This window comes from Tachyglossus aculeatus, chromosome 5 (genome assembly GCF_015852505.1).
Source record: "Tachyglossus aculeatus isolate mTacAcu1 chromosome 5, mTacAcu1.pri, whole genome shotgun sequence".
Classification (NCBI taxonomy): Eukaryota; Metazoa; Chordata; class Mammalia; order Monotremata; family Tachyglossidae; genus Tachyglossus; species Tachyglossus aculeatus.
The window spans coordinates 1,526,038-1,670,216 of record NC_052070.1 but is presented as its reverse complement, the minus strand read 5'-3'; the positions used below and the strand labels follow the sequence as shown (position 1 = coordinate 1,670,216).

At 48.8% G+C, this 144,179-nt stretch overlaps 1 protein-coding gene across 2 annotated transcripts; it reads right to left on the bottom strand.

The window, feature by feature from the left end:
* Positions 1 to 29,567: 29,567 nt before the first annotated feature.
* PPP2R2A (protein phosphatase 2 regulatory subunit Balpha) lies at positions 29,568 to 123,326 on the bottom strand. Of its 2 annotated transcripts, none has more exons than XM_038746909.1 (10): positions 121,404 to 121,500; positions 120,871 to 120,945; positions 61,289 to 61,386; positions 41,262 to 41,427; positions 39,506 to 39,618; positions 38,526 to 38,703; positions 36,855 to 37,019; positions 34,336 to 34,505; positions 33,903 to 33,994; positions 29,568 to 30,359 (listed from the first exon to the last, which is right to left on the bottom strand). In XM_038746909.1, the coding sequence occupies exons 1-10, from the start codon at positions 121,498 to 121,500 to the stop codon at positions 30,080 to 30,082; spliced, it is 1,434 nt and encodes a 477-aa protein (XP_038602837.1). In that variant the 3' UTR covers positions 29,568 to 30,079. The 2 variants fall into 2 exon arrangements, with proteins under 2 accessions (XP_038602837.1, XP_038602838.1); XM_038746910.1 differs by lacking the exon at positions 121,404 to 121,500 and adding an exon at positions 123,224 to 123,326 and having other exon boundaries at positions 30,080 to 30,359.
* Between the last annotated feature and the right edge of the window lie 20,853 nt (positions 123,327 to 144,179).

Below are 144,179 nucleotides of genomic sequence, written 5' to 3'. Positions count from 1 at the left end.
CTTAACTTTTCTGTACCTCAGTTACCTCATCAGTAAAATGAGGACTAAATCCTCCCCTCATCCACTTAGAGTGTGAGCCCCATGTCGCGCAGGGACTGTGTCCAACCTGATAAACTTGCTTCTACCTCAGTGCTTGACACGTATTATTATTATTATTATTATTATTATTATTATTATTATTATTATTATTAAGTGCCGTCAAGTCATTTCTGAGTCACAGCGACTCCATGGATCTACTTTCTCCAGAACGTCCTGTCCTCTGCCTTAGTCCGCAACCTTTCTAATGGTTCTTCCATTATCGTTGTTAAGGTCTCTATCCATCTAGCTGCAGGTCTGCCTCTTCCACGTTTTCCCTGGACTTTTCCTGCCAATAGTATCTTCTCCAGAAAATCAGTCCTCCTGATTATGGGTCCAAAATATGATCATCTAAGTTGAGTCATTTGGCCTTCCAAAGACACATAGTAGGTGTGTAACAAGTAAGGTAAAAAAAAATGAGTAGACATGATCCTTGTCCTCAAGCTTATAATCTAGTGGAGAGACTAGACCAGAGACTGCATCAGCCTTCTCTCTGATCTCCCATCCTCGTGTCTCTCCCCACTTCAATCCATACTTCATGCTGCTGCCCGGATTGTCTTTGTCCAGAAACGCTCTGGGCATGTTACTCCCCTCCTCAAAAATCTCCAGTGGCTACCAATCAATCTGCGCATCAGGCAGAAACTCCTCACCCTGGGCTTCGAGGCTGTCCATCCCCTCGCCCCCTCCTACCTCCCCTCCCTTCTCTCCTTCCCCAGCCCAGCCGGTACCCTCCGCTCCTCCGCTGCTAATCTCCTCACCGTACCTCGTTCTCGCCTGTCCCGCCATCAAGCCCCGGCCCACGTCATCCCCCGGGCCTGGAATGCCCTCCCTCTGCCCATCCGCCAAGCTAGCTCTCTTCCTCCCTTCAAGGCCCTACTGAGAGCTCACCTCCTCCAGGAGGCCTTCCCAGACTGAGCCCCCTCCTTCCTCTCCCCCTCGTCCCCCTCTCCACCCCCCCATCTTACCTCCTTCCCTTCCCCACAGCAACTGTATATATGTATATATGTTTGTACATATTTATTACTCTATTTATTTATTTATTTTACTTTTACATATCTATTCTACTTATTTTATTTTGTTAGTATGTTTGGTTTTGTTCTCTGTCTCCCCCTTTTAGACTGTGAGCCCATTGTTGGGTAGGGACTGTCTCTATATGTTGCCAACTTGTACTTCCCAAGCGCTTAGTACAGTGCTCTGCGCACAGTAAGTGCTCAATAAATACGATTGATTGATTGATTGATTGAGTGCTTACTGCTTCCAAAGCACTGTACTAAATGTGGGGGAGAATACAATCTAACAGTATAACAATACAGAACCCACTGATTGAATGGTTGGTTACCACTACTATTGCCTACTATCAATCAATCAATCAATCGTATTTATTGAGCGCTTACTATGTGCAGAGCACTGTACTAAGCGCTTGGGAAGTACAAATTGGCAATATATAGAGACAGTCCCTACCCAACAGTGGGCTCACAGTCTAAAAGGGGGAGACAGAGAACAAAACCAAACATACTAACAAATACTACTACTACTACTACTACTACTACTACTGCTACTACAAAACTACTGATGCACCATGGCTCAGTGGAAAGAGCCCGGGCTTTGGAGTCGGAGGTCATGGGTTCAAATCCTGCCTCCACCAATTGTCAGCTGTGTGACTTCAGGCAAGTCACTTCTCTGTGCCTCAATTACCTCATCTGTAAAATGGGGATGAAGACTGTGGGACAACCTGATCACTTGGAACCTCCCCAGCACTTAGAACAGTGCTTTGCACATAGTAAGCGCTTAATAAATGCCATCATTATTATTTATTATTATTATAAAATCCAGACCATAGTGCATGGGATCTTTAACCTCCAAATAAAGTGCACATCTAAACACTGGCAGGATTTCCCAATCCTTTCCAATTAGTATGTCATTTTATTTACAGTGATTAATAAATAGCTACACCAATAAAAATATAAGATGAGAGAAAAACAGCAGAGTCTGGCTTTGTCATTCTATCCAATTAGAAGCAGCATGGCCTAGTGGATAGCGCAATGGCCTAGGAGTCACAAGGACTTGGATTCTAATCCTGACTCTGCCACTTGTCTTCTGGGTGAACTTGGATAAGCCACTTAACTTCTCTGTGCCTCAGTTATCTCATCTGTAAAATGGGGATTAAGACTGTGAGCCCCCTGAGGAACAGGGACTGTATCAAACCTGATTACTTTGTAATTTACCTCAGTGCTTAGAGCAGTGCCTGGCACATAGTAAGCACTTAGTAAATACAGTTAAAAAATAATGATGGTGCTTATGCACCTTGAATCATCATCGGTGGTGTTTTATTGAGTGCTTACTGCGTGCAGAGCACTATACTAAGTGCTTAGGAGAGTACAATACAATTAGAGTTATACTGGAGTTAGTGGACTCATTCCCTGCCCACAGTGAATTTACAGTTTAGAGGCGTGGCAGGGGGGGATAGACATTTTATTAATTCATAATATGTAATTCATATATTAGCTTACATTTAGTAATAATAATAATTATGGTATTTGTTAAGCACTTACTATGGACTGCCACAGAACCAAACAAATGGGTTTTGGAGCAAATTAAGCCAATGTGGTCTTTGGAAGACCAAATGATTCGACTTAGCACATTTTGGACACATCATCAGAAGGACCAATTCTCTGGAGAAGACACTAATGCTAGGAAAAGCCCAGGAAAAATGTGGAAGAGGCAGACCAGCAGCTAGATGGATAGAAACCATAACAACGATAATGGAAAAATCGTTATCAAGGTTACGGATTATGGCAGAAGATAGGTCGTTCTGGAGAAAATCTATCCAGAGTCGCTATAAATCGGACACAACCCTAGGGCGTTTAATGATGATGATAATAATAATAATAAGAATAATACTATGTGCCAGGGCACTGTTCTAAGCCTGGGATAGATACAAGATAATTGGATTGGTTACAGTCTCTGTCCCATAGAGGGCTCACGATATTAATCCCCATTCTACAGATGAGGAAATTGAGGCACAGGGAAGTTAAGTGATTTGCCCAAGGTCGCACAGCAGACAAGTGGCGGAGCTGGGAATAGAACCCAGGTCCTTCTGACTCTCAGTCCCATGTCCACTAGGTCACACTGCTTCTCAAGGTGCATAGGTGAACACATTGAGGGCAATTAAAGTAATCAGGGTGTTGGAGGTAGACTGGCAAGATTATCATCATCATCAATTGTATTTATTGAGCGCTTACTATGTGCAGAGCACTGTACTAAGCGCTTGGGAAGTACAAATTGGCAACATATAGAGACAGTCCCTACCCAACAGTAGACTCACAGTCGGCTTATCTCCCTGTACAGACCTAGGTTGAAGTGAAAAAATCCTCACAGGTGAGGACAGGAAGGGCACAGAATCGTTGTGCTTGACCAACTCCCACCCCACTGGGTCTGGGACTTCACCTAACTAAGGATCCTCAAATACCCCTGTTGACAGGCAAAGAAAGGAGGTTCAGAGAGTACAACAATAAACTGACACATTCCCCGCCCACAAGGAGCTTACAGTCTAGAGGGAGGGAGACAGACATCAATACAAATAAATAAAAGACTGATATGTACTTAAGTGGCACAGGGATGTGACGGGGGAAGAACAAAGGGAGCAAGTCAGGGTGACAAAAGGGAGTGGAGATGAGGAAATGGGGGGGCTTAATCAGGGAAGGCCTGTTAAAGGAGATGTTCCTTCAATAAGGCTGGGAAATGGCACATCCGCCAAACTAGCTCTTTTCCTCCCTTCAAAGCCCTCCTGAGAGCTCACCTCCTCCAGCACTTGCATATATTTCTACATATTGATTACTCTATTTTATTTGTACATACTATATTTTGTTAATGGTGTGTATATAGCTATAATTCTATTTATTCTGATAGTATTGACACCCGTCTGCTTGTTTGTTTTGGTGGCTGTCTCCCCCTTCTAGACTGTGAGCCCGTTGATGGGTAGGGACCATCTCTATATGTTGCCGATTTGTACTTCCCAAGCGCTTAGTACAGTGCTCTGCACACAGTAAGTGCTCAATAAATACGATTGAATGAATGAATGAAATGGGGGATATTAATCGTCTGTCAGATTTGAGGAGGGAGGGCGTTCCAGGCCAGAGGCAGGAAGTGGGCTACGGTGATGAGGTAGGCGAGATGGAAGCACATTGAAAAGGTTGGCATTGGAGGAGCAAAGTGTGTCATCTGGGTTGTACTAGAAGAGTAGCGAGGTGACGTAGGAGGGGGCAACGTGATTCAGCTCTTTAAACGTGATTTCATGCCTTGAGAATGTGGCAGATTGAGAAGAGTTTTTCTGGGGACTCACTTCAATTTGCTAAATTTTCTTCCAGAACCAGCCCAGGCACAAAGACTGAAGCTTCCAAGCAGTGACAGAGACCCTGCATCATTCATTCATTCAATCATATTTATTGAGCGCTTACTGTGTGCAGAGCAATGTACTAAGCGCTTGGGAAGTAGAAGTTGGCATCCTACCCTCTGCCCCTCCACTCTTCCTAGAGGCATCTCTGACCCCCACATCCGCTCTGAACGTGGCCCCCTCCTCCACAGCCCCGACCAGGTGCTTAGTGCAATGCTGTGCATACAGTGAGTCCCCAATAAATACGATCGAATGAATGCATGCATGAATGAATGAACCAGAATGGTTTAGAAACCAGTCATGTCATGTGGGTGGTGCCAGCCAGTAGGGGTTGGAATGTCTCCCGGGGGGCCTAGCTGGACATCCCAGTCTTCTCAGCACTTAGAACAGTGCTTTGCACATTCATTCAATCGTCGCTTAATAAATGCCATTATTATTATTATTATTTATTCTCAATTACCTGCTGGGCCTCCCAATCTTCCGAATGCCTGGGTCCTGATCCCGCCCCCAGCCCCGTGTGGTGGAGGGGAAGGGAAGCTGACCTAGTTTGAAGGGCTGTCTCCCCCTCACTGCTTTTGGGCCTCAGCCTGCTACTTCCTAGCCTCACATGCCTGGCCTCTGATGTCTCTGCAGGCTCTGTGGTCTCTGCAGTCTGATCTCTGATCTCTGATCTCCCATCCTCCTGTCTCTCCACACTTCAGTCTATACTTCATTCTGCTGCCCGGATCATCTTTGTGCAGAAACGCTCTGGGCATGTTACTCCCCTCCTCAAAAATCTCCGGTGGCTGCCTGACAACCTATGCATCAAGCAAAAACTCCTCACTCTCTGCTTCAAGGCTCTCCATCAGGTCGCCCCCTCCTACCTCACCTCCCTTCTGTCCTTCTACAGCCCACCCCGCACCCTCCGCTCCTCTGCCACTGCTAACCTCCTCACTGTACCTCGTTCTTGCCTGTCCCGCCATAGACCCCCGGCCCACATCCTCCCCCTGTCCCGGAATGCCCTCCCTCCACATATCCACCAAGCCAGCGCTCTTCCTCCCTTCAAAGCCCTACTGAGAGCTCACCTCCTCCATGAGGCCTTCCCAGACTGAGCCCCCTTTTTCCTCTCCTCCTCCCCATCCCCCCACCCTACATCCTTCCCCTCCCCACAGCACCTGTATATGTTTGTCCAGATTTATTACTCTATTTATTTAACTTGTACATATTTACTATTCTACTATTATTTACTATTCTATTTATTTCGTTAATGATGTGCATTTAGCTTTAATTATGTTTGTTCTGATGACTCGACACCTGTCCTCATGTTTTGTTTTGTTGTCTGTCTTCCCCTTCTAGACTGTGAGCCCGTTGTTGGGTAGGGACCGTCTCTATATGTTGCCAACTTGTACTTCCCAAGCGTTTAGTACAGTGCTCTGCACACAGTAAGCGCTCAATGAATATGATTGAATGAATGAATGCAGTCTCTGCAGTCCCTGCAGGCTCTGAAGGCTCTGCAAGCTCTGTGTCTCTGCCATCCTTACGGCCTCTATGGTCTCTGCCATCTCTGCGAGTTCTGTGGTCTCTCTGGCCTCTGAGGTCTCAGGAAGCTCTGCGGTCATTGGAGTCTCTGTGAGCTCTGTGGTCTCTGCGGGCTCTACTGTCTCTGCCATCTCTGCAAGCTCTGCAGTCTCTGCGATCCACCCTCTGATCCCACCACTCAGTTAATAACAATAATAACTGTGGTGGTTGTTAAGCACTTACTAGGTGCCAGGCACTGTACTAAGCACCCGAGTGAATACAAGTGAAACAGGTTGGACACAGTCCTTGTCCCACATGGGGCTCACAGTCTAAATCCCCATTTTACAGATGAGAGAACTGAGGCCTAGAGAAATGAAGTGATTTGTCCAAGGCCACACAGCAGGCAAGTGGTGGAGCCCGGATTAGACTGTGAGCCCACTGCTGGGTAGGGACTGTCTCTATATGTTACCAACTTGTACTTCCCAAGCGCTTAGTACAGTGCTCTGCACACAGTAAGCGCTCAATAAATATGATTGATGATGATGATGATTAGAACCCAGGTCCTTCTGACTCCCAAGCCCCTGCTCTATCCTCTACACGATGCTAGTTCCCCAGTTCCCAGGCAGTTCTCCCTCCTCCCTTCCCCTCTGGCTGGGCCCCACACTGACCTCTGCAAGTGCCCCTTCCCTCCCCTCTCCTTCCCTCTTCTCCTGGCCCAGGGTCCCCAGGAGCTCTCACTAGCCACATTCTAGCCAAAACCCTTAATGCAGACGCCAAGTAGGAAGAACTGTGTGGACACAGGTAAAAATGCCCCTGGGGCCTTGACTATGATGCAGGCCCCAGAGAAAACAAAAGACTTCACGCACCTTTTACTCCTCATGTCCTCCTCACGTCCTAACCAAGTGCTCAGCCTGAGCACACCAGTGCTGTCCTTTCCACGGGGCTTCTGGGTGCAAGGAAAGGCAGGGTTGGCCGAACCCCACCAATCAATCAATCAATCAATCAATCGTATTTATTGAGCGCTTACTGTGTGCAGAGCACTGTACTAAGCACTTGGGAAATACAAGTTGGCAACATATAGAGACAGTCCCTACCCAACTGTGGGCTCACAGTCTAAAAGGGGGAGACAGAAAACAAAACCAAACATACTAACAAAATAAAATAAATAGATATGTACAAGTAAAATAAATAAATAAATAAATAGAGTAATAAATATGTACAAACATATATACATATATACAGGTGATGTGGGGAAGGGCCACCAGTCCTCCTGGCTGGGCCGCCGGAGGCCTCCAGATCAAAGCACCTTGGCCCCGCATACCAGCTAGTGTACCCACATTTGTGCATTCAGCTTCCCAATCAATAATATTTACCGAGTGCTTACTGTGTGCAGAGCACTGGACTAATTGCTTGGGAGAGTAAAATCAAGCATATTTATTGATGACTGTTGCCATTGATAGGGTCAGAGTTTGGCTTAGTGGCAAGAGCACAAGCTTGGGAGTCAGAAGATGTGGGTTCTAATCCCAGCTCCATCACTTGTCTGCTGTGTGACCTTGGGCAAGCCACTTAACTTCTCTGTGCCTCAGTTACCTCATCTGTAAAATGGGGATGAAGACTGTGAGCCCCTTGAGGGACAACCTGATTACCTTGTATCTACCCCAAAAACAGTGCTTGGCACGTAGTAAGCACTCAACAAAACCATAATAATAATTATCATTACTATTAATTATTTAATTAATTACTAATATTGTAACAGTACAATACAACTCAGCTGGCAGACACGTTTCATGTCCACAAAGAGCTTGCAGTCTAGAGGGGGAGATAGACATTAAAATAAATTACTGATGTGGACAGAAGTGCTGTGGGGTTGTGGGACGGGCGAATACTAAGGGCTTTTGGATGCAAACTAAGTGCATACATGATGCAGATGCGAGAAGGAGTAGGGGAATCAATCTATCAGTCGTATTTGTTGGGTGCTTAATGTGTTCAGAGCACTGTAATAAGCACTTGGGAGAGTACAGTATACCAGAGTTGGTAGACATTTTCCCTGCCCACAAGGAGTTGGACAATATGGACATTAATATGAATAAGTAAAAATAATAACTATAATTGTGGTATTTGTTAAATGCTTACTATGTGCCAAGCACTGTACTGAGCATTGGGATAGAAATAAGATAATCACATCCCACCTGGGGCTTACAATCTAAATAGGAGGGAGAACAGGTATTGAATTCCCATTTTGTGGATGAGGGAACTGAGGCACAGAGAAGTTAAGTGACTTCTCCAACGTCATACAGTAAGTAGGTGGCAGAACCAGGATTAAAACCCAGGTCCTCTGATTCCCAGGCCTGTGCTCTTTCGACTAGGCTATGCTGTTTTAACACTGTGTGGCTGAGGGTGGGGTGAGTAAATGATATAAATCCAAGTGCATGTGCATAGAAGGGAGTGGGAGAAGAGGAAGAGAGAGTTTAATCAGCGAAGGTCTCGTAAATGTGATTTTAGTAATTTTGTTGGATATAAAGAGGGGATGGGGTGCCAGGCCTGAGGGAGGACATGGGCTAGAGGTTGGTCAGCTGTGAGATAGATGAGATCGAGGTACAGTGAATAGGTTGGCACTAGAGGGGAGAAGTGAGGAAATGAGGATTTATCTTCCCTCTGTCACGAACAGACACAAGGTAAACAACAGATACTTTTATGAGGAGAATTCCAGGAGGGAAAACTAAAGTGATGAATCAATCAATAAATGGTATTTATTGAGGGTGTATTGTGTCTACAGCACAGTACTAAAGGCTTGGGAAAGAACAATACAACACAGTTGGTAGAAGATAGCCCTACCCGCAAAGAGTATACAGTCTAGAGGGGGAGACAGACATTAAGATAAATTACGAATTGGGGAAATAGTAGAAGATGTATAAAGATATTTTTCTTAATAAGAAGTTTAGTCCACATCTCTCCCTTCTAGACTGTGAGCCCACTGTTGGGTAGGGACCGTCTTTATGTATTGCCAACTTTTATTTCCCAAGCGCTTAGTACAGTGCTCTGTACACAGTAAGCGCTCAATAAATATGATTGAATGAATTAAGATAAATTACAAATTGGGGAAATAGTAGAAGATATATAAAGATATTTTTCTTAATAAGAAGTTTAGTCCACATCTCCCCCTTCTAGACTGTGAGCCCGCTGTTGGGTAGGGACTGTCTCTATGTATTGCCAACTTGTATTTCCCAAGCACTTAGTACAGTGCTCTGCACACAGTAAGTGCTCAATAAATATGATTGAATGAAGATAAATTACAAATTGGGGAAATAGTAGAAGATATATAAAGATATTTTTCTTAATAAGAAGTTTAGTCCACATCTCCCCCTTCTAGACTGTGAGCCCGTTGTTGGGTAGGGACCGTCTCTATGTATTGCCAACTTGTATTTCCCAAGCACTTAGTACAGTGCTCTGCACACAGTAAGTGCTCAATAAATACAATTGAATGAATGAATGAATGAACTTCCACTGGTTGCCCATCCACCTCCACATTAAACAGAAACTCCTTTCCATTGGATTTAAAGCACTCAATCAGCTTGCCCCCTCCTACCTAACCTCACTAATCTCCTACTCCAGCCCAGCTCACACACTCCACCATTTATGCACTTGTACCTGTAAACCTTGGACATTTGATATTCACCCCTCCCTCAGCCCCATAGTACTTATCTATCAATTTGTATGATAAATCATTTATTTAATAATAATAATGATGATGGCATTTGTTAAGTGCTTACTATGTGCAAAGCACTGTTCTAAGCACTGGGGAGGATACAAGGTGATCAGGTTGTCCCACGTGGGGCTCACAGTTTTCACCTCCATTTTACAGTTGAGGTAACTGAGGCCCAGAGAAGTTAAGTGACTCACCCAAAGTCACACAGCTGACAATTGGCAGAGCCGGGGTTTGAACCCATGACCTCTGACTACAAAGCCCGTGCTCTTTCCACTGAGCCACGCTGCATATTAATGTCTGTCTCTCCCTCTAGACTGTAAACTCATTGCAGGCAGGGAACATATCTACCAACTCTGTTGTATTATACTCTCCTAAGTGCTTAGTACAGTGCTCTGCACCCAGTAAGTGCTCAATAAATACGATTGATTGACTGATTGATATATTTATATAAGTAGTGTGGGGCTGGGGTGTCAAAGTGCTAAAGGGGCACAGAGTCAACACAGGGGGGCATAAAGTGAGTGCTCAATAAATACAACTCACTAACTGATTGATTGAAGGTGAATAATGGAAAGATCACAGACCTGGGAGTCAGAGGACCTGACTTCTAATCCTGGCTCTGAAATTTTGTTTGGCTGTGTGACCTTGGACAAGTCATTTAACTTCTCTGTGTCTCAGTTTCCTCAATTGTAAAATGGAGATTAAATCCTACTCCTTGCTATTCACTTAGGACCACAAGTCATATGAGGAACAGGGACAGTGTTCAACCCTAGCATATTGCAATTACCCCGGTGCTTAATGCAGTGCTGGGTGCATAGTAAGCACTTAACGAATACCATAATTTTCTTTTTAAGGGGCAATGTGGACTTAGGAAAGGGCTGTTTTGGAGATGTGACTTTTGGAGGGCTTAGAAATGGGGAGAGGTGGTCTGTCCAATATGACAGGCCCAAGGGAGGGTATGGTCATGAGCTTGACAGCAGAATAGATGAGATTGAGTTATGGAGAGTAGCTGGGGTTAGAGGAACGGAGTTTGCAGGCTGTATTGTACTAGGAGATCAGTGAGGTAAGGGTAGAGGGGACAAACCGATTGAGTGTTTTAAAGCCGACGGTAAGGAGCTTCTGTTTGATGTGGCGGTAGATAGATGGGCAACCACTGGAGGTTCTAGAGGATTGGGGAAACATGGACTGAACCGTTTTGTAGAAAAATGATCTGGGCAGCAAAGTGAAGCATGGACTGCAGTAGGGAGATATGGGAGGCAGGGAGGTCAGCAAGGAGGCTGATGGAGTAACCAAGGCAGGGTAGGAATAGTAATTGGATGAACATAGTAGCAGTTTCGATGGATAAGAAAGGCTGGATTTTAGCAATGTTGTGAAGGTTGAACTGACAGGATTTAGTGATAGATTTGACTACGTGTGTTGAATGAGAGAGAGGAGTCAAGGATAATGCCAAGATTACGGGTTTGTGAGACAGGAAAGATGGTGGTGCTGTTTACAGTGATAGGAAAGACAAGGTAAGGACAGGGTTTGGGGGAAGATGAGCAGTTCAGTCTTGGACATGTCAAACTAGTGTAATAATGTTAATTCTGGTATTTGTTAAATACTTTCTAAGGGCCAGGTACTGTACTAAGCGCTGAGGTGGATAAAAGGAAATCAGGTTGGACACAGTCCCTGTCCCGCAAGGGGTTCACAGTCTCAATCCCCATTTTACAGACCAGATAACTGAGGCACAGAAAAGAGAAATGACTTCCCCAAGGTCACACGGCAGACAAGTGGTGGACCCCGGATCAGAACCCCTGCCCTCCTGACTCGTGGGCCCATGCTCTATCCACTATGCCATGCTGCTTTTCAGTTTCACCAGGACATCCAAATAGAGATGTCCTAAGGCAGGAGGAGGTGTGAGACTGCAGAGGAGGAACGAGGTCCGGGCTGGGCAGAGAGATTTGGGAATCATTCTCATAGGGATGGTAGATGAAGCCACGGGAACAAATGAGTTCTCTGAGAGAATGGGTGTAGATGGAGAATAGAAGGGGACCCAGTAACTGAGCCTTGAGGGACCCCCTCAGCTAGGGAGTGGGAGGCAGAGGAGAAGCCCACAAAAGAGAGTGAGATGGAGCAACCAAAGAGATAGGAGGAGAACCAGGAGAGGACAGTGTCAGTGAAGCTAAGGTTTCATAATATTTCCAGGAGAAAGGGGTGGTCCACAAAGGCGAAGGTAGCTGAGTGGTTGAGGAATGGAGTAGATTTAGCAGGAGCAGATCATTGGTGACCTTAGAGAGGGCAGTTTCTCTGTAGTGAAGGGAGTGGAAGCCAGATTGGAGGGGGTCAATCCAGGTATTCCAGTCCAGTTGATCAATTAATCAATGGTCTGGCTTGCTTGCTCTATGCAGAGCCAGTGCTCTGCACACAGTAAGCGCTCAATAAATACGATTGATTGATTGAGTGTACAATGCCAGTTGAAAACACGATTCCTGCCCTTAAAGAGCATACAGTTTAAAGGGGGAGACAGATAACAAAAACAATAATAATAATAATAATGGTATTTGTTAAGCACTTACTACGTGCCAAGCATATCAGATAGATCAATCAATAGCGTTTATTAAAATTTAAAAAAATTGAAAAATGAAAATTTGGATGCCAAAATAAATAACTGATCTGGGAAGTGGTAGAGAATAAGGAATGAACATCAGAACTTTGGGTGGGGTGAATTTGGCCAACTGTAGCCAAGTGAGAAGAATAATGGCCTAATGGAAAGAGCACAGACCTAGGTGTCAGAGGACCTGGGTTCTAATTCTGGCTCTGCCACTTTCATTCATTCATCAATTCAATCATATTTATTGATTCATTCATTCATTCAATCATATTTATTTTAGTGATGGTATTTGTTAAGCGCTTACTATGTGCAAAGCACTGTTCTAAGCGCTGGATTTATTGAGCACTTACTGTGTGCAGAGCGCTGTACTAAGTGCTTGGAAAGTACAATTTGGTAACAAATTGCCTGGTGTATAACCATAAGTCACTTAACATCTCTGTGCCTCAATTTCCTCATCTGTAAAATGGGGATTAAATCCTTCTCCCTCCCTCTTAGACTATGAGCTCCATGTGGGACTGGGACTTTTTTTATGCTATTTGTTAAGTGCTTATTATGTGCCAGACACTGTACTAAGTCCTGGGGTAGATACAAGCCAATCAAGTTGGTATGCAAAGCACTGTATTAAGCGCTTGGGAGAGTACAGTATAACAGAGTTGGTAGACGTGTTTCCTGCTCACAAGGAGCTGACAGTCTAGAGGTGTTCTGTCACCAAATTTTCTCAGTTCTACCTTCACAGCATCGCTAAAATCCACCCTTTTCACTCCATCCAAACTGTATCTACCCAGATCCAATCAATTATATCCCAACTTGACTAATGTATCTGCCTTCTGTCTCTCCCCACTCCAGTCCACACTTCATTCTCCTGCCCAGATCATTTTTCTACAGAACCTTTCAGGCCAGGTCTCCCCACTCCTCAAGAATCTCCAACGGTTTCCCATTTCAATTGCATTTATTGAGCGATTACTGTGTGCAGAGCAGTGTACTAAGCACTTGACTTCCATATCAATCAAAACCCTTGACTGTTGGCTTTAAACCGCTCGATCACCTTGCCCTCTCCTACCTTATCTCCCTGATTTCCTCCTACAATCTGATCTGCACATTTCACTCCGTTAATGCCAACTAACTTACTGTACCTCAGCCTGTTCTTTCTCCCCGCCAACTCCTTACCCTGGCCTGGAAGGCCCTGCCCCTTCACATACGACAAAACATCACTCTTCCCACCCTCAAAGTCACATTCAAATCACATCTCCAAGAGGCCATCTTTGTCAAGCCCTCTTTTCTCCAACTCCTCCTTTCTGCAGTGCTTACGTACTTGGATCCACAGCCATCGGGCATTTATTTGATAGTCACCCCACCCTCAGTCTCACAGTTATGTACAAATTCATAAATTATTCACTCATATTAATGTCTGTCTCAGTAAGCTCTCAGTAAATACCACTGGTTAACTGATATCGTTGAATGAGGTCTTCTCTGACGAGGCCCTCATTTCCCTTACTCTGTCTCTCCTGTGGGTCATCTATGCACTTGGATGTGTATCCTTTAACCACTTGATATCCACCCCACAACAACGCTTATGTACATATCCATGGGAGCTAGAGGACCTGGATTATAATCCTGGCTCTGCCACGTCTGCTGGGAAACCTTGGGTGAGTCATTTAATTTTTCCGTGCCTTAGTTACCTCATTTGTAAAGTGGGGATTAAAACCTACACCTTCCTACATAGACTGTGAACCCCTTGTGGAACAGGGACTGTGTCCAATCAATCAATCAATCAATGGTATTTATTGAGTGCTTGCTTTGTGCAGAGCACTGTACTAAAAGCTTGGGTGAGCACAATGCAACAGAATTTAGCAGACACATTCTGCACTTAGTACATCGCTTTGCACACAGTAAGTGCCCAATAAATATGATTAGTAATAATAATAATTCCCTGCCTCTGATTAATTTGTTTCTACCCAGGGCTTAGAACATAGCAAGTACTTAATAAGTACCAAGTACCACCCGTAATTTATTTGAGACTGTTAATGGTGATATGGAAAAAGATTTCCCTCACCATCGGCTTTAAAGCACTCCATCATCTTGCCCCCTCTTACTTCACCTCGCTACTCTCCTTCTACAACCCAGCCTGCACACTTGATTCCTCTAATGTTAACCTTCTCACTGTGCCTCAATAGCACCTATCTCATCACGGATTCCTTACCCTCAACCTGCCTCTGGCCTGAAACACCCTCCCTCCTCAAATCCAACAGTTACCTTCTCCCTCTTCAAAGCCTTCCAAGAAGCCTTTCCTGACTAAGCCCTCCCTTTCCTCTTCTCCCATTCTCTTCTGTCATCCTGACTTGCTCCCTCTCTTTTTCCAAGCCCCACAGCACTTATGTACCTTTCTGTAATTTGTTTGTTTTATATTAGTGTCTGTCTCCCCCCATCTAGACTGTAAGCTCGTTGTGGGCAGGGAATGTGTCTGTTTATTGTTTTATTGTACTCTCCCAAGCACTTAGTAAAGTATTCAGCAGACAGTAAGTGCTCAATGGATATGAATGAATGAATGAACTACCCATTACCCATTTTTTTGGGCAGAGAGCCGTCAAAACAAGAACTTGAGAAATGACAAAGCCTCATCAGTACAATGGCCCATCCAGCCTAGGGTTCTATCTACAACAGAAGCAGTGGGAGGCCTGGAAGTGTTTTGATTGTTGTCAGTGAATCAATCAAACAATTGAATTTATTGAGCACTCACTGTATGCAAAGCATACATTTGGGAGAGTACAATGCAACAGAGTTAATAACAATAATAATAATGGCATTTATTAAGCACTTACTATGTGCAAGGCACCGTTCTAAGTGCTGTAGAGGTTACAAGGTGATCAGGTTGTCCCACGGGGGGCTCATAGTCTTAATCTCCATTTTATAGATGTGGGAACTGAGTCCCAGAGAAGTGAAGTGACTTGTCCAAAGTCATACAGCTGACACTTGGCAGAGCTGGGATTTGAACCTATCACTCTGACTCCAAAGCCCGGGCTCTTTCCACTGAGCCACGCTGCTTCTCTAGGCTACCTGCCCAAACATAGCTTACAGTCTAGGCGGGGGAGACAGACATTAAAATAAATTATGTACACAAACATAAATGCTTTGGGGCTCAGGTGGGGTGAATATCAAGAATGACACATAAGAGAGGGGTAGGAGAGGAAATGAGGGCTTGGGTGTTACCAACCTGTACTTCCCAAGCGCTTAGTACTGTGCTCTGCACACAGTAAGTGCTCAATAAATACAATTGAATGAATGAATGAATGAATGAAAGGCGTCTTGAAGAAGATGTGATTTTAAAAAGCTTTGAAGGTGGGGAAAGAGCTGGTCTGTTGGCTATGAAAGGGGTGAGTGTTCCAGGACAGAGGCAGAACATGGGCAAGGGGTCTGCAGGGAGATAGATGAGATTGGGGTATACCAAGTAGGTTGGCCTTAGAGGAGCAACATAGGTGGGCTGGGTTGTAGTAATAATAATAATAATGATAGCATTTATTAAGTGCTTACTATGTGCAAAGTACTGTTCTAAGCGCTGGGGAGGTTACAAGGTGATCAGGTTGTCCCACGGGGTGCTCAAGTCTTAATCCTCATTTTACAGATGAGGTAACTGAGGCCCAGAGAAGTTAAGTGACTTGCCCAAAGTCACACAGCTGGCTATTGGCAGAGCTGGGATTTGAACCCACGACCACTGACTCCAAAGCCCAGGCTCTTTCCACTGAGCCACGCTGCTTCTCTACAGGGAGGTAAAGGAGGCCAGGAGGGGCCAATGTGAATGTGTGCTTAAAAGCCAATGGTAACCATGGGGAAACATGGATTGAATTGTTTTTAGAAAAATGATTTGGGCAGCAGAGTGAAGGATGAACTGGAGTCGGGGAGAGACGGGAGGCATTCCCTGCCCACAGCGAGCTCACAGTCTAGAGTTGGGGGGACAGGCATCAATACAAATAAATTAAACTTATGAGAAGGAGCTTGGCATAGTGGATACAGCACAGGCCTGGAAGTCAGAAGGTCATGGGTTCTAATCCTGGCTCAGCCACTTGTCTGCTGTGTGACCTTGGGCAAGTCGTTTCACTTCTCTGGGCCTCAGCTCATCTGTAAAATGAGAATTGAGACTGTGAGCCCCACATGGGACAGGGACTGTGTCCAACCCGATTTGCTTGTATCAACCCCAGTGCTTAGTACAGTACCTGGCACATAGTTAAGTGCTTAGCAGCGCTTTCCTCCCCCTCTCCATCTCCCCCGCCTTACCTCCTTCCCTTCCCCACAGCACCTGTATATATGTTTGTACATATTTATTACTCTATTTATTTATTTATTTTTCTTGTACATATCTATTCTATTTATTTTATTTTGTTAATATGTTTTGTTTTGTTCTCTGTCTCCCCCTTCTAGACTGTGAGCCCGCTGTTGGGTAGGGATCGTTTCTATGTGTTGCCAACTTGTACTTCCCAAGCGCTTAGTACAGTGCTCTGCATACAGTAAGCGATCAATACATATGATTGATTGATTGATTGATTAACAAATACCATCATCATTGTTATTGTTATTATTACTAAAATTACAAACACATACATAAATGCTGTGGGGCTTTGAAGGGGGAGTGGAGAGCAAAGGGAGCAAGTTAGGGCGAAGCAGAAGGGAGTGGGAGATGAGGAAAAGTGGGGCTTAGTCTGGGAAGACCTTTTGGAAGAGATATGCCTTCAATAAGGCTTTGAAGGGAGGGAGAGTACCTGTCCATTGAATTTGAGAAGGTAGGGCATTCCAGGACAGAGGCAGGACGTGGGCTAGGGGTCGGTGGCGAGACAGGTGAGATTGAGGCCCAGTGAGAAGGTTAGCACTAGAGAAGCGAAGTGTGCAGGCTGCATTGTAGGAGAGAAGCGAGGTGAGGTAGGAGGGGCCGAGGTGATGGAGTACGATGGAATGAATGACTCCCCACAGCACATATGTATCTATCTGTATATATCTGTAATTTATTGCTTTATCTACTTGTATTAATGTCTGTCTCCCCCTCTTGACCGTGAGCTCTTTGTTGGGTAGGGACCGTCTCTATAAGTTTCCAACTTGTACTTCCCAAGCGCTTAGTACAGTGCTCCGCACCCAGTAAGCGCTCAATAAATACGATTGAATGAATGACTCCCCACAGCACATATGTATCTATCTGTATATATCTGTAATTTATTGTTTCATCTACTTGTATTAATGTCTGTCTCCCCCTCTTGACCGTGAGCTCTTTGTTGGGTAGGGACCGTCTCTATAAGTTTCCAACTTGTACTTCCCAAGCGCTTAGTACAGTGCTCCGCACACAGTAAGCGCTCAATAAATACGATTGAATGAATGAATGAGTGCTCCAAAGCCAATGGTGAGGAGTTTTTGTTTGATATGGAGGTGGATGGACAACCACTGGAGTTTTTTGAGGAGGGGGTGTTTTTGTAGAAAAATGGTCTGGGCAGCAGAGTGAATTAGGACTGGAGTGGGGAGAGACAGGAGGCTGGGAGGTCAGCAAGGGGGCTGGTACAGTAATCCAGGTGGGATAGGATGAGTGATTGTATTAACGTGGTAGCAGTTTGGATGGAGAGGAAAGGGCAGATTTTAGCGATGTTGTAAAGGTGGGACCAACAGGATTTGACGAAGGATTGAATATGTGGCATGACGTAGCAGATAGAACATGGGCCTGCGAGTCAGAAGGTCATGGGTTCTAATCCCTGCTCCGCCACTTGAAAGCCGTGTGACCCTGGGCAAGTCACTTCACTTCTCTGTGCCTCAGTTCCCTCATCTGTAAAATGGTGTTTGAGACTGTAAGTCCCACCTGGGACAGGGACTGTGTCCAACCCGATTTGCTTGTATCGGTACAGTGCTTAGAACAGTGCCTAGCATATAGTAAGCACTTAAAAATACCACAATTATTATTATTATTAATGACAGAGAGGTGTAAGGATAATGCCCAGGTTATGGACTTGTGAGACAGGAAGAATGGTGGTGCCGTCTACAGTGATGGGAAAGTCCGGGAAGACAGGGTTTGGGTGGTAAGATAAGGAGCTCTGTTTTGGACATGTTAAGTTTGAGGTGATGGGAGGACATCAAAAGAGAGATGTCTTGAAGGCAGGAGGAGATGCAAGACTGGAGAGAGGAGAGAGATCAGGGCTGGAGATGTAGATTTGGGTATCACCTGTGTGGAGGTGGTAGTTGAAGCCATGGGAGCGAATGAGGCGGGAAGGATGGTGGTGCTATCTACAGTGATGGGAAAGTCAAGGGGAGGGCAGGGTTTGGCTGGGAAGATAGGAAGGTTGGAAGTGTTTGGAGGGACATCCAAGTAGAGAAGAAGGCAGGAGGAAATGCGAGACTGCATAAAAGGAGAAAGGTCAGGGCTTGGGAGGGAGATTTGGGAATCTGCGTATAGATGGGAGGTGAAGCGGTAGGAGAGAGTGAGCTCTCTGAGGGGCTTGCCCTCCTTAACATCTCCAAGGTCCATGAACTTCCCTCTAATAACCTTTGATGGATCCCATCCATGAATTTATCCTAGCTCCTCTGGACCTTATTCATGCTTTCCAGCAGCCATCTTCCTCTGGTTCAAGTTCCAGGTTTCCCAGTGTTGGATAGAGAAGTGGTTCCTTTGCTCTGAATCCCTACCCTCAGGCTTCCACGAAAAGCACGCCCAGGGACTGGCCAAGCTCCTAGGCCTGATTTGCACTCTCTACATCCTTCATAATAATGGTGGTATTTGTTAAGCACTTACTATATGCCAAGCACTGTTCTAAGCACTGGGGTAGGTACAAGGTAATCGGGTTGTCCCACGTGGGGCTCACAGTCTTAATCCCCATTTTACAGATGAGGTAACTGGGGCTCAGAGAAGTGAAGAGACTTGCCCAAAGTCACACAGCTGACAAGTGGCAGAGCTGGGATTAGAACCCACAACCTCTGACTCCCAAGCCTGGGCTCTTTCTACTAAGCCATGCTGCTTTCCCTGAATCTGTAAGCTTCAAATTCAGTCCCTCAGAGTTTGGGTCATTCCAAACTGAAACCCTAGTACTCTACTATTATTATTACTGTCTGTGCCAGACTGAAACTGGTGATGGAACCGGACTATTCATTTGCCTCGAATCGACTCCTGCTCCTGCCCCATCTCTAGACTGTAAGCTTGTTGTGGGCAGGGAAAGTGTCTGTCTTATTAATAATAATGGCATTTATTAAGCGCTTACTATGTGCAAAGCACTGTTCTAAGCACTGGGGAGGTTACAAGGTGATCAGGTTGTCCCACAGGGGGCTCACAGTCTTCATCCCCATTGTACAGATGAGGTAACTGAGGCCCAGAGAAGTCAAGTGACTTGACCAAAGTCACACAGGTAAGTGGCAGAGCAGGGATTTGAACCCATGACCTCTTACTCCAAAGCCCAGGCTCTTTTCCACTGAGTTACATCATACTCTCCCAAGTGTTTAGTATAGTACTCTGCACACAGTAAGCACTCAATGAATACAGGTGACTATCCTTCATTTTTGTGGTTTTATTTGTAGTTGTCAAAAGGGCTCCACAGACTAGGCAGAAATCTGACGGACCTTTTGCAAAGTCTCCTCATTCAACTAAGTAAAAAGATATGCCATCACAGCCTTTTCAGACATTCCCGAAGAACTGTGAGTGTCTACTCTATAAAAGGCCAGTCTCATGCACGCTATTTTCAGAGGCCAACCTCAAGTTAGAGATGCTTTCTGCTGGGCACACTCCTTCCTAGGATTAGAAACTGGGCCTGAGTCTGTTTCTGGATAGTAAAAAATATTTACTAGAAGCAGGGTGGCCTAAAAGGGCACAGGCCTGGGAGCTCAAAGATGTAGGTTCTAATCTGGATCTGTCACTTGCTTGCTGTGTGGCCTTAGGCAAGTCACATCCCATCCTCCTGCCTCTCCCCACTTCAGTCTATACTTCACTCTGCTGCCTGGATTATCTTTGTACAGAAACGCTCTGGGCATGTCACTTCCCTCCTCAAAAATCTCCAGTGGTTGCCCGTCAACCTTCGAATCAAGCAAAAACTCCTCATTCTCGGCTTCAAGGCTCTCCATCACCTCATCCGCTCCTACCTCACTTCCCTTCTCTCCTTCTCCATCCCAGCCCACACCCTCCGCTCCTCTGCCACCACTAACTTCCTCACTGGGCCTCGTTCTCACCTGTCCCGCCATTGCCCCCCGGCCCACATCCTACCTCTGGCCTGGAATGTCCTCCCTCCTCACACCAGCCAAACTAGCTCTCTTCCTCCCTTCAAAGCCCTAGTGAGAACTCACCTCCTCCAGGAGGACTTCCCAGACTGAACTCCCCCCTTTTTCCTCTCCTCCTCCCCACCCCATCCCCCCAGCCCTTCCCCTTTCCCCTTCCCACAGCACTTGTGTATATTTGTACATATTTATTACTCTATTTATTTCATTAATGATGTGTATATAGCTATAATTCTATTTATTCTGATGGTATTGACACCTGTCTACTTGTTTTGTTGTTTTTTTGTCTGCCTCCCCCTTCTAGACTGTGAGCCCGTTGTTGGATAGGGGCCGTCCCTGTATGTTGCCTATTTGTACTTTCCAAGCTTCTAGTACAGTGCCCTGCACACAGTAAGCACTCAATAAAAACGATTGAATGAATGAATGAATCTATTCATTCAGAGAAGCAGCATGGCTCAGTGGAAAGAGCACGGGCTTTGGCATCAGAAGTCTTCAAATTCCGGCTCTGCCAACTGTCAGCTGTGTGACTTTGGGCAAGTCACTTAACTTCTCTGTGCCTCAGTTACCTCATCTATAAAATGCAGATTAAAACTGTGAGCCCCCCGGTAGGACAACCTGATCACCTTATAACCTCCCCAACGCTTAGACCAGTGCTTTGCACATAGTAAGCGCTTAACAAATACCATCATCATCATTATTATTATTATCCCTTCTCTGTTCCTCAGTTTCTTCATCTGTAAAATAGGGATGAAATTCCTGTACTCTCTCCTAACTTAAGACTGTGAGACCATGTGAACCAGGGACTGGGTCTGACCTTTTTTTTTAGATGGCATTTGTTAAGCATCTGGTATGTTCCAAGCACTGTAACTGCATGGTGTAGAGAGAAGCAGCATGGTGTAGTAGATGGAGCATGGGCCTCGGAGTCAGAAGGTCAAGGGTTGAAATTCCAGTTCTGCCACTTGTCTGCTACGTGACCTTGGGCAAGTCACTTCACTTCTCTGTGCCTCACTTACCTCATCTGTAAAATGTGGATTGAAACTGTGAGCCCCATGTGGGATAGGGACTGTGCCCAACCTGATAAACTTGTATCTACCCCTGTGCTTAGTAGAGTGCCTGGCACATAGTAAGCACGTAACAAATACCACTATCATTATTATCACTGGGGTAGATACAAGATAATAATAATAAGGTCAGACATAGTCCAAGTTCCACCTGGGGCTCACAGTCAAAATCCCCATTTTACAGATGAGAAACCTGAGGCCCAGAGAAGTTAAGTGATTTGCTCAAGGCCACACAGGAGACAGGTGGCAGAGCCGGAGCTGGACTAATTATTTTGTCTGTACCTCAGCCTTTGGGACAGTGCCGGGCATGTAGTAAGTGTTTAACAGATACCAGCATTAGGATTCTGTTGTACTATACTCTCCCAAGCACTTAGTACAGCGTTCTGCACCTAGTAAGCGCTCAATAAATATGATGGATTAATTACTAAGCTCAACTCAAGGACTGAAGGACAACTTTTCCCATTTATGGATTCCGCAGGCCCCCGGCTGCTGCTCCTCTCTCCAGCTGCTCTTTTGGCCATTTCGCTGCTCACTAATCAACCAATCAGTGGTATTGACTGAACACTAACTGTGTACAGAGCACTCTAAAAAACTGTTGGGAAAAGTACAACAGAATTGCTAGATGTGTTTCCTACCCATAATCAGCCTACAGTCTAGAAGGGATGACAGACCTCAAAATGAATTAAGGATATGAGCTCACTGTGGGCAAGGAACGTATCTATCAAGAAGCAACATGACATAGTGGATAGAGTATGGGCCTGCGAGTCAGAAGGTCATGGGTTCTAATCCTGCCTCCACCACTCATCTACTGTGTGCCCTTGGGTAAGTCACTTCACTTCTCTGTGCCTCAGTTACCTCATCTGTAAAAGGGATAAGACTGTGAGCCCCACTTGGGACGAGGACTGTGTCCAACCTGATATGCTTGTATCCACCCCAGCGCTTAGTACGGTGGCCGGCACAAATACCTTAATTATTATTATTCTCCCCAAGCACTTAGTAGAGTGCCCTGCATTCAGTAACCCTCAATAAATATACTCGATTGAAAATACGATTGATAAATTCTGTGTGGCTGAGGGTGGGGTGAATATCAATATACTCGATTGAAGATACGATTCATAAGTGCTGTGCGGCTGAGGGTGGACTGAATATCAAATCCCGGCTCCGCCAATTGTCAGCTGTGTGACTTTGGGCAAGTCATTTCACTTCTCCGTGCCTCAGTTACCTCATCTGTAAAATGGGGATTGACTGTGAGCCCCCTGTGGGACAACCTGATCACCTTGTATCCCCCAGCTCTTAGAACAGTGCTTTGTACATAGTAAGCGCTTAACAAATGCTATTATTATTATTATTATTATTATTATCAGGTTCTTAAAGGGGACAGATCCAAATGACAGGAGAGAGAGAAAATGAGGGCTTAGTTCATTCATTCATTCATTCAGTTGTATTTATTGAGCGCTTCCTGTTTGTAGAGCACTGTACTAAGCACTTGGAAAGTACAATTCAGCAACAGATAGAGACAATCTCTACCCAACAACGGGCTCACCGTCTAGAAGTCTTAGTTGGAGAAGGCCTCCTGAAGATGTGATTTTAATAAAGTTTTGAAGGTGGGGAGAGTGGTGGTCTGTCAAATATGAAGGAGAGGAGTTCGAGGCCAGAGGGAACAAAGAAGTGGGAAAGAGAAGCAGCGAGGCTCAGAGGAAAGAGCCCGGGCTTTGGAGTCAGAGGACATGGGTTCAATACTGGCTCCGCCAACTGTCAGCTGTGTGACTTTGGGCAAATCACTTAACTTCTCTGTGCCTCAGTTACCTCATCTGTAAAATGGGGATTAAAGCTGTGAGCCCCTCCCGGGAAAATCTGATCACTCTAATAATGATGGCATTTATTAAGCGCTTACTATGTGCAGAGCACTGTTCTAAGCGCTGGGGAGATTACAAGGTGATCAGGTTGTCCCACAGGGGGCTCACAGCCTTAATCTTCATTTTACAGATGAGGTAACTGAGGCACAGAGAAGTGAAGTGACTTGCCCAAAGTCACGCAGCTGACAAGTGGCGGAGCAGGGATTTGAACCCCTGCCCTCTGACTCCAAAGCCCGGGCTCTTTCCACTGAGCCACGCTGCTTCTCACCTTGTAACCTCCCCAGCGCGTAGAACGGTGCTTTGCACATAGTAAGCGCTTAACAAATACCATTATTGTTATTATTATTATTATTATTGTCGGGAGGGACAGAAGAGCCGGTGGTACAGTGAAAGTAGCTTTGTGGCTTAGAGGAGCCAAGTGACATTAGCTCTTCTACCATAAGGTGGCGCCAGGGAAAGTGAAAACAAATCAAAGTTTTTGGCCATTTTAGCAGCTCTGAAAAATAGCTTGTAAAGGACGAAGGCTGAAGGTGACAGCTAAAATGATCTTTTTGGATGGGGAAGGAAATCTGTACACTTCCATTAGCCACGCTATCTCTGACCCCTTTTAGCATAGCCAATAGTTAAGTGGAGGAAAAGCCTTATTTTTACAGGGTGATCAATCAACCAATCAATCGTATTTATTGAGCGCTTACTGTGTGCAGAGCACTGTACTAAGCGCTTGGGAAGTACAAGTTGGCAACATAGAGAGAAAATCCCTACCCAACAGTGGGCTCACACGTGCTGCCTCGAATTCCTCAACACCAATTCTCTCCTCGACCCCCTCCAGTCTGGCTTCCTTCCCCTACATTCCACGGAAACTGCCCTCTCAAAGGTCACCAATGACCTCCTGCTTGCCAAATCCAACGGCTCATACTCTGTCCTAATCCTCCTCGACCTCTCAGCTGCCTTCAACACTGTGGACCACCCCCTTCTCCTCAACACGCTATCCAACCTTGGCTTCACAGACTCTGTCCTCTCCTGGTTCTTCTCATCTCTCCGGTCGTTCATTCTCAGTCTCTTTTTCAGGCTCCTCCTCCCCCTCCCATCCCCTTACTGTGGGGGTTCCCCAAGGTTCAGTGCTTGGTCCCCTTCTGTTCTCAATCTACACGCACTCCCTTTGTGACGTCATTCGCTCCCACGGCTTCAACTATCATCTCTACGCTGATGACACCCAGATCTCCATCTCTGCCCCTGCTCTCTCCCCCTCCCTCCAGGCTCGCATCTCCTCCTGTCTTCAGGACATCTCCATCTGGATGTCTGCCCGCCACCTAAAACTCAACATGTCCAAGACTGAACTCCTTGTCTTCCCTCCCAAACCCTGCCCTCTCCCTGACTTTCCCATCACTGTTGACGGCACTACCATCCTTCCTGTCTCACAAGCCCGCAACTTTGGTGTCATCCTCGACTCCGCTCTCTCATTCACCCCTCACATCCAAGCCGTCACCAAAACCTGCCTGTCTCAGCTCCGCAACATTGCCAAGATCCGCCCTTTCCTCTCTATCCATACCGCTACCCTGCTCGTTCAAGCTCTCATCCTATCCCATCTGGACTACTGCATCAGCCTTCTCTCTGATCTCCCATCCTCATGTCTCTCCCCACTTCAATCCATACTTCATGCTGCTGCCCGGATTGTCTTTGTCCAGAAACGCTCTGGGCATGTTACTCCCCTCCTCAAAAATCTCCGGTGGCTACCAATCAATCTGCGCATCAGGCAGAAACTCCTCACCCTGGGCTTCAAGGCTGTCCATCCATCCCCTCGCCCCCTCCTACCTCACCTCCCTTCTCTCCTTCTCCAGCCTACTCCGCACCCTCCGCTCCTCTGCCGCTAATCTCCTTACCGTGCCTCATTCTCGCCTGTCCCGCCGTCGACCCCCGGCCCACGTCATTCCCCGCGCCTGGAATGGCCTCCCTCTGCCCATCCGCCAAGCTAGCTCTCTTCCTCCCTTCAAGGCCCTACTGAAAGCTCACCTCCTCCAGGAGGCCTTCCCAGACTGAGCCTCCTCCTTCCTCTCCCCTTCTCCATCCCCCATCTTACCTCCTTCCCTTCCCCACAGCACCTGTATATATGTGTATATGTTTGTACTTATTTATTACTCTATTTATTTATTTTACCTGTACATATCTATTCTATTTATTTTATTTTGTTAGTATGTTTGGTTTTGTTCTCTGTCTCCCCCTTTTAGACTGTGAGCCCACTGTTGGGTAGGGACTGTCTCTATATGTTGCCAAGTTGTACTTCCCAAGCGCTTAGTACAGTGCTCTGCACACAGTAAGCGCTCAATAAATACGACTGATTGATAGAAGATCCAATCTGGTGGCTGGGCAGGGAACGTATCTGATAATTCTATAGTATTGGATTCTCCTGAAGGACTTGGTACAGTGCTCTGCACACGGTAACTGCTCAAAAAATGCCACCGACCAAGAGGATATAATTTGGCAACTGTATCAATCAATCAAAGGTACCTACTGAGTACTTAATGTGCGCAGATAATCTTGTTGTGGGCAGGGAAATGTGTCAGTTTATTGTTATATTGTACTCTCCCAAGGGCTTAGTACAGTGCTTTGCACAAAGTAAGCGCTCAGTAAATACAATTGAATGAATGCAGATTCATTCATTCATTCAATTGTATTTATTGAGCATTGTGTGCAGAGCACTGTACTAAGCGCTTGGGAAGTACAAGTTGCCAGCATATAGAGACCATCCCTACCCAACAACGGGCTCACAGTCTAGAAGGGATCAATCAATAGTATTTATTGAGTGCTTACTGTGTGCAGAACACTGTACTAATCTCTTGGGAAAGCACAATAATAATAATAATAATAATAAAGGTTTTTGTTTAGCACTTTCTATGTGCCAAGCACCAAGTGCTGGGATAGATACAAGGTAATCAGGTTGTCACACGTGGGGCTCACATACTTACAGATGAGGTAACTGAGGCCCAGAGAAGTTAAGTGGCTTGCCCAAAGTCACATAGCTGATAAGTGGCGGAGCCAGGTTAGAACACAGGACCTCTGACTGCCAAGCCCGTGCTCTTTCCTCTAAGCCACGCTGCTTCTATGCAATACGATGCAATAGAGTTGCAAAACACCATCCTTGCAGTCCATAAGCACTCTCATTACCTCTGTTCCTGCCCCAATAAGTGCTGAATAAATACGATTGAATTTGCCCAAGCCTTCCTGTCCCCTCAGTACAGATTTTACCAGTGCAATTCAGACCAATGGACGCTGCACAAGGATGCTTGATGTGAAGGCGTCTCTCTCACCCAAGGACACTTGGCCCTCAGAAGCAAAGGGCAAAGGGAAGCGTGGTACAATCGTAGCTCTGTCCAATGGAAGCCACAGCAGCCTCTTTTTTTCCATTTTCTTTTTCCACATCTCCACAGCATCACAAAAACCCTCCTCCACAAGCCCAGTTCATAGGAGCCGGTCCCTTCGGCTCCTTTCCGGAACACTTTTTCGAGGGGCTGGAGAGTGGAATGAGTGAGGGAAGGGGACGATGGTACAGCAGCCATGGGACACAGCTTGCTTATTCCACGTCTTTTTATTAAGGAAACTATTAGGCGGGGCCAACCACAGAAACCGAGTGGCTGGATTTTGCGTCTGAGACAACAAAAAAATAAAAATAAATCCCATTTGAGAAACATGTTACATTGACCAGTCAACAGCAGTCCTTCAAGGCAGCATATTGATTTTCTTCTTGGTGTTTCAGGAAACGAGGAATTTCAACACAAAGGATCAGTGATGGCAGTGTCATCACTGACACTGAGCAATCAAAACCCACTATCCCAGAGCCATTTTGTTTGCCCACACTGTCGAGCCAAGGAAGGAGGCAGTGGCCAGGGAGAGAAGAATCCTTCTGGAAACAGTCCTTACCTCCAATACTGTAATACTAATCGTGGTGTTTGTTAAGCGCTATGTTCCAGGCACTGTAGTAAGCACTGGATGGGTACACGTAAATCAGGTGGGACACAGTCCCTGTCCCACGTAGGGCTCCCAGTCTCAATTCCCATTTTACAGATGAGTTAACAAGTACAGAAGTCAAGTGACTTCCCCAAGGTCACACAACAAATGACAGAGCTGGGATTAGAACCTAGGTCCTCCCCACTCTCAGGCCTGTAGCTCTAGCCATTGGACGGTACTCTCCCAAGTGTTTAGTACAGTGCTCTGCACACAGTAAGAACTCAATAAATATGATTTGATTGATTGTAGACTTCAGCTTGGAGTTCCAGGCCCTTCTGTGCCAAAGATTTTCCCCAGCTCCATGTTACTGGTAACAAGCCCTCAGATTTAACCAAACCGTTCCAAGAAAACCGCGCTTAATCCAGCGCTCGGCACACAGTAAGCGCTCAATAAATACAGCTGAATGAATTAATAATTATAATTATATTGCCAACTTGTACTTCCCAAGCACCTAGTCCAGCGCTCTGCACACAGTAAGTGCTCAATATGATTGATTGAATGAATGAATGATTATAATTATGTTGCCAACTTGAGCTCTACTAATCCTCCCTGCAACAAGTGGCACCAGAAAGCCTCCTCTCTCCCCCCAACCTCCCCCACCCTGGTTTCCCAGTCCCCCTTTGTCCCACCTTGTCCCCCCTCCTCCCACCCCCTTGTCCCCCCACATCCCCAGTCTTCCCTCACCCCAGCCCCCCCATCCCCTATATCAACCATGTGTCCTCCCAGGCATCATAGGAGAGAGCTAGTGGGTGAACGAATAAGGAGAGGTGTCAGGGAGTGAAATGAAGGCAATTCTGCAGCCAGGCGACCTTGGGCATTTTGCTATTTTTTACAGTCCTAAGGCCAAGTTTGTTAACGGGTAATGGAGTATAGGACTATATTGGCCACCGTCCAGCTTCCCGCAAGCACTCAAAAATCATGATTGCTCCTCCTAACCTAAACACTTTGTTTGCATCCACTTAAATGCCTAAAATACCTCTTAAAAAAAAGGTCAAAATCCTTCCATTAAAGCCTCTGGCCAGCTCCCACTGAAAAACAGTATTACATGGAGACACTCCAGGTATAAAATGTTTACATTTCCCTATTCATCTATTTGCTTAAGAAAAGGAATTCCTATCCCCCAAATTACTAACATTCCATGCAATTCCTAGACTCCACAAAGCACTCACCCAATGCCCACTGGGGTTTGCCTTAAAGTGTAAAAGTCTCGGGAAGCCGAAGAAAAAGAGATACGGCAATGGCAGAGACCCTGTTATGGAAAATACAGGCTTCCTAAAAGCATTTTTCTAGTGTAAGGAAAGTCACTTGATATTTGTTGTCTACTACACCGAGACTGAACCATTATGGGGGGGGGGGGGGGGGGGGGAGACTCCCTGACAACTCTATTATACTGTACTCTCCTTAGTGTTTAGTAAATATGACCGATCGATTTGAAAAAGTTGGCCTTGGTGCTGAGCTTCTAATTGGCAGGACACTGAATGCCAATAAAATGAGATTAAAACGAGTGACAAGCAGCCCGATCCAGGCTAGGTCACTCTCAGGGCCCTAGTTACCCAAAGGCTGCGGCCACCGACGTCCCTTCCTCCTCCTTCTCCTCCTCCCCCAAGCTAAACCAGCGAAGCCCCTCCAAGTCTCAGAAAGGGGTCAACAAACAATCCCTCGCTCCCTCCCTCCTCTCCCCACACTCCCCGCAACCAGGAGGCATTTAGTTAAAATCACATCCCAATCCCAATCCCTCACTCCTGCAGCCCATGAGGAAATGGACGGACGGCTAGGGTTCTGACACCTTTATTGTCCAAAACAAAACGTTGGCATGAAGAGGCAGATTAAAAGGGGGGGAAAAAAAACCCAGATTCTCCATTCTTTGTCACTTTTATTCAGTAGTTTTTTTTTTTTGGATTTTTTTTTCGGTTTTGGTGCCAGACATGGCAAGGAGTGATCACAGTCAACTGTTATTAAAACATTTGTTCGCAACACATTCCCCCCTTCACCGCCGACCCCAGCTGACCCATTTCATGTGCTTTCTTTCGGTTTAAAGACCACCACCAGGCCTGAGGTGGAGGGGGCAGGCGGGGGGGGGGGGGGGGGGGGGGGGCAGGAGCGGGAGGAGGAGGAGCCCAGGAGGAGGAGGAGGAGGAGGAGCAGGAGGAGGAGGCGGAACGCTACAAGCCACAGTAAGAATGAGCTGTATTTAATAAAAAAGGGCCACAAATGATACAGTAATGAAGTTACACAATTAAATCCCATAGCATGACTGAAGGCTTTCACTGTGTTTGACGTCATCACAATGGAAGGCATAAAAAGTGGAGTAAACCAATGTTGATACAGTCCAATCTAGTCCATTAGGCAAGATGGTGCAAGTAGTCATTTAAATTAAAAAGTGCCCTGCCCTACCTTCACCTAACTGGCTGGCAGACATGGAGAACAGCGCGGCGATTAATCAAACCTCGGGGCTTTCTCCATGGAGCTCGAAAAGTGTGTTGTCACATGGCACATTTTTACACACTTGGAAAGGGGCGCCTCAGTGAGCCTGCCTCTCTCTCTCTCTCTCTCTGCCTCTCTCTGTCTCTCAGTCTCTCACTCTCTCTCTCTCTCTCTCTCTCACTCACGCACAGATACAAATGCTAGATTCAACTATCTCAACTATGCCGGACGTGGACTCTTCTGCGTGGGACGCCAACCCTAATTCACTTTGTCTTGAAATATATACAGGTTGTTTGTGGTAGCTACGGCGATGATGTTCTCCTTGGGGTGCCAGGCAGTGTGCAGAATCTTCTTGTTGAAGTCTAGGCTGTCGACGCTGATCTCGTCCTTCTTCCGCTTGCCGCTGGCGCAGACTTTGCGGGGCTTCAGGACGGTGCGCGGCTTGTTGTTTTCTCTCGAGGCTTCTAGGGTGATGTCGCGCTTCGTGTTTCTATCGAACATTCTGAAGAAATTATTGTACGAGCCCGTCATCACGACGCTGAAAGGGAAAGGAGAAGAAGAAGTCGGTCATCGCGGTTAACTTTCCCAGAGATTGCCCTGGAGAGGCTCCTCCCCTCCCCTCTCCCGTCCCGCGCCCTTAATTTCCTTCCAGAGTGCGAGGCCGGAGGCCCGGGGACTCGGGGGCTGAGAGGCAGAGCTCACTTCTTGGCCTCGGCCGCTCCCATCGTTCCGGGGCAAGGTGGCTCCCTGCCCCATCTCTATTGCTAACCTTCTCACTGTACCTCCATCTTTTCTATCTTGCCACCAACCCCTCACCCACCTCCTGTTCTGGGGCAAGGCCGCCCCTGCCCCTCCTCTATTACCAATCAATCAATCAAATCGTATTTATTGAGTGCTTACTGTGTGCACAACCTTCTCACTGTATCTCCACCTTTTCTATCTCACCACCAACCCTCGCCCACATCCTACCTATGACCCGGAACGCCCTCCCTCCTCAAATCAATCAATCAATCAATCAATCGTATTTATTGAGCGCTTACTATGTGCAGAGCACTGTCTCAAATCTGACAATTACTCTCCCCTACTTCAAAGCCTTAGCCAAAGCACATCTCTTCCAAGAGGCCTTCTCTAAGTCCTCCTTTTCTCTTCTCCTGTACCGTTCTGTGTTGCCCTAACTCACTCCATTAATTCATCTCCCTCCCAGCCCCACAACAGTTATGTCCGTATCTGTAACTTATTTATATTAATATCTGTCTCCCCCTATAGACTGCAAGCTCGCTCTGGGCAGGGAATGTGTCTGTTTTTATACTGTACTTTCCCAAGCGCTTAGTACAGTGCTCTGCAGCAGCGTGGCTCAGTGGAAAGAGCATGGGCTTTGGAGTCAGAGGTCATGGGTTTGAATCCCGACTCCACCACATGTCTGCTGTGTGACGTTGGGCAAGTCACTTAACTTCTCTGAGCCTCAGTTATCTCATCTGTAAAATGGGGATGATGACTGTGAGCCCCACGTGGGACAACCTGATCACCTTGTATCCCCCCCAGCGCTTAGAACGGTGCTTTGCACATAGTAAGCGCTTAACAAATGCCATTATTATTATTATTATTATGACTGAATCAATGAATGAAGTGTGGAACAGGAACTGGGTCTAATTCCCTCTACACTGTAAGCTCATTGTGGGCAAGGAATATTTTTCTCGCCCAAGGGCTAGTACAATGCTCTGCACACAGGTAGCAGTCAATAAATACAATTGACTGATTCCCACCTGAAACACTTTCCTGGCCCTCAGGACAGTACTCTGCATACATTAAACATTTAATAGATGCTACTAAATACGACTGAATGAATGCATGAATACTACCATCCCAGGTGTGCCCAACCCACCTCTTCCCCGAGCTACTCTCAAAGGGAGACTGGTGCGAATGTGACCCTTGTAGAATTGGAAACAGGAGCCTGGGGTGAGGACGCTAGCGAAAAGCAACTCCCATACTGCACGGAGGACGAAAGAGGGGGATTCGGGAGACTCAGAACTAGGATGCTTTCCCTAAGACTCAGGGAAGCGGTGTGGCCTAGTGGAAATAGCCTAGGCCCGGAAGCCAGAAGAGCTGGGTTCTAATCCCGGCTACGTTAACTTGTCTGCTATAATAACAATAATAATAATTATTTTGGTATTTGTTAAGCACTTACTAAATGCCAAGCACTGGTCTACATGCTGGGGTAGATACAAGGTAATGAGGTAGTCCCACGTGGGGCTCACAGACTTAATCCCCATTTTACATATGAGGTAACAGGCACAGAGAAGCTAAGTGACTTGCCCACGGCTGACAAGTGGCGGATCTGGGATTAGAACCCATGACCTCTGACTCCTAAGCCCATGCTCTTTCCACTAAGCCACGCTGCTGTGTGACCTTGAGCAAACCAAGGTCACTTCTCTGGGCCTCAGTTACCTCATCTGTAAAATGGGACTAAGACTGTGAGCCTTAATCCCACGTGGGACAGACAGCCTGATGACCTTGAATCTACTCCAGCACTTAACACTGACTGGCAAAGAGTAAGCGTTTAACAAGTATCACCGCCCCCTTCCACCCCCCACCAGCTTTCAAAAAAAATCCTCTGTGTTTGGAGGTGTCCCCTTGATTCATTTCTCGTCTCTGTAGGTTGCCCCCACGCCCCCAAACCCGGCACCCAGTCAAGCACCTCCTCACCACCTGAGCTCTGAGTGCTCACAACCTCCCTTTGGACTTGGGTCCATGTCCTACACACCTTCCTCCATACAGAACCCCTTTTCCTCCGTTGTCCTAGCTGTGGTTTGAGTGCCTGTCTCCCCCATTAGATGGTAGGCTCCTCGAGGGCAGGGATAATAATACTCATTCATTCAACCATATTTACTGAGCACTTACTGTGTGCACAGCACTGTACTAAGCACTTGGGAAGTACAAGTTGGCAACCTCCACTGTACTCTCCCCAAGCACTTAATATGATGCTCTGCACACGAGGCACTCAGTCAACACCCCTGACTGATGGAGGTGCTACACCCTCTTACAGGTGCAAATGTTTCTGAAAACTATTCCAGGGTGCCAGGCAAATTAGCGCCAAGATAAAAATCCTCTTTAAAATCTCGGTTAAAGATGCCCGTATTCCACCTGATTCTCGTTCCCCGGTAAGGTCCCTTAAACGCTGTCTCCAGAAACCCAAAGCGTCTACGTAAATTCTCATTCTCACTTGATCTGGGCTGTTGTGTGTGTGACTGTGCCTTTCAAATCCCCATGTTCATCCCTTAAATGAAAGAAACCGTACCGGTCGCAGAACGTGTGTCCTCCTTCCCCGGCTACAGCCTAAAAGGGAGGGAGGAGCCCCCGCGGAGGCTGGGTGTCTGCCCCAGGGCACTGCACAAGCATGGCAGAACCACGTACAAAACCCACCGCCTCGCCAGCCCCATGCTGCGGTAACTGGCCCGTGGCCCTACCCCGCTGAAGAATATAAGCCAACCACAGGCATACCACAGTGATCCCAACGTAAACCCGCGTTTCTTAAGGCCCTCAATTCTGACAGTCACATGGTGACTGTGCAGGAGAAGAGCCACCCCAGTCATGATTATATGGCTTTACCATTAAGCAGCCTCAAAGTATTCTGGTTCAGGAACTCGAGTTAGGCAAATAAAGTTGACCTCTATTTGTTCCGTTTTCATTTTCTCGTAGAGCAAGGAAGGGGAAAGAAATGACGAGCTACTGCAATCTTTAATTGAAGTCCTTATAATCTGGGGTCAAAAATACGACAGCATCGGTGCTGTGATTCACCAACCATCACATTATTGACTGGTGACCAAAAAATGCAGTTCTCTAGTTCCATAAAAAGAGATGCTTTCTACCCGTAAGACCTGAACTTCATATGTGAGAGGGATTTTTTTGGGGGTGGTGGGAGGAAGTGTCCTGAGAGTCTCGGTGCTGGGGCCCAAGCTCAGGAAAGCTGGTCCGTCGGATTCCAGCCACTCCCTCCTCCACCTGACAATCGTCATCCTCTCAAATGCCACTTCCTTCCTCAGAGTTCACCCTGTGAAAAAAGGTCAAAAACAAAATCACGTACCTGTCAGACCCATTCCAACAACACTCAAATTTGTCAAAAATGCAGTCATTTTCATAAAGTGAGCAAAGTTTGCTTCTGAGGTATTCATGCACCTGGAAATGAGAAAAAAAAATCACTTCTGTTGCAGGGACTGTCACTGGGCTTTATCTGAGAGCAGCTAGCTAATCCAAATGCAGTGAATAAACGTTCCTGATTCCAGAGACCCTAGGCATGGGACTGGGGAGAAGTAAATGCCAAGGTCAGTGGGATACGACGATAATGTCTCAAAGGGGGAAAATGCTTGAGAACTTGGGCCTGGGCCCGTCCCTGGACAGCCAGGCCTCAGAGGATCAGGGGCCAGGCAACCGCCCTTTAGGGACCTGCTTGCCCCGGGGGGAAACCACCACTTCTCCCAAATGTAGACAGGTTTGGCGAATGAACCCATGCGAGGTACCTGATAGGTTTCCACAGGTCTGTTTTCCATATTCAAGTCCCAGATTTTCACCGACAGATAATCTCTCGTCATCATATAGCGACCACTGTGGCTGAATTTGACGTCGGAAATGGAGGAGATGATTTCAGAGAAAAATGATCTGTTACTGGGATCTTCCGGTTCCTCAAACACTGAAAAACAAAAACCAAACCCCAATCCTCACCCTGCACTGACAGAGGCAGGCAGAGAGTGACCCCCGGGGCCTGGCCCTCCTCTCCCACCGGCTCCCCGAGCAGGAAGGCAAGACCTCATCTTCGCTCGCCAATCACCCAACTGGATGGCTACAAACGGATTCACCCAATGTCAAGCGCTGCGGCTCGTTGCTCTGGGCATTTCTAACCCGAAGTTCTCAAACAATGAAACCCCACCGGGGCAGCAGCTGGGCCCCTGTAGTCATCCCACAGGAAAAGTGAGCTCCGTTCCAAGGAAACTAGAGGAATCAATCAATCAATCAATCGTATTTATTGAGCGCTTACTATGTGCAGAGCACTGTACTAAGCACTTGGGAAGTACAAATTGGCATCACATAGAGACAGTCCCTGCCCAACAGTGGGCTCACAGTCTAAAAGGGGGAGACAGAGAACAGAACCAAACATACCAACAAAATAAAATAAGTAGGATAGAAATGTACAAGTAAAATAAATAAATAAATAAATAAATAGAGTAATAAATATGTACAACCATATATACATATATACAGGTGCTGTGGGGAAGGGAAGGAGGTAAGACGGGGGGATGGAGAGGGGGACGAGGGGGAGAGGAAAGAAGGGGCTCAGTCTGGGAAGGCCTCCTGGAGGAGGTGAGCTCTCAGCAGGGCCTTGAAGGGAGGAAGAGAGCTAGCTTGGCGGATGGGCAGAGGGAGGGCATTCCAGGCCCGGGGGATGACGTGGGCCGGGGGTCGATGGCGGGACAGGCGAGAACGAGGCATGGTGAGGAGATTAGCGGCAGAGGAGCGGAGGGTGTGGGGTAGGCTGTAGAAGGAGAGAAGGGAGGTGAGGTAGACGGGGGCGAGGGGATGGACAGCCTTGAAGCCCAGGGTGAGGAGTTTCTGCCTGATGCGCAGATTGATTGATCGGTAGCCATTGGAGGTTTTTGAGGAGGGGAGTAATATGCCCAGAGCGTTTCTGGACAAAGATAATCCGGGCAGCAGCATGAAGTATGGATTGAAGTGGAGAGAGACACGAGGATGGGAGATCAGAGAGAAGGCTGGTGCAGTAGTCCAGACGGGATAGGATGAGAGCTTGAATGAGCAGGGTAGCGGTTTGGATGGAGAGGAAAGGGCGGATCTTGGCAATGTTGCGGAGCTGAGACCGGCAGGTTTTGGTGACGGCTTGGATGTGAGGGGTGAATGAGAGAGCGGAGTCGAGGATGACACCAAGGTTGCGGGCTTGTGAGACGGGAAGGATGGTAGTGCTGTCAACAGAGATGGGAAAGTCAGGGAGAGGGCAGGGTTTGGGAGGGAAGACAAGGAGCTCAGTCTTCGACATGTTGAGCTTTAGGTGGCGGGCAGACATCCAGATGGAGATGTCCTGAAGGCAGAGGAGATGCGAGCCTGGAGGGAGGGGGAGAGAGCAGGGGCAGAGATGTAGATCTGGGTGTCATCAGCGTAGAGATGATAGTTGAAGCCGTGGGAGCGAATGAGGTCACCAAGGGAGTGAGTGTAGATTGAGAACAGAAGGGGACCAAGCACTGAACCTTGGGGAACCCCCACAGTAAGAGGATGGGAGGGAGTAAGAGGAAGCACACTGAAGCCCGGTGTTCTATGAAGTAATTTCTGAGACCCCGCTCAAGAACTGATAAAAAATAGGGGGGAAAGGACTCTATGTGTTGCCGACTTGTACTTCCCAAGCGCTTAGTACAGTGCTCTGCACACAGTAAGCGCTCAATAAATATGATTGATTGATTATGAGGCTCAACAGCAGCCCCAGACGGAAACTGGCCTGCAAAACCTTGGCCACCGCCCCAGACATCCTTACTGTCTTAACTGCTCACCGGAGCGTAAATGCTTTCTTTCCCTAGGTGAGACCAGTCCAATTCCTGAAAAGCTCTCGGCCCCATTTCCGCTCATGCATTCTGCCCGCAAGGAAAACTCTCTCTCTCAAGCGCTTAGTACAGTGCTCTGCACACAGTAAGCGCTCAATAAATACGACTGATGATGATGGAAGCTCCGAAGAACTTCCGGCCAACGAGAGCTGGAGGCTCGTTGCGGGCAGGGAACATTTCTACTAATTCCGTTGTATAGTGCTCGCCCCAGTGCTCAGTACAGTGCTCTGCACATAATCAGCACTCAATTAAAAAAAAAAAATCAATCGACTGGCTGAGAGCTAGGCGATGGCAGGGGGTGAAAGGCGAGGTGGCAGCAAAAGCTGCTGAGCTCCAGCGTGAGAGCCCGTGCCCTCTGCCCTCAAGGCCCCCTCTTGGGTCCAGGGTGGCGGTGGGCACTCGAGACAGGCGCCCCGATCCCCGGGTGAAGGACTCACGCTTCGAGTGCCTGTCGCAGAGGGCGGAGGCTCGCATATCGCACAACCGGATGGTCCCTTTGCTGCTGCTGTAGACGAAGGTGCTGCAGCTGTTGGGGTGGAACTCGGCGGCGGTGATCACCTCCGTCAGCTCTTCCATGTTGGCGGGCTTGATGTCCACGATGTCTGCACGGCGCCTGGTTAAGGAGCGCACTTCCCCGCACCACCCCGACGCCCGGCCTCATGCCTGCACCCATCCTACCTACCCCTTGAACACGCTCCCCCAGAACCAGAAGGCCCGATCAGCAGGCCAGGGCCCTGTACACATTCAGTACACAGTACCCACATTGCTACATCGCCACCCTCCCACAACCGCCCACCGTAACGAGGCCCAGAAAGCAGCCCGGCATGAGGGCTTCTTCCAAGGTTCAAACCCGGGTTTGTCCTCCCAATCAGTAGGCTAGAAGACTAAACAAATTACCTCCTCTGCAGCCAACTTCGCATTTAGTCTAGTGCTCTGCACACAGTAAACGCTCCCTAAATACAGCTGATCGGTACCTTCTGTGTGCACAACCTCCTTGGTATGAAACAGTGTGGCCTCGTGGAAAGAGCCAGGAGCTGAGTTTCAGAAGACCTGGGTTCTAATCCCGACTCCACCATTTACCTGCTGTGTGCCCACCTCACTTCTCTGTGCCTCAGTTCCCTCATCTGTAAAATGAGATTCAATACCTGTTCTCCCTCCTACTTAGACTCTGAGCCCTCCTGTGTGGGACCTTGTGTCTACCCCGGTGCTTAGTACACTGCCTGACACATAGTAAGCTTCAAGCACTGACGTGAAGCAGCGTGGCCTAGTGGCTAGAGCCTGGGCCTGGGCATCAGAAGGACCTGGGTTCTAATCCCAGCTCTGCCGCTTCTCTGCCTTGTGACCTTGGGCAAGTCACTCAAATTCTCTGTGCCCTAAGTTACCTCATCTGTGAAATGGGGGTGAAGACTGTGAGCCCCATTGTGGGACAGGGATGGTGTCCCACCTGATCACCGGATGGTGTATCCCCCCGCAGCACTCAGTACAGTACCGGGCACTTAGTAAGCGCTTAACAAATACCACTGGGGTAGATACAAGCTAATCAGGTTGGACACAATCCATGTCCCACATGGGGCTCACAGTCTTCATCCCTATTTTACAGATGAGGAAACTGAGGCACAGAGAAGTCAAGTGATTTGCCCAAGGTCACAGGACAGACAAATGGCAAAGTCGGGATTAGAACTCAGGTCCTTCTGGCTCGCAAGGTCTTCGTTTTAGTTACTACACCCCATGTGGGACAGGGACTAGTGTCCAACCTATCTTGTGTCTACCCACCCCAGCGCCCAGAACCGTGCCTGACACAATAGTAAGCGCTTAAAGAATACCATAATTATTACTATTATTATGCCAAGCTGCTTCTCTAACTTAACAAATACCACAATTATTATTACCATCATTATTATCAATAAAATATGTAAATTCCCCCTAAGGCATTACTTTATCACCCAGGAGCCAAAAAATGTTTCACAGACACCCCTCCCCTTGGCTCCCCAGACCCGTCTCCCAGTGGCAAAAGTCTCTACAACAGTGAGGAACCTGGGCGACCAACGGGCCTACCAAGTTTCAGGGGAATTACAGAGAGAAAACAACCGTAAAACTGAAATGGATACTAAAACTTCTGTCTGTAATTTCAAGGTGCCAGAGATTAATCCTCAAATCGTCAGCAGACAGGTACGTTTCATAGTCACTGTTGATGGAGATGGAGTTGATGTGGTACGTGTGAGCGTTGGCAAATATCCTCCGGGGACTGGCCTCTACCATCAGATCCATGGGCCTGAACACGGGCACCTGTCGGGGGGGTCGGGGAGAAGTCAGAGGTCAATCACTGGACCTGGTGGCCATCGGGGACTCATGGACAAAGACCAAACGTTGCGAAACTGAACATAACGGCTCTCGGCCAAAAGGTCACTCAACTTTCTTCTCCTGATATCCAGGCACCCTTTGTTTGGGACAAACCACTTGCTAACATTAATAATCCGTTCCCCACCTCCCTGCTTTGTTTCGATGTGAGTGTGTGTGTGTTTGTGGGGAACAGGAGAGAGAGGGGGAAAAGAGGGGAAGAAAGGTAAAAGGGCGGGGGAGGTGTCCAGGTTCATAAGCATGCTATATTATGACATAGCCCTTTACCATTTGAGAAAGGAGCTCAGGAGGAGGAGTTAGCTCAATCATTGATTCAGGTCGACCTGCCCCTGACCCTTGCCTATAACTCCAATTTTAACTTAAGTAACCTACAATTTTGCCTGAAGGGGGCACGGTATTTATTTAAAATATATACATATGCATATATATATATATATATATATATATATATATATATATAATATAGATAGATAGATGGATAGATAGACTGATAGATAGATAGATAGATAAATTTGAAGTGACTAAGCAAGAAACTCAAAACATCCATTCACGGTTCTCTTTCCTGAGAATTAGGTTACCCCAGAGGCCAGTCTGAAATGACCAAATTCTCCTACAGATGATGCGAAAACTCACGATGAAAGCTCACCGATCCAGAGAACTGCTGTGAAATTAAATCGAAACTCAGAGAGACAGACTTTGAGAAGTCGCAAGTTGCCCGCAGCCCACTCACCCGTAGTGTAGTCACTGTAGTAGGGTCTCTATACCTTCCATCTTCCTCCTTCAAGTTATACCCCTCTGGTCTTTTGTCCCTTTCGCTAATTTTCCATAATTTTATTGTTTTATCTGGAAAACAAAATGATCTTTTCTCACGTCAAAGCACCGACAGGAAGGCAACTAATGGCACATTCACGAAATACGGAGTTCTCAGTACAGGGAATGGTACCCAATGGACGCTCAGCAAATGCTATTTCTGCTTAAGTGAATTCAGTTGCAAGACGCAAGAGATTTCTTTGGGCCCCAGCCCACCCATCAGAAAGTTTTTAGAGAATGTTACAACGGCAGTTTCTGTAGGAAATGAGGGCCTCCGACAGCCGCTCTTTGTGTGTCCCCTGGAGCCCTGGGGACGTCAGAGCAAGCCGGACCCCAGGACTTCGGGGAAGCAATGGGGAGCCCCCAAATGGCACAGAGTTGGGTGGGAATTCCGGAACCCAGCCAAGGTGCGCGCAGGTGGGGCACCAGAGGGACAGTTACGCTTGGATATCCCGGACACAATTACCACCCCCTCACCCCTTAGTTTCAACTAATCCAAAAAATAACTGTATTTTTTGAGCACTTACTGTGTGCACAGCACTGTATTAAATGTTTGGGAGAGTATACTATAAGTCGGAAGGCCTCTTCTCTGCCCACTGCCTCCGCCCTCCTTGAAAGTCTTCCCCAAAAGCCACAGCCACGAAGGGGCATCCCCTCATGAACACTCCCAATCAATCAATCAATCGTATTTATTGAGCGCTTACTATGTGCAGAGTACTGTACTAAGCGCTTGGGAAGTACAAATTGGCAACACATAGAGACAGTCCCTACCCAACAGTGGGCTCACAGTCTAAAAGGGGGAGACAGAGAACAGAACCAAACATACCAACAAAATAAAATAAATAGGATAGAAATGTACAAGTAAAATAAATAAATAAATAAATAAATAAATAAATAGAGTAATAAATATGTACAACCATATATACATATATACAGGTGCTGTGGGGAAGGGAAGGAGGTAAGATGGGGGGATGGAGAGGGGGATGAGGGGGAGAGGAAGGAAGGGGCTCAGTCTGGGAAGGCCTCCTGGAGGAGGTGAGCTCTCAGCAGGGCCTTGAAGGGAGGAAGAGAGCTGACCCGCCCTACTACCTGGCATCTCAGGCCTAACGTTATCTGTCTGTTCATCATCATCATCAATCGCATTTATTGAGCGCTTACTATGTGCAGAGCACTGTACTAAGCGCTTGGGAAGTACAAGTTCATCTGTCTACTCTTCACTCGGGGAGGCAGTGGGGCCTAGCGGAAAGAACATACGTCTGGAAATCAGAGGACCTCGGCTCTAATAGTGGCTCTGCCACTTTCCTGCTTTGTGACCTTGGGAAAATCCCTTAAATTCTCAGGGCCTCAGTTTCCTCATTTGTAAAATGGGGGTAAAATATTTATTCTGCTCCCCCCCTTAAGCTGTCAATCCCTCATAAGACAGGGATTGGGTCCAACCAGGTTACCTAATATCTACCCAAGTGCTTAGTACAGTGCTCGGCACATAGTACATGCTTCACAAACGCCACAGTTATTAGACAGTGCACTGTTCAGTGCTTGGTGCTTGGGAAACCCAAAGTAAAGAAGGGAGAGGTTCCTTGCCCTCAGGGGGCTTACACTCCATCGGGCGTACCAGCTTTTAGGCCTTCAAGCACCCAGCAACATGCTTCCACGGCCGGATGACTTCTCGTACTTACCATTAGTAGATAATAAAAACTGAGCAGCATTTTTCTGGGGCAACCACCTAATTTTGTTGATCTTCTCTTCGATTTCTAAACTTTTCAAGTAATCAAACTCTGGCTCATGGCTCTGGAAGGTACTGTAAACATTGTATTCTCCTCTGCTGCGAGACGGAGTTTTGTTCTAAACCAAAAACAGAAAGGCAGATGGATTAAGGTCAGAATGGTTTTCAGAAGGCATCAACTATCAGAAGATACAACAACGAAGCACTTTCCAAAATGGCCAAGCCCTTGCCATCGCCACACCAAAGGAGCCACAGGGGCCCAAGGGGCTCAGGGTCGGAGGGCTGTAAGGCCAAAAGATGGTTTCCCGGGATGCGTCTGCCGGACACCACCGGCAAGGGATGAGTCCCGTGAAAGCGCACCCTCGGTCCGTCCCGCCACCCCCGGAAGTCGGACTGCTCCCGGCCGAGCAACAGGCCCAGACCCCAATCATCTGGCACAAAGCGGGGTTCCGTTCTTGACAGCATAAGAGGCATCCGGGGGCGGGGGAGATGCCGAAAGTCCCCTGTCGACATGCAGACAGCCGGCTGGGCTTGCGACAAGTTGAACCTCCCGACTGGCTCCGGAGCCCATCAGTGGTACCAACTGCCCGGCAATGCCGGCGGCTCTGCCCCCACCGTAACTCATCAATCAATCAATCAATCAATCGTATTTATTGAGCGCTTACTATGTGCAGAGCACTGTACTAAGCGCTTGGGAAGTACAAATTGGCATCACATAGAGACAGTCCCTACCCAACAGTGGGCTCACAGTCTAAAAGGGGGAGACAGAGAACAGAACCAAACATACCAACAAAATAAAATAAGTAGGATAGAAATGTACAGGTAAAATAAATAAATAAATAAATAAATAAATAGAGTAATAAATATGTACAACCATATATACATATATACAGGTGCTGTGGGGAAGGGAAGGAGGTAAGACGGGGGGATGGAGAGGGGGACGAGGGGGAGAGGAAAGAAGGGGCTCGGGTGGGGAGGGCCAAAGAGGTCAGTGACCTAGGCCAGGTTGAAGTGCCTGGGCCCCGGGGCAGGCGGGCTCCAGGACCTGCAACCTCATGTTGTATCTGCTGCGGGTGGGTGGCCTTGGGGCTCTCCCAGGGACCTGGGAGGCTTTGGCGGTGGCCAGTGAGCCCGCCAGCCAGAGGCCTCAGGCGACCGGCTGACCGCTTGCAGAGCTCAGAACCTGGATCGGACCGAGGCCCGACGCGTGACCTCGCCATAATCCCAAACGCCATCCTGGGAGTGAGGCTGGAAGACCTACATAGTCAAAAACCCAGCGTACTGCCGACAGACCATGTCCTTGCTTTAAAATGAAACTCAAATACCCACTGAAGTATGTGCTTCTCGATTAGTAATGATAATAATACTAATAATACTAATACTAATAATAATACTAATACTACTACTAATAATAATGGCATTCGTTAAAGCACTTCCTATGTGCCAAGCCCTGTTCTAAGCACTGGGGCAGATGCAAGGTTATCAGGTTGTTTTATGTGGGGCTCACGGTCTTAATCCCCAGTTTACAGGTGAGGTAACTGGGGCACAGAAGTTAAGTGGCTAGCTTAAGGTCACACAGCAGACTGGTGGCGGAGCCGGGATTAGAACGCATGTCCTCTGACTCCCAAGCCCGAGCTCTGGTCACTAAGCCTCTAGGCCCATATGAAGGCCTTCTCTCTGATCTCCCATCCTCACTTGTACATATCTATTCTATTTTATTTTGTTAGTATGTTTGGTTTTGTTCTCTGTCTCCCCCTTTTAGACTGCGAGCCCACTGTTGGGTAGGGACTGTCTCTATATGTTGCCAACTTGTACTTCCCAAGCGCTTAGTACAGTGCTCTGCACACAGTAAGCGCTCAATAAATACGATTGATGATGATGATGGTGAAGGTGTACCTGAAAACAAGTACTTCTTTCAGGCATCAACCAAATTATTATTGGCGTTATTTCTAAAAATGGGTGAAAATACGCAAAGAGGCCACTAGGTGGTGACACTCCCAGGGCCCAGGGAGACCAGAAGAAGATGTTGAGGAGAAAAACTGCCGCAGAGGCAACAACTGGGCCCGAGGAGGACAAAGCCCTGGGCCCCAAGAGAAGGTGATCACCTGGCTGCCAGTTTCGGGGTTCCCTGGTCGGGGGAAAAGGACCCAAGCCCAGAGAATCATCATCATCAATCGTATTTATTGAGCTCCTACTGTGTGCAGAGCACTGGACTAAGCGCTTGGGAAGTACAAGTTGGCAACATATAGAGACAGTCCCTACCCAACAGTGGGCTCACAGTCTAGAAGGGGGAGACAGAGAACAAAACCAAACATACTAACAAAATAAATAGAATAGATATGTACAAGTAAAATAGATTAATAAATATGTACAAACATATATACATATATACAGGCGCTGTGGGGAAGGAAAGGAGGTAAGATGGGGGGATGGAGAGGGGGACGAGGGGGAGAGGAAGGAAGGGGCTCAGTCTGGGAAGGCCTCCTGGAGGAGGTGAGCTCTCAGTAGGGCCTTGAAGGGAAGAAGAGAGCTAGCTTGGCGGATGGGCAGAGGGAGGGCATTCCAGGCCCGGGGGATGACATGGGCCGGGGGTCGATGGCGGGACAGGCGAGAACGAGGTACGGTGAGGAGATTAGCGGCGGAGGAGCGGAGGGTGCGGGCTGGGCTGGAGAAGGAGAGAAGGGAGGTGAGGTAGGAGGGGGCGAGGTGATGGATGGACAGCCTTGAAGCCCAGGGCGAGGAGTTTCTGCCTGATGCGCAGATTGATTGGTAGCCACTGGCAATTTTTGAGGAGGGGAGTAACATGCCCAGAGCGTTTCTGGACAAAGACAATCCGGGCAGCAGCATGAAGTATGGATTGAAGTGGGGAGAGACACCCCCACCCCGAGTCTCTTGCCGACTGGAGGCAACGGACATACGCAGGGCACGTTTCTCTAAACCATTCATTCAATCGTACTTACTGAGCACTTACTGTGTGCACAGCACCGTACTGAGCGCTTGGGAAGTACAAGTCGGCAACACACAGAGATGTTCCCTACCCAACAACGGGCTCACAGTCTAGAAGGGGGGAGACAGACAACAAAACAAAACAGACAGGCATCAACAGCATCAAAATAAGTGAAACTATAGATATATACACATCATTAATAAAATAGAGTAATAAATATGTATAAATATACACAAGTGCTGTGGAGTGGGGGGGGGTAGAGCAGAGGGAGGGCGTGGGGGCGATGGGGAGGGGAGGAGCAGAGGAAGAGGGCTCAGTCTGGGAAGGCCTTCTGGAGGAGGTGAGCTTTCAGTAGGGCTTTGAAGGTGGGGGAGTGAGTTAGTTTGGTGGATGTGAGGAGGGAGGGCATTCCAGCTTGTTGTGGGCAGGGAATGTGTCTGTTCATTGTTGCATTTTACTCTTCCAAATGCTTAGTATAGTGCTCTGCCCACAGTAAGCGCTCAATAAATACAACTGAATGAACAGCGGCAACGATTATTTATCAGAACCTGATTTTAAGTTGTGTTATTCCCCACACCAGACCATGTGTAGAAGCAGCGTGACTTAGTGGAAAGGGCACAGGCTTGGGAGTCAGAGGACGTGGGTTCTAATCCTCGCTCTGCCACTCATCTGCAGTGTGACCTTGGGCAAGCCACTTAACTTCTCTGTGCCTATCCACAGAGAGGATAGGGGGCCCTGCACACAGGGGTCCCCTCCTTCTCTGCCGGACAAGTTGCTTGACTCTCAAACCGACTAAAGCCTTAGGAAAGCGTCACCCGTTGGCGCTCCAAGAGGAAATCGGGCCTCCCGAGTTCCCCCGGGGGCCGTGGCTTCCAAACCATGGGGTGCCCGTGAGCCGGAGGGGCGGCGGTGAAAGGGTGCTGCGTCGGGGATGGAAAACCGACTCCTCGACCAGAAACGGAGGGAGGAAGGCCCCGACTCCGAGCAGAGACGGATTAAACAATCAGCCTCCGCACACCCCGCCGCCCCCGAGCAGGCCTGGGGTGCTCAAACTGGTTTTCAGTAACGTCTTCATAAATCATCTGCCAGAGGGAGTGGGCGGTGAAATCTGCAAGTTGTCAGAGGACCCAAAACTCTTCCAGAGCCTCAAGTGCCAGGCTGACGGCGACAAACGACGGGAAGATCTCAGGGCGCTCGCGGTCTTCACGAGGCCGAGCTGCGCCGTTACGCAGCTCCCAAGCAGGGTACCGAGGGGCAAGCCGGCCAAACCGAACACAGGGCCAGGGGCCCAGGGCCACCGGAAAACACAGAAAGGTAGGCAGCCCGTTGGGGGTAGAAGGGAAGAGGAGGCCCATCCTGAGATGGTGAAAAGGCGCAGATGAGGGCTGTCAGACTGAGCAGGGGGAGGGGGCCTGGACTGATAAGGCTCACACTCAACTGTGTGGAAGGAGGCTGGGGGTAGACCACATTTAAGATCACAGACTCACGGAGGATGAAAGGGACTGACCTCAAGTTTCGGTTCCCCCAATTCCACAGCCCCAAGACCAGAGAGCAGGGAACAAGGCTCGGTTTCCTCACACAGTGGAGGGCAAACATATGACCTGCGCGGCAAGAAGAAGTTATGCAAGCCGGAATCGACGCTAGCTCCAAAGTAGGTTGGGATCAACTGACGGATAGGAGGTCTGTAAAGGACCGGTGGAGAGCAAGCTGAAATGCCTGGATGCTAATAATAAGAATTGTTTATTGAGTGCTATGAACGTGCCAAGCACTCCGCTCCAATGCACACTGGCAGCGACACCTGTACCCACTGGAACCACTACCAGGGAGGGCTGCCCTCGGCACCCTCTGGATTCTGTGCCAGAGGATGGCCTGGCTGGAACCTCCAGCCCGATCCAGCGGAGATCCTCATGCCTTCACACCGCTCTACATTATTAATCAAAGGTATTTACTACTACTAATAATAACAATGAAAATGATAATTATGGTACTTGTTAAGCGCTTACTATGTGCCAAGCACTGTTCGAAGCACTGGAGTAGATACTAGTTAACTAGGTTGGACACGATCCCTTCCCACATGGGGCTCAGAGGGTTAAATCCCCACTGTACAAATCAGAGAACCGAGGCCCAGAAAAGTGAAGTGACATGCCTAAGGTCACACAGCAGACATGTGGCAGAGCTGGGATTGGAACCCATGACCTTCTGACACCCAGGCCCGTGATCTATCCGCTAGGCCATGCTGCTTCCCAATCCACAATATAGCAGACATATTCTGTCAGTCAGTCAATCATAATTTATTAAGCATTTGCTGTGTGCACAGCACTGTACTCCGTTCTTAGGAGTGGATAACTCCCGTTTCCTGTGGGGAAGCTGGAGCTGTGAGCAGGCTCTCGGCCGTAGCCTCCAACCGGGGATGTGCCCGGGAACACGCTCCCCACCAGGCCCTGGCTGCTTTCTGCCTCTGTATGAGGCTGTGTCCCCCAGATGCCCCCACCTCTCCAGGTCAGCGAGCCTCTTTGGAGGCAGGAAATGTTATACTGAACTCTCCCAAGCGCTTAGTCCAGTGCTCTGCACACCGTAAGCGCTCAACAAATATGACTGACTTCACCTTCTGCCGCAAACCTTTCTCCTGTGAGCTCGGCTGGTACTCTGACACTTCTCTAAAATGATATCTGCCCCTAGAGCTAACATCTGTTGCCAACTTGTACTTCCCAAGCGCTTAGTACAGTGCTCTGCACACAGTAAGCACTCAATAAATACGATTGATGATGATGATGATCTACGAGAAAATGAGAAGGGCATTGTGACTCTTGCTGCTGTGGCTGGGTCTTTCACTGCTTTGAAACTAGACTGAGAGCTGATTGTGGGCAGGGAGTGTGCCTACCAGCTTTGGTCTACTGTACTCTCCCAAGTGCTTAGTACAGTGCTCTGCACACAGTAAGCGCTCCATATCGCTGATTGAAACGGACCGCCCGTTGGCTTGGTTGGGTCCTCGGCTCTTGGCTTGTAGCCTGGACGGTCTCATTGAAATCCCACCTCCTCCAGGAGGCCTGCCTTGATTCAGTTTTCTTCTCCCCAGGCACATCCCTCCCCAAACCACTCCCCCAGCTCTTGTGAGGAGGAAAGCACTTACAGAAGCACCGCAGCTCGGTGGAAAGAGCACGGGCTGGGCATCCAGAGATTGTGGGTTCTAATCCCGGCTCCGCCACTTGTCAGCTGTGTGACCTTGGGCAAGTCACTTAACTTCTCTGGGCCTCAGTTCCCTCATCTGTAAAATGGGGATGAAGATTGTGAGCCCTATGTGGAATAACCTGATTACCTTGTATCTATCCCAGCGTTTACAACAGTGCTTGGCACATAGTAAGTGTTTAACAAACACCAACGTTATTATTATTATTATTATAGAGCACGGGCTTGGGAGTCAGAGGTCGTGGGTTCTAATCCCAACTCCGTGTATACTGATTTACCATTTAAGCCCTTACTCATACACTTACCTAGCCTGTTCTCCCCCTCCTTGCTGTAGACTGTAAACTCCTCAAGGAGAAAACACAACTACCAACTTATACTGTATAATAACGTTGGTACTTGTTAAGTGCTTACTATGTGCCAAGCACTGTTCTAAGCACTGGGATAATTACAAGGTAATCAGGCTGCCCCAGGTAGGGCTCACAGTCTTCATCCCCATTTTACAGATGAAGGAACTGTATGCCCCCAACTGCTTAGTACAGTGCTCTACACACAGTGAACGCTCAATAAATATGATCCACTGAATGACTATAATTGAGTTTGTGCCCTCTTATTCCTCGGTACTCCTTCTCATGCTTAAATCAATCCATTGGGTCCACTGAACGGGCAGAGGACTTAGGTGCTCTGCAATCGATCAATCAACCGTACTTATTGAGCGCTTACTGTGTGCAGAGCACTGTACTAAGCGCTTGCGAAGTACAAGTTGGCAACATATAGAGACAGTCCCTACCCAACAGTGGGCTCACAGTCTAAAAGGGGGGAGACAGAGAACAAAACCAAACATACTAACAAAATAAACAGAATAGACATGCACAAATAAAATAGAGTAATAAATATGTACAAACATATATACAGGCCTGAGGACTGGCCGCCGAACTGGGGCAGTGACCTGAGTGGCTAGCTCTCTGCTCTGCTGCCAATTTCCAGGTGAAGAAAGTGCTCCGAGGTGGGATCGAGTGGGCTGTCTTTGACCTTGGTTCTGTAGCCCCCAAACCCAGTTCCGTCTCCAGGCCCTGAGCACCACGGTAACAGTGGTGGGACCCCCCCTCCCCGCCCCCCCAGAGGATTTTGCTCCGCAGCTTTTGGCTAAGGGCAAGTTCCGGGAGCAGAGATTCTCCCCTGGGCCTTCTGGGAAAGGCTCAGCCATCCCGGAGAGGGGGGAGCTCCTTAGATTCGATCGTGAACGTGCACCTGCTTTCCGAGGGCTAATTCTGGCCTCTCCCGGCGGGGAGGGACTCGGCTCCCCGGGGAAGCAGGGGACAGGATTCCAGGGTCAGCTGTTTCACACGGTTCAAAAGAGGCGGGCTGCTCCAATATGGGCACACCACGACCAAGGGGCTCCTTGCCTCCCGACAGCATGAGGACCCCTTTCCTGGACGGTGGCCACCTTAAGGGGCAGAACCGCCCCATGGGCGTGGCTTCCTCTACCTCCACCTTTTGGCAGTTTTCAAAAGAGACCTGCGAACCCCTGAGCAATTTCTCTGGGATCTCAGGATTGTGGGAAGGGGATGGGGTTGGGAAGAATTAGAGAAAGCCTGCTGCAGAAAAAGCAGGCTCCGTCCACAGTTATCACCTGGAAAAGAAAGCAAGGGCAGAGCTCCTCCCAGTGACCCCACTCTGGGACCATCTACTATCCATATCTATCCTGTATATATGTTTGTACATATTTATTACTCTATTTTACTTGTACATATTTATTCTATTTATTTTATTTGGTTTATAGGCTTTGTTTTGTTGTCTGTCTCCCCCTTCTGGACTGTGAGCCCGCTGTTGGGTAGGGACCGTCACTATACGTTGCAAACTTGCACTTCCCAAACGCTTAGTACAGTGCTCTGCACACAGTAAGCACTCAATAAATACGATTGAATGAATGAATGAATCCATGGAGGGAAACCCTACTAACTCCCTTGGGGCAAGTATCTTAGATAACAGCACTAGGGAACAATGAAAATCGGTCAGTACGACCTTTCGACCTTTCAGAAGGCTAGGGCTAAAAGGGCAGCGAGGTGGGGTGGGAGAAGCAGGGCAGTGGCGGAAGGGGATGGAGCCCATCTGCTACCCGCCCAAGCGGCTTATGGCCTGCCTCATATGGCACCCGGGCCCCCATGGCAGGAGCTAATGTCCCTCCAGTTGCCTCCCAGGTGGACATCTCGCAGAGTCCACCCCTCCCCAGTTCACGCTGAGGCCTGCCCCCATCAGAGAGGGCTGGTCAACCGAGCGAGGCTGCTGCTCCGGTTGTGGGCCCAGTGACAGCTCTTCTCCAGTAGAATTAACGTTTGTGATCTTCACTTCCCTCCCTAGCTTGGCTCAGCCAGCAAATCATTTCCACAGTAAAACCGAAGGTCATCATCATCATCATCAATCGTATTTATTGAGCGCTTACTATGTGCAGAGCACTGTACTAAGCCCTTGGGAAGTACAAATTGGCAACATATAGAGACAGTCCCTACCCAACAGTGGGCTCACAGTCTAAAAGGGGGAGACATCTAAAAGGGGGAGACAAGGGAGCTTCCCCTAGATTCCCTGCCCTCTCCCCACGATTCCTTGCGCCACGTCCACTTTCTTCTTGGTTCCACCTGCTCTCCTACCTACCCCTCAAAGATCACCTATCATGCCTTCAGGTTCCCTTTCTCATCAAGCACCAGTGCTTTCCTGCCCTCCTCAGGCTGCTGCCTGCTTCCGTCCCCCCAAAGTCTGACCCACACCTCGCTGTGGTTGTTGAGTAAAGTAGCTGGAAGTAGGACAGTGTCTGCCAGAGCCACCCCTTCAGGGGGAAGGTTTCCGACAGAACAACCCCGGGCAGACGGACCCTCAGCCCCCTCGAAAGCAGCTGGCTAACGTGGGTGGCAAGGACTGTGGGGGCTACCGAGGAGGCGGCCGGGGGCCCGCCTGCTGGTCTTGGATGCTGCGGGCCAGCCTTGGCCCTCTGGCCCTCCCTCAGTGGGCACTGTACACACCAACCTGGAGCGGCGCCCACTGTCCCAGCAGAAACCCGAAGGGCAGGGACCAGAGTGCAGATGACCCCACGGACATTCATTCATTCATTCGTATTTATTGAGCGCTTACTGTGTGCAGAGCACTGGTCTAAGCGTTTTGGAAGTACAAGTTGGCAACATATAAGTTGGACACCACCGGCACCTACCACCACTTCCCTCCGGCACTGGCCCAGGCTTGTCTGGCATTTGCCAGGAAGACCCCACCGGTATTTACTGAGTACCTATCATGTGCAGAGCACTGGCCTAAGTGCTTGGGAGAAGACTGTTACCTCTGGAAAATCCTGCTCCCTCTTTTCTCTCCTTTCTCTCACTGTACCCTCAAGGTTTCCCTTTCTTCTGGCTTCTTTTTCCTTCTGTTTTAAACATACTCAAGGTTCCCCTAAACTGTGAAAAAAAGAAAAAGACCTTTTCTAGGTCCCCTGACTACCATCTAGTCTGACCTAGAGGATGGAATACATTCATTCAAGAACACACCCCCACACCCCCTCACCAACTCCATACGGGGCAACAGGGAAATTGATCCCGTGGACTTCTTGGGCAGGGGCAAGTAGCCAGTCAATCAGTCAGTGAGTCCCCCCAGGGCCCCAGGAGGGCCCTGGCACACACCACCCACCATGGAGCCACTGTACTGTTGTGCTGCCCTCAGAAAAGCAGCAGCTCCAGCACCTGGGGTGGCAGCTGAGCCCAAGCTTCCTGCGCTGGCAGCACTGGAGAACACTGTAAGCGCTCAATAAATACAACCGGTTGACTGGTTGAGCCGGGGCAGTGTGGGCTGCACGTCGCTGGGCAGGAGAGGTGCTGCGGCCCTTGACGGCTTGTCCTGGAGGGCCGCGGGGGCCGGGGAGGGAGCATTCAGTCAGTCAATCGTATTTACTGAGTGCTTACTGCGTGCAGGGCACTCTGCTAAGCTCTTGGGAGAGTACAAGAACAGACACATTCCCTGCCCACAATAAGCTTACAGTCTAGGAGACAGGCACTAATAATAATAACAACAACAACAATAATAATAATAATAATAATAATGGCATTTATTAAGCGCTTACCACATGCAAAGCACTGTTCCAAGCGCTGGGAAGGTTACAAGGTGATCAGGTTGTCCCCGTGGGGCTCAAGGTCTTAATCCCCATTTTACAGATGAGGTAACAGGCACAGAGAAGTTACATGACCTGCCCAAAGCCACACAGCTGACAAGTGGTGGAGCTGGGATTTGAACCCAAGACCTCTGACTCCAAAGCCTGTGCTCTTTCCACTGAGTCACGCTGCTTCCCATTAATATGGATAATGGAGGAGGAAATGATGGGGTATGGAACGTGATTTTGCAGTTGCTGCTTGTTCTTTCTTTTCCCTGACTTGTTTCTTCCCTAACAGTCGTTTCCCAGTGGATGCCACTGGGCACAGGAGACCAGGAGGGGGATGGAGAGACAGAGACAGTCGAGATCAAGAGGGAGAGGTGGGGGACTGAGAGGAAGGAAGAGGGAGGCTCCGCACAAACCGTTCCCACTACTGCAAACCCAAATGGAGCGCAGCCCCGCTGGTGGCGGGACATGCCTCTTCCCTCTCCCCAGTGGCATCGGAGCAAGGCAAATGACAAGAGACCAGGAAAGGTACCCCGCTTATAATAATAATGACATTTATCAAGCGCTTACTATGTGCAAAGCACAGTTCTAAGGCTTATAGACCCGGCCCTGGTCATGGAGTCGCCGAAACCTGTTTTCTGGTGTGGGGTGGGGGGCCCCAGCCTCAACCGCTCCAGGCCCCCCCGGCTCCCAGACTGCTAGGGCCGCTCACCGCGCCATGTTGTGCGCAGGGCTGCTTCCGCTTTGCCCTTTGGGCTCCCAAACTCCCTCAAGTGCCGTTCTTTACTCGGCTGTGAGACGTCTGGCTGGCGGGAGGGCCTCCTGCGGCAGGAATCCAGCTACCGGCTGCCATGCTGGACCTGGACCGTCAGAGGCCCGGCAGGATGGGGCGGGGTGTGGCTTTCTGGTGACAATAAAATATTTTCCCCACCCTGCCTCTGTTCTCATCAAACTGAATGAAGGTGGCCCTCAGGGCCCCCTCGCGGTCCCTCTGCTCTTCTCTCTTTGCCCTCACTCTCGTGTCAGGGGGCACATCTGCACTCCGGATTCACCCACCGTCTCTGGAGGCAGGAGCCAGATGGCCTAATAGAAAGAGTACAGGGCTGGGAGTCGGGAGGCCCGACTTCTAGTCCCAGATCCACCGGCCTGCTGCGTGTCCCTGGACAAGTCACTTGTCTTCTTTGTGCCTCCGTTTCCTCATCTGTAAAACAGGGACAGAAATGCTTGCTCTCTCCCTTTCAGGCGGTCAAATCCCATGTGGGACAAGGATCTCATTATCTTCTGTCGATCCCAACACTCGAGACGGAATAAGGGCTCGGTAGAAGGTACCGGTATTACGTGCACAACCTCTTGCCTCCAGTTCTGACTTCTCTCAAGCGTTCCAGTGTCTCAATTTTTCAGGACATCTTCAAATGGCTGTCCTGTGATCAACAGGGCCAATGGCCGTGGTGGTCGGGACCTGCCTTCCCAGAGGGTTACAACAACGAATGCTCTCTCCCCTGGAGGTTGGTGCATTGGCCTCTGGAACAGGGTCCCCTTCCAGAGACGTGATTTACGCAAGGGCCAGCCCTCCCCTCAGTGGAGAGCGAGGCCACTCACCGAAACCACTCACCGGCCCCAACCTCGGCGACTCTCCTGACCGCCCCAGTGTCGGCGCCCCCCGCGCTCTCCCACCCACCAGAACCCTTCTGAAAAAACCAAACAACCGACTCCTCACACAACTCGGGTGTGAACCACATCAGTGCAGCGCATGTGACAAAGTAAAACAGAAGCCCGGGCCCCCCAGATAGGAAGCTAAGCCAGAGCCAAGTTAAAGCTCAAAGATTTTCTTTTTCCTTTAAAAACACATAAACACCTAAGTGAATGAAAAGAAATCCACCTCTAACTCCAAAATCACTGAGCGTAAATACACAAGCGCAACCGGGAGCCCACGGACATCACCCTAGCTCGATGGGAGGGAGAGCTGGCCACAAGACAACACTTCTCTGTCCGGCCTTTATGGGATTTTGGGCCAGTACTCTGCAGGCCCGGTTTGGGATGGGAAGTTCAATGATAACTTCTGCCTGGTCTGTAACTTCCTAAGGTGAAATCGACTAGAGTGCTAATTTTTCAACGAACCTGTAGAGCTGGCAGGGGCAGGGGAAGCAGGCCTCAAGACGATACAGGAGTCGGTCACAAACTGGGTACTATCTGCCGGGTTTCCAAAACACCATTTCTCACAGAAAAATCAATACCGTTTTCTGGGTCTCCTAAGGAGACGGGAGCTCTAGTCTGCACCAAGATTTCTCCTTCCTTCTCAGCATTAGAGGTGGTTTTCAAGGAAAACTGAAGGCTTTCTCCAGGGTTGCTTAGCAAACACTAGGTGGTGCCTTGGGTACCGATTCGACTGATCCATCGGGTTTCACGGGTTCACCGTAATTTAGGACAGTCAAACCGGTTCGCTGAAAACACTGAGGGAACAAAGGAAGGAGGAATTTGATTATTTGAGCGTTCTTTCTACAGAGGGCTTTTCAAAGAGTTGGATAAGCTTGATAAGAGTTTGAGAGGCAGCTTGGCCCAGTGAGAAGAGCACAGGCCGGCGAGTCGGAGGACCTGGTTTCTAATTCCCGTTCTGTGTGACCTTGGGCAAGTCACGTAACTTTACTGTGCCTCAGTTTCCTCATCTGTAAAATGGGGCTAAATCCTACTCCCTCCGACCTAGACTGTGAGACCTTGCACCACCCTAGCGCTTACAAAAGAGCTTGGCACACAGTAAGCACTACACAAATACCACAATTACTAATAGTTTAAGTGGGTTGCCAGGTACAGGGAGAATATCACACACAGAAGAGTGCACAGGATTCAAAATTTTATCAGGAGGCATTAGCTTAGTTTATAGAAATGGATCAATCATAAGCTACTAACTCCTGTACTCTCCCACACACTTAGTACGGTACTCTCTACAGAGTAAATGTTCAACTAACCACGATCAATTAACTGATTGACACAGCAGTGCTATATTCTGAACTAGAGTTATGTGATTACAGCTGGCAGGGTGGATTGGTGGGAGGGGAAATAACAGAATGTCCAAATCTTAAAATTTATCACTTAATTTAATCAATTTCTTATTGATTAATTTCATCGATTTATTATTGTTATCAATTTAATCGACTCAATCAATTTAATCAATCAATAAACACGACAATCAGTGAATTACTTAATTGAATCAATTTCTGCCCCTTGGTCCCCTGCTTCCACCGGGCAGTCTGGCCAGCAGAGGGTAGATTGTCTCTCTCCACACTAAGGGCTGTTTGGTCTTAACTGAATTATGGAAGTATAGGGAAAAAAAGTCCGATGGACCATTACTATTACTACTAATAACAACAACAACACTAATTATCATTGTGGTATCTGTTATGCGCTTACTATGTGCTGAGAACTATTCTAAGCTCTGGGGGAGATGCAAGCAAATCGGGTTGGACAGTCCCTGTCCCATATTCATTCAGTCATTCATCAATCAATCAATCAATCGTATTTATTGAGCGCTTACTGCGTGCAGAGCACTGTACTAAGCGTTTGGGAAGTACAAGTTGGCAACATATAGAGACAGTCCCTACCCAACAGTGGGCTCACAGTCTAGAAGGGGGAGACAGAGAACAAAACCAAACATATTAAGATAAAATAAATAGAATAGATATGTTCAAGTAAAATAGAGTAATAAATATGTACAAACATATATACATATATACAGGTGCTGTGGGGAAGGGAAGGAGGTAAGACGGAGGGATGGAGAGGGGGACGAGGGGGAGAGGAAGGAGGGGGCTCAGTCTGGGAAGGCCTCCTGGAGGAGGTGAGCTCTCAGTAGGGCCTTGAAGGGAGGAAGAGAGCAAGCTTGGCGGAGGGGCAGAGGGAGGGCATTCCAGGCCAGGGGGATGACGTGGGCCGGGGGTTGACGGTGGGACATGAGGCCCGGTGAGGAGACTAGCGGCAGAGGAGCGGAGGGTGCGGGCTGGGCTGGAGAAGGAGAGAAGGGAGGTGAGGTAGGAGGGGGCGAGGTGACAGATGGACAGCCTGGAAGCCCAGGGTGAGGAGTTTCTGCCTGATGCGCAGGTTGACTGGTAGCCACTGGAGATTTTTGAGGAGGGGAATAACATGCCCAGAGAGTTCCATTCATTCAGTCGTATTTTATTGAGCACTTACTGTGTGCACAGCACTGTACTAAGCGCTTGGGAAGTGCAAGTCGGCAACATATAGAGATGGTCCCTACCCAACAACGGGCTCACAGTCTAGAACAGGGAGACAGACAACAAAACAAAACATGGGGGGGGGTCACAATCTTAATCCCCATTTTACAGATTAGGGAAGTGAGGCACAGAAAAGTGATTTTTTTTGGGGGGTGGTATTTGTTAAGTGCTAACTATAGGCCAAGCACTGTTTAAAGCACTGGGGTAGATACAAGGTAATCAGGTTGACCCACGTGGGGTTCAGAGTCTTAATCTCCATTTTATAGACCAGGGAAGTGAGGCACAGAGAAGTTAAATGACTTGCCTAAGGTCACACAGCAGGCAAATCCGGCACTTAGAACAGTGCTTTGCACATAGTAAGCACTTAATAAATGCCATTATTATTATTATTATTAAGTGGCAGAGCTGGAATTAGAATCTAGGTCCCTCTGACTCCCAGCCCATGCTCTAACCACTAGGCCATGCTGGAGGGCACTGCCACCCGCCAGCTACCCGGCACCGCCATAGATTTCATTAGGGTTTATAGGTACTTACATCACTGTAGTAATTTAGCTTCTTAGAAACTATGAATTTTTAAAGTGCACTCTGCGGCCTCCTTCTCCTTTTATTTTTAGCAGTTGCTTGACAAACATTAAAAGCTTTAGGAGAAAGTAAAATCAATCAATCATAGTTACTGAGTGCTTACTGTGTACAGAGCACTGTTCTAAGCGCTCAGAAGAGTACAAGATCCATTCCCTGTCCACAACGGGCTCACGGTCTAGAAGGGACGAGCCAAAATGCAGCCAAATAAAATCAGCAGAGAAACGACGAGACAACCAATCAACCAATCAATAAATCGTATTTATTGAGCGCTTACTGTGTGCCGAGCACTGTACTAATTACATCAATCTACCATATTTATTTATTTATCCCCCTTCTAGACTGTGAGCCCACTGCTGGGTAGGGACTGTCTCTATATGTTGCCAACTTGTACTTCCCAAGCGCTTAGTACAGTGCTCTGCACACAGTAAGCGCTCAATAAAGACGATTGATTGATTTATGGAGTGTTTACAGTGTGCAGTGCCCTGTACTAAGCATCCCAAGTGTTTAGTGCAATGCTTTGCACACAATAAGTGCGTCCTAAGTAAAATTGATTGACTGATTGATGGGGAGAGTACAATACAACAGTGTTGGTAGACACCTAAGAGAAGTCTTTTTTTTTAAAGTCACCTTTTTACTGATATGGAATGATTTTTTTAAAAAACATTGTTTTCTTACTTTCTGCTTCTCCAAGAGGCCTTCCCCAATTAAGCCCTCTTTTCCTTAGCTTGCTCTCCCTTCTGTCGTCTATGCACCTGGTTCTGTGATCTTTGGACATCTGATATTCCAACCCCATAGCACTTATGTAAATATCTTTAAATTATCTATTATAAATTACTTATTCACATTAATGTCTGTCCTCCCCTCTAGACTGTAAGCTCATAGGGAAGCAGTATGGCATAGTGAATAGAGCACAGGCTTGGAAGTCAGAAGGTCATGGGTCCTAGTCCTGACTCAGCCATATGTCTGCTGTGTGACCGTGGGAAATTCACTTAGCATCTCTGTGCCTCAGTACCTCATCTATAAAATAAGGATTGAGACTGAGAGCCCCACCTCGGATAGGGACTGCGTCCAACCCAATTTGCTTCTATCCACTCCACTGCTTATTACAGTGCTTGGAACAAGGTAAGCCCTTACCAAATACCACAATTATTACTATTATTATCATTATTTTTATGCGGGCAGTGTCTGCTAATTCTGTTGTACTGCACCCTCCCAAGAGCTTAGTACAGTGCGATGCACACAGTAAGCACTAACCAAATACCACAATTACCATTATTATCATTATTTTTATGTGGGCAGTAGCCGCTGATTCTGCTGTACTGCACTCTCCCAAGAGCTAAGTACAGTGTGAAGCATATAGCAAGTACTCAAAAAATACCACTGACTGATTTTCATCACCATTCCACATTTCGGAATGTTCTATCTGGAATTCCTAGTTGCTTTTACAATGCGTCGGCTTTTTTTTTTTTACTCTTCTAGGGATCTTCGTTTTACCTCCCCAAAGCAATCAATCAATCTTTACTTCACGCTTACTGTCTGCAGAGCACTATACTAAGTGCTTGTGAGAGTCCAATACAAGAGAGCTGGCAGATGCATTCCCTGACTAAAAGAGGTTCCAGTCTAGAGGACAATCAAACGGCCAGGCCTAAGGTCTAACACCCCCTTTTCTACTCCTATCCTTGGCACTTGAGTCCAAATCAAGTCAACAGCTCGGGTCGGGGCATCGGAGGACCTGGGTTCTAAGCCCCCACTCCGCCACCTCGAGCAAGTCATTTTTGCTTCTCTGAGCCTCAGTTTCCTCACCTGTGAAATATAGATTCAACAGTGGTTCCTCCTTTTAATTAAAGTATGAGTCCCATGGTGGACAGAAATTATGTGAGACCTTACTGTCTTCATTCATTCATTCATTCACTCAATCGTTATTTATTGAGCGCTTACTGTGTGCAGATCACTGTACTAAGCGCTTGGGAAGTAGAAGTTGGCAACATATAGAGACGGTCCCTACCCAACAACAGGCTCACAGTCTAGAAGGGGGAGACAGACAACAAAACAAATGAACTAAATAAAATAGAATAGTAAATATGTTCAAGTAAAATAGAGTAATAAATCTGTACAAACCTATATACAGGCACTGTGGGGAGGGGAAGGAGGTAGGGTGGGGGGGGATGGGGAGGAAGAGAGGAAGGAGGGTCTACTCCAGTGCTTAGTGGAGTGCTGGGCACATAGAACTTAGCCAACATCACCATTATCAGAATTCTATTTATTTTTATTCATCTAACTTGCCCTACTCCCCTTTATCATCATGTGTACTCTGCTTTTTCTCCGATGCCCACTACTTGGAAGTAATCCGTGAATCCCCTGAAAGAGTGTAAGCTCCCTGGGGGTGAGCCCATCTTCTAGACTATGAGCCCATTGTTTGGTAGGGATCGTCTCTACATATTGCCTATTTGTACTTCCCAAGCGCTTAGTACAGTGCTCTGTACACAGTAAGCACTCAACAAATATGATTGAAGGAATGAATGAATATGGGTAGAGGCTCAGGTCTCCTCACCCTGTTGGCATCTCCCAACTGCTAATGGCAGTGTCCTGCATTCACCAGGAGCTCACTACATACTCTTGGTCAGTTATCCTTGGCACGGGTGCCACCCTTCTCACTCCAACCCAGAGGCCACACCTCAAAAAGTAACATATAGGCTGACCCCAAAATTAAGCAAGCTGGCTTAAGGATTGGAAATGAGCCACAACAGCTCCACTTCCTGTTGGCACCCTTAGCAAATGACACTGGGCAGGAGACACGGTTGAAAACAGGCTGTCCATGCGGTTGTTTTCTAAGCCTTACAAAGGGAAAGGGACCGAACCCCAACCTTTTGAAATACACATGACTTTTGAAGTATCAATAAAGAAAATTAAAGTGGGAAAATAATAATAATAATGGCATCTGTTAAGTGCTTACTATGTGCCAAGCACTGTTCTAAGCACTGGAGTAGATACAAGGTAATCAGGTTGTCCCACTTGGGCTTTACAGTCTAAATCCCCATTTTACAGAGGAGAGAACTGCGGCACAGGCAAGTTAAGTGACTTGCCCAAGGTCATGCGGCAGACAAGTGGCAGAGCTGGGATTAGAACCCACGACCTCTGACTCCCAAGCCCGTGCTCTTTCCACTAAGCCATGCTGCTTCTCTTCCGTGGGAAAAGCCACAGTACAATCATCCACGCCACTTGCAAAATGCCTATTTACTAACAGTGGTCAGTTAGCAAAATGGTCCAAAACAAAACACAGAGAACGTGCCTCACCTTAATGAGAGAGTTTCCAAAACCATTTGCATGCAAACCCAGTGACAATGAACTCACTACTTATACTTTTGGAAAGCTGCCACTGCAGCCTCACTCACCCCGGGAATTCCCTTGAGAATGCCGACCACTTTACTTAGCGGTGCATTCCAACCACGGACGAGAAACTGGGGAGACGAGACTGAGAATGATTCCAAAAGGCCATGAAAGTTTCTTAAATGCCAAGTACAAGCAATGAAATGGCCTCAAGTTTTTACCCAATGAAAACCAATAAAGCAAAACACTGAAAAAGAACAAGAAATAGAACAAGGGGCTTTCGTCAACAGAGCAAAGGCATCGGTGGCTTCCTGCTACCAAGATGTCATTTGATCAGCAAGAGGAAAAACCTACAGCTCCCAGGTTTGGTGCAGTGTCTGTTGGACACCGTTGCTGGTTTGTTTCAAAGGCTGAATCTGGGCCCTCACCAAAGACGATTGTTAGGATAATTCATTAGAGTTTGGAAGGCCCTTTGAGAACCTCGGTTCCTAGAGGGCAGGGCAAGAGCCATGTTGTAGCATCAATCCCGGTTTTCCGTGACGGCAGACAACACTAAATGCCTGTCCTGGTCTCCATCCCCGGCAATGACTCAGTCCCTCTGGGCTTCACCTTGATTCTGAAGCTGCTTCACCATCAGTGGACTGAGACAAAAAGGTCCAGGGGCTCACCGAGCCACGTGACAAGCCCAACACAGACCGACCCGCTGTGCGGCCGGGCAGACGTGAATTGGATATAGGGGAGGGTTGGCGGTGGGGAGAATTAAGTGCTTAGTACAGTGCTCTGCACTCAGTAAGCGCTCAATAAACAGGACTGAATGAATTTCCCCAAGGGCAAAATCCCACCAGGTCAAGGAAGAGCGATAACCTTAACAAGTGTGCTGGATGGAGGCTGTGCCCATCAACCAACACATCGGGTGCCATGACAAACACCGATGACAACAAAATTCAGGGTTCGGACAGCATAATGACCTACCAAAGAGAAGTTCTGATTTTTTGCTGCCTCGGGTTGGAATCCCACAGGCACCTTGTTTCAAGAGAATTCTCATTTCTTAGAGCCACTTTCGAAGGTCCCCAACTCCCCCGCCCCCAATGCAGGTGACTTCACAGAGTTCAGGAAAAGCAAGGGCTGGTCTCCACCCTTCCGAAAGCGGTGCACCTTCACAGGGCCCCGACTCTTAGGTAATAATAATAATAATGATGGCATTTATTAAGCGCTTATGATGTGCAAAAAACTCTTCTAAGCGCTGGGGGAGATACAAGGCGACTAGTTTGTCCCACAGGGGGCTCACAGTCTTAATCCCCATTTTACAGATGAGGGAACTGAGGCCCAGAGAAGTAAAGTGACTTGCCCAAAGTCACACAGCTAACAAGTGGCGGAACCGGGACCTGAACCCATGACCTCGGACTCCAAAGCCCAGGCTCTTTCCACTGAGCTGTGCTGCTTCTCGTGGCATTGGTATTGGTTTGATGGGCAGCGCTCACTCTTCCGAAGCTGATTCGGACCGGGAGGAGCCGATACAAGACCGGGGCCGCGGGGAGGAACCATGATCTTACCCCGGAGACGGTCAGAGAACTTGAGACACTCACCTCTTGCTCCTGTTGAAAGATGACGACTCTACCGCCTTTATCACCCGTTGCTAGTAATTCTCCAGAATGGTTAAATTCTACCGTAGAAATTATGTCTGCTGTGTAACCAAAACAGAAACCACATGTCAGTACTTTCCTGTGGCTTTGTAAAACATTTTATACAATTTACCATGCAAATTCAGAGATTTAAACCAGACTGGCTATTTTGTAAGAAGGAGCAGTCCGAGAAGTTGTCTATTCGATGGGTCATAAACTGCAAATAAGTTATAGAGGGGCAGAATTTCTTCTGGCTGTATGAACCAGCCCAAAGTTCCTCCCTAAGGATCTTCCCCTCCTCAATGAGGAGATAAATCTGATCAATTTAAGCCTCATAGTAACAATTACTATAGTATTTGTTAAGCATACACTCTGTGCCAAGAATTTTACTAAGCGCTGGTATATATACGAGCCACAGGTGGGACTCACAATCTAAGCAGAGAGAGTAGGATTTAACTTCCATTTTACAGATAAGGAAACTGAGGCCCAGAAGTGAAGTGACTTGCCCAAGGTCACACAGAAGGCAAGTAGTGGATAATAATAATAACAACAATAATAATAATAATAATAATGATCGTATTTGTTAAGCGCTTACTATGTGCCAAGCACACTGTTCTAAGCACTGGAGTAGATACAAGGTAATCAGGTTGTCCCATGTGGGGCTCACAGACTTAATCCCCATTTTACAGATGAGGTAACTGAGGCACAGAGAAGTTAAATGACTTGCCTAAAGTCACACGGCTGGTAAGTGGTGGAGCCGGGATTAGAACCCACGACTTCTGATTCCCAAGCCCGTGCTCTATTCACTAAGCCACGCTGCTTCCCTAAACAAAATCTAAATACAACGGGCCAATTTCTATGGGTACATTAAGGCAATATCCGTGTTTAATTCTGTGTTTTTATAAGCCAATTTACTTTACATTGCTTACCGCTACTAAATACGGGAATATAAGAAGAAACACATATTAAAATACAGCTGTAAGAGCTCCTAAATTTAAAGACCAGTTTGACCCCATTCCTCCACTTCTGCATTTAAAAAAATGTTGATTGTGATAAAAGGTTAAGGTAGAATGTTTCTAGTACAATATATTCAAACACACTGACTGCCCTCCTGGCTTTTGCTATGGGGGCCTCAGCTCCCCACACGGCCACTGTTTGGGCCCCTTCTTGGGCTCATCCCTCCCATCCCACCCAGTGAGCGGCACAGGTTGAATGTGGAGACCAACCCTGCTCCAGAGTTCAACTGTTCTTCACCAACCCACCCTCACCTTACCTGTCTTCACTAGCCCCAATCACAAGGTTTCTAAATCTCCATCTTTTCAGCTTTGACTCTGTAGCGCTTGGGCTTTATGACCCTATTATTCCAACAGCCCTGCCTCCTCTGAGATGCGTGAGACTGAAATGTACATCCTATTTTGTAAAATCTTAAATGCACAGCATGTTCTACAAAAACTTCAGAATGAGGGGGCTGCCAACTGGCTTTGGCTTTTTTCCTCTCCCTGTTTATAAAAGTCTTCAAATACCTAAGCGTCCTATTTTTCCAATTTTACCTTTCATCAAACATACATATTGCAAAAGCCATTAACCGAAATACACGTTCCGGGAAAGCCGGAGAATCAAAGCCTGTAAATATCCGACGCCAAGCCACTGCCTCTTTTTCAGGCAGAGTAGCTACATGAACTATGAGCAATTCTGTAAATCTAGTGATGCCAGGGCTTGGAGGAGAAATACAGCCTTCAGCCCAAAGCCAAAGATCGAGCCCAGATAACAGCCGAGAGACTGGAACTCCGGAATCTTCACTGTCGTGGGTCTGTGCCCACAGTCAAACGGCCTTTTAAAAGTGTCAGCTTTCACCCCAACGGGGAGAGCAAACGTTAAAGAGAAAACAGTGTCTTTCCACCAAAGTGGTGCTCATTTCACACAGATGAATACTCCAATACCTCTTCGGTCCTCCCAAAGCAGTTTCAATGTGAGTACGGTTTTCCAAAAGTAAAGATGTCAACAGCCCAACCTCTCCCATCAACACTAGATACCTACTTATGCGAAGAATAGAAACTCCGAATCCAGATTCGCTTGTTTTGTCCTGCTAAAGCGGCGAGGGAGAATGAAATGTGTCCCAGCCCAAAACTCTGTTAAGTGGATTGTGGAGCGTAAAGAAGCGGGAGCGCAGGAAGGAGGAAATGGAGCCGGAAGGCACGAAAGGTGCGGTTGCTTTCTGACCCACTGAGCCTAAGTCTGCTAAGACAATCCCGGCTGGGGATGGAACGCGCTCCACCAATTTCAAAACAGAGTTTGGGGTGCCTGCTGACCTGTGGCACTTTAACGTGAGGTCACCTTTAAAGTGGACAGAGAACCGGTTAGGCCTAGTGGAAAGAGCTCCTCTAATGCCACTCTTTCCTATGCCTCCATCTCACCAACTCATCGCCGACCTCCTGCCCACGTCCTGCCTCTGGTCTGGAATGCCCTCCCTCTTCTTATCCAACAGACAATTACTCTCCCCACCTTAAAAGCGTTACTGAAGGCATAGCTCCTCCCAGGGGCCTTCCCTAAGCCCTCATTTCCTCTTTTCCCACTCCTGTGTGTGCGGCTTTGACTTGCTCCCTTTATTCTCCTCCACTTCCAGCCCCACAGCACTTATGTACATATCTGTAGTTTTACTTATTTGTTTTAGTGTCAGTCTCCCCTTCTACACTGTAAACTCATTTTGGACAGGGAATATGTTATATTGTCATATCGTACTCTCCCTACTGCTTAGTACAATGCTCTGAGATCCACTGGCTGACTGACAAAAACTGTCCGGGCCTGGGAATCAGAGGACCAGGGTTCTAATTCCAGGTCCGCCACTTTCCTGCTGTGTGACCTTGGGCAAGTGACTTAACTTCTCTGTGCCTCAGTTCCCTCAACTGCCAAATGCTCTCCCTCCTACTTTGCCTGTGAGCCCCTTCTGAGACCTGATTATCTCGTTTCTACCAGATCACTTAGTAGGTGGCTTGACGCACAGTAAGCACTTAACAAATACACAATTGTCACTATTAGAATGATTAAATTTACCACCCATTTTGATGTGATGATCACTGAACAAGGGAGGTGTCGTTTGAGGGTATTAGCTAAGTGCCTCTTTGTACTTGCGGACACACAGTCTCTGCCTCTGTCCCCCCTCCCCACGCCAGCCCGCGTGCCACCTCGGAATTACCAAACGTAAGACCAGCTTTTATTTAAGACAAGGAAGCCAGCTGAGCTGAAATGTCTGCTGTTTTCAGCTGAACAATTCAGTTACACTCCAAATGGGGATGGGAAACCTGGGGTTCAGTCTCGTTCTCTGAGGCCCAATGAGAGGTCTTTTGTTTTGTTGTCTGTGTCCCCTCTTCTAGACTGTGAGCCCGTTGTTGGGTAGGGACTGTATCTGTTGCTGAATTGTACTTTCCAAGCACTTAGCACAGTGCTCTGCACACAGTATGCGCTCAATAAATGATGGAATGAATGAATGAACAGGCCTAGGGTTAGAGAGACTGGGAGCGGGAAGGCTCAAGCCTCTGTTCGGCAAATCAACCACTCAATGGTATTTTTTGGGCCCTCACTGCGTGCTGAGCGCTGCCGGGGGCGTTTGGGAGAATCCGGTCAGTCCATCAATGGTATCTACTGAGTTCTTACTGTGTGCTGAGCACAGCACTAAGTGCTTGGGAGTGTAAAATACAATAGAGTTGGTGGACATGGTCTCTGTCCACAATGAGTTTCCAGTCAGTCAAAAGAACAGTCTACAGTGCAGCAGTGTAGGTAGACACCATGCCTGCCAAGAGACTCCCGCCATGGCATGGTTTCACACAGTAGAAAAAAGCAGTGTGGCTCAATGGCTAGACCCTGGTTCTGGGAGTCTGAAGGACCTGGTTTCATTCCGGTTCTGGAACTTGCCTGTGTGTGACCTTCGATTCTTATCCCAGCTCCGCCATATGTCTGCTGTGTGACATTGGGCAAATCACTTAACTTCTCTGAGCCTCAGTTACCTCATTGTAAAACGGGGATTAAGACTGTGAGACCCACGAGGGACAACCTTGATCACCTTGTATCCCCCACAAGTGCTTAGAACAGTGCTTTGCACATAGTAAGCGCTGTGAGCCCGTTGTTGGGTAGGGATCGTCTCTATACGTTGCTGATTTGTACTTCTCAAGCGCTTAGTACAGTGCTCTGCACACAGTAAGTGCTCAATAAATACAACTGAATAAATGAACAAATGCCATTATTATTGGGTAAGTCACTTCACTTTTCTGGGCCTCAGTTTCCTCATCTGTAAAATGGGGATTAATAATAATGATAATGGCATAATTAAGGCTGTGGGCCCTATGTGGAACAGGGACCGTACCCAATCCGATTATCTTGTATCTATCTACCCCCAGTGCTTAGTAAGGTGCCTGGCACATAGTAAGCACCGAACGAACACTATAATTACAATCATTATTATTATTTCACACACTGCAAAGCAGCCCTTCTTCCCAGAGCAGTGGGACTGTGCCCCACACACCCTGCCAGCCTCTCTGCCCTCTTTGCTCACTCCCACCCTCTCCATTTACCCAACTTCAGCACTCTACGGCCCAACGACAATAACAATGACATATTAAGCTACTAGTTACTTTTGCAAGTCATTTATTCATAGTTTTCTTTTTGCTTAAAAAGTGACCAAAATAACCCATAAGCAGCTTCTTCCCAGGAACCAGCTGGATCAATCAGTCAATCAACCGTATTTATTGAGCGCTTACTGTGTGCAGAGCACTATACTAAGCGCTTGGGAAGTACAAGTTGGCAACATATAGAGACGGCCCCTACCCAACAGTGGGCTCACAGTCTAAAAGGGGGAGACATCATCATCAATCGTATTTATTGAGCGCTTACTGTGTGCAGAGCACTGTACTAAGCGCTTGGGAAGTACAAGTTGGCAACATATACAGTCCCTACCCAACAGTGGGCTCACAGTCTAAAAGCAGCAACAAAACATATTAACAAAATAAAATAAGTAGAATAAATATGCACAAGTAAAATAAATAAATATAGTAATAAATATGTACAAACATATATACATATATACAGGTGTTGTGGGGAAGGAAAGGAGGTAAGATGAGGGGGATGGAGAGGGGGATGAGGGGGAGAGGAAGGAAGGGGCTCAGTCTGGGAAGGCCTCCTGGAGGAGGTGAGCTCTCAGTAGGGCCTTGAAGGGAGGAAGAGAGCTAGCTTGGCAGAGGAAGGGCATTCCAGGCCCGGGGGATGACGTGGGCCGGGGGTCGATGGCGGGACAGGCGAGAACGAGGCCTAACGGTGAGGAGATTAGTGGCAGAGGAGCAGAGGGTGCGGGGTGGGCTGTAGAAGGAGAGAAGGGAGGTGAGGTAGGAGGTGGCGAGGTGATGGACAGCCTTGAAGCCCAGGGTGAGGAGTTTCTGCCTGATGCGCAGACTGACTGGTAGCCACTGGAGATTTTTGAGGAGGGAAGTAACATGCCCAGAGCGTTTCTGGACAAAGACAATCCGGGCAGCAGCATGAAGTATGGATTGAAGTGGGGAGAGACATGAGGATGGGAGATCAGAGAGAAGGCTGATGCAGTAGTCCAGACGGGATAGGATGAGAGCTTGAATGAGCAGGGTAGCGGTTGGGATGGAGAGGAAAGGACGGATCTTGGCAATGTTGCGGAGCTGAAACCAGCAGGTTTTGGTGACAGCTTGGATGTGAGGGGTGAATGAGAGAGCGGAGTCGAGGATGACACCAAGGTTGCGGGCTTGTGAGATGGGAAGGATGGTAGTGCCGTCAACAGAGATGGGAAAGTCAGGGAGAGGGCAGGGTTTGGGAGGGAAGACAAGGAGTTCAGTCTTGGACATGTTGAGTTTTAGGTGGCGGGCAGACATCCAGATGGAGATGTCCTGAAGGCAGGAGGAGATGCAAGCCTGGAGAGAGGGGGAGAGAGCAGGGGCATAGATGTAGATCTGGGTGTCATCAGCTTAGAGATGATAGTTGAAGCCGTGGGAGCGAATGAGGTCACCAAGGGAGTGCATGTAGATTGAGAACAGAAGGGGACCAAGCACTGAACCTTGGGGAACCCCCACAGTGAGAGAATGGGAGGGGGAGGAGGAGCCTGCAAAACAGACTGAAAATGAACAACCGGAGAGATAAGAGGAGAACCAGGAGAGGATGGAGTCTGTGAAGCCAAGGTCGGATAGCATGTTGAGGAGAAGGGGGTGGTCCACAGTGTCGAAGGCAGCTGAGAGGTAGAGGAGGATTAGGATAGAATCCTCCTAATAGCTGGATGTGCCTGGTCTTAACCCCTAAGTTTCATGGGAGCAGTGACCACACAGACCCTCATTAGGTTTTTCTCCCAGTTTTGAGGCAGCAAGTAGGAGCTCCATAAATCTAGCCTTTCTCCAGCCAGTATGTTTGCTGGGTGACAACTGAACATTCTCCAAATGTCGGGCAGCCAGGCTGTCTGAGAGGAGAGATTCAGAAAAGGGGGGGGGGGGGAGGGGGGGGCAGTGGAGGGTCAAGGATAGGGCCTCCCAATTTTCTGCCTACAGTGCTCAATGATTGGCAGGAGTAATAAGAGGTGCTATTGAGCAACCCTTGGGTGTAACATCCTAGGCGCTTGGGAAGTTCAGAACCAAGAAGTGACCCTCTCCCTCTCCACAGAGAGCTAGCCCCTTAACCAGGGACATGGACATAAACGTGTCTGCCATGAGACTAGTCAAATGAACTAAGTGAATGCACAAATGAATGGAAATATATACAAGAGTGTTGTGGTTGGGCATGAGTAAGTTGATATGTGCTAGAGATGGTGGATGGGTTTTGGCAACTTTGGGTGCTGAGAAATTAATCAGGGACAGCATGTAGGAGGAGGTGGGCTTTCAGGAGAGCTGTAACTACCAGATGGGCTGGGCTGTGGCCTGCTCCATGTGGGGGGGTGGGGGGGTGGGGGCAGGGAGTGTGTTCCAAGCCAAGGGAGCAGGAGGAAGCGAGAGGACAGAGGCGGGAGAGTTGAGTGCTAGAGACGGTCAGAAGGTGGGCTTGGGAGGCACCAGGGGAGTGAGCTGGGGAAGTCAGCGGACAGCCTTGAAGCCGACTGTGAGAAGAGATGCAGGGACTGCAAGATGAAGAGGTTAGGATGACAGACATGGGTTGAACATTGAAACAAAGATGATCTGTGCAGCAGCGGCAGCAGCAGCAGCGTTGGAGCAGACTATCAAATGGGGGGCAGGAGAGGGGAAAGGGAGAGAGTCTGGGAGTCCAGCAACGCAGCTCGATGCAGTGGTCTAGACGCCCATAGTTCGAGCGCATTCCAAGGTGGCAGCAGTTCAGGGGCAGAGGATGGGGCAGATCTCGGGGATGTTGCGTAGGATGTGGCACTGGGCCGGATGGAAGAGCTCAGAGACTTGAGTAGCAGTGCAGCCTAGTGGATCCAACATGATACTAGGAGTCAGAAGAAGCTGGGTTCTAATCCCGACTCTGCCACTATCAATCAATCAATCAATCGTATTTATTGAGCGCTTACTGTGTGCAGAGCACTGTACTAAGCGCTTGGTATGTACAAGCTGGCAACATATAGAGACAGTCCCTACCCAACAGTGGGCTCACAGTCTACAAGGGGGAGACAGAGAACAAAACCAAACATACTAAGAAAGTAAAATAAATAGAATAGATAGGTACAAGTAAAATAAATAAATAAATAGAGTAATAAATATGTACAAACACATATACTTATATACAGGTGTTGTGGGTAAGGGAAGGAGGTAAGATGTGGGGGTTGGAGAGGGGTTCGAGGGGGAGAGGAAGGAAGGGGCTCAGTCTGGGAAGGCCTCCTGGAGGAGATGAGCTCTCAGTAGGGCCTTGAAGGGAGGAAGAGAGTTAGCTTGGCTGATAGGCAGAGGGAGGGCATTCCAGTCCCGGGGGAGGACGTGGGCCGGGGTCGACAGAAGGGCTGAGTAGGTGCGAATGAGGCTGCCGTTAATGTAACTTGGTGATAACAAGGGCCTTTTTCCCGCTGTGGGGGGCGGGGAGGGGGAGAGTCAGTTAGGACCGGACCCGGAAGGGGTGTTGGGGGGCACTATTAGGAAGGTCGCTTAAGTGGGGGGGTGGGGGTGGAAGCAGGGGGCCACTAGCCTGCTGGGTGACTTTGGGCAAGTCGCTTCACTTCTCTGTGCCTCAGTTACCTCATCTGTGAAATGGGGAATATGACTGTGAGCCCGTGCGGGACACGGGCTGTGTCCTACCTGATTAGTTTGTCTCTACCCCAGTACCTACTGCAGTGCCTGGCAGAGCTCGAATACCATTTAAAGGAAAAAAAAAACAAAAAACAGATTGAGAGGAGGTGAGGATGGTGCCGTGAGTGGGCTTGGCGGTATCCGATCATCCCTCCACTCCTAGCTGCTTTCTGCATGGCTCCCCAGCGCCGGCTCTCTCTGGCCCTTGACCCCGGGGGAGAGGGGTGCTGCCATCACACCCGTAGTGGCTCTGGTCACCATCTGCTAAGGTCCTTGGATTAGCTGTGGTCAGTCGACAGAAGAAGCACGAACACTCAGACTTCAAAGACTTCCCAGAGACTTGCGTAACGAGAAGCAGGGCTGGCGGGTGTGTATTTCCTTTCCACACACTAGGCTGCAATTTGAGAAAAGGCAGCGCAGGACTGATGTGTGGCCCCACAAGAACCAAAGCACTCGGACTCCTCACATCCCACCTACTGTCAATTCATCAATGGTATTTTCATTCATTCAATCAATCGTATTTATTGAGTACTTACTGTGTGTAGAGCACTGGACTAATCGTTTGGGAGAGTACAATAAAATAACGGAGATACTCCCTGCTCACAACGAGCTCACAGTCTTCAGCACTTACTGTGTGCACATCATTTTTCTACAGAAATTATAATAATGGTGACGATATTTGTTAAGCACTTACTATGTGCAAAGCACTGTTCAAAGCGTTGGGGGGATACAAGGTGAGGAGGTTGTCCCTTGTGGGGCTCACAGTCTTAATCCCCATTTTACAGATGAGGTAACTGAGGCACAGAAGTTAAGTGGCTTGCCCAAGGTCACACAGCTGACAAGTGGTGGAGTTGGGATTCGAATCCATGACCTCTGACTCCCAAGCCCACGCTCCTTCCACTGAGCCATGCTGCTTCTCAGGTCATATTTCCCCCCTCCTCAAGAACCTCCAGTGGTTGCTCATCCACTTCTGCATCAAACAGAAACTCCTCACCATTGGCTTTAAAGCAATCACCTTGCCCCCTCTTACCTCACCTTGCTACTCTCCTACTACAACCCAAGCCCGCATGTTTCGCTCTTCTAATGTTGACCATCTCACTGTACCTCGCAATCGACCTCTAACCCACATTCTGCCTCTGTCCTGGAACGCCCTCCCTCTTCATATCTGACAGACAATGACTCTCCCCAACTACAACGCCTTACTGAAGGCACGTCTCCTCCATGAGGACTTCCCTGATTAAGCTGCCTTTCCTCTTCTCCCACTCCCTTCTGGGCCGCTTTGCCTTGCTCCCTTTATTCTTCTCCCCTCCCAGCCCCCAAACACTTATGTACCTATCGGTACTTTTTATATTAATATCGGTCTCCCCCTCTAGACTGTAAGCTCCCTGTGGGCAGGGAATGTGTCTGTTATACTGCTATATTGTACTCTCCCAAGCGCTTAGTACAGTTCTCTGCATGCGGTATGTGCTCAATAAATACAACTGACTGCAAAGCACTGTACTAAGATCTTGGGAGTGTATTATTACAACAGAGTTGGTAGAACACGTTCCCTGCCCACATCAAGCTTACAGGCTACAAGAGCTCAGGACCATAATTAAAATAGTGAAAAAGATAATACCGATTGCCACTCATTTCTACTCACTGGGAGCCCTGCTGTGATTACTTTCTTTTCATGAGGGACGAGACGTACAGGTTTTTCTTTCCACCCTACAGAATGGAAAAATGGGTCACTTGTGCCAAATGATCGCATGCTTAATGAAGGAAATGGAAATTTCACCCTTTTTGGGTGACGGAGAAAGAAAAGGCGCTTTGGTGATTTCGATCTCATGCTCCGACGTGGGGCCAACAGGGGCCGACAAAGGCCATTCCTGTGCCAGAATGCCAGAGAATGGACAGATACGCATTGGGGGGAAATCGGATGCAGAGGATTGTTGGAAATTCCGAGCTTCCTGCTATTGGTTGAGGCGAGAGGAGGAAATGAGTCAGGCCTGCTGTGGTAGAGGAAGGGGGCTGGCACGGGTACAGCATGGCAGCTTTTGCCAGACGGTGCCCGCTACGCCGGCTGCTGGGACCCCAGGGCGCGGGGCGCCGAGCGGGCCTCCAGGTTCCGGGTCTGAATCGGAGCCACAGGCGTGTCTGCCAGGTGCCCGGACTTCCAAGAGTGGAATGGGTACTCAGGCACGGGGGTCAATGGAAGCGGGCAGCACGTCAGCCCTTGGCCCCGGGGGCCTGATGTCTGCGGTCAGGCCCTCCTCTCCGCTTTCTGGGCCACCACCTAGCCAAGCAAGAACCTGGGCTCCACTTGACCATGGGAGGTCGGGGGAGGGGGCAGGTGTTGTCCAAACATCCAACCTGGTAGAGTCTTTGCAGATCAAATGGCATCATGTCTGTTTCCCTCTTGTTCAGAGTCACCTGACTGATGACTGTTCAAGGGATGTCTACGGCCTCACCCTTTTTTGACTGGAGTCTTTCGTGGCCCTCAGAATCAGGGTGAAGTATTCCCAGCACTTACCACGGGACATGGACAAGTTCCACCTTCTGTTCATGGAACTGACAGGTTAAAGGAAGTGAACAGAGGTTCGGTCGTGTTTCGCCCAAAGGATGGCCAAGTGCATATTTTTGAAGACCTCCAATTTTACATTTTCCAACACAACTTGGCTTTAAAGGAAAACATCAAGATGTACAGAAAGAATGATGAATCCACAAGTTGCCATTTGTCCAAATTCATTGCGACCACGAGCACGGGTTACTGACTGAAGTTAGAAGCCTGCCTATCGGAAGCAGCGAGGCCTAGAGGCAATAGCTCAGGCCTGGAAGTAAGAGAACCTGGGTTCTAAACCCAGCCCTTCCACTTGTATGCTGTGTGATCTTTGGTCAAGTCTCTTTGCTTCTCTGGGACCTAGCTTCCTCAACTGTAAAATGAAGATTCCAAACCTGTTCTCCTTCCTACTCAGACTGTAAGCCCTATGAGGGACAAGGACTGGGTCTAACTTGTTTAACTTGTAAAACAGTGCTTGGCACATAGTAAGCGCTTACCAAATACCATAAATAATAAATGACAATAATGAGGATAGTGAGACTGTACTAACAAGAGTGAACTCTGTGAGGATCCTGTTGCTGCCTCCCTTGTTCTCTGCACCTCTGAGGTCAGAGGTGCAGGCAACATAAATGGAGCATCATTAGGGAAAGCCGATTTGGTTTACAGCTATTATTATTATTACGTACTCCCTGGCCAGAGACAAACGGGGGAGGTCTAAGTGGCCACTGGTTCCTAAAGTCAACACGGGGGAGCTAGGTACAGCACAACCAATCAGCAGTACTTATTCAGTCCTTACTGCATGCACATAAATAACTAAGAGCTTGGGAGAATAATAACAACAATAATATTTATGAAAGGATTACTATGTGCCAGGCACTGTACTAAGCACTGGGGTTAATACAAGCAAATCAAGTTAGACATGGTCCTAGTTCCAGGTGGGTCTCCCAGTCTCAAACCCCATTTTATAGCTGAGGGAACTGGGGCACAGAAGTGAAGTGTCTTGCCAAAGGTGACACGGCAGTCCAGCAGGAATTGGCAGACATAATTCCTGCCCACAAGGAACTTGCAATCCAGTTTGGGACAAGGGCATCAAAATAAATTACAAATAGGGGAGGTGGCAGAGCATAGGCTACGCACATAATCCATCAATGGTACTTATTGAGTGTTTACTGTGTGTAGAGCATTGAGGTAAGCCCTTGGGACAGTGCAAAACAATAGAGTTGTGGTAGAAACACAAGGAGTTTATAATCTGGGCGGGGGGAAGCAGACATTAAAATAAATTACAGAAGGGGAAATGGCAGGCTATAAGGATAAGTGTTGTGGGTGGAATGAGTATCAGAGTGCCTAGAGGGTACAGACTCAAGTGCATAGGTGATGCAGAAGGGAGGGCAAATAATAGGTCAGTCAGAGAAGGCTTCCTGGAAGAGAAATGATTTTAATAAGGTTTAGTAGATGGGGTGGTCTGTTGGATACCAAGTGGCGGGAGTTCCAGGCTAGAGGGATTAAGTGGAAGAGGGATCAGTGGTGATTCAGATGAGATGGAGGTACAGTGAGAAGGTTAGCATTAGAGAAGTGAAGTCAGCTGGGTTATAGTAGGAAATCAGGGAGGTAAGATAGGAGGGAGAGAGCAGACTGAGTGCTTTACAGCCGACAATAAGGACCTTCTGTTTGATGACATGGTGGATGGGCAATCCACTGGCAGTTTTTGAGGACTGGGGATATGTGGACTGAATGATAGTATTTATGGAGCTTCGCCTCCGGTGTGTGTGGTGCACTGACATGCACACACATGTGCGTGCCCAGCTGCCCAAGCAGGGGTTGAAGCCCACATTTTAAGGCCACACAGAGCATCCCATCAAGGGATATTCCACTTCTACTCAAGTGCAGAGGCAACAGGTGGTTTTCTTGGGGCTGAGGGTTCCTCCCTCCCCTTTTACAAGCCCTCCAAAGGCTTTGGCATTGGCTAATGTGGGCAGAGTGGGCCACCCTTCCTTAGAAAAGTGGATTTATATGCATTCAAGAGCATTGGGGGTTAGATGACCAGCCATTATCTGAAGAGCAAATCAACATTAATGGAGGAACCATCTAACAAATACCATTAAAATAATGATAATAATGAATTAATTAATAAGAAAACCCTGGGCAGATAATGCGCTTTGCCATCCAGAATATTCAGAGGGAGAAAGCAGGCTTCTGTGGTAAGGCCATAAACTCAGTCGAAGACTGAGCTCCTTGTGTCGAAGACTGAGCTCCTTGTCTTCTCTCCCAAACCTTGTCCTCTCCCTGACTTTCCCATCTCTGTTGACGGCACTACCATCCTTCCCGTCTCACAAGCCCGCAACCTTGGTGTCATCCTCGACTCCGCTCTCTCATTCACCCCTCACATCCAAGCCGTCACCAAAACCTGCCGGTCTCAGCTCCACAACATTGCCAAGATCCTCCCTTTCCTCTCCATCCAAACTGCTACCCTGCTCATTCAAGCTCTCATCCTATTCCGTCTGGACTACTGCACCAGCCTTCTCTCTGATCTCCCATCCTCGTGTCTCTCTCCACTTCAATCCATACTTCATGCTGCTGCCCGGATTATCTTTGTCCAGAAATGCTCTGGGCATATTACTCCCCTCCTCAAAAATCTCCAGTGGCTACCAATCAATCTGCGCATCAGGCAGAAACTCCTCACCCTCGGCTTCAAGGCTGTCCATCACCTCGCCCCTTCCTACCTCACCTCCCTTCTCTCCTTCTACTGCCCAGCCCGCAACCTCCGCTCCTCTGCCGCTAATCTCCTCACTGTACCTCGTTCTCGCCTGTCCCGCCGTCGACCCCCGGCCCACGTCATCCCCCGGGCCCGGAATGCCCCCAATCCCTCTGCCCATCCGCCAAGCTAGCTCTCTTCCTCCCTTCAAGGCCCTGCTGAGAGCTCACCTCCTCCAGGAGGCCTTCCCAGACTGAGCCCCTTCCTTCCTCTCCCCCTCGCCCCCCTCTCCATCCCCCCATCTTACCTCCTTCCCTTCCCCACAGCACCTGTATATATGTATATATGGTTGTACATATTTATTACTCTATTTATTTATTTATTTATTTATTTATTTTACTTGTACATTTCTATCCTATTTATTTTATTTTGTTGGTATGTTTGGTTCTGTTCTCTGTCTCCCCCTTTTAGACTGTGAGCCCACTGTTGGGTAGGGACTGTCTCTATGTGTTGCCAATTTGTACTTCCCAAGCGCTTAGTACAGTGCTCTGCACATAGTAAGCGCTCAATAAATACGATTGATTGATTGATTGATTCAGAAAGGTGAGGAAGTGTTCCATCAAGAGAGGGAGACTTTCAGGTCACCCCCACCCACAAACCCTTCCTTTCCCATGATACACTTGACTGTTTCCACCAAGCAAGAGCTTCCAACCCATGTTTTTCTGGCTGACACTATGAAAGGAAAAAAACTACCAACCACAAGCAGTCGATGGGGAGAAAGAGTAAAAGTTTCCCGCTACCAGTCAACCTTTCCAGCTCAGAGCAAGTAGCCAAAAAAATCAGCGGATGAAGTCCACCCACAGTGTTAGCTCCAAACCAACAGGAAAAACAAACCCTGGGTTGGACAACTAGACTACCTTTAAGATACCTGGGGACTATGAAGGAAGTGTATTCACCAATATATCCAATTCCAAAAGCATGATGTCTGCAAATGAAAAGTATCTGCTGGAAACAGTCCAGATGTGGAAATGGAACGTCCTGGCTTTTGATTAACCTGTAACCTTAATTATTCATTCTGCAGCTCCTTCAGCAGAGCAGGTGGGGAATCATTGTAGGTGCTAACTATGTGCCAAACACTGTAAAGAGTGCTGGGACAGAGACTACAAATAATCAGTGCAGATTCGGTCCCTGTCCCACATGGGGCTTACAGAGTAAGTAGAGGGGAGTACCATTTAATCCTCACTTTACAGATGAGGAAACTAAGGGATAGAAAAGTGACTTTCCCCATGTCCCACAGCAGACAAGTTGTGAAGATGGGTTTAAAAAACCCACGTCCAGCTCTTTCCACTAGGCCACGCCTACTACTACTACTACTACTACTACTACTACTACTACTACTAATAACATTTGCTAAGCACTTACTATGTGCCAAGAACTGAACTAAGTAAGTGCTGGGGTGGATACAGGCAAATCGGATTGGACACGGTCCCTGTCCCAGGTGGGGCTCACAGTCTGAATCCCCGTTTTACAGTTGAGGAAACTGAGGCTCAGAGAAGAAGTAATTTGCCCGAGGTTACATAGCAGACACGTGGCAGAGCCGGGGATAGGACCCATGACCTTCTGACTCACAGGCCAGTCCACTATCCACCATGCCAAGCTGCTCTGGGATGGGACTGGGGCTTCTCTTGAGAAGCAGCGTGGCTCAGTGGAAAGAGCACGGGCTTTGGAGTCAGAGGTCGTGGGTTCGAATCCTGGCTCCGCCACATGTCTGCTGTGTGACCTTGGGCAAGTCACTTCAATTCTCGGAGCCTCAGTGGCCTCATCTGTAAAATGGGGATGATGACTGTGAGCCCCAAGCGGGACAACCTGATCACCTTGTATCCCCCCAGTGCTTAGAACAGTGCTTTGCACATAGTAAGCGCTTAACAAATGCCATTATTATTATTCTCATTCCAGCCCAGAATCAGCTGCTTGCTGTTCACATCCTCTCCCTGGCCCAAGAACCAGCCACCTAGCCAGGTGGGCAGGTTGACTATCCCCCGCAGCCCAAGCTTCCCTCCACTCAGGACGGTTTAGGCCACCCCACGGTCATTGGAAGCAGCCACGGCTTCTCTCTTGTTTACAAGGCCAGTTGCAATAACCTCTGTCAAGGAAGGAAGTTTCTGGCCCAACACTCCACCTCCTCCACTCACCACTGCCCCAGATCCCCATTGCCAGCATTTTGTCCACAGCATGTTTGTCCCATACAGGCCCAGAACTGTGCCTGTTCCAGAGAGGTACGATGCACCGAAGAGTCAATGGGTCTTTTGTCCTTCTTAATTTAAGTAAGGGTTTCACCTCTCTGCCCACCAAATACATCGCTTGAAAAGGAAAGCATTAAGCTGTACAGCATCTATTTTCTGAAAGCCAAGCTCTCAAAGAGCCCCGAGCCAGGCCCACCAGAGCAGCTCTCCTCAAAGCTGGTGGTTCAGAGCGACAAAGCCGGGCCTGCTGGAGGAGCGGAAGGCCGACGGCGGATGCTTTCACCTCAGGGAAGGGCCAAAGAGCTCAGCGAGCACTTGAAAAGGAAGAACTCACCATTCTCAGTACTGTTTTCCCTGACCTGGGTCAAAAAGTGAAGCAGAAATGAGCACGCTGCTGCTTCTGATACCACCACCACTGCCAATGTGGGCTGGGCTGGGGCTAACCAAGCCGGGCCGGGGAAGCATTTCATCTCGGGCAGCTGCTGAGCGGGTCAATGATTCTCACGTGCAGTAGCCGCCTGGCTATCGAACAGTCCACACGCCACCCATATCCAGGAAACAAACAGCGCTTGGGATCCTGGCGAGAATTCTGGCGGGGAGCAGTACGGTGGGGCTTGGCTGCTTCTCCCGCAATGGGAACTAGCACCCACCCCCCCCCCCCCACTTCTGTTTGCTGGCTACTGCTGTTCCTGGGGAGTGGGGGGTGGAGAGAGACATGGACATGTGTGCGCGCATGCGAATGCACAGTGCTCATGTCCCTCACTGGCCAGCAAAGCCCACCACTTTCCCCCATTCCCCACCACTCCCAGGTCAAAGATCCCAGGGGATCGGGATGCCTTCTGACAACTGGAGCCGGTTAACCCAGTTGAGGTTTGGATGTACAGCCTCCAGTGAAGCATTACAATCCAACACTGAAGATACAATTCTCTCTTTCCACCTATCAGACATAGCCTACTTTTAGAGCATCTGACACTAACTGCTATTTATCATCACTGCATCCTACCTGGGGGGAATAGCCTCTTTAAATTAGAAGCAGCATGGCCTAGTAGACAGAGCATGGCCCCAGGAGTCAGAAGGACCTGTGTTCTCATCCCAGCTCCACCACCTGTCTGCTATGTGACCTTGGGCAAGTCACTTCACTTCTCTGTAAAATGGGGATTAGGACTGTGATCCCTATGTGGGACAGGGACCGTGTTCAACCTGATTATCTTGTATCTAACCCAGGACTTAGTACAGTGCCTGGCGCATAGTAAGTGCTTAACCAATACAATAAAAAAAATTGACAAAAATTTTTTTTAAAAAACAACTTTCTTACCAATCAATTTGCAGGGACTGGAGTATTTTAAATACAAAATAAAGATTTGAGGTAACTATATGTAGATTGTCTTCAAGTGCAAGGAACATCTAACCAACTTTATTAAAGTGTACTTTCCCCCAAGTGCTTAGTAGACACAGTTAAGTACTCAGTGAATGCCACTGATTCAACCAGTTACAAGCAAACCCAAATTAATGTGAGCAGAAATACCAAGTGATTCAAGCAAAGCAATTTACATATAGGAAGGGTTATTATAAAATCATAAACCCTGGGTCCCCCCTGCCAGGCTTTGGTATTTATCTTCAGAGTGGCAGGGGGAAACGATCGTTTTCCTCAGTGCTGATCGATTTGTTTAAATATTGCTCCAAAACTGCTCGTGGCTGACCATGTTTTTAATTGTGCCCATATTCAAATGGTATGTGTCAGCCAATGGGGCTACCCACCTAGGAACTGTGGGACACTTTCCCAGTTGAAGGAGGAGTACCGCGAGGCTGGGGAGGGGACGGCTGCAAGAGGGCTGAGCGTGAGACGTGGCGGGAAGGTTGGCAGTCTTGGGAGGAACCAAGAGAGTGAGTTGACAAGAATGGGTGAAGAGAACAGATGATAGGGAAGGTGGGGGAGAGTTAGTGGAAAGCCCGGCATCTGAAGGTGAGGAGCTGTTTGATGCAGAGATGTTGTTTACTGCAGATGTTGTTTGTTTTGTTGTCTGTCTCCCCCTTGTATATGTGAGCCCGTTGTTGGGTAGGGACCGTCTCTATACGTTGCCGACGTACTTCCCAAGTGCTCAGTACAGTGCTCTGCACACAGTAAGCATTCAATAAATATGACTGAATGCAGAGGGTCACGAAGGCCACCGGAGCGTTTCAAGGAGAGGTGAGGGCCGGTGAGCCGAGCGATGCTTCCAAGGAGATGATGCGGGAGGCGGTGGCAGCAGTGACGCCAGCATCGGGGGAGAGGCTGGAGGCTAGGAGACCAGCGAGGAGGCTAATGGAACACAGACCAATGGTCTAGCCATGGTCTGACCACAGCCTGTAACAGGTGGTAGTGGTTTGGGTGAAGGGGGAGGGAAGGGAGCCAGAAGAAGTGGTAGGATCTGGCAGTAAATGAAATATGAGTGTCAAGCAAGATGCCGAGGGTGTGGGTTTTCGGGACAGCGAGGACGGGGCTGTAAGTGACACTGAGATGAGAAAGTAGGGAGGACCAAGATCCGCCCTTTCCTCTCCATCCAAACTGCTACCCTGCTCATTCAAGCTCTCATCCTATCCTGTCTGGACTACTGTATCAGCCTTCTCTCTGATCTCCCATTCTCGTGTCTCTCCCCACTTCAATCCATACTTCATGCTGCTGCCCGGATTGTCTCTGTCCAGAAACGCTCTGGGCATGTTACCCCCCTCCTCAAAAATCTCCAGTGGCTACCAATCAATCTGCGCATCAGGCAGAAACTCCTCACCCTCGGCTATAAGGCTGTCCATCACCTTGCCCCCTCCTACCTCACCTCCCTTCTCTCTTTCTACAGCCCACCCTGCACCCTCCGCTCCTCTGCCACTAATCTCCTCACCTTGCCTCGTTCTCCCCTGTCCCGCCATCGACCCTCGGCCCACGTCATCTCCCGGGCCTGGAATGCCCTCCCTCTGCCCATCCGCCAAGCTAGCTCTCTTCCTCCCTTCAAGGCCCTACTGAGAGCTCACCTCCTCCAGGAGGCCTTCCCAGACTGAGCCCCTTCCTTCCTCTCCCCCTTGTCCCCCTCTCCATCCCCCCCTCCTTCCCTTCCCCACAGCACCTGTATTTATGTATATATGTTTGTACATAATTATTACTCTATTTATTGTACTTGTACATATCTATTCTATTTATTTTATTTTGTTAGTACGTTTGGTTTTGTTCTCTGTCTCCCCCTTTTAGACTGTGAGCCCACTGTTGGGTAGGGACTGTCTCTATATGTTGCCAACTTGTACTTCCCAAGCACTTAGTCCAGTGCTCTGCACACAGTAAGCGCTCAATAAATACGACTGATTGATTGATTGACTGATTGACCAGTGGGTTTAGAGGGGCAAAGGGAAGCACTTCTGGTTTTAGATCTGCTCAGTTTGACATCCAACTGAAGCACAGTCCTGGGAGTCCGAATGACCTGGGCTCTAATCCTGGCTCCTCTACCTGCTGGCTGTGTGACCTTGGACAAGTCACTTTGCTTCACTGTGCCTCAGTTACCTCACCTGTAAAATGGATATTAAGACCGTAAACCCCATGTGGGTCAGGGACAACTGTGTCTGACCTGATGATCCCACATCTATTACAGCACTCTGCAGAGTGCTAGGCAAGTAGTGAATACTTAACAAGTACCACAGTCATTATTGGAAGTCGGCCCGATGGCTGGATTTCTATCACCTCCATTATTCATTCAATTCATTCAATCGTATTTATTGAGTGCTTACTGTGTGCAGAGCACTGTACTAAGCGCTTGGGAAGTACAAGTTGGCAACATATAGAGACGGTCCCTACCCAACAACGGGCTCACAGTCTAGAAGGGGGAGACAGAGAACAAAACAAAACATATTAACAAAATAAAATAAATGGAATAAATATGTACAAGTAAAATAGAGTAATAAGTACGTACAAACATATATACATATATACAGGTGCTGTGGGGAGGGGAAGGAGGTAAGGCGGGGATGGGGAGGGGGAGGAGGGGGAAAGAAAGGAGGGGGCTCAGCCTGGGAAGGCCTCCCAGAGGTGAGCTCTCAGTAGGGCTTTGAAGGGAGGAAGAGAGCTAGCTTGGCGGATGTGCGGAGGGAGGGCATTCCAGGCCAGGGGGATGAGGTGGGCCGGGGGCTGACGGCGGGACAGGCGAGAACGAGGCACGGTGAGGAGATTAGCGGCAGAGGAGCGGAGGGTGCGGGCTGGGCTGGAGAATGAGAGAAGGGAGGTGAGTTAGGAGGGGGCCAGGGGATGGAGAGCCCTGAAGCCCAGGGTGAGGAGTCTTTGCCTGATGCACAAAACTTGGTCAGTTGCTACTCTCCCAGTATTGTACTCTCCCAAGTGCTTTATAGTGCTCTGCTCACAGTAAGCGCTCAACAAATAGCATCAAATGGTCCACGCAGGACTGATTTAACTATTCCTGTTGTCCTGAAACAAGATGCAAAGATTTCTTAGCTTAGTAGACCAATGGGGCAAGCTTCCTGGCCAAAAGGATGACTCACAGATGACGTGAAGAAATGAAGAAACTGGAGCCAGGTTCTGTGTGGGGCACGTTTGCCAGTGGGGCTGTGAGGGGAGAGAGACCAGAGTGCCCCTCGCCCAGATCAGTCTGAGAGCTGCTGCAATGCGAAAGCTGACTGATCAGCCTCTTACTGTTGGGGTGGGGGGGTGGGGGGCTGCATTAAAATTGCAATTTAAGACTAAACTTAAGGATGAGGTCACGTAGACAGGGACTTTTTGTTTTTCTGTGCAACTGGACGATGAGTCACTTTCTTAAGGAGTAACTTTTAAGGAGGAACCTTTGGGGACGGGGTGGGGGAGATGGAGGATGTTAGCGGGAATTTAAAATTAAGCCATGGCTTTCACACCCAGCAATTACGGCTACAGTATTAGATTAGAACGTGATTCACGATTCTAAGGATTATTTGACATATTTTGGGAGAATTAACTAGAGTATTTCATTAAGTAAATTCTACACAAGAAGGATGTCAATTGCCATCATCTATGTGTACTTATGCTGAATAAGCACCCAATCATCTGACTTAAAATGATACCTAAACAAAGCAGTTCCAGAGTGACTCTGGGAGCACCTAATGCAAACCATTGGGGTGCACTTCATACACCACTCCCTCTTGGAACTCCGCCTCCAGGACCCATCCCTGACCAGCCGCCCACAGGGAGCCATTCTACAACAACTTGGACACCCACATCAAGTTGTGAAGATGGAAAAGAACGGCTCGACAATGGCCGAAGAACTGACAATGCAGATCAAGTCAGGCACTGGTTGGGTTGGGGGTGACTGCTCTGGGAGATTTTAGGGTGCCAGGTGTCAGCCAAGGTCTGAGGGAGTAAAATGATACTACAGGGGAGGAGGGTGCACAAAGACTCGGGTGGAGCAGTGGCTGGAGGGAGGGGGTGCGGGGAGAGTCAAAGGAATAGCCAGGTAGACTGGACGGGAGGGAATCACCTGAGCCCCGGCACCAAAGAGCCCAGAGGGACCTCCTGGACAAGGGAGGGTGGCAAGTAGGAAGAAGCAGAAGGGTGAGGCCGGCCCCCCTCTCCTCAACCCCACCCACCAACCTTCCAATGACCCTCAGATAAGGGGGTCTCCAGGCATCGAGGTCCGGGCAGCTAAACTGGTGGTGACTTTTTGAAAGGACCGCGACAGAGAACATCCTACTTGTCCCTGCCCCACGGGACCCTTGGCCAGGAACCTGCCCAGACAACCCAAGAAGTGGAGTCAGAGGTGAGGAGACCACTCTGGGGCAGACCCCAGGAGAAGCCAGGGGGTTTAAGAGGGAGAGCTTTGGGGACGGGGCCTGTCGCTCTACTCTGCTGGTTGGGAATTACTGGTCAGCTGGGTGGCCGTGCAAAGCCTCCTTCCAGCATGGCCTAATGGATAGACCATGGGCCTGAGAGTCAGGAGGACCTGGGTTCTAATCCCAGAGCTGCACCTTGACTGCTGTTTGACCCTGGGCAAGTCACTTCACTTCCCTGGGTCTCAATTCCCATACCTGTAAAATGGGGATTAAGACCATGACCATGAGCCCGTTATGGGAGAAGGACTGTGTCCAACCTGATTTGCTTGTATTCACCCCGGTGCTTTGTACGGTGCCTGGCACATAATAAGCACTTAACAAACACCATTATCATCATTATGAACTGTTCCGCATGGACTCTGGATCTCCTGGCAGGTTGGTCCATTCCTGGGTAGTGACGCTGGCAACTGGGTGGGAGGCTGAAGCTTTGGTGGGGGTTGGGGGGGAGAGGTCTCTCACAGGCCTCCAGGTATGGTGTCAACGGGTGGTAGTTTGGGGCAAAAGTATCGTCTTTGATTCAAGGCTCCGTAAGGGAAGTCAGTCCAAGATTACCCAGCTTTAATATAGGAGGGTAGGGACAAACTACCAGTTTCCCAGAAGGAGATATATATATATATATACAACAACCAGGTATACAGACAGCAGACAATACCATTTCCAGATCAGGAAAGCTCCCAACTGCAATTTTGTGAGTCGGGATTAGCTCTAGTCAAATAAATCTGTGAGCCTGGTTTCCCTCTGGTCATACAGAATAAATGAATGAATACCTTGTAACCTCCCCAGCGCTTAGAACAGTGCTTTGCACACAGTAAGCGCTTAATAAATGCTATCATTATTTATTATTATTATTATTATTATACCTGTTGCCCCTTCTCTCCACCCGGGTTGAGGTGTACATTAGCTCCTTGTGGGCAGGAAAAATGTCACCTGACTGGGTGTCTGGGGACCTGGGTTCTATTCCTGGCTTTGCCAAATGGCCTGTTGTGGGATCTTGGTCAAGTCACAGCCCCTCTGTGACTCAGTTTCCTCATCTGTAAAACAGGGATTCAATAGCTGCTCTCCCTCTTTGAGACTGTGAGCCCCAAGTGGGACAGGAATTGGGTCTGACCTGATTGTACTGTATCTACTCCAGGGCTTAGCAAGGTATTTTGCCCAGAGTATGCACTTAAAATACTACAATTATTACTACTAGCAAAATAATTACCATGAGCAAAATACTGTTGCCATCTGACTATCCTGTATCTACCCCAGCACTCAGAACGCAGTAAGCGCTTAATAAATACCACCACCACCACTATTTCACCACACTGGGTGAGGGATCACTCCACCCCTGTTTCCCCTCAAGGAAGACCAATCCTTAATCCAGAAAGTAGGTCAATTCTGATCTTCCACCGAAACAGGAAACTGGGAAAAACCAGGCAGGCAGGAGAGACGTGCAGGCGTAGTATCACATAAGGACAAATTGTGTTCCTCAAAAACATGGCACGTGGACGACCATCATTTCCCCATCCATCTACATGTGATAAACAAATAAGGAATCTGCCCCAAAACCTCTGAAGTAAAGAGCATAACGTTTTTCTCTGTAGACTGGAAGGTCTTTGAAGGCAGGGATCATGTCTTCCAACCCTATTACAGTGTACTCTCCCAAGGAGCTAGAACAGGGCTCTGCACACAGTAAGTGCTCAATAAATACTACTGAGTGGTTTATGGCCTAACTGTGATTACAGTAAGCATCACTAAACTATTGTTTAATCTGTGTTAACGCAAAACCCAACAACACAACACTATCTGAGAGAGTTGTAGTATGTTTTTTTTGGAGGAGGTAACAAAAGTAGCTGCCGCTAATCTCCTCACCGTGATTCCTTCTCGCCTGTCCCGCCATCGACCCCCGGCCCACGTCATCCCCCGGGGCCTGGAATGCCCTCCCTCTGCCCATCCGCCAAGCTAGCTCTCTTCCTCCCTTCAAGGCCCTACTGAGAGCTCACCTCCTCCAGGAGGCCTTCCCAGACTGAGCCCCTTCCTTCCTCTCCCCCTGGTCCCCCTCTCCATCCCCCCCATCTTACCTCCTTCCCTTCCCCACAGCACCTGTATATATGTATATGTTTGTACATATTTATCACTCTATTTATTTATTTTACTTGTACATATTTATTCTATTTATTTTATTTTGTTAGTATGTTTGGTTTTGTTGTCTGTCTCCCCCTTTTAGACAGTGCGCCCACTGTTGGGTAGGGACTGTCTCTATACGTTGCCAACTTGTACTTCCCAAACGCTTAGTACAGTGCTCTGCACACAGTAAGCGCTCAATAAATATGATTGATTGATTGATTGATTGATAGAAGCTTTTTGACATTAGATTGAACAACAACCTTCTTTCTGTCTTCCCAAAGTACCTCATACACTGCTCTTCATGCCCCTTGCCACTATTTCTTTACTGCAATAAATTAATCTGCTTTCTGAAAACTGATCGCGAACCTTTTCTACGCCCAAATCTTGTGCTGTTGGAGGGAGGGCCCACAAGTTCTCGGCCCGTTTGGGATGGTGGCCCCGAAGCCTGGGACAAGCGTTGAGTGTAACCGCGACGGCCAGATCCCCAGGGCAAGGGGTGGCCGTGCCCTCGGGTGCCCCCACACCTCACCACCTTCTCCTGAACCGCTGGGATCGGAGCCGATTGAATGGACTGGTTCCCGGTCCCGCTGACGAGGCCAGCTCTGCAGCAGCCTCTGTAGCCCATGGGCTTCCTTTTTGTCTCTGTGGGGCCGGCCCAGGCCAAACCTCTCCCTTTATTAACTCCCTCTTTCTAGAGTTCCTCCTTCATTTCCAAGCACATGGAGCTCATAGAAATTAGAAGTAGCAACAGCCAGGGCCTGGGTTCTAATCCAGACTTTGCCACTTGCCCTCTGTGCGACCTTCTCTGTGCCTGTTCCCTTATCTGTAAAATGGGGGTTCAACACCCATTCTCCCTCTTAGACTGTGAGGCCCATGTGGGAAATGGAATGTACCTGACCTGATTATCTTGTTAACTGTCCCAGTACTTAGTAAAGAGCCAGGCCCATTATATGTGCTTCACAAATACAATGGTAATGACTATGTTGCAGCGTGGCTTAATTGATAGAACACAGGCCTGGGAATCAGAAGGACATTGGTTCCAAGCCTGGCTCCGCCACATGCCTGCTACGTGACCCTGGTCAAATTACTTCACTTTTTTGAGTCTCAGCCACTTCAACTGTAAAATGGGGATCGAGAGTGTGAGCCCCACTTGGGACAGGGACTGTGTCCAACCTGATTAACTTGTATCTACCTTACTGCTTAGAACAGTGCTTGGCACACAGTAAGCGCTTAACAAGTACCATAATTATGATGATGGTGATGATGATGATGATGCCTTCTCCAAGATTTAGGCTGCTCCCTGGTTGGCCCGGGAATCGGGAAGTGGGGCGGGACACCCAACCACCCACCCAAGAATGGTTAATGGGAGGGAATCAGCACTCTCTTTTAGGATCACACTACTCAGAGAGGAAAGCAAAAGACCCCGAGGGAGCAGGCATTTTTCTCTGACTCCCAAGCAGTGTCTGCGGGAGAATAGAAGTTCTCATGGTGGGACAGCAGAGAATATGGAGCATGGGGGTGAACACACAAAAGGAGTGCGGTCCCTGGAGAACCCAGCCGGGGTAATGTAATGTGCCGCTGCTTTGGGCCAGCCACAACCTGGAGTCAGCTGGCACACACTCGGGAGTTCCCCTCCCCAACCAGCTGCCTGGCAGCCGGGGACCTACATAATAGTAATAATAATAATAATTGTGGTGTTTGTTAAGCCTTTTCTATATGCCAGACGTATTAAGCACTGGGGTGGATCCAAGCAAATCGGGTTGGACATAGTCCCTGTCCCACGTTGGGTTCATAGTCTTAATCCCCACTTTAGAGATGAGGTAACCGAGGCACGAAGAAGTCAAGTCACTTGCCCGTGGTCACACAGCTGCCAAGTGGCGGAGTCAGGATCAGAACCCAGGTCCTTCTGACCCCCAGGACTGCGCTCTCTTCACTCACCACGCTGCTTCTACAGCACTCAGGGGAGAGATCAGGGTAAGAGCTACGTGGGAAGGGGAATCAGTGGCTCTAGGGCTGGGGCAGTGGTAGGAGAGGAGGACAGAGAGGAGGGCGGGCTAGAGAGACTGGGGTAGGAAGAAGGTGGCGGGTGGGGGCAGGTAGAGCCGGACTGACTGGGTATTTAGCCGGGGGTGGTTTTGGCTTCGCTCGAGACATGAGATGGCCGCACGACAAGGGCTTGGCCCGGTTTCTGCCATGGGCAGATTTTGGGAGACCTGGCCTCGCTCTCTCCATGTCTTGCCCTCAGCTTCACCGCCCCCCCAGCCCCCGCCGCCCCCCGCTAGTGGCAGAGATCCAGGGCCACCTGTCTTTTCAGACAGACGAAGAAAGAAAGGAAACAAGAAGATAGAATTTGGAGGTCAAAGGGGAAAGAAAGGGGAAAGGAGAGTGGAGTGGAACAGAAGAGACAAAAATGAAAGCAGGAGAATCTCGGGATGAAACAAAAGGAAGAAAAAAGACTCAGCACAACACTAAAGCCATGGGAAAAACAGGCAAAGGCTGACCAAACCCAGCTCCTGCCAATCACTCACTGCCCACCCCTGACTGGCTACGGTAGCATCATCTCATCTCCTCTATATCGACTCCCGGCCCAGGGCAGGCCTCTCATCCCTTCTTGGCTGCGCCCCAAGAAGGGTGGGGCAAAGCCAGTGCTGGACATCTGTGGTCTCATCTGGTGCCCACAACTCACTGTCAGTCAATCCATCGACAGTATTTAGTGAGCACTTACTGTGTGTGTAGCACTGGGAGTGTACAATGTGCACTTGGTACAGTGCTCCATACACAGTGCTCCAACTCATCCTATTTCCTGACTGGATTACTGCATCAGCCTCCTCTCTGATCTCCCATCCCCCTGTCTTTCCCCACTTCAATCTATACTTCACGCTGCTGCCTGGATCATCTTTGTGCAGAAATGCTCTGGGCATGTTACTCCCCTCCTCAAAAATCTCCAGTGGCTACCAGTCAACCTACTCATAAGGCAAAAACTCCTCACTCTCGGCTTCAAGGCTCTCCATCACCTCGCCCCCTCCTACCTCACCTCCCTTCTTTCTGTCTACAGCCCAGCCTGCACCCTCCACTCCTCTGCCGTTAACCTCCTCACTGTGCCTCGTTCTCGCCTGTCCCGCTGTCGACCCCCGGCCCACGTCCTCCCCCTGGCCTGGAATGCCCTCCCTCCGCACATCCGCCCGCCGTCGAACCCCGGCCCACATCCTCCACCTGGCCTGGAATGCCCTCCCTCCGCACATCCGCCAATCTAGCTCTCTTCCTCCCTTCGAAGCCCTACTGAGAGTTCACCTCCTCCAGGAGGCCTTCCCAGACTGAGCCCCCTTCTTCCTCTCCCCCTCCTCCCCCTCCCCATCCCCCCCGCCCTACCTCCTTCCCCTCCCCACAGCACCTGTATATATGTTTGTACAGATTTATTACTCTATTTTACTTGTACATATTTACTTTTCTATTTATTTTATTTTGTTAATATATTTTGCTTTGTTGTCTGTCTCCCCCTTCTAGACTGTGAACCCATTGTTGGGTAGGGACTGTCTCTATATGTTGCCAACTTGTACTCCCCAAGTGCTTAGTACAGTGCTCTGCAGACAGTAAGCGCTCAATAAATACGATTGAATGAATGAATGAATGGTATGCATTCTCTAAATGCCACTGATTGAAAAGAGTGGGTAGACTCGCTTCCCCATCCTCAAGAAACTTACCTATCTCTGCCCTGGCTGCTCTGGTGAGTGTGCACGCATGTTTTCTCTTTTTCTCTTTCTCTCTCTCTCCTTCTCCTGCTCCTCCACCATCCCCCCCAAGAATCTTCGTCCGTCAATCTCTCTGCAGCCGGATGATGACGTTTCCGGCGACCTGGCCGGATCTGCTCCCTGCACTCCAATTAAGAAGTTGGCAACTCAATAGGATGGGCAGGGCAACTGTTTACAGGTCACCCGGCAGAGAAAACTACTTCAAACTCTAGACTATCTTTCTATCGTCACATCTTCAGCCACGACACTTCTCTTTGCTTACTTGCTTCGGCTCCCCTTTCCTGGCCCCTTCACCATAATTCCAGGTCACTAACGGGCAGCAGAGAGGGAAATCATTAGTAAACTGAAAGCACTGCAGTCTACTGCCCTCAGAGAAGGGAGCCGGATCCAGGGGGCACTTGGTGGGTTCACGTGCCTGCGTACCCCCTCCTACACAGAGCAACCCGCCACAGCACTGACCGTCAGGATGCAGGAAACCCCCGGAAAGCGGCCCGTCCCTCTCCTTCCCTCTCGACGGCAGCGTGTCCCGCGGGCCCTTCCTCAGAAACAGGCTCCCAGTATGCAGCTGGCACCCAGCACTAGGAGAAGAGGCTGGGTTTTACCCCTTCCTTGAAAAGCTTCCTCTGCCCCCCGGGGTTTTCAGGCCCCCAGTTTCAGCTCTAACCTGAAAGAACTCCTTGCTTGCTGGTTCATTCCCTCTTAGGATTTAGCTCTCTGCCTGCTGAAGGAGACTTCCCTTTTCTGGTTCTACTCCCGCCCTTCCAAGACCGAGGAGGTGAAGTGCTGGGCATCGGCCATGAGGGATGGAGAGCACCAGGAAAGAGGGTGCCTGAAAGCAGATCAAACACAAGGTAAGCATCACGCAGAATTTACTGCTCGGACAAACTAAGCACCCCAACCCTTTTCCGGGAAACAGCAAATATGACTGGCATTTTTTTTGCCCACCTTGAAATGCCAGCCAACCTGAGCCTGGAGAATGAGAAAACACAATACGAGGAGAGGCCAATTCTCCTCCATCCAATGCAGGGTAGTGACAGCCTACCACAAACCCAGGAAACGGTCATTCCCTAATAATGAGATGTGGCATGCAGCCTCCTGAGCTTGACCCGGAGAGTTAGCACGGTGCTCTGCACACAGAAAGCGCTCAATAAATACCACTGGCTGATTGAGAGTTCTGGCCTCACTCTGGAGGGGAGGGAAGGAAAAAGGAACTCCTTATACTTGGCTCGGCATATGCCCGTTTTGCCCTCTTTGGTTTCTGACCTCAAATTCATTTTGCTTATTTTCTAGACGAACATTACTTCATACCTAGCAAGGTTAATGTTAACAAATGGGCAAATAATGAACAAGATGCTTCACGCAGACTTTAAGTGGCTGGCAGCTTCTTAAAAATACAACAGGAAATGCTTATTTGTTTTTCCTATTCAGAGTAATTCGGCACACTATTGTTAGAAGAAACAAAGGTCTCTCAACCCACACCATCAGTTCCCAGGACATCTGACACAAGTTTATTAATATCGCAGGCTTAAGAGAGGTTGAGCAGCAGCTCTCGGGAGCCAGCTCCTGTTCCAAACGTAAATAATTTTAAAGAGAAGGGCCGTCAGGCCCGGCTGAGAAAAGCTGTGGCCAAATGTGGCCCCAAGACAGACCAAATCTCCACCCCAAATTTAACGGAACACTACTCTACCCAGAGCCGGATCCGACACAAACATTTATGCCGATATCTACTCTTCACTGAGCAGCGGGTCAAGTATGAACCAAGGGGTGCCCTGGATTTTAATAAACTAAGGAGCAGCAAGGCCTAGAGGACAGAGGACAGGCCTGGGAGTCAGAAGGACCTGGGTTCTAATCCCAGCTCTGCTTCTTGTCTGCTGTGTGACCTTGGGCAAATCACTTCACTTCTCTGGGCCTCAGTTCCCTCATCTGTAAAATGGGGGCTAAGACAGTGAGCTCCACATGGGCCACAGAGCTTGCATCTACCCCAGTGCTTAGAACAATGCCTGGCACGTAGGGAGCACTTAGCATAATACCATTGAAAAAGAAAAAAAAAAAACCCAACTGAACCCAAAGACAGCCTGCCATTTGGTCTAGTCGAAACCCAAACAAATCAAGAACCCTGATTTTTAGCCTAGGAGCACTACTGGTTATTTTATGAACCATGAAAGGCTGCTTTCATGAGTCCAGTCAATCACCCAGTGCTATTTATTGAGCATTTACTGTATGCAGAGCACAGTACTAAGCGCTTGGGAGAGCACAATATTGCAGAGTTGGTAGATACGTTCCTTGCCTATGACGAGCTTACAGCCTAATGGTTGCTATGGTCGTGTCGTGAGAGAAGTCACGGACCTCTGCCAACAGCTCGCGGCTCTCTGGTCATCTGACAATCAGGCCCGTGGGGGCTGCCTTCTGCTGGAAACCCACTGGGGAGCCGCCCTTCCCCCAGATTGCCTGCATCTGCTTGGTGCTCCTAATTTCTCCAAAGTGCACCAGTGGCACAGAACCGGAGTCCAGATTCAACCCATCAATGGTATCTATTGAGCGCTTACTATGTGCAGAGCACTGTTCTAGGCACTCGGGGGAGTACAACAGAATTGGTGGACATGTCCCCTCCCCATAAGGAAATGGCATCTCTGGGTCAGGTGACTGGGTGATCCTTTACAGCCCTCTGCACCGTTTCAACAGCAGTGACGGGGGACTGGCTGGAGGAAGCGTGGGGCGGCTGCTCTGGGAAACTGACACTCAACTGACTGTTTGGGAAGAATCTACCTATCATCCTTCACAGCATTTTGGACTATAACTCAAGAAGCAGCATCACCTAGGAGATAGTGCACAGGCCCGGAATCAAAAGGACCTGCGTTCTAATCCCAGCTCCACCCCTGGTCTGCTGTGTGGGGCCTTGGCCAAGTTGCTTCGCTTCTCTGTGCCTCAGTTCCCTCATCTGAAAATGGGGATTATGACTGAGAGCCCCATGTGGGCCACGGACTTTGTGTAACGTGACTAGCTTGCATCTATCCAAACAGCAATCACAGGAAGCGCTTAACAAACATCATAAAGAAACAAGCCTTTGAACCCCATGTGGAAAAGGGACTCTGTCCAACCTGATTTGCTTATATCCACCCCAGCACTTAGTACAGTGCCTGGAACATAGTAAGCGCTTAACGAAGGCCAAAGTTATTATTAGTAGTAATAAATAAAACACCATACCAAACAAAACCTCCTGTGACCATCACAGGCAGGGCAGAACGGGTCCTGCCTTCACAGGGCAGTAGAAGAAACAGCAGCTGCCTGGACTCTGGGGAGCTGTGCTCTCAATCACTTCCACTGGCAGCTCACAGGAGACATCCCCTACAACCCATACTATTCCAGGGGAGGATGGGGCCAAGAGGAACCCAGAATAATAACAATAATTGTAATAATAATAATATGTGTTAAGCACTTATTATGTGCCAGGTACTACACTAAGCGCTGGGGGGGATAAAAGCATATTGGGTTGGACAAAGTCCCTGTACCATGTGGGGCTGTCTCAATCCCCATTTGACAGATGACGTAACTGAGGCCCAGTGAAGTGACTTATGCAAGGCCATACAGCAGACAAGTGGCAGAGCCAGGATTAGAACCCTTGACCTTCTGACTCCCAGTTCCATGCTCTATCAACGATGTCATGTTGCTTCTATGTGTAACCCAAAAGAAAGGGTTAGGCGTAGGATGGACCTCTCAAACCTCTTGTGCTCCAAACTAGAGTTGGTTGCCTTAGCTCTCAATCCATCCATCAATGGCATTTATCGCACACCCATATGCAGAGAGCTCAACTAAGCACTTGAAGAAGTACCACTGAGAGGGCCCAGATAAACCACACGAAGGGCTTTCCACCACAAGAATAGGTAAGTACACATAACTAGTAAGCCAGATTAAGCTGAAACCTCCCAAGGGAGACCCGAATCCTGATTTTGTCCCGGGACACAGGGCAGCCCCGGGAGTGGCTGCAAGAGGCTGCCTGCACACTCCCCAGCATCAAATCTCTTCCCAAACGACGAGGAACATCACACCCTCTCAGAGTCATTTAAGGATTCCTCTGGAACCCCTCGGGATTTTTGACCTGCACAACTCGCTGTAGCATCTGCACTTCTTACCCTACCCTCCACCACCTGTGCTGCGGTGGGGAGAGGTGTTTCCCTGGAGTTTCCCATAATTCAGATAACAGAAAGACAAAAAAACCCAAAAGAACAAAAAACCACCACTTCACTCCACTTGATGAGAAAACTTCATCACCACATTCACTTTTGGAGGACAACCATTAAAGGAAGACCCACATTTCCCCAGAGCATCAGAACAAAACTGGTCTTTAGAGGCCCTTGTAAAACGAACCAACTCACGAGAAAGGCCTCCCTCCCTCTAATCCCCCAAAACTCGGTGGGGGTGGGGGGTGGGGGGGAGAATGGAAACTAGCTTCCAGGAGGCAGGTCTCTACAGTACAGTTGACCAAACCCAGACTTTCAGACCAGGCAGTGCCACAGCACGAGGTCAGAGGAGCTGGAGAGTGGCCTGCAGGTCCCTCCCCTTCGGACAGTGCTCAGGGTGGGATGTGTCCCTGGGGCTCCAGCTCTGCGGGGGGCAGTTGATGGCAGGAGCCGTCACCATGCTGCAGTGCCAAGTTCATACCTCAGGCCCCTGCGATGGCCCGAGAGTACCAGACAAGGGGAGGATGGGCAAGCAGGAAAAGCACCTGAGGGGAAAAGGAGGGGAGGCCAGCCACCACTGCTACCCTCCCCAGGTGGGCAGAGCCTGGATTAAGTCTCAGGCAGTCATGGCTTGAGACTTAATAATCATAATAATTATGGTATTTGTTCAGCGCTTACTATGTGCTAAGCACTGGGGTAGATTGGGAGGAGGCAGCTTGGCCATTTATCAACAGAGACAGGGAGAGGGCATACAAGAAAGGAGGCTCCTCTGCTCCCCACCCTCTCAAGCCCACCACCCACGCTGCTTGTCAACCCACCTTCTCCTCCCCATCTGCTGTTCTCTTTAGTCACCCTCCACTCCTTCTCCTCCTCCATGTGGATGACACTGCCCCCACTAATCTCGATGGGTCGGACCACCCAAGCCTTCGCTTACCACCCAAAGGGCCTGACATCACATGGCCTCCTGAAAGGTCTCAAGCACAGGAGTATTTTACCAGAAGAGTGAGTAATCTTGTCACTTCAAACATCTTCTAAAATAGGGGCACTTAAGGGATCATATTTTGAATTCTCATTTCAGTAATTTTTTATTTGCAAAGCAAAAGCCAGTCACACATGACACTGATAAAAATTGCTCCCGGGAATATATCTGAGTAAATGCAGCATGTGGTCTTTAAAAATATGCCACACAACTGTGAGAAAAAATAAGAGAAACATATTGCGGGTTAACTTTTCTTCTGCCACACACACATTACTTTAACTAAACGTTCTTGGAGGCTCTTTTATCCTACAGGTGGTTAGGGGGAGACAGAGTGATTATTAGAGTGGTGGGCTGGCTCATATGGAGAGGGTGAGAGTTTCTCCCCCAGCCTGGAACTCCCTATGCCCTCCATATACGCCAGACCACCACTCTCTCCACCTTTAAAGCATTATTAGGATCACATCTCCAACAGGCCTTCTCCGATTAAGCCCTCTTTTCCACAGCTTGCTCTCCCTTCTGCATCATCTAAGCACCTCACACTGTGACCTTTGGACATCTGATATTCACCCCACCCCCAACTCCACAGCACTTATACACATCTTTAAATAATAGACTATAGATGATTTATTCATATTAATGTCTGTCTCCCGCTCTAGACTGTAAGCTCATTATGGGTAGGGTCTGCTAATTCTGCTGTACTGCACTCCCCCAAGCGCTTAGTACAGTACTCTGCACATAGTAAGTGCTCAATAAATACCACTGATTGATTGATTAGAAGAAACTTAGGCGAGCACCGCAAATGCCGGTAAGTCATGGTTTCCAAAACATGTACCGGGAATCACTTGGGAGCTGCACAAGGGCTGCAGGCGAAGTCGTGGAGATTCTTCTTATCAATCAATCGCAACAATGAGTGCCCCCAGTATGGCCAGCAAGCACTGTAAAGAGTCCAGAAGAGTCAGCATTCTCCATTTGGAGTACGCATCAGCCTGTTCCTAAAGGTGTCCGATCGCCTCCCCAGGGTCTGCACCAGAGCCCTGCCACCGCCCCCACCACCGCAGGGAGTGGAGAAGCCCTCCCCCAAGGCCCAGGCAGAGTTGCAGAGATGGGACGCCAACCCCCTCCCCCATTTCCGATCAAGTGGACACTGCTCCGAGGACTCCCGAAGCAGAACCTGGAGCAGTCCACGGGACATCACCTTGAATTTTGAGATGCTTTTACTTTGCCGGAGCACTTGCAAATCAACCATTCATCCTCAAGAAATCCCTGTGTATCACTGAGGTTGGCAGGTGGAGAAAGGCACAGAGAGGAAAGCAACAACACTCTCTCGCTTCGATTTAGAGCAGGCTCAAGAAATCTCATGAGAACCCTCCAGGACCTTCCTTCCCCCTGCACTGTCATAAACCCCTATTAGTGTAATTATGGTAGCACTCACTTTAAGGCTAATTCAATATTATTCTCAACACACCTACTATTTATTGAAAGGTTTAGTGTATGTGTATGTATTCTCTCTCATATGTGCATGTGCGCACACAAACACACACACACACACATATGGGCTATATACAGAGATCTATCAATCAATGGTATCTATTGAGCACTTACTGTGTGAGAGTACTGGACTGAGAGCTTGGGAAAGAATACAATAGAGTTGGTACACACAATCCCTAACACAAGGAGCTTATGGAAAAGAGAAATAGAGTCTAAGAATATAAGAATCTCTGCCACTTACTTGCTGGCAGACACTTCACTTCTCTAGGCCTCAGTTTCCTTATCGGTAAAATGAGGATTAAAACTGCGAATCCTATGTGAAACCGAGACGGAGTCCAACCTGAATAACTTGTATCTACCCCAGTGCTTAGTACAGTGCTTGGCACATAGTAAGCACTTAACAAATACCATAAAAAAGAATATTTAAATTAATATTGTGGGCCAGGGGTGAGTATCAAAGTGCTTAAAGTGTACACAACCAAGTTGGTAGTTGACTGCCCTCTCTAAGGTCACCAATGACCTTCTTCTCCTTGCCAAATCCAATCCATCCTCTCAGCAGTCCTCAGCACTGTGGACCGCTCCCTTCTCCTGGAAACATTACCTGGCCTTGGTTTCACTGACACTGTCCTCTCCTAGTTATTATTAGTAATAATAATAATAACAATAGTATTTGTTAAGTGCTTACTATGTGCCAAGCACTGGGGTAGATTCAGGATATTCAGGTCCCACGTGGGGCTCAAAATCTAAGTGGTAATAATAATAATAAACATGGTATTTATTAAGCACTGTGTGCCAAACACTGTTCTAAGCGCTGGTATAAATACAAGATAATCATGTTGTCTCACGAGGGGTTCACTGTCCTACTCCCCATTTTACAGCTGAAGTAACTGTTCTCTGAGGCACAGAGAAGTGAAGTGTCTTGCCCAAGGCCACAAAGCAGACGAGCGGTGTAGTCGGGATTATAACCCACATCCTCTGACTCCCAAGCCCGTGCTCTTTATTCGCTTGCCCAAGATCATCCAGCAGGCAAGTGGCAGGGCCGGGATTAGAACCCAGGTCCTCTAACTCTCAGGTCTGTGCTCCTTCCACTAAGCCACGCTGCTCTTTGAACATTCCTTTTCTGTCTCTTTCACAGGCTCCTCCTCTGCCTCCCTCCTTCTAATAGTGGGAGTCCCTCGTGGCTCCGTTCTGGGTCCCCTTCTATTCTCCAGCAACACCCACCACTCAGAGAACTCATTCGCTCCCATGGCTTCAACTACCATCTCTTACATGGCTGATTCCATTCATTCAATTGTATTTATTGAGCACTTACTGTGTGCAGAGCACTGTACTAAGCACTTGGAAAGTACAATTCAGCAATAGAGACAATCCAGGCCCACAACAGGCTTACAGTCCAGAAGGGGGAAGACAGACATAAAAACAAGTCAAAAGGCATCAATATAAACAAACAGAATTATACATATATACACACCAAAACAAGTAAACAAGCATCAATATAAATAGAATTATAGATATATACATATATACGTAAGTGCTGTGGAGCAGGGAGGGGAGGGAAGAGCAAAGGGAGCTAGTCGAGGTGACGTAGAAGGGAGGGGGAGCTGAGAAAACGGAGGCTTGGTCTGGGAGGCTCTTGGAGAAGTTGAGCCTTCAGTAGGAGGGAAGAGTTGATTGTTTGGCAGATTTGAGGATGGAGGGCGTTCCAATCCAGAGGTAGGATGTGGGCCAGGGGTCGACGGCGGGACAGGTGATATCTACCTCTCCAGCCCTCACCTCTCTCCTCCCTGCAATCTTGCTGAATGGAGAGCTGAAGTTAGGAAACAGAAAGCAAGGAGGGCAGAGGGAAAATTTAAGGGTGGGAGTAAAGAAAATGGCTCAGCCAGTGCTGCAACCCTATACTCCAATCCCCTAAAGTAATTTTAATGTCTATCTCCCCCGTAGCCTGTAAGCTCCTTGTGCTCTATACGTAGTAAGAGCTCAATAAATACCATTGATTGGTTGAAGGTAAAAGGGAAAACGCCAGCTGCAGCAAATCACAAACCCCTTCAAATGCACTAATTCCCAAAAACATGTTATGAAAGTATTTAAAATCTTCCTACATGGCAGAAAAACCTCCGTATGATTGCATTTCCTTTTAGATCAGATAGCACACATCATTAAATCAGACCCACAAATACAAGTAAAGACTGTGGACCCCTGGCCCATCACAACTTAATCCTCTTCTCATTCTCAAGAGAGGTCATCCTCCGAATAACCAGGGCCATGGGGAATTTGCTAATAATGCCCCTGGGGGTGATTCTACTGCCCTTGGGAAATGCCCAGATCAGGGATCCACATGCAAGGTGAACGCACAAAGGACATGCCACAAAGCTCAGTCCTTGAGGACCTTCCCCGTCTCATTCTTGGGCAGTCTGCTGGGTGCCAGAGGAACACTGAGTGAGCTATTTATGGAAAACGCCTCTGCGGAAACCACAGTCAGAATTTCAATAGGCTGCACACCGCCTCGGAGCCAAGAACTGAGCTGCTGCTGGCCAAGGCTGAGAAACAGTTACCGCTCAACTGAACCGAGCAGGAGTTAGCTTCGAAAACATGAAAAAGCCTCATGTGTTGCAGTTAAAGCTCATTTTGCATCCCGGGGGGGGGGGGGGGGGGGGGGGGGGGGGGGAATAGAGGAACGTGGATATTATGATAACCACTTCCAAGAGCCCTTCTAATTCACATGCAGTCTCGGGAAAAGCATCTTTCTGCAGCCCCATACTTCTATCCTAGACAAAGATGTCTACTTTTTCATCAGCATGGCAAGTTAAAGCTTTCCATATCCTTGCCACAAAAATGGAGCAAGGCAGGCTTCTTTGGGGAGGGGAGGGGGGGGTCCATTTTGATTTTGGGGGGGAGGGGCTTGATCCTTCGCTGCTGCTTTTTTTTTTAAAAAAAAAAAACTGATTTGAAAAGCACTCCACCAGGAAGCCTGAATGGAATTCAGTAGAATCCAACTACAGGCTTGAAAAGTAAGTTTTTTAGAAAGTGAAGAGAATTGTATTTCCCCCCCCAAAACTAACGGACAAGCCAGATCCCTCTTACCTGCCATCATGGTAGGGATGTGACAGGCACTGATGGAGGGGGAGCGAGAGGGCGCAAGGGAGAGAAAGGAAGAGAGACCAGATGGAGTTTCTAGCAGCTCACAGCAAAGATTCAGCATTTGAAGGTCACAACTTGCACTTCCTATAGCATCAGCTATATAGCCTACATACACCAAATACCTAACAAATCCAGAACCTTTGGATTGTTTGTCACACTTAGAAAGGACAACTGGTAACATACTTCAGAAACATTCCGGCTGATGCCGTTATTTGGAAAACATCTAAGATACTGACGAATAGGCAAATGCCAGAAGGAAAATCCCGATTTGGCCAATTGAATTCAGCATAAACCAGTGAGGTTTAAATGGTCTTTCCTTGCTAGAGCCCTCAGAGGGTGCAGGATCTTGGGAAGGTCGTGGTGGCTGCCCTCCTTGACCTTGACTCCAATAGCTGGGACAGGGTAGCACTCTTGCACCCAGTAAGCCGGCCCTTATTTAATCGTATCACTACTATTACTACTTTTTTAGAATGGCATTTGTGAAGCGCTTACTATGTGCCAGGAACTGTACTGAGCGCTGGGATAGGTAAAAATGATGGTAACTGTTAAGCGCTTACTATATGTCAAGTACTGTTCTAAGCATGGCCACAGTCCTTGCCCCACATGGGGCTCACAGCCTTAATCCCTATTTTCCAGATGAGGTAACTGAGGCACAGGGAAGTGATAAGACTTGTTCAAGGTCACACAGCAGTCAAGTGGCAGAGCCAGGATTAGAATGCTCTAGCCACTGGATCGTACTGCTTCTCCAACATGCCTAAGACTCCCTCCAGGAACCCATTATAGAATGTGCATCTGTAAATTTACCCAAGTCCCTCTCATTTCTGGACTTCAATCAATCCAACAAGAGCATTTGCTGAGCAGCTATGCATGCAGGTCCTTCTGACTCCTAGGCCCATGCTCTATACACTAGGCCATGCTGTTTTTTCAGTTTAAAAAGCCGCTGTCAGGTGCTGACTGGGTTACCACCCCGAGGGTAGCCATGTTCAGCCAGGTCTGGCCACAGCGTCCACCTACGGCCCTGTGGCATTTGCCCTAGACTCATTCCTTTCTTTCAATCCACACATTCAGTTCCATCACCAAATCCTGCTGTTCCTCCCTTCCCAACACCCTGGAAACCATCCCTAGGAGTGTGTGGGTGGCTGGAAAAGGGTCTCCCCACATCCGGGGGCCTCCTCGGGCCTGGGTCCCCTGCCCCCACGGAGGGACCGCCTAGCGGGCCGGCGACCAGACAAGTGGCATCCGGCCTCATCCCCAGCGCTCCCGGTTTGGCAACCTGGTCTTCTCTGGAAAAGAGCAATACCAGACCACTCATGCCACAGAGTGCTTTTAGGGGGAATCCAGGTACTAGGACCACCTCAACCATCTCAGAGCCGCCCAGCCTGCACACGCCACTCTTCTGGTGCTAACCTTCTCACCGTACCTCGATCTTGCCTGTCGCGCCGTCGACCCCTGGCCCACGTCCTACCTCTGGCCCAGAATGCCCTCCCTCCTCAAATCCACCAAAAGATCACTCTTTCCCCCTTCAAAGCCCTACTGAAGGCTCACCTCCTCCAAAAGGCCTTCCCAGACTAAACCCCCCTTTCCCTCAGCTCCCCCTCCTGCCTGCATCAACTCAACTCACTCCCTTTGCTCTTTCCTCCCTCTCCCCACCCCACAACACTTATGTATTTGTGTAATTGTTTATTTATACTGATGCCTGTATACTTGTTTTGATGTCTGTCTTCCCTCTTCTAGACTGTAAGCCCTGTGTGGGCAGGGACTGTCTCTCTGAATTGTACTTTCCAAGCGCTCAATACAGTGCTTCCATTCATACCAATGAATGAATGGAAAGGCTATTGCGGGACCTGCGGTTTTGGTCACATAAAAAGGAGAACCACTCCCCGACGACATTGCCCTAGGCTGTTCTGACCATAGAGGCAGACTCCCAGATTTCAGGTGGGATGCAGCATTGTCTGAGGCTTGGCTTGATGATTTTTTTAAAAGTGACAATACTTGTTACATGCTTAGTCTGTGTCAGACACTGTTCTAAGTGCTGGGATGGATACAAACTATGCAGGTCTAACACGGTCCCTGCTCTACATGGGGCGCACAGTCCTCGACATCCCTAAAACACTTTCTCTGCCCCCCCTGTTTTCAGGGACCCAATTTTAGCTCTCCATCCAGAAGCTGTTTAGGTCTCTTGCTATCCCTCATTCTCCTCAGGTGCACTCAAGGAAGTACTAGTGGTTGATTGATGCCCCACACAGGCTAACTGGGTTAAGGTGAGCCTTATCTTTGATGCTAGGAGACTGACATTTCAGTGATGCTAGGAGACTGACATTTCAGGCCTTCATTGCTTCCAATCAAATGTTGCCATTTGATATTGAGTCTGGCCCGTCAGTGACGGTGACAGGACTGGTCCAACTTGTACTTCCCAAGCGCTTAGTACAGTGCTCTGCACACAGTAAGCGCTCAATAAATACGATTGAATGAATGAATGAATGGTCAAGAAGTCGGACATGATGCCTGTCTGAGGCCCAGGCCCCACTGCCATAGGAGGATGGACGATACTCCAGCTTTGTAATAATAATAATGGCATTTACTAAGCACTTACTATGTGCAAAGCACTGTTCTAAGCGCTGGGGAGGTTACAAGGTGATCATGTTGTCCCACAGGGGGATCAGTCTTAATCCCCATTTACAGATGAGGGAACTGAGGCACAGAGAAGTCAAGTGACTTGCCCAAAGTCACACAGCTGATAATTGGTGGGGCCGGGATTTGAACCCGTGACCTCTGACTCCAAAGCCTGTGCCTTTTCCACTGAGCCACAGTGCTTTGTAGACCTTTGACTCATTCTGGAGTCTGCCACCATATTGCCGCCGCACTTCGACACTCTTCCAAAGTATGTCCTGGCTTTCTAGAACCTAGTTTCTATTTCCTTATCTACCATTGCATCGTTGGCTGCCTAAGACGCGGAATTTTCACAGCTTTTAGCTCTGTGTTTCCAAGATGTCTTTTTTGTCAGGTGTCTGGATTCCTTGGTGCAAGCTGACAAGTCACCTCAGTTTTCTTGACCTTTATCGTTAGTCCGGAAAGCCTGGCTGATTCATCATCATCATCATCAATCATATTTATTGAGCGCTTACTGTGTGCAGAGCACTGTACTAAGCGCTTGGGAATTACAAGTTGGCAACATATAGAGACAGTCTATATGTTGACTGCTTATCTTCCTGGGTGTGGGTTTGTAGGCCTGTCATCTGTGTGCAGTAATTACTGAATGGTTGTTTCCAGGACTTTGGATGACACACTATGTCTGGGTGAAGAGTTTCCCAGAGGTGTGAAAGCATGCTCCCTCACCGGCTTCAAGGTCTCTTGCTGTATCTTCCAGCGTGGCTGCCCGGAACAAGTTGCATTAGACCGGGCCCACTACCCACCCACTGTCTCGGGGAATGGCTCCAAATCCTGATGAACTTTCCAGAGAAGCCCCATTTGTTTAATGGTTTCCAGAGTCCAGATCTGCCGATCGTCTCCCGCTTTCATAAGGTCTATGGAAACTGGGTACAAGTCACGAGAGCTCAATAAATCCCGCCGATCGACTGATTGATTGCACTTCTGCATCTGATGCCCAGAGAGATCCCTTCGGCCATTCCACGCTCCAGTCTGAAGCCCCACTGCCACCCCAGGAGGGTCTGTCCGGCCATGGCTAGTCTTTGGCCGTCGACCTAGGAGGACCCTGGATGGGGTCTTGACAGCAGTGGTGAGCAATGAAACACCTCGACGTTTGACCCGGTCTGACCTTTCACCTTCCTTCTTGAGTGAACCCTTAACCAATGTCATCATTAACACTGGCTTTGTGCCAAGTGCAGATGGTTCACTCAGAACATGGTTTCTGCCCAAGCATTTTGGCTGGACCATGATATCGAGGACGGGGGACAATCTTCTGACAATGTGCATCACCTGCTAGGAATGTGATGCAGTGGTGGAGTGTGCAAGTGTGCAGTGTGGGACGTGGCGTGGGTGCGTACTAGACTGCAAGCTCCTCAAGGGCAGGGTCCATGACTAGCACCTCTTCTGGACTGTGCTCTCTCGAGCACTTAACGCTCTCCTGCACATGGTAAGCACTCAGTTAAATACCATGGATTAACTAAGTGCCACGATGCAAGGTTTCCTTATCAAGGGATGCTCTAAGGACCCCACCCCCTAACCCCCTGCTGCCCCCCGCCAAAACCCTTCAAGAAGCAGCATGGAGTAATGGACAGGGCACGGGCCTGGGAATCAGAAGGTCATGGTTTTCTAATCCCAACTCCACCACCTGTCTGCTGTGTGACCTTGGTCAAGTCACTTCACTTCTCTGGGCTTCAGTTCCCCCATCCACAAAATGGGGATTGAGACTGTGGGCCCCACAGGTGAAAGGGACTGTGTCCACCCTAATTTGCTTGTACCCACCCCAGCATTTAGTACAATGCCTGGCACATAGTAAGCACTTAAACACCATTATTATTATTTTCTAATTATATATTCCCTGGTAGGGCAGGGAATGTGTCTGTTATTACATTGTAATAATAATGATAATAATGGGATCTATTAAGCGCTGTCTCTCCCAAGCACTTAGTACAGTGCTCTGCACACAGTAAGTGCTCAATAAGTATGACTGACTGGACTACTGATGGTGGACGCAGCAAACCGTAAAACATGAAGGGGTAAAACCCTCCGGTTTCCACCTGGAAGCTCCCAGAGCCAGGCACAGCGGTTGGCTGGCCACGGAGCGTCGAACTCAGGGCCTGCGCCAGTTCAACCTCTCTGATCCAATCTGCATCTTGCCCAGGGCAAGATCTCCCAGAGAGGGCTGGGGGTGTGGGACACTGCAGGGTGGATATGAGAATATCCACTCATACTCTGTCCTAATCCTCCTCGACCTCTCAGCTGCCTTTGACACTGTGGACCACCCCCTTCTCCTCAACACGTTATCTGACCTTGGCTTCACAGACTCCGTCCTCTCCTGGTTCTCCTCTTATCTCTCCGGTCGTTCTTTCTCAGTCTCTTTTGCAGGCTCCTCCTCCCCCTCCCATCCTCTTACTGTGGGAGTTCCCCAAGGTTCAGTGCTTGGTCCCCTTCTGTTCTCAATCTACACTCACTCCCTTGGTGACCTCATTCGCTCCCACGGCTTCAACTATCACCTCTACGCTGATGACACCCAGATCTACATCTCTGCCCCTGCTCTCTCCCCCTCCCTCCAGGCTCGCATCTCCTCCTGCCTTCAGGACATCTCCATCTGGATGTCCGCCCGCCACCTAAAGCTCAACATGTCGAAGACTGAGCTCCTTGTCTTCCCTCCCAAACCTTGTCCTCTCCCTGACTTTCCCATCTCTGTTGACGGCACTACCATCCTTCCCGTCTCACAAGCCCGCAACCTTGGTGTCATCCTCGACTCCGCTCTCTCATTCACCCCTCACATCCAAGCCGTCACCAAAACCTGCCGGTCTCAGCTCCGCAACATTGCCAAGATCCGCCCTTTCCTCTCCATCCAAACCGCTACCCTGCTCATTCAAGCTCTCATCCTATCCCGTCTGGACTACTGCACTAGCCTTCTCTCTGATCTCCCATCCTCGTGTCTCTCTCCACTTCAATCCATACTTCATGCTGCTGCCCGGATTATCTTTGTCCAGAAACGCTCTGGACATATCACTCCCCTCCTCAAAAACCTCCAATGGCTACCAATCAATCTGCGCATCAGGCAGAAACTCCTCACCCTGGGCTTCAAGGCTCTCCATCACCTCGCCCCCTCCTACCTCACCTCCCTTCTCTCCTTCTACTGCCCAGCCCGCACCCTCCGCTCCTCCACCACTAATCTCCTCACTGTACCTCGCTCTCGCCTGTCCCGCCATCGACCCCCGGCCCACGTCATCCCCCGGGCCTGGAATGCCCTCCCTCTGCCCATCCGCCAAGCTAGCTCTCTTCCTTCCTTCAAGGCCCTGCTGAGAGCTCACCTCCTCCAGGAGGCCTTCCCAGACTGAGCCCCTTCTTTCCTCTCCCCCTCGTCCCCCTCTCCATCCCCCCGCCTTACCGCCTTCCCCTCCCCACAGCACCTGTATATATGTATATATGGTTGTACATATTTATTACTCTGTTTATTTATTTATTTATTTATTTTACTTGTACATTTCTATCCTACTTATTTTATTTTGTTGGTATGTTTGGTTCTGTTCTCTGTCTCCCCCTATTAGACTGTGAGCCCACTATCGGGTAGGGACTGTCTCTATGTGATGCCAATTTGTACTTCCCAAGCGCTTAGTACAGTGCTCTGCACATAGTAAGCGCTCAATAAATACGATTGATTGATTGATTGATTGATTGAGAATCGTAAACGATTGCTGACACTTTAGGAGGAGTTCAAATATCCCACCCCTAATGGCTTCTCACGCCTGGATCGTTTCTTTTGCTTAAAACTTTGAATTGAAAACAGGATCCTCTGTATTTGTACACTGTCCACTTTAATTCCCACCAATAAATGTTCTGGGATCCTGGAGGAGACTGGTTAAAAGGGTGCTCATAAAACTCATCATCATCATCAATCGCATTTATTGAGCGCTTACTGTGTGCAGAGCACTGTACTAAGCGCTTGGGAAGTACAAGTTGGCAACATATAGAGACAGTCCCTACCCAACAGTGGGCTCAGTCTAAAAACTCATATTTCACATGTGAAACAAAACTTTGGCTGTCCCCACTTACGTGAAATCTAGAGAATCGGGGAGGCAGAACACCTAGAGGTTTGGATAATAATAATAAACTTCTCACCCCACAGCCCCAACACTGGCTGAGAAGCTTGGCCCATTTTAGTGGCCAAGTCCACCGGGCCCCATTTTGCATGATACAGATTTCTCATTTATGACCTTTCTTCTTTGGCAAGCAGGCTACTTTTGTTTTGGCTAAAGACTGTACTTGACAAAGTTCATCACACAGAGCCAGTGGTTCCAGTAATTAAGAAACCTTCCCATCCTGCGCCCTTGCTAATTTTCTGTTTGGCATTTCCCCCTGTACTTGCAAACTTCTTTTGAGTGTTTCGTTAAATGCTTCATTCGGCAAGGGACGTGCTGGGGGCGGGGAGGGCGGGCGGGCGGACGGACGGCGGAATCTTCCGCCTACCCATTTACATGGGTCTATTTTGAGGCTGCCTTCTACTGTATCAGATTTACTGGGCCAGAGGACCCTTTCTTTAAGGTGGTTTAAAAAGCTTGCAAATCTCAGCTGCAGTGATGGCAGGACATCCCACTACGCTCCCCTGCACCACAGGGCACAACTTTCCTGCTCTGTACTGGTTTGACACCTCAAAGCAAGGTGGTCTCTTCTGGTGAAGGCTCATATGCTTACAAGCAGGGAGTCTCAGCCAATGCTGTGCTGCTGGCAGCTAGGGACCAGTGATCAGGTCCCAGCCCGGCCAGCCAATCAATCGATTGGTGGTATTTATTGAACTCTTACTATGTGCAGAGCACTGTACTAAGCACTTGCAACAGAATTATCAGATGCATTCCCGGCCCATAATGAGCATACAGTATACAGGGGGAGACAGATGTTGTTAAATAATTTAGAACATATAATTTAAAGATTTGTATGTTAAGTGCTGTGAGCTGGGAGTTGGGCAAATATCAAATGCCCAAAGGTCACAGATCCAAATGCTCAGACGGCATGGAAGGGCGAGGAAGCCGGGGAAAAGAGGGTTTCAATGGGAAAGGCCTCTTGGAGGAGACATGACCTTAATAATGCTTTGAAGGTGGAGAGTGTGGTGGTCTGACATATATGGAGGGGAAAGGAGTTCCAGGCTAGTGGAAGGATGTGTGAAAGAAGTCAGAGGCGAGACAGATGAGATCAGGATAGAGTGCGTAAACTGGCGCTTGAGGAGTGGAGCGTGCGGGCTGGGCCATAGGAGATTAGTGAAGTGAGGTAGAATGGATGGGGTAAACTGACTGTAATTTAAACCCAGTGGTAAGAAATCTGCTTTATGTGGAGGTGGATGGGCAGCCATTGGAGGTTCTTGAGAAATGGGGGGACATGAACTAAACGTTTTTTGTTGATAAATGATCCGTGCTCACCCCCCAAACCCACCAGCCAGACTGAGCTCGTTGTGGGCAGGGATTGTCACTCTTTATTTCTGTGCTGAACTTTCCCAAGTGCTTAGTACAGAGCTCTGCACAGAGTAAGTGTTCAATAAATATGATTGAATGAATGAATGAATGAAATAAAGGGATGAAGCAGCCTCTGCAGGGACCCAGGGTCAAAACAGTGTTTCCTCCTCTTCCTTCAGCTGTCCTTCTGGGCCGCAACCACTCTTTCCAACTCCTAACACCTCTCTCCTTCCCCTGATAAAATAAAGGGTTCTTCTCTCCACTTCCTACCCTTTTACCTTTCTACTCTGCTTCTTCCACCCGCTCCCCCAACACCATTTTTATGGTATTTGTTATTAATAATAACAATGGCATTTGCTAAGCGCTTACTATATGCCAAGCACTGTTCTAAGCGCTAGGGTATATACAAGGTCTTCAGGTTGCCCCACGTAGGGATCACAGTCTTAATCCCCATTTTACAGAAGAAGTAACCAAGGCATAGAGAAGTGAAATGACTTGCCCAAAGTCACACAGCTGACAAGTGGTGGAGCCGGGTTCTAATGAACCCATATGACCTGACTCCCAAGCCCAGGCTCCTTCCATTGAGCCATGCTGCTTGTTAAGCGTTTACTATGCGTCAAACACTATTCTAATAGCTGGGGTACGTACAAGTTAATTAATATTATTAATAATAATAATAATGGCTTTTGTTAAGCGCTCACTATGTGCCAAGCAGTGTTCTAAGCACTGGGGTAGATACAAGGTAATCAGGTTGTCCCATGTTGGGCTTCATAGTCTTAATCCCCATTTTACAGATGAGGTAACTGAGGCACAGAGAAGTGAAGTGACTTGCCCTAGGTCACACACCAAGCAACTGGCAGAGCCGGGATTAGAACCCTGGCCCTCTGACCCTCAGGCCCCTGCTCTTGCCACCTAGGCCACGTTGCTTTTCTTTTCCCATTGTCAGCCTCCTATATTTTGCCTCCAAGTCAAATGCTCGGGGGCCCTAAACAAGCATCCATGTGGAATATGTAACGGCTGGTCACCTCTGTCAAGTTAGATGGGCAAATCACTAACTGGATCTTACTCGCCGTGATGCCTATGGACTCCAAGGGCACATTCTGGCCAAAGAATTCCTTGGAGAGAGGTGGGTGGCAGGAAACGGACTCCTCCCTTCTCCTGGGCTGCACTGCTAATCAGAGGAAGCATGAATGCCACACTAAGACACTGTAATAAGCAACGTATTAGTCAATCATATATATTGAGAGCTTACTGTGTGCACAGCACTGTACTAAGCACTTGGGAGAGTATTAAATTTGTCACTACTTTTTAACCTAATCACAGAAACCCACTGTTTCCTCTCCGCTATTTTTTCAAGTAAAATAATTCTGAATTCACAATATTTCACAAGATAATCTCTGATCCAGCTCCAATAAAACACAAAGAACTTTAAAATGAGTTGGCTGACTACCAAATATTCCCAGGATGTTTCAACGCTTTGGCTCCACCCAAAACCGCCTCAAGGGTCCAGAGCAACAAAATTAAGCAGGTTCTACCATTCTATTTCTAAACCAGGGTGCAAATCTCCTCCAATCTCCAGTCTCTCTCTCTAATGTGCCTGCCACTCAGTCTCTGGGCTCCCTCAGACGCACAGATTCCCCCACTGGCTCCAGGGTGATGTCACTGATCCCACCACCCCTACACCTGGTGCGCATGCACACACATACACACACCCATATCCGGACTGAAAGCTCACCTCCTCCGGGAGGCCTTCCCAGACTGAGCCCCCTTTTCCTCTGCTCCTCCCCTATCCCCATCTCCCCTACTCCCTCCCTCCCTCTGCTCTACCCCCCTCCCCGCCCCACAGCACTTGTGTCTACATGCACATACTTCTTATTCTATTTATTTTATTAATGATCTGTATATATCTATAATTCTATTTATTTATATTGATCCCTATCTACTTGTTTGATTTTGTTGTCTGTCTCCCCCCTTCTAGACTGTGAGCCCGCTGCTGGATAGGGATTGTCTCTGTTGCTGAATTGTACTTTCCCAGAGCTTAGTACAGTGCTCTGCACACAGTTAAGTGCTCAATAAATACAATTGAATAAATGAATGAAAAGACACCTAACAGCAAGGTAGACTGCATCCCACCCACAAGGCTGGCCAGGAGAAGGGGCTGCTGCTGACCATCCCACCCAGCCACGGGTCCTCTGGGCTGAAATGGGTTACCTCCCCCGGCAGAGTCAAAATGCTTTCAATCCTCACTGGACCCAACACCCTGCGGCTTTCCTCTCCTCACTCCCAGCTCTCAGACCCGGTAGGCACAGAAGCATTATCCAGTGGGGGCTCCTCCCAGCCCAGATGCCCCAGTGCCTGCCCCCCTCAAAAGACCTCTTCCTCTGCCCCATCAGTGACCCCAGCGCCCTTGCAACGTGGCAGCAAGCACACAGTAGCTCCAAAGAGCCTCACATCTTGGAGGAGACAAGCATCCTTCCTCTAGGAGACCGCTGAGCGGAAGGAACAAGGTGCAGGCAGGAAGCTCCCTTCCTGGGAGTCTGGACTCCTCGTTCCCAAAAGGAGGCACCCCCCCCCCCGCGCCCCCGACAACACTGCTGAACCCAGAGAACCCCTTCTCCATCCCCCACCAAACTCCAGCAGGTTCCAGAAACCATCCAGGTTGCCACCCAAGCTCCTCTCTGGGTGAACAAGAGCCACAGCCCGCCGCGTCTTTCAGTAACAAGGGCCGGGCTGGGCCACGGCACAGCCAGGAGGAGCTCAGGATCCCCACTCTCTTCCAGGAGGGCACCCTGATGTCTGACGGCTGGGAGATGGGTGTTCCATCGGAGCAGGGGAACAGCCATTTCCTTAATGTGGGCTCGCTGGCTTTTCATACAAAAAGAATTCCATTTTGAGTGCCTTGCCTTGTCTTCTCCCTGCAGACTCTACGACCCCCGGAGGGCAGGCCGTGCTCACATTTTCTACGTCTGCTTCAATGCTCTGTGCACAGAATGGACATTTGTACTGGTAATAAATAACAGCATACCCAACTCTCAAACTAACGAAGACATTCTTCCAGGTACAGAACCGTCTTTTTTTTTTAAATACAATTTTTGAAACTAGGACACAATAGCTGCCAGATATTAAGGCCCCTGTAAAATGCTTAGGGAGAGAGGGAGAAGGAGAAGGGCATGACAAGCACCATAAAGTGTTCAGATATTGTAAAAGAAGGGGCTGGAATTTTAAAAAAGAAGGAAAACGAAGGGGTGGGAGGGAGGTCATCACATCATCTTTTCCCTCAAAAGGAAGAACCTGATCTAAGGACCAGAGTTGAAGACTCAAAGGAGAGGCCCCAATGATGGAGTGGCTGGCAGAAAAGGAATATCCAAGGGAGGAGGCAGCAAGGGGATGAGGCACTAAGGCCCCGGAAAAGCTGAGCCGGCAGACCAGGCTGAACTAAGGACAGCAGGCCTAATAAGTGGCATTTCTGCCTGTGTTTACTGAGCCCCAAGATTGAGCCAAGTTCCCTGTGCCTTTTCTCCAATGAAGAGGACGCCCCTCGCCTCCTCGATGCCCCCCATACACGAGACCACAACCGTTTCCGAGGCCTAAATTTCCTCCCTCAGACCGCAGGGGAGGCAGGAGTGGGAGGGGCGGGAAGACGACGGGACAGACAGACGGACGACAGCCTCTCCTCGGATAAGAAGAAAGAGCCCCTCCGAATCAAATGCCCGGTCAGGTGTGGTCTCCAGGACTTTCTGTGCAGAGGATTCTTGGGGTGTGACTCCCCGACGGGCAGGCCGCCTGGGGTTCTGCATGAAGCACTCTGCCCTCCACTCCCACGACCCACCAGCTGGATGCTTGCCTCGGGGCCTCCCTCGGCTTTCGACTCTCCTCAAGAGATTGTGGAAGCGCCGCCACCTCCAACCCACCCCTGACCCCAGCTCGTGTCTGTCCCCGGTCCCGTGCAATGGTGGGCAGAGGCGGAGCTGCCCACAGTATTCCAGGTGGGAACTGACGTGTGAATGTGCTCCACCGCATCCGACAGAACTCCACCTGTGGCTGACATGAGCTGCCCTACTGAAAAGCAAAAAAACCCCCAATAACCAATCTCCTTGGAAGCAGCATGGCCTGGTAGAAAGAGTAAGGGTCCTGGGAGTCAGAAGCCCGGCTCCACTTTTGCCTGCTGGGTGATCTTGGGCAGGTCAATTTAACTTCTCTGGGCTTCAGTTTCCTAACCTGTAAAATGGGAGATTTAATGTCCGTTCTCCCTCTTACTCAAACTGGGAGCCCTTATGAGACAGGAACTATGTCCAGCCCGATTAATTTTTATCTACCCTGGTGCTCAGTCCAGTACTTGGCACATATAAGCCTTTAACAGATGCCATCTTTACTCCTATTAGCAAATCAAGCATACATGAGTCAGTGTCACCCACGGATCCTCTCAGATGGTGGATTACAATTTTCTCATTATTATTTTGTTATTTTGATTTTTCCCTAGACCATTCAGGGATGAACCCACTTTGAGACTTGCAAAATTTAGCGGTTTAAAAGTAAATCATTTACAAATAAAACCACTGACTGGCCCCACTGTTTCTGAAGAACTCCAATACTCAGCTTGATATTAGTCTCACACACCCTGGACAACTGAGTTCTTATGTACTGGAAATGTTTTCAGCTAAGGAACCTCATGTTTGGTTTTTTGATGATAGGGGGTGGGGAGGCAAAGGCACCTAGGCTGCTCCCTATGATTACTGTTACTGTTTTACAATCCCTATAGTAGAGTGAACAGTTTAAAGATAGATACAGCATTCCTCTACATTCACAAATGCCCAAATAAAAACTCTGGCCACAATGCCTATTACAAAAGAACATCCTAGTTCTCCCATGGGCAATATTCATGGGTTTTGGGGGGGTTTTTTAATGGTATTTGTTAAGCACTTACTACGTGCCAGTCAGTCACTGAACAATGCACTGGGGTAGGTAAAGAACATCAGGTTCGACACAGCCTGGGTCCCACATAGAGCTCACAGTCTTAATTCTCATTATACAGATGAGGTCCCTGAGGCACAGGGATGTGAAGTGACTTGCTCAAGTGGTGGAGTAGAATTAGAACCCAGGTCCTCCATGTTCTATCCTCTAGGCCATGTTGTGAAATGCAGTACCCAAGGAAGCAAAAGGAATGTGAACAGTGTGCTGTACCATCTCTGGTCCTTGAGCCGGATGGGACAGGACACCTCAAGAACTGGCAAGACTGAACCAAGATGCTGCAAACCCCACTAGAAACTCCCACATGGCTAGAGTCTAGGGCGGGGCTTAGCAGACAGTGGGTGCTTTAATAAATGCTACTGGTAATGGTAAGGCCCTCCTTGTGTCAATCGCTCAATCCATGGCATGTATTTTTTAAATGATATCATTATTATTATTATTACTACTGTTGTATTTGTAGCCACTTCATACGTGGGGTGGATACGAGAATCAGGCTGGACCCAATCCCTGTCCCACGTTTTGCAACTGAAGAAACTGAGGCACAAAGAAGTGAAGTAACCTGCCCAAGGTCACAGAGAAGGCAAATGGCGGAGCAAGTATTAGAACCCAGGTCCTCTGACTCCCAGGCTGGAGCTCTTTCCACTGCTGCCTGTACTTCATTTACTGTTCAATCTCATTTCCCTAGGGACTGACTACTTTCCAGTCCAGACTACCCACGGGCACCGCTCCAGTTGAACACGGAACACTCTACAGTTTGAACACTCCTACCAGTCTTGCTCGGCCTCTTGTAGAGGTACAGGGGGAAAAGTTGTAAAACCCAAATCATTGCCACACCATGGCTCTACTTAGTAACAATTTCGGTAATGGTTTTATTACTACACTCCAACCCACATCCTTTGCTTCTCTGTCTCCCACTCCAGAGGGTAAGCGCATTCTAGGCAGAAAAAATGTCAACTAACCCTGTTGCAATGGACCCTCCCAAGTGCTTAGTCAGATACTCTGCACATGATAAGAGCTCAATAAACACTACTGAGGGGTGGGTGAAGGAGGTCTGAAGTACTGGCTAAAATGAGAGTTGAAGATAAGCTGTGAATTCACCTGCGCGGCAACCTTCCCCCATCAGCACTGAGGAGAGCCGAGAGTCCGAGGTGCACCTGTTTGGGGGCTAAAGCACCAGTGTGTGGCATGGGAAATCAGGCAATCGGGCCAATCATTCCAAGTCTCCCTCTCCACTCCCCTTGCCCACATTCTCCTTCGGGCCTGGAACTCCCTCCTGCCTCATATCCTACAGTCCACCATTTTCCCAACTTCAAAACCCTCCAAAAATTACACCCCTCTTCCAAGAGGCCGTTGTGGGGGGGGCGCGGGGGTAGCCTCCACTGGGGAAGCTTTCTGAGCAAATACTACCTAGGGCAACTCACGTGGCCACAGTGATGACTGAGACACCAAGGGCTCAGTCACGTGTCCATGGCAAGGGGCTGCTCCCTTGCTCCAGAGGGAACACCATGGGTAGGGACCAGAGAAGGCCAAGGTGCACCACAATCAGTCAATAATATTTACTGAGCGCTTACTGTGCACACAACACTGTACTATGTGCTTGGGAGAGGATGGTCCACCCAAGTTGGTAGACAAATTCCCTGCCCACACTAAACTTACAGTCTAGAAAGCGATAAAGACGTTAATATAAGTAAGCCACGAGCCAATAGCCCAAGAATCAATCCTCTCAGACACCTTCTTGGCCCAAAGTCTTTGTGACTGGGTCTGGGCTCAGTCCAGACCTCACTCCAGCCCCCAGAGGACAAGTGGAGGAAGGGAAGGGAAGGAAAGGATGGACGGGAAGGATGGAAGAGAAGGGAAGGGGAGAGGGCAACCAGGCAGCCAATTCTGCTTGTTAGCACCTCGGGTATTAAGATGGAGAGAATTGAAGAGATCAAATAAAATCCTATTTTGGATAATAGGACAATAATATGGCAATCACTTCACTTTTCTGCCTCAGTCACCTCATCTGTAAAAATGAGGCTTAAGACTGTGAGCCCCATGTGGGACGGGAACTGTGCCCAACCTGGTTAACTTGAACCTAACCCAGTACTTAGTACACTGCCTGTCACATAGTAAACACTTACTAAATCATTTAGTTTCAACATTTGGGTAAATTATTATCTTGTACCTACCCCGGCGCTCAGGGCAGTGCTCAGCACTGAACAAATACCACACTGATTATTCCTCCCTGGGTTCCGAGGACCTCAGTCAGGTTGTTACTTCGGTACCAGCAGGCCCTTTCCAACACCTCATCGGGGCCCCGGACGGCCCCCGGGACTGTCTACCTCGGGGGGAGTGGGAGAGGTGGGGGAGGGAGGGGAAAGCAGAGAGGAGGTAGGCGATGTCACTGTGGGGTCCTTCCCGTCTCTAGACTGTAAACCCATTGTGGGCAGGGATTCTCTCTCTTTACAGCTGTATTGTACTTTCCAAATGCTTAGTACAGTGCTCTGCACATGGTAAGTGCTCAATGAATATGACAACGAATGAATAAATGAACCAAGGGCCGTCCAGAGACTTCACACGCTCACCCTGCCCCACTTCACAAAATCCCAACTGCTTGAAGCAGCATGGCCTAGTGGATGGAGTACAGGCTTGGGTTCTAATCCCGGCTCTGCCACTTGTCTGCTGTGTGACCTTGGGCAAGTCACTTCACTGGGCCTCAGTCCCTTCCTCTGTCAAGATTGTGAGCCCTGTGTGGGACAGAGACTGTGTCCAACCCGATTACCTCGTATCTACCCCAGCGCTTATACTGTGCCCGGCACATTGTAAGCACTTAACGAACACCACAATTATTATTGTACTTTCTTCACAGATGGGCGGAATGAAAACACACTTGTAAACAGTCCTGCCGTGCTGAGACAGTACCACAGAGCCCAAGGAGGGCTTGGGAGTGATTGCAAGGGGGGGGGGGGGGGCGGGGAGGGAGTGCAAGGGGCTTCCAGGGGACTGGGGAAACTCTGAAACTGCAATCCGCAGCAGGGCGCACAGAACAAGGAGCCTGGGGGAGCGAAGGAATCAATCTGTCATTGCTGGGAAATCCAGACTTTCAATTTATAATGGTCAGGGAATTGGCTGAAAACACACATACAAACACTAAGTCAAATCACAGGTAAGCATGCTTAATCAAAAGTGAACACCCTCCTTAGTAAATGTGTTTAGAAAGGGGACAGGCAGAGTGATTTAACATGCACTTCTGCACACCAAAAATCTTCCCCCACAAAAACTTAACAGTACTGCCTTGCTTGGTTAAGGCAAAAATAGACTAGAACGTACAATTGATCAGTGGCACATGAGCACACCTACTGAGTGAAGAGCACCATCTCAGTGATTCACTTTACTAATAGCAGTGGCAATGGTATTTATGGAGCTCCCAGTTAGTGTAGGGCACCATACCGAATGCTTGGGAAATTCAGGCTAAAGAAATGACATTGTCTCTGCTCACTGTGAGCTTCATTCATTCATTCAATCGTATTTATTTGGCGCTTACTGTGTGCAGAGCACTGTACTAAGCTTCCATTCTAAAAGAGGAGATACTATAGAAAATACTCGTAACTAGAGTAATCAAATTAAATAAATGGGGTGAACATATACAAAAAAAGGATGAGGTCAGGTATAAATAAATTCATATGGGCTAGAGCTGCCTGAAGGGACTCCACAGGTATTGAGAAATTAATTGAGGAGGTGAGGTGGGGTTTTCAGGTGGGCTCTGAATGAACTTCGCAGGCAGAGAGAGTCAATCAAGGTATTTATTGAGCCCCGACTATGTGCAGAGCACTGTACTAAGCGACTGGGAGAGTACAATACAATGGTATTAGCAGACATGTTCCCTGCCTATAACGAGCTTACGATCTAGAGGGGAAGCAGACATTAATTTGAATAAGCAATTTATAATATAATAGATAATTTACACATGTGTACATTAAGTGCTGTGGGGTTGGAGTGAACGTCAAATGTCCAAAGGTCTCAGAACTGAGCACACTGACAACTCATAAGAGAGAGCAAGCTGGGGAAAAGACGGCTTAATCGGGGAAGGCCTCTTGGAGAAGACGTGATCTTAATAACTGTACTAGGTGCTGGGATAGATACAAGATAATACAAGATACAGACCCAGGGTGCTCATAGTCTAAGTTGGAGGGAGAGCAGGTATTGAATCCTCATTTGGCAGATGAGGGAAGCAAGGCTCAGAAGTTAAGTGACTTGCTCATGGTCACATCGCAGACAGGTGACGAATCCTGCATTAGAACCCAGTACCTCTTTAAAATAGGCAACTCTTGCTTCTGCACACAGTTTAAGCACACGATAAATGCCATCGATTGATCAACTGAAGCCTTTCCTGACTGCTCTCATTCCCCCCTCCATTTTCCCTTCTTTCTATGTCACCCATGCACTCAAGAGTCTGTACCCTTAAGCAATTTAGTACTCACCCCACCCCCAAGCCCACAGCATTTCTATACAGACCCATAGACTCTGTTGCTTCCCCTACCTGTAATGTATTCTGGCATCTGCTGCTCCTGCTAGACTGTAAATTCCTTGAGGACAGGGATGTGCCTTCTTACTCTACTGTGTGTTCCCAAGTGCTTAGTATGGTGCATGGTAAGTCCTCAGGAAATACCACCGACTGAGGACTGACTGGCAGTTGAGGGATGAGCAGGGAGGCTGATGCAATAGGAGAACCAAGGCCTATAGGACAAACAAGGCAAGACCAGAGCTTGGCCCCAGGGTAGTAGCAGTTTGGGTGGAAGGGAGGGGGAAGATCCAGGAGATACTGGGCAGGAAGAACTGGCAGGATTGGACCAGTAGCTTAATGTGAGTTGACGGAGAGCAGAGAGTCAAGGCCGACGCCAAAGTCGTGGGCTGCTGGGATGGGGAGAATGGTGGCGGGGTTAAATGGGGAAGGCCTCCTAGAAGAGATGAGATTTCACAAAGGCTACCATTTCAGAGAAAACCATTCTGTCCGGTTGCATCCATATTCATTTGAAAAACACCCATACTTCCACTCCTCCCCCCAAAATGACAAAATGTTCATTTTTACACTACGGTCAAGGACACATCCATAATAACAGATTTAACACTTTCTGAAAGCTTCATGCCTGTCAGATAGATAACTAAAAAATTTTGGAATCTGAGAGTTCTAGCTTCACTGACTTGGGAGAGGAATTTCCTGCTAGATGGTCATGGCAGGTGGAGACACTGTCAATCCCAGAAAAGCCAGCAGTGAGGGGTGCTACTGACCCGGCCTGCCACCAGAACAGGCCTCAGCTGAGGAGTTCCCCGTGTGCACCCATGAGCCTCCCGAATGGCCATAAGTCCATACGACTGACAGCTAGCTGGTGATTTTTTTATTTTAAAAAGCACTTACTATGTGCCAGGCACTGTACAAAGCACTTGGGGTAGACACAACCTAATCAGGTTGAACCCAGTCCATGTCCCACAAGGGGCTCACACCCTTAATCCCCATTTTTTCAGATGAGATAACTGAGGTACAAAGAAGTGAAATGACTTGCCCAAAGTCACACAGCAGAGACAAGGGGCAGAGCCAGAATTAGAGCCCAGGTCCTTCTGACCACCAGGCTCGTGCTCTCTCCACTAGGCCACACTCCTTCCCCGCTCACTCAGCAGCTCTCCCAAAGCAACGAACTGCCAGCATTACATTGACCCAGAGCTTTGCTAGGTACCGACTGCGTCACGGCTAGAAGATTTCCACTGCTCTCATCACAATGGGTCACTGGAGAGAAGGTTAGGGATGCCAGCTGGCATACCCGGAACCGTTACGCAGAATATCAAGAAGAAGAAGTACCACCGTTATCTCTTCCCTCCCACCCTCCCTCCCCACAGCATCCTGGAACGCTGTCGGAGGCAGAATACGGCGAAATAGCGGGGTGGGCGGCCCGGTGGCCTGACCCAGTAGTAAAGGCGTAACACGGCCTGAGGGTTCCGTGGTGGGAGAATAACACTTCCTGGGGGAGAAAAGTTGTCCCCGTTTTAATGCCAAAACTCAATGGGGGAGCTCAGTGTCCACATCTGGCTACTCTCACTGGGCTTGGTAGCATTAGGCACCTGGTTCCAGCTCCAATTCTGCTCAAGCTCTCCAGCTGCACAACTATCTGCTGGGCTTGCAAACAATTCACCTTGTCAGTGGAGAAAACCTTGTGTGTTCCCAAGGTTTTGCACATATAACGCACTTTCCTTGGCCACTGTTTAAAGAGCCCTAGTACATTTGGAGCTGGGCCGAACACAAAACACACAGATCTGACATTCGGGATGCAACGATAAAAGTTACAGAGTAAATAGATGAAACCCAGGTCAAGGATGGCCACAAGCCTCAAATGAGTAAGCGAGCGTGGGAAGGAGGTGGGGAGCAGGCAGGGGAGAGGTTTAGAGCTTACAGCCAAGACAGGCAGGGGCGAGAAGTGCCGAAAGCATGTTCAAGGGAGCAGTGCTAGTGGGAGCAGTGGCCACGGCCTGGATCCTTTGGGAGACTTATAAGGATGGCCCAGACTTGAACCTGGCCCCCTTCTCTGCCGACCCCTCCCCATTCCCCACGGTTCGAAAAGCCCAGGGCCCCACTGCCTTTGTCTTGGGGACAGAGGAAGTGACCCAACAGGGATGCTGGGGCTGAAGGCAAAAGAGGGGAAGGAGAGACAGGAAGTGGAAATGGGAGTGGGAGGGGGGAGCAGAGAAAGGAAAATGGAAATCGAGGTAAGGGAATGGGCGTGGGGCTGAGACAATGGCATTCCCAACTAGCACACACCCAGTGCAGCCGCCAACAATTCCCACTCCTCTGGCCTGGCCACCACTCCCCCCCTACCCTTTCCTGCCTGCGGTGGGAGGGATGGGGGGGGGCCGCGGGGCACGGCACTGCAGACCCTGGTCTACAAGTGCGCAGCTCCTACATTATTACAATAATTATTAAGGGATTTCCAAGTGCCAAAGCCCTGTGTTACACAAGCTCATCAGAGCAGATGCAGTCGCCATCCCACTCACCTCACCCTCAGTCTATCTAGTCTCCAGGGGTTGGAACAGAGGAATTTCAAAGGGCACCAGGTTAAGGTGTGGTTTGTGTGGGTTTCTGAGGACTCTTCCTAAATACCATTCAATATATGGTGCTTACTGAGGCGACTGCTGTCTGCAGGACACTACACTATGCATTTCAGAGTACAATCGAGTTAATAAACAATCACAAAGTTTGAAAAGTGCCCCAAAACATCAAACATCCACATCTAAATTTTAGATCGATACAATTTCAACAGAAACAAGGTAAACAAAACCAAGGAACACTTCCTCTAGATCTGCCACGGACTTGAACAGCAACAGAGTCACTGAGACAGAGAAAGCAAATAAAATTTTCATGACTTCTAAACCAAAACTAACTGGAACACTTTCACAGAGTATTAGTTTGAAAGACTGATGATGCCCCAGATACTTTAAAAGGAAAAGCATGCACTAATGACCTTATTTTTAAAAATGTTTCCAAAGTATAGAGACAAGAATCATCAGCAGGTAAAACAGAATGACTGATAAACCAAATTCTGAAGCTCATTTCAATCTACTGCAGGCCAAAGACCCGTTATGTGGGGCCATGTTCGTGCCCAAGCGTTTACAACAGTGCTCTGCAAATGGGAGGTGCTCAATAAATACGCCTACTAGTAATCTCCAAATGAAAATGAGGAATTTTGCACTGACTTTCTAGATTGCATTTTTTCATTCATTCAATCGTATTTATTAAACGCTTACTGTGTGCAAAGCACTGTACTAAAAGCCTGGGAGAGTACGATACAATTTTATTACCTGCATTCAGTGAAACCAGCAGCTCATTAAACTGTTCTCCTAGTCCGCGTTTAGCAATATCCCTCACCCCATTAAAATGCTTGAGCAGCACGCATTAAAAAATCCAATTGCAGCTAAAGTGAAGACTACAAAATTAATCTGACTCATGGTAGAACCACTCCTTAGTCCCACCAGGCCTGGGTTCTGGGTGCCAGGTCAAAAGGGCTGAGGCGGCCTCCCGTCTGCACATCCGGAACCCCTCCATGCCACGACGCTTTGACCCAAGGGAGGGAGCAAAGGGCGATGCCCAAATCCCCTTGCCTGCTGGTTCTCCTGCTCCCCAGGGGCTTAGGGAATTCTGAGAGCACCCGGGGCCAGGGTGCTTGCTCCCTTACTGTTCTCTTAACTTGGGGCGCACTGGATGGTATTGGAAAAAAGAGTCACACCCCTGTGCTGTGCAGAGGAAACCTTCCCCCGATTCTGCATTCCACAGAAGCAAAACAGCCACAGATGTCAAATTAAAAACTGAAATCCAGAGATTGAAGTTGGAGTGGAACAACCTCAGTGTAAAATCCAAAACTAGTTCTTGTTGCCTCGAAAATTAGGGTGGGTAACGGGTGGGGGGAGGAAACCACACAACAATAAGAACATCCACACAGAGCTCCTGAATAATATAATAAGGCAGTTGCCCCACAGGAAACCTGTTGAAAACACTTTAAAAAAAAAGGAACCTGACTATCCAATCCTCCAAATGCCAGCAATTCAACTAAGAACAAAATAGGAAGTTTTAAGGTATGCTATATGAACACCGATATTATAATTGAAAAATGAAGCCTGCGATTATTCAACCTTCCTGAAACTGATGTGAAATTTTAAAAATACCTGACACTTATTTTAGTTCCCCAAATGCTTACAAAAATGTATTGCGCTTTATTTCTCAATACCTGCAGATGAGTAAAATGGAAAATACACAAAATGAGGTAGCAACTGCTTCCCGCAAAATCCTCCACTATCCAAGTGTGAAAGTTAAAAAAACCCCAATCTTCTCAACACCAGTCAAAAACATGTTTAATGCCAAGTTACCCTGGTATTTCTAGATTAAATGCTGCAGGGACTCATCTTAATTTTAACAAGTTTAATTACACAACACAACCAAAACCAGGAACACAGGATCCTTCAGGGTAAGACCCGACAAGACAAGGCCCAGAAGGTTACCCAGAACAGCACCTTAGGATGGAAACACCGCATTTCCAGGCTGAGGGCTTCAGCCTCAAATTTTTCCTACGATGGCTTAAGAAGCCTAATGGGAAACGTGACAAATAAATAAAATCAGAAATGGAAAACTGTCATTCTGTCTTACTTTGAATACACACTGGTCCGAGTTACTTTTTAAAATTCTTAGTTCCTCCCCATTTGGGGCGGGGGGGGAGGAAGGTACGGAAACTAGGTTTAAACACAAATCATCTTCAAGAAAATCCTTTTCCAACAAATGTATTCTTACCTTCTGCAACATCATCATCTACCGCCCCTTTCACCTGAGAAAAACACCACTGAATGTCATTCCCTCCTCCAGCTCCTAGAAGAGAAAACACCCAATTAAATTCTCGTCTGAGCTGGGTTCACGTTTATTCTTGCAAACGCGCGATGGTATCCAGGGTTGGCATTATACTATTAGCACAGAGCTGCCCACACCTATAACCACCACCCCAGCCCGAACTCGGCCTGCCCAAACAGCACGACAGAAGCCGTTTTCATCGAGTTTGAGGAGCTTTTTTCCCAACCAGAGAACAGACCACCCCTCCAAAGGGCCTGAGTTATTCCCGACACTTCTTAACGCCCACCCCAATCGTGTCTAATTGCATTTTCCCCAGGTAAGGGCAGGACGTCCACAGCCGCCTGCCCGATTTTTCCTCTTCTGGACCTCAGTACACGCGCTTAGTACAGTGCTCCGCACACAGTGTAAGTGCCCAGCGGAGTCCATCGATGGATCGGAAGCTCAAACACAACACCGCCGTGAAAAGCAGGCCTCCTTACCCAGGTTTTCAGGGTGCAAAGCAAACCTGCCGTAGGCGCCCACGTACTTTCCATACATTTCGATCACTGCACTCTTGTTCAAACGCTTTCCTTTCATCTTGGCCTCCCACCGGACCAACTACACGCGGGAAGGCAGAGCCCAAATCCTGTTCCGATAAATCGATCCGCGCAGGCCCCCCGAAAGAGAGACAGAGAGAGCTGGCCGGCCGAAGGCTGGAAGAAATGCAACTACCATAAAAGGTGGAGCGGAGGGCCAACTTGAGGAACATCGCCGGCTCGGTGAAAGGTGGGGATGATTCATGGGAACCTCGTCGGCGAGACACCCAGAAAGGAGGAAACCACCCCCTATTCATTCACCCGCCGGCCCCGGCCTGGCAGCTGATCATTGGGTTGGCCCTGCCGGCCAGGAAAAGGAACGGGAAGGGGTGCCCAGAAAGAAAGAAAGAGGCCGTCTCTCCCATGCCACCCCACCCATCTCAAGGGCGACGGGGCAGGTGACATCTGCCAGGCTGTCATCTAGGGCAATTCGGATCGTCGACCATCGCCAAGGCCCGGCGGCGATTCAAACCACACGAGCGTGTGAGCCCACTGTTGGGTAAAGGCCGTCTCTATATGTTGCCAACTTGGACTTCCCAAGCGCTTAGTACAGTGCTGTGCACACAGTAAGCGGTCAATACGATTGATTGATTGAGTTCAACGGGGAGCACGGACACAGAGCTAGCTCTCTCTGCCTGTCCTTGGGCGTCCCCAGAAAATGCGGCGAGGCTGAGCCCCGACCACCAAGCTCGGGAAGAACGGGGGCTCGGCCCCGGCCTGCTGCTTGCTCTCCTCCCTCCCTCCCTCCCTCCCAGGAGGCCCGAGAACGCCGGTCTTCGCTCTCCCGGGCGGCGGGAAGCTCGTCCGGACGTTCACCCACCAATCCATCCTCCTTATCGGGCGCTTCTTACGTGCAGGGCACTGGGCTAGGCGCTCGGGAGGGTACGATCCAGCAAAATTGGCAGACCCGTTCCCCGCCTCTGAATTTGTGCCGGGGCGGGAGAGGAAAAGCAGAAACCGACGGGGAAGCGTTTCCTCGCCCCGGTGGTCCGGGCCCCCTGCCTGCCTGCCTGGCTGCCTGCCTTGCCGGGCCCCGACTCTCGCTTTCTGAATCCCGCCCCCCAACCCGGGGAAAGGTGGTCGCGATTTGCACAAAGGCCCCGGGGGCAAGTTTCCCGGCCTTTTCCACGGCGAGGCGGTGCACGGAAGGCCCGGGACTCCTCACTCTCACTCACTCACTCATCGATTTGGGGGCGCGGGCAGGGCCGGGCAGGGCCGGGCCGGGTTGCCCGGGCTCGGCCGCTTCTGCCGGAGGCACGGGCCCCCGGGGCCGGCCTTCCGCCCTCCCTCCCGCCCTCCCTCCCGCGCGGGTCCGTGCATGCCCCCTGCACGGAAACTTGGCCCGCTTCCTGCCCGGGCCACGGGCCCTAAATTAGGCTGCCGACATGATGTGCGCAGATGAAAGAGAGGCAAGAAGACCGGGCCGGGCTCCCCGGCCGAACGGGGCGGGAAGGGGAAGGGCGACGACGAGGAGGAGGAGGAGGAGGAGGAAGAGGGGAGCAGGAGGGAGGGGCGGCGGGAGGGGGAGGAAGGCTCCCGAGAGCAAGAGATCGCGGCCGCCTGCACCATCTCCACGTCCGTCGGCCTCCCCCTCCCTCTATCTGCCTCTGTGTCGGTCGCTCCGGCCCCGGCCCCCGTCGCAAAAGCCATTTTGGTCGGAGAGGAGGAGGGCCCCGCGGACGGACGGACACCGAGGGAGGAGGGAGGGTTCGAAAGCCCCTTACCTGCCATGCTGGGCTGGAAATGGTGACCCCGTTGGGCTCGGCGGGGCCTCGGCTTCCGGAAGCGGGCCCCTCACCCGGGCCGGGGCCGCGGGGGCGGCGGATGGCGGCGGATGGGCCCCGGCGGGGGGGGAGGGAGGGAGGGAGGGACCACGGCCGGGACAGACCGAGGGAGACACGGAGAGAGGACGGCCGGCCGGGAGGGACGGAGGCGGGCGGGCCGTCCGGCAGGCCCGCCGGAGGGGCGGGAGGCAGAGCGGGCGGGATGGCGGGGCCTCCCCGCACTCGCTCTTCCCCCGGCGGGGGCGGCGGCGGGGCGCGGGCGGCGGGCGGTGGGGCGGCAGCGGCGGCGGCGGCGTCCGGCGGCTCCACTTTCAAAATGGCGCCCGGCCGCCCGGCCGGTGACGTCATCGGGGGCGGGGCCTGGGGCCTCGGCGGGGGGCGGGGCCGGGGCAGGGAGGGAAGGAGGGGATGAGGGGATGAGGGGATGAATGAATGAATCATCATCATCATGGTCAATCGTATTTATTGAGCGCTTACTGTGTGCGGAGCACCGGGCTAAGCGCTTGGGAAGTCCAAGTTGGCAACCTAGAGAGGCGGTCCCTACCCGACAGCGGGCTCACAGTCTAAAAGGGGGAGACAGAGAACAAAACCAAACATACTGACAAAATAGAATAAATAGAGCCTTCTCTAAGTGGCTTAGAGAAGCAGCGCGGCTCAGTGGAAAGAGCACAGGCTTTGGAGTCAGGAATGAATGAATGAATGAATGAATGAATGAATGAATGAATGATGGCCGGGACGAGGCCCTCCCTCTGCCCCTCCGCCAAGCTACCTCTCTTCCTCCCTTCAAGGCCCTGCTGAGAGCTCACCTCCTCCAGGAGGCCTTCCCAGACTGAGCCCCTTCCTTTCTCTCCCCCTCGTCCCCCTCTCCATCCCCCCCATCTTACCTCCTTCCCTTCCCCACCGCACCTGTATATATGTATATATGGTTGTACATATTTATTACCCTATTTATTTATTTATTTTACTTGTACATAGCTATCCTACTTATTTTATTTTGTTGGTATGTTTGGTTTTGTTCTCTGTCTCCCCCCTTTTAGACTGTGAGCCCACTGTTGGGTAGGGACTGTCTCTATGTGTTGCCAATTTGTACTTCCCAAGCGCTTAGTACGGTGCTCTGCACATAGTAAGCGCTCAATAAATACGATTGATGATGATGATGATGACGAGGGACGGGAGGAGAGGGAGGGTGAGGAGGGAGGAAGAGGGGCGTGTGGAAAGGAGCGGGGGAGGAGCGGACGTGAGGATGGGAACTGCAGGGAAGGGCCAAAGGGGCCCCACAGAAGGCCAAGGAAGCCACGGAACGGAAGGACACTGACGAGGGACCGTCTCTCTAGGTTGCCAACTTGGACTTCCCAAGCGCTCAGTACGGTGCTCAGCACACAGTGAGCGCTCAATAAAGACGATTGAATGAATGAACGGAAGGACACTGACGAGGGACCGTCTCTCTGTGTTGCCAACTTGGACTTCCCAAGCGCTCAGTATGGTGCTCTGCACACAGTAAGCGCTCAATAAAGACGATTGAATGAATGAATGGAAGGAGAGTGAAGAGGGGCCGTCTCTCTGTGTTGCCAACTTGTACTTCCCAAGCGCTTAGTACGGTGCTCCGCACACAGTAAGTGCTCAAAAAAGACGATTGAATGAATGAACCTCCAGTGGCTACCAGTCAATCTGCGCATCAGGCAGAAACTCCTCACCCTGGGCTTCAAGGCTGTCCATCCCCTCACCCCCTCCTACCTCACCTCCCGTCTTCTCCCTCTCCAGCCCAGCCCGCACCCTCCGCTCCTCTGCTGCTAATCTCCTCACCATACCTCGTTCTCTCCTGTCCCGCCATCGACCCCCGGCCCACGTCCTCCCCCGGGCCTGGAATGCCCTCCCTCTGCCCATCCGTCAAGCTAGCTCTCTTCCTCCCTTCAAGGCCCTACTGAGAGCTCACCTCCTCCAGGAGACCTTCCCAGACTGAGCCCCTTCCTTCCTCTCCCCCTCGCCCCCCTCTCCATCCCCCCCCATCTTACCTCCTTCCCTTCCCCACAGCACCTGTATATATGTATATACGTTTGTACATATTTATTACTCTATTTATTTATTTATTTATTTTACTTGTACATATCTATTCTATTTATTTTATTTTGTCCCCCTTTTAGACTGTGAGCCCACTGTTGGGTAGGGACTGTCTCTATATGTTGCCAATTTGTACTTCCCAAGCACTTAGTACAGTGCTCTGCACACAGCGCTCAATAAATACGATTGATGATGATGAATGAACGGAAGGACAGTGACGAGGAACCGTCTCTATATGTTGCCAACTTGGACTTCCCAAGCGCTCAGTACAGTGCTCTGCACACAGTAAGCGCTCAATAAAGACGATTGAATGAATGAATGAACGGAAGGAGAGTGAAGAGGGGCCATCTCTCTATGTTGCCAACTTGGACTTCCCAAGCGCTGAGTACGGTGCTCCGCACACAGTAAGCACTCAGTAAATACGATTGAATGAATGAATGAACGGAAGGAGAGTGAAGAGGGGCCGTCTCCCTATGTTGCCAACTTGGACTTCACAAGTGCTGAGTACGGTGCTCCGCACACAGTAAGCGCTCAATAAATACGATTGAATGAATGAATGAACGGAAGGAGAGTGAAGAGGGGCCATCTCTCTATGTTGCCAACTTGGACTTCCCAAGCGCTTAGTACGGTGCTCCGCACACAGTAAGCGCTCAATAAAGATGATTCAATGAATAAACTGAAGGAGAATGACGAGGGACCGTCTCTGTGTTGCCAACTTGAACTTCCCAAGCGCTTAGTACGGTGTTCTGCACACAGTAAGCGCTCAGTAAATACGATTGAATGAATGAACAGAAGGAGAATGACTTGGGACCATCTCTCTATGTTGCCAACTTGGACTTTCCAAGCGCTTAGTACGGTGCTCTGCACACAGTAAGCGCTCAATAAAGACGATTGAATGAATGAATGGAAGGAGAATGACGAGGGACCGTCTCTATATGTTGCCAACTTGGACTTCCAAGAGCACAGGCTTTGGAGTCAGAGGTCACAGGTTCAAATCCCGGCTCCGCCAACTGTCAGCTGTGTGACTTTGGGCAAATCACTTAACTTCTCTGTACCTCAGTTACCTCATCTGTAAAATGGGGATGAAGACTGTGAGCCCCACGTGGGACAAGCTAGTCACCTTGTTATCCCCCCCAACACTTAGAACAGTGCTTTGCACGTAGTAAGCGCTTAACAAATACCATCATCATCACAGTAAGCGCTCAATAAAGACGATTGAATGAATGAATGAGTAGGAAGAGAAAGAGGGAGGGGGACAATGGAGTGAAGCTGGAATTAGGGAAGAGGGGAGGAGGGAATGAATGACCAGGGAGAAGGAAGGGGAGAGAAATGGGAGAAAGAAGAGAAGAAGGAAGGAAGGGAGGGAGGGAGAAGGGAAGCTAGGAGGAGGAAGAGGGAAGTGATAGAGAGGAAGGGAGAAAGAAGGGAGTGGGTGAGCTAGGATAAAACAGGGAGGAAGAAGAGCAAGTGAGTTGTCCTGGCTTTGCCTCCACCCTCTCTTCCTCCTACTTCTCCCGCCTCTCCCGACCCATGCTCATTCATTCATTCCATCGAATTTATTGAGCGCTCACTGCAGGCAGAGCACTGTAGTAGGCGCTTGGGAGAGTACCATTCAGTAATAAAGAGAGACAATCCCCGCCCACCCCGGCCTTCCAGTCTAGAAGACTGTATGCTCACCTGTATGTATGCTGACCTCTACCATGGAAGCAGCATGGCCTAGTGGATAGAGCCCGGGCCTGGCATTCAGGAGGTCATGGGTTCTATGCCCCACTCCACCACTTGTCGGCTGTGTGGCCTTGGGCAAGTCACTTCACTTCTCTGGGCCTCAGTTACCTCATCGTAAAATTCATTCATTTATTGAGCGCTTACTGTGTGCGGAGTACTGTACTAAGCGCTTGGGAAGTAGAAGTCAGCGACATACAGAGACGGTCCCTACCCAACAATGGGCTCACAGTCTAGAAGGGGGAGACAGACAACAAAACAAAACGTGTAGACAGGTGTCAAAACCATCAGAACGAATAGAATTACAGCTATATGCACATCATTAAGAAAATAGAGTAGTAAATATGTACAAGTAAAATAGAGTAATAAATCTGTACAAATATATACAAGTGCCGTGGGGAGGGGAAGGGAGTATGGCGGGGGAGATGGGGAGGAGGAGAGGAAAAAGGGGGCTCAGTCTGGAAAGGCCTCCTGGAGGAGGTGAGCTCTCAGTAGGGCTTTGAAGGGAGGAAGAGAGTTGCTTGGCAGATGTGTGGAGAGAGGGCATTCCAGGCCAGGGGAAGGACGTGGGCCAGCAGGTAAAATGGGGATTAAGACTGTGAGCCCCATGTGGGACAAGGACTGTGGCCAACCTGATTTGCCTGTATCCACCCCAGCACTTAGTACAGTGCCTGGCACATAGTAAGCGCTTACAAATACCACAGTTATTGGTATTATTATCCCCTGGAATCTAGGCCCTTCTCGTTGCCCATGCACAAATGTTCCACCCCACCAACTGCACCCCAGCAAACCTCTCTGCACCCCCGCCCCCCCCCCCCCACACACACCTTGGACTCCCTACTCCTGCGCCTCAATTCCCAGCACATCTGCGCACAGTGTCCCCATGTGGAAAGTTTGTGTGACTTTCACAGAACAGTAACCTTTTGCACCCTATATTCAACCCACACTCAACCCCACGGCACTTTTGTACAAATCAGTCGTTTATCTATATTAATACCTGTCTCCTCCCTAGACTGTAAGCTCGATGTGGGCAGCGACAATGTCTACCAGCTCTGTTATTTTGTTATTAGTACAGTGCTCTGCACACAATAAATATGATTGATTGATTAGGAATGGACCACGTCTGCCTCCCAGTCCTTTCTTCCTCTCCTTGAGGAGGAATAATAATAATTAATAATATCAATAAAAATAAATAACCATGTAATGATTAATTAATAATAAATAATTAAATGATAATTGATGTTTTGTTATATTATACAATTATTGTTGATTAAGTAATAATTAAGTAATCAATTAAATGGTTGTGTGATTAATAATTTAATGATGAAAAATAAATAATAATAATGGTGTTTGTTAAGCGCTTACTATGTGCCATGCACGGTACTAAGTGCTGGGGAGGATACAAGCAAATTGTGTTGGACACAGTCCCTGTCCCAAGTGGGGCTCACAGTCTCAATCCCCATTTTACCCATGAGGTAACTGAGGCACAGAGAAGTGAAGTGACTTGCCCAACATCAAAAACCAGACAAGTGGCAGAGCTGGGATTAGAACTCATGACCTTCTGATTCCCAGGCCCATGCTCTATCCACTACACCATATCCCCTTATCTGCTGAAAAGCTGTAGGCTTTCCCCTTGGTCATCAGGGTGAAGAAGCCGAGGCTGCAGATTAACCCCAAGGCTGGGGACCCAGATGAGAGAAGCTGGGCAGACATTTTACCAAACAGAGGGTGAGAGTTCAGTGCGGAGAGAAAGCTATTGCAGCTGAATCCACGTGAGCGAATTGAATTCCCCTCCTCTCCCTCTCCCGCCCGGAGAATAGAGGGAGTCAAGTGAGGTCTGAGCTCTCTGTGAGTGACAGCAGCAAGTGTGGTTTTGAAAGACAGCCTGAGCCTGCCCGCCCACCCGGCCCTGCTAAGAAGAGGAAGCATGGGAGGGCCCGGGGCTGTGGAGAGTCCTCAGCCTCCAAGACAGTGGATGGAGAAGCAGCGTGGCTCAGTGGAAAGAGCCCGGGCTTTGGAGTCAGAGGTCATGGGTTCAAATCCCCCCTCCGCCACTTGTCAGCTGTGTGACTTTGGGCAAGTCACTTCACTTCTCTGGGCCTCAGTTACCTCATCTGTAAAATGGGGATTAAGCTGTGAGCCCCACATGGGACAACCTGATCACCTTGTAAACTCCCCAGCACTTAGAACAGTGCTTTGCGCATAGTAAGCGCTTAATAAATGCCATTATTATTATTATTATGGGTGGTGGCAGAGCCAGGCAGGGAAGCAGCAGCTTTGGTTGGGAGGATGGGCCAGTCCCGTTGTTGGGTAGGGACCATCTCTATATGTTGCCGACTTGTACGTCCCAAGCGCTTAGTACAGTGCTTTGCACACAGTAAGCGCTCAATAAATATGATTGAATGAATGAATAAATAAAAGGGATCCCACTGAGCTGGAAAAACCAAATCCAGATTGCAGGGGAACGACCAGGACAGGTGACTGACTCTTAGCTCTCTTATTGGAAGTAAATGGGGAAGTTGTTTGTGACGCCAGATACCTTCAAAGCAGTGTTCTTGCCTGGGGTGCTTTTTGAGACCGTCCCATGACAAGTGGAAAAGTTGCCCAATCTGTCCATCACTTTGGTTGCTTAGCAACATGTTCCCTTAGCTCCTCTCCCTTCCTTTATCCCTGGGCCTTAAAACAATCCATCTAATTTATTGCGCTCTTACCGTGCGCAGAGCACTGTTACTAAGCTCTTGGGAGAGTACAGTGTAACAGAGTTGATAGACCCATTCCCTGCCCGCAATGAGCTTATGGTCTAGAGGGGTAGACAGACATTCATATAAATACATTATGGATATTATATAAGCGCCGTGGGGCTGAGGGAGAGGCGAAAAAAAGGTGCAAATCCAATTGCAAGGATGATGCAAAAGAGTGGAAGAAGAGGAAATGGGTATTTAGTCGGGGAAGAACTCTTGGAGGAGATGTGCTTTTAATAAGACTTTGAAGGTGAGGAGAGGGAACATCTGTCGGATATGAAGAGGGAGGGCACTCCAGATCAGGGGTGGAATGTGGGCATAGGGTCAGTGTGATATATGCGATAGAGGTACAGTGAGTAGGTTGGCATTAGAGGCGTGAGGTGCAGAGGCTGGATTGTAGTGGGAAATCAGGGACGTGAGGTAGGGGAGATCAAGGTGATCGAGTGCTTTAAAAGCGGTGGTAAGAAGATTCTGTTTGATGTGGAGGTGATGGGCAACCACTGGAGGCTCTTGAGGAATGGGAAACTTGCCTAATTAAATTTTAAGCAAAAGTAAAAGCAAAAAAATCCTCAGAGCAGCTGATCTGGTTTATTTTTTTCCACTTTTTTATAATAGTAATAATAATAATGATGGCATTTGTTAAGTGCTTACTATGTGCAAAGCACTGTTTTAAGTGCTGGGGGGGATACAAGGTGATCAGGTTGTCCCACGTGGGGCTCACAGTCTTAATCCCCATTTTACAGGTGAGGGAACTGAGGCTCCGAGAAGTTAAGTGACTTGCCCAAGGTCACACAGCAGACATGTGGCAGAGCTGGGATTCGAACCCATGACCTCTGGCTCCAAAGCCCATGCTCTTTTCCACTGAGCCACACTGCTTTTATGGGTTTTGTTAAGCACTTACTAAGTGTCAGTGTCTGTTCCAAGCACTGAGGTAGATACAAGGTAATCTGGTTGGACACAGTCCCTGTCGACGTGGGGCTCACAGTCTCAGTCCCCATTCTACAGATGAGGTAACTGAGGCACAGAGAAGTTAAATGACTTGCCCAAGGTCACACACCAGACAAGGGGCGGAGCTGGGATTAGAACCCATGACCTTCTGACTCCCAGGCCAGTGCTCTATCCATTATGTCATGCTGCTTCTCACTTACGCATTAATATTCTTCATCTTTAAACGCAGCATCAAATCTGGCAGAGACAGTATAGAAAGTGTCTCCCATTACAGGGGAAATCCTTGTCGGCAGGCAATATTTCACTTGCTCGTTTTGAACTTTCCAGGCACTTAGTTCAGTGTACTACGCAACATGGCGTAGCGCAACATGGGACTGCGAGTCAGGATACCTAGGATATCAATCAATCAATCAATCGTATTTATTGAGCGCTAACTGGGTGCAGAGCACTGTACTAAGCGCTTGGGAAGTACAAGTTGGCAACATATAGAGACAGTTCCTACCCAACAGTGGGCTCACAGTCTAGAAGGTGGGCTCACAGTCTAGAAGACAGTCTATCCTGACTCTGCCACTCACATATTGTGCGACCTTGGGCCAATCACTTAAGTTCTTGGTGCCTCAGTCTCCCCATACATAAAATGGGGATTAAATACCCATTCTCTCCCGTGGCTCAGTGGAAAGAGCACGGGCTTTGGAGTCAGTGGTTCAAATCCCGGCTCTGCCAATTGTCAGCTGTGTGACCTTGGGCAAGTCACTTAACTTCTCTGGGCCTCAGTTACCTCATCTGTAAAATGGGGATTGACTGTGAGCCCCCCCGTGGGACAACCTGATCACCTTGTATCCCCCCAGCGCTTAGAACAGTGCTTTGCACATAGTAAGTGCTTAATAAATGCCATTATTATTATTATTATTACTTAGACTATGGGCCTCGTGTGGGACAGGGATTGATGACCTATAGTTGTATTTATTTAGTGCTTATTGTGTGCAAAGCACTGTACTAATCACTTGGGAGCCCAGTGTGGGTAGGGATTGTCTCTCTTAATTGCTGAATTGTACTTTCCAAGTGCTTAGTACAGTGCTCTGCACACAGTAAGCGCTCAATAAATACGACTGACAGTACCATATAACAACAAACAGACACATTCTCTGTCCACAACAAGCTCACAGTCATTCATTCATTCAATCTTATTTGTTGAGCGTTTACTGTGTGCAGGGCATTGTACTAAGCCCTTGGAAAGTACAATTCAGCAACAGAGACAATCCCTGCCCACAGCAAGCTCACAGTCTAGAAGGGGGAGACAGACATCAAAACAAGTAATCAGGCATCAATAGCATCGATATAAATAAATAGAATTATAGATATATAGACATCGTTAATATAAATAAATAGAATTATAAATATGTACATATATACACAAGTGCTGTGGGGCAGGGAGTGGTGTAGAGCAAAGGGAGCAAGTTGGGGTGATGGGGAGGGGAGGTGGAGCAGAGGAAAAGGGGGAACTTAGTCTGGGGCTTAGTCTAGAGGGGGAGACAGACATAAATATACATAAATAAATAAATAATCTTGTATTTAACGCAGCCCCTGGAACATAGTAATCACTTAACAAATACTGCAATTATTCTTCTCTGTGACTCAATTTCTGCACCTGTAAAAATGGACATTAAGTAAACACCTATTATCCCTCCCCCTTAGAGAGTGAGCCCCATGTGGGACAGGGACTGTGTCTGGCCTGATTTCCGTCGTAGAAAGTGCTTAACAAATACCACAGTCACCTTCCTTCTCGTGCTCTCTGTTGGTTCCTTCCCCTCTGCTTTCACCCATGCCCATGAATCTCCTGTCCCACAAAACCCTCTTCTCGACCCCCCTGCTACGGCCACTACGGCCCCATCTCCATCCTCACATTCTGGGCTTAATCCTTCGAATGGGTTTGACTACACCTGTGGCCTCCAGCTCATCTGGTTTCTTCCCTCTTCCATCCCCTTCCCTCCACTGAGGCCACACTCTCCAAGGTCAATGATCTCTTCCTCGACCTCTCAGTCGTCTGTGATATTGTAGACCTTGTGTTGAACTGGGGCTCAAAACGCTGCCTCTGACCTCCTTGCTTTTGGTTTCCCCATCTCAGCTCTCTGTCCAGCAGCCATTTTGGTCTCCTGCTGCAGTTCATCCTCCTCTGTGTCCCACCCTGCACAGATGTGTTAAGTAAAATAAAATAAAATAAATGATGGCATTTGTTAAGGGCTTACTATGTGCCAAGCACTGTTTGAAGCACTGGGATAGATAGGAGGTAATCAGGATGTCCCACGTGGGGCTCACAGTCTTAATCCCTATTTTACATATGGGACAACTGAGGCACAGAGAGAAGTTAAGTGACTTGCTCAAAGTCACACAGCTGATAAGTGTTGGAGGCGGGATTAGAACCTGTGACCTCTGACTCCCAAGCCTGGGCTCTTTCCACTAAGCCACGCTGCTTCTCTAGCATGTGGTCTGGCATGTAGGAAAAGGCGTAGCAGCTCAGAGACTCCTGAGGAGGCCTAGGTTTTGTAGCTTTAAGCTCTGTGCAGTTTAGTTGGGAGAGAGGTAGAGAGACAGAAAAAAATAGAGAGAGAGAGATGGAGTGGGAGATGATGGGGGAGATGGGACCAGAGATTCTTGAGGATATTCCAGCCTAGTCTGTGCTGTTCCTCTAGACTATAAGTTTGTTGTGGGCAGGGACTATGTCTGCATATTGTTATAGTGTACTGTCCCAAGCACTTAGGACAGTGCTCTGCACACAGTAAGAGCTCAATAAATGTGGTTGAGTGAATGAATGAATGAATGAATGGTGGGCACCAGGGCATACCAGCACAATGACATACCCGAGCAAACTGGCAAGCCCTCGGGCTGTGTCTAACACCAGCAGGGACTTGTTGGCCCCTCGCTCTTGTATTAGTCCAGCCAGCCCCCCCCCACAAGCCCATCCAAATGGCGAGGGGTCAGGCAACTCAGCCTGCCTTCTGGGTGTACCTCTCCCTCCTGCGGGTCTCCCCACAGACAGCCCTGGGGCAGACACTCTCTTCAACCTACAGTGTCCCTTGGGCTTGATACCTGGTTCTGTTCTGGGAAATTCTCCATTGGGCATTCTCCACAGTCCGATGGTTTCCATTTCAGTGGTCACAGAAGGGAACCCGTGGGTCACCATTAGGATTTTTGGAAGCCCTAAATGGCAGGATACCTATGACCACTTGTCCTCCTGAAAGGGCCCTCCCAGGACAGAGGCACTTACAGAAATTCACAAAAATGCCACACAACCTTTTGGTGGGTGCCAACAATGGGCTTAGCTAGTTTTGCCTCATCCTGGGCCAGAGCCTTCTTCAATCAATCTGTCAATTGATCATCATCATCAGTCGTATTTATTAAGTGCTTACTGTGTGCAGAGCACTGTACTAAGCGCTTGGGAAGTACAAGTTGGCAACATATAGAGACAGTCCCTACCCAACAGTGGGCTCTCAGTCTAAAAGGGGGAGACAGAGAACAAAACCAAGCATACTAACAAAATAAAATAAATAGAATAGATATGTACAAGTAAAATAAATAAATAAATAAATAAATAAATAAATAAATAGAGTAATAAATATGTACAAACATATATACATATATACAGGTGCTGTGGGGAAGGAAAGGAGGTAAGATGGGGGGGAAGGAGAGGGGGACGAGGGGGAGAGGAATGAAGGGGCTCAGTCTGGGAAGGTCTCCTGGAGGAGGTGAGCTCTCAGTAGGGCCTTGAAGGGAGGAAGAGAGCTAGCTTGGAGGATGGGCAGAGGGAGGGCATTCCAGGCCCGGGGGATGACATGGGCCGGGGGGTCGATGGCGGGACAGGTGAGAACGAGGTACGGTGAGGAGATTAGCAGCAGAGGAGCGGAGGGTGTGGGGTGGGCTGTAGAAGGAGAGAAGGGAGGTGAGGTAGGAGGGGGCGAAGTGATGGAGAGCCTTGAAGCCCAGGGTGAGGAGTTTCTGCCTGATGCGCAGATTGGTAGCCACTGGAGATTTTTGAGGATCAATAAATCAGTGGTACTTACTGAGAACTTACTGTGGCAAAACAGTGTACTAAGTTTCTCTCCCTCATACCTCCTCCCTACACATCTGTCTGGTTCCCCAAAAGAGACCTCTGATCTTTTGACCCCATCCAATTTTCTCAACTCATCATGCCCCATTTAGCCACCATAACCAAACTACTTTCCCTTGATAACCTAATTGATGCCCTAAACACCACCCTCTCTATTGAACTCAACTATCACACTCCGTTATCCCTTTGTTGATCTTGTACCACTAACCCATAACCCTGGATCACCTCCACTTCCTTTGTTCCTTTGCATGAGCCTCAGAGCTTTGCTGGCAGAAATCTAGATATCAGGTCAACCTCATCCACCTCTAGTTCATCCTTGCGTACTTTAACTCTGCCCCCTCCTCTGCCTGGCAAAATGATTTCTCCATCCTTATTGACACTCATGCCCATTGTCCTCGCCAGTTGTTTCCCTCCTCAAACCCCGTGCCCCCACAATGCGCCTCCCCCATCCCTTGCCCCTAATGACCTGGCTACCTACTTTGTTGAGAAAATTGAAACTATCAGGAATGATCTCTCCAAAATCTCCCCTACTCCTCTCCAGTCCCTTCCTCCTCCTACCCCTTCTTCAACTCTCCCGACCTTCCCAGCAGTATCTCAAGAGTTCTCCTGCCTTCTCTCAAAATCCACCCCCTTTGCACCTTATCAAAACACTTGTCTCCTCTCTTTCCTCTCTGACCACCATCTTCAACTGTTTGCTCTCCAGTGGCTTCTTCCCCACTGGTTTCAAATGTGCTCATGTGTCACCTACCCTAAAAAAAACCTCGACCCCATGGCTTTCTCCAGTTATCACCTCATCTCCCTCCTATCATTCCATTCCAAACTCCTTGAGCAAGTTGTCTACACCCGCCGTCTCAAATTTCTCTCCTCCAATTCTTTCCTTGACCCCCTCCAATCTGGTTTCTGTCCCCTTCACTCCAAAGAAACTGCCCTCTTAAAGGTCACAAATGATTTCCTTCTTGCCAAATCCAATGACCTCTACTCCATCCTAATCCTCCTCAACCTCTCAGCTATCTTTAATACTGTCGATCACCCCCTTCTCCTGGGTACATTATCCAACCTCAATTTCACTGACACTGTCCTCTCCTGGTTTTTCTCCTATCTCTCTGGGCACTCATTCTCAGTCTCCTATGTGGGCTCCTCCTTTGCCTCCCACACCCTAACTATGGGGGTCCCTCAGGGTTCAGTTCTGGGTCCTTTTCCATTCTCCATCTACACTCATTCCCTTGTATTACTCAATCACTCCTATGGCTTCAACTCCCACTTTACGTGGCTGATTCCCAAATCTACATCTCCTGCCCTGATCTTCTTCTCTGCAGCCTTGCATTTCCTTCTGCCTTCAAGACATCTCTACTTGGATATCATTTATTCATTCAATAATTTATTGAGCGCTTACTGTGTGCAGAGCACTGTACTAAGCGCTTGGAAAGTTCAATTCTGTCACCTCAAATTTAACACGTCCAAAACAGAACTCCTTACCTTCCCACCCAATCCCTGTCCACCCTGTGACTTTCCCATCATTGAAGATAACACTACCACCCTTCCTCACTCACAAGCCCATAACCTTGGCATTATCTGTGACTCCTCTCTCTCATTCAATCCACATATTCAATCTATCACTAAAACCTGTCGGTCCCACCTTCACAATATCACTAAAATCTGCCCTTTCTTCTCCATCCAAACTGCTGACCTCCCTGCCTCCTGTCTCTCCCCACTCCAGTCCATAGTTCAATCTGCCGCCTGGATCATCTTTCTACAGAAGCATTCAGTTCATGTTTCTCCACTCCTCAAGAACCTCTACTGGTTGCTCGTCCACTTCTGCATCAAACAGAAACTCCTTACCATCAGCTTTAAAGTCCTCAATCACCTTGCCCGCTCCTACCATACCTCTCTACTCTCCTTTCATTCATTCATTCATTCATTCATTCAATTGTATTTTTGAGTGCTTACTGTGTGCAGAGCACTACACTAAGTGCTTGGGAAAGTACAAGACAGCAATAGAGTCAATCCCTGCCCACAGTGAGCTCACAGTCTAGAGGATGAGGGGACAGTCATCAATACAAGTAAACAAATGCTCTGGGCATGTCAACCCCCCTCCTTCAAAAATCTCCAGTGGTTGCCTATCAACCTTCAAAGGAAGCAAAAACTCCTCACTATTGGCTTCAAAGATCTCTATCCCCTTGACCCCTCCTACCTCACTCCCCTTCTCTCCTTCTACAGCCCAGTCCATACCCTCCACTCCTCTGCCACTAACCACCTCACTGTGCCTCGTTCTCGCCTGTCCCACCGTCGACCCCTGGCCCACATCCTACCTCTGGCCTGGAATGCCCTCCCTCCTTACATTCACCTAACTAGCTCTCTTCCCCCCCTTCAAAGCCCTACTGAGAGCTCACCTCCTCCAGGAGGCCTTCCCAGACTGAGCCCCCCTTTTCCTCTGCTCCTCCTCCCCTTCCCATCACCCCTACTCCCTCCCTCTGCTCTACCCCTTTCTTCGCTGCACAGCACTTGTGTATATTTGTACATATTTATTATTCTATTTATTTTATTAATGATATGTATATCTATAATTCTATTTGTCTATTTTGATTCATTCATTCATTCAATCATATTTATTGAGCGCTTACTGTGCACGGAGCACTGTACTAAGGGCTTGGGAAGTACAATGCTATTGATGCCTGTCTGCTTGGTTTTTTTTTATTGTCTGTCTCCCCCTTCTAGACTGTGAGCCCATTGTTGGGTAGGGATTGTCTCTATCTGTTGCCGAACTGTACTTCCAGGTGCTTAGTACAGTGCTCTGCACACAGTAAGCACTCAATAAATTTGATTGAATGAATTAATAAACAGACATCGGTATAAATAAATAAAATGACAAATATATACATAAGTGCTGCAGGGTGGGGAGAGGAGGGAAGAGCAAAGGGAGCAAGTCAGGGTGATGCAGACAGGAGTGGGAGATGAGGAAAAGTGGGGCTTAGCCTAAGAAGGCCTCTTGGAGGAGATGGGCCTTCAGGAAGGCTTTGAAGTGTGTGGGGGGAGTAATTGTCTGGCAAATTTGAGGAGGGAGGGCATTCCAGGTCAGAGGTAGGATGTGGGCCAGGAGTTGGCGGTGAGACAGGAGAGATCAAGGCACAGTGAGAAGGTTAGCACCAGAAGAGTGAAGTGTGTGGGCTGGGTTGTAGAAGGAGAGAAGGGAGGTGAGGTAGGTGGGGGCAAGGAGATGGAGAGCTTTAAAACCAATGGTGAGGAATTTTTGCTTGATATGGAGGTGGACAGGCAACAAATGGAGATTTTTTGAGGAGAGGGGTGACGTGCCCTGAGAGTTTCTGTAGAAACATAATCCGGGCAGCAGAATGGAGTATGGACTACAACCCAGCCCACACACTTCACTCCTCTAATGCCAACCTACTCACTGTACCTCCATCTCATATATCATGCTGAACCTTCACCTATATGCTGTCTCTAGCCTGGAATGCCCTCCTTCTTCATGTCCGACAGACAATTATTCCCCCCCTGCTTCCAAAGCCTTACTGAAGGCACATCTCCTCCAAGAGGCCTTCCCTGACTAAGCCCTCATTTCCTCTTTTTCTACTCCTTTCTGCATTGCCCTAACTTGCTCCCTTTATTCACCCCTCCCTCAGCCCCACAACACATGTATATAGCCATAATTTATTTATTTATATTAATGTCTATCTCCCCCTCAACTGCAAACTCATTGTAGGCAGGGAATGTGTCTGTTATGTTGATCTGTTGTATTCTCCCAAGTGCTTAGTAAAGTGCCCTGGACACAGTGCACACTCAATGAATTCAACTGACTGATTGATGAATCCTGGCCTTTCAGGACGACCCAGGATGATTCACAAGCAGCGTGGCTCAGTGGAAAGAGCACGGGCTTTGGAGTCAGAGGTCATGGGTTCAAATCCTGGCTCCGTCAACTATCAGTTGTGTGACATTGGGCAAGTCACTTCACTTCTCTGGGCCTTAGTTCCCTCATCCGTAAAATGGGGATGAAGACTGTGAGCCCCTGTGGGACAACCTGATCACCTTGTAACCTCCCCAGCACTTAGAACAGTGCTTTGCACATAGTAAGCGCTTAACAAATGCCATCATTCTTCTTCCCAGAGCAGGGCCTGGAGCACCCAGACTTTTCTCCTTCCCCTAAGTTGCTGCTGCCTGTGCTGGGGGTGAGAGACCAGTAGCCCCCATGCTCGGCTCCCAGCATCTCCAGCACTGTTTATAAAATGACGCTGGGCCAGAGGACAGGGTGTGAGTGCTAGAGGGTGGGGCCTGCTCTAGCCAACAACAGGGGTGGTTTTGTCTCCCCTTGGGAAACAACCCGAGGGGTGGCTCTAGGTGGAACAGCCAGAGGTCTTGGCCTCCCACTCCTCCACGACACACGCCTCTGTGGGGATTCATTCAGGCACGGTTTTTGGCACTTCTGGAAGGAGGCAGGGAGGCAGGTGGCAAGGCAGCTTCAGGGAAGCGGACAGGAGGATGCCCAGCTCCCACGTCTTCCTCTCTTTCATTCTCTTCCTCAGACACTGCCACCGCTGCTTCCCTGTGCCCTTGGACTCCTCCATCAACGCCGAGACTAAGAGCCTATTTGGTGTGTTTGTCATTACACCTGTTATGGCCGTCTTCAGTCCCTTCTCCCCACTTAAACTCTTAGACTGTGAGCCCCCCAAGGGACAGGGACCATGTCTAATTCCCACCCTTGTAGTCTCTCCCAGAGCTTAGTACAGTGCTTTGCACACAGTAAGAGCTTAATCAATAGTACTACTACTACTACTGCATCTGGTAGTCGGCCCCGCCACTTACTTGCTGTTTCCTGGTGGATTCCAGAGGGGATTTAGTTTGGCAACCCACACTGTGGCAGTCCCAGGGCCCAGGCACGGAACAACTGTCTCATTTTTCACATTGGTTTATCTTTTGCTCAGTGCCCAGATCCAAATGACCTGAAAGGTGGAACGATTGTCCAGTTGAGCTGCTCCATGAAGACACTTAAATGGGTAAAGGTGAGGGATTGGGAGACAGAGGACCTGGGTTCTAATTCCAGTTCTGTCACTGTTTTACTGTATGACTCTTGGGCAAGTCATTTCACTTTTCTGGACCTCAATCAATCAATTGCATTTATTGAGTGCTACTGTGCGCAGAGCAGTCAATCATATTTATTGAGTGCTTACTGTGTGCAGAGCACTATACTAAGTGTTTGGGAGAGTACAATATAACAATATAATGGACACATTCCCTGCCCATAACAAGTTTACAGTCTAGAGACAAGCATACAGACAAGAGGACTGTTAAGCACTCAGGAGAGTACAGTGCAACAGCGTTGGTAGATAGGTTCCCTGCCCAAAAGGGGCTCACAGTGTAGAGGGGGAGACAGACATTAATGTAAATAAATAAATTACAGGTATGGACATCAGTGCTGTGGGGCTGAGGTTGGGGTGCATAGCAAGTGCCTAAAGGGTACAGTCCCTCTCAGGGTCACACATGGAGACTTTCCAGTACACTACCAGTCTTGACAATGGGAGGGAGAGTCTGGCAGAAGCATATCCATTCCAATCCTAGCTTGGGCAGTGGCTAGCAAGTGGAAGGCAATCTGCTGCAAGTCAAAACTCCCCTGTGCTGGCAGCAGCAGCATGGGAGAAAGTCGAGGGCAGAGACTCAAGTTTACTGCAAGGAAGGAGGCAGTGGTAAACCACTTCCATAATTTTACCAAGAAAACTCTATGGATACGCTACCAGAACGATTGCCAATGGAGGTGGGGCATTCTGGGAGAGATGTGTCCATGGCGTCACTATGGGTTGGAGACAACTCAACGACATAAGACAAGACAAAGGGTACAGATCTAAGTCCAAGGGTGACACAGAAGGGAAAGGGAGTAGGGGAAATGAGGGCCTAGTTGGAAGGGCCTCATAGTGGCAATGCAATTTTAATAAGGCTTAGTTTCCCCATTTGTTAAATAGGGAGAAGATGGATTATGAATCCTGTATGAGAAAGGGAGTGTGTCAGACCTGATAAAGTTGTATCTACTTCCTCAGCCCACAATAAGCACTTAACACATGTTATCGTTATGCTAATGATGACGATGATAAATGCAGTCTGGATCCAGATTTATCTGGCTCAGGGGAGTACATGGAACAGAGCACAGGACATTTGCTCAGTACTCCACTTCCCTTGAGCCGGGAAGAAACTTTTCTTCATTTTTTTGGTTGCAAAATTCCCCCACACTCAGTAGACCCAGCTCAAAGCACAGAGAGATTAGCCAATGCCCATTGTCTTCTTCTACTCTACTGTTTCCTCAGTCTCTAACTCATTTGAATGTCTATCTCCCCCTGCAGACTGTGAACTCCTTGAGAGCAGGCATCACGTCTGTCACCTCTGTTATACTGTACTCCCCCACGAGTTTAGTTCAGTGCTCAGAATACAGTAATCATCCAATAAATACCATTGATTGATTGATTCTCTTTTCAGCTCCCTGGGCAATGCCCACATACCCAAGACCAATTCCCACAACCCACCGGGGTCAGCCTCATCGCTCATCATGCTCATCTGCTCTCATGTTTTCACCCTCTGAGCCATGGATAGAGCTTCGTCCACACTGCATGCCCATGGCCCATAGAATTGGGAAAGATCCCTTTCCCACAGAAGCAAGCAAAGTCCAGATGCTGTAGCAGCAGTCTGGAGAATCCTTGCTGCCCCTTCTCCCAGTAAGGTGGTTCCAAAAACCACAGAGGCCTTCTCCTGGGCCAGAACCTATACGGAGGGTTCCACCATCAGGAAGGGAGACAGGCTCTGCTCACAACTTTATTCACTGATATTAATGTCTGTCTCCCCCCCCCAGACTGTAAGCTCATTGTGGGCAGAGAATGTGTCTGTTATATTGTTCTATTGTACTTTCCCAAGTACTTAATACAGTGCTCTGCACCCAGTAAGCACCCAGTAAATATGACTGACTGACTTGCAGAGCCAGCGAGGCCCTCGGTCCATGGGCCGGCAAAGGCTCCCACATCAGGAAAACTCAGCATCTGGCCAAACTGGAAAAAGAGAGCCACAGCCTGTTGGGAGGTGATGTAGGTTTGATTACCTTTGGCTTTCTCAGCCCCCAGACGCTTCCCCCGCCAAGCTGGTAAGTCAAGGGCTTTGGACGGGAAGCTCACTGAGCAGAGGTGGAGAAGAGAGTTGCCTATGTTGCTTCTGGAGGACGGAAGTGTGGAGGGTGAACATATAAACCAAACTGGGCTTCATGACTCAAATCAAGAGATGCAGTGGGGCCTAATGGAAAGAGCACGGGCTTGGGAGTCTGGGAACCGGGGGTCTAATCCCGGCTCTGCCATTTGTCTGCTGTGTGACCTTGGGCAACTCACTTAACTGCTCTGTGTCTCAGTTTCCTCATTTGTAAAATGGGGATTCTATCCATGTCTGTTCTCCCTTCTACTTAGACTCTTAGCCCCCCCTCCCACACCACCCCTCCATGGGCTAGGGACTGTGTCCGATCTGATTCTCTTGTATCTACCCCAGTACTTAGTTCACGTAGCAAACACTTAACAATGCCATGATTACTATTCTCGCCCTTCTACTTATCCCGAGTTAAAGAACTGGGTGTCCTTTTTGGCCGCTGACCTCTCATTCACACCCTGCCCCTGGCCTGGAACCCCCTCCCCCCTCATATCCAATGGACAATGAGTCTCCCCACATTCAAAGCCTTATTGGGAAGCTGCTTCCTTAGGGAAGCAGCGTGGCTCAGTGGAAAGAGCACTGGCTTCGGAGTCAGAGGTCATGGGTTCAAATCCCAGCTCCGTCAATTATCAGCTGTGTGACTTTGGGCAAGTCACTTGACTTCTCTGGGCCTCAATTACCTCATCTGTAAAATGGGGATTAAGACTGTGAGCCCCTAGTGGGACAACCTGATCACTTTGTAACCTCCACAGCACTTAGAACAGTGCTTTGCACATAATAAGTGCATAATAAATGCCATTATTATTATTATATTATTATTATTATTGAAGGCACATCTCCTCCGAGAGGCCTTCCCTGACTAAGCCCTCCTTTCCTCTTCTCCCACTTCCTTCTGCCTCTCCCCGACTTGCTCCTTTTATTCATCCCCACTCCCAGCCCCTTAGCACTTATGACCATCTCCATAATTTATTTATTTAACTATTTATTTATTTATTTATATTAATGTCTGTCTCCCTCTCTAGGCTGAGCTCACTGTGGGCAGAAATGTGACTGTTTTTTGTTGTATCGTACTCTCCCAAGCACTAAATACAGTGCTTTGCACACAGTAAGTGCTCAATAAATAGGATTGAATCATTTATTTATTGATATTAATGTCTGTCTTCCCCTCTAGACTGTAAGCTCATTGTGGGCAGGGGCTATGTCTGTTTATTGTTGCATTGGTTTCTCCCAAGTGCTCAGTAAGTGCTCAGTAGATGATAATGATGATGATGATGGTATTTGTTAATCGCTTACTATGTGCCGAGCACCGTTCTAAGAGTTGGGGTAGATACAAAGTAATCAGGTTGCCCCAGGTGGGGTTCACAGTCTTAATCCCCATTTTACAGATGAGGTAACTGAGGCACAGAGAAGTTGCGACTTGCCCAAAGCCACACAGCTTTTAGGTGGCAGAGCCAGGATTAGAACCCATGACCTCTGACTCCCAAGCCTGTGCTCTTGCCACTAAGCCACACTGCTTCTCCATAATAATGGCATTTGCTAAGCGCTAACTATGTGCCAAGCACTGTTCTAAGCACTGGGGTAGATACAAGGTAATCAGGTTGGACACAGTCCCTGTCCCACATGGGGCTCCTGGTCTCAATCCCCGTTCTACAAATGAGGTAACTGAGGCACAGAGAAGTGAAGTGACTTGTCCAAAGTCACACAGCAGACACATGGTGGAGCCAGGGTAAGAATAACTCATAACCTCTGACTCCCAAGCCCAGGCTCTGGCCACTAGGCCACGGGGGAGGAGATCGACTGACTGACTGACTGAGACTCCAGTGGCTCCCCAGGAAAGGGGACTTGGGCCAGATTCCAGCTCCTCAACCCTCCAATCAAACCAAGACTTCTTGGTTCTGCTCTAGGGTCAGAGTCAGCATCCTCCCCCACCTTTCAGCTCAGCCTCCTGCAGAGAGGACACAGTCTATGTTTTAAGCCACTTAAACACAACAAGAGCTATTGCTCTAAGGTGTGCTTTATTTCTTAGCTTCCCGGCAACCCGACCTGGACTTGTATTCTCTGCTCATCCTGCATGCCTGGTCCCTCTTGCGTGCCCTGCCCCACCTACATTTCCAGAACAGTGCCTGGTGCTTAGAACAGTGCTTGG

Excerpts from the sequence above, each read along its gene's own strand:
- PPP2R2A (XM_038746909.1), bottom strand. The coding sequence starts at position 121,500 with ATGAAAGGAAAGCGTTTGAACAAGAGTGCAGTGATCGAAATGTATGGA. Across the intron at positions 37,020-38,525 it reads AATTACAGACAGAAGTTTTA|ACATCGTGGACATCAAGCCC; the intron begins GTATCCATTTCA and ends GGCGCCGTGCAG. Across the intron at positions 34,506-36,854 it reads CTGCGACAGGCACTCGAAGC|TGTTTGAGGAACCGGAAGAT; the intron begins GTGAGTCCTTCA and ends TTTGTTTTTCAG.